The 117,918-nt window shown below is 37.0% G+C and overlaps 6 protein-coding genes and 2 long non-coding RNA genes across 11 annotated transcripts; 2 read left to right on the top strand and 6 right to left on the bottom strand.

Annotated features, from left to right (window-relative positions):
- Nucleotides 1-29,748: 29,748 nt before the first annotated feature.
- Nucleotides 29,749-36,643, bottom strand: LOC104212422 (probable ubiquitin-conjugating enzyme E2 26). The gene is made up of 8 exons (XM_009761669.2): nucleotides 36,375-36,643; nucleotides 35,587-35,689; nucleotides 32,556-32,651; nucleotides 31,589-32,452; nucleotides 31,444-31,507; nucleotides 31,114-31,253; nucleotides 30,532-30,843; nucleotides 29,749-30,399 (listed from the first exon to the last, which is right to left on the bottom strand). Exons 1-8 carry the CDS (start codon nucleotides 36,419-36,421, stop codon nucleotides 30,094-30,096), a joined length of 1,932 nt encoding a protein of 643 aa, XP_009759971.1. The 5' UTR covers nucleotides 36,422-36,643; the 3' UTR covers nucleotides 29,749-30,093.
- An 8,195-nt stretch (nucleotides 36,644-44,838) lies between these two features.
- Nucleotides 44,839-56,945, top strand: LOC104212421 (vesicle-fusing ATPase). Its single transcript, XM_009761667.2, has 21 exons — nucleotides 44,839-45,071; nucleotides 46,698-46,793; nucleotides 46,884-46,965; nucleotides 47,241-47,291; nucleotides 50,632-50,799; nucleotides 50,922-51,076; nucleotides 51,208-51,316; nucleotides 51,450-51,549; nucleotides 51,626-51,681; nucleotides 52,206-52,271; nucleotides 52,386-52,468; nucleotides 52,597-52,730; nucleotides 52,989-53,199; nucleotides 53,695-53,826; nucleotides 53,895-53,955; nucleotides 54,059-54,118; nucleotides 54,243-54,301; nucleotides 54,375-54,462; nucleotides 55,299-55,421; nucleotides 56,202-56,267; nucleotides 56,452-56,945. Exons 1-21 carry the CDS (start codon nucleotides 44,896-44,898, stop codon nucleotides 56,593-56,595), a joined length of 2,220 nt encoding a protein of 739 aa, XP_009759969.1. The 5' UTR covers nucleotides 44,839-44,895; the 3' UTR covers nucleotides 56,596-56,945.
- Nucleotides 56,946-58,306: 1,361 nt separating this feature from the next.
- Nucleotides 58,307-62,334, bottom strand: LOC104212420 (uncharacterized). The gene is made up of 2 exons (XR_707349.2): nucleotides 62,257-62,334; nucleotides 58,307-58,875 (listed from the first exon to the last, which is right to left on the bottom strand). It is a non-coding gene; the product is annotated as an uncharacterized lncRNA (long non-coding RNA).
- Nucleotides 62,335-67,189: 4,855 nt separating this feature from the next.
- Nucleotides 67,190-70,376, bottom strand: LOC104212419 (uncharacterized). The gene is made up of 2 exons (XR_011401674.1): nucleotides 70,144-70,376; nucleotides 67,190-69,042 (listed from the first exon to the last, which is right to left on the bottom strand). It is a non-coding gene; the product is annotated as an uncharacterized lncRNA (long non-coding RNA).
- Nucleotides 70,377-75,915: 5,539 nt separating this feature from the next.
- Nucleotides 75,916-79,945, bottom strand: LOC104212418 (beta-glucuronosyltransferase GlcAT14A-like). 4 transcript variants are annotated; one of them, XM_009761665.2, is made up of 5 exons: nucleotides 79,875-79,945; nucleotides 77,779-78,685; nucleotides 77,612-77,687; nucleotides 77,399-77,514; nucleotides 75,916-76,572 (listed from the first exon to the last, which is right to left on the bottom strand). In XM_009761665.2, exons 2-5 carry the CDS (start codon nucleotides 78,350-78,352, stop codon nucleotides 76,079-76,081), a joined length of 1,260 nt encoding a protein of 419 aa, XP_009759967.1. In that variant the 5' UTR covers nucleotides 78,353-78,685; nucleotides 79,875-79,945; the 3' UTR covers nucleotides 75,916-76,078. The 4 variants fall into 4 exon arrangements, with proteins under 4 accessions (XP_009759967.1, XP_009759964.1, XP_009759965.1 ...); XM_009761662.2 differs by lacking the exon at nucleotides 79,875-79,945 and adding an exon at nucleotides 79,773-79,861; XM_009761663.2 differs by lacking the exon at nucleotides 79,875-79,945 and adding an exon at nucleotides 79,779-79,861.
- A 2,243-nt stretch (nucleotides 79,946-82,188) lies between these two features.
- Nucleotides 82,189-82,943, bottom strand: LOC138874627 (protein MAIN-LIKE 2-like). Its single transcript, XM_070153397.1, has 2 exons — nucleotides 82,938-82,943; nucleotides 82,189-82,740 (listed from the first exon to the last, which is right to left on the bottom strand). Exons 1-2 carry the CDS (start codon nucleotides 82,941-82,943, stop codon nucleotides 82,189-82,191), a joined length of 558 nt encoding a protein of 185 aa, XP_070009498.1.
- Nucleotides 82,944-85,768: 2,825 nt separating this feature from the next.
- Nucleotides 85,769-91,555, top strand: LOC104212417 (proton pump-interactor 1-like). Its single transcript, XM_070152808.1, has 8 exons — nucleotides 85,769-85,901; nucleotides 86,966-87,380; nucleotides 87,865-88,059; nucleotides 88,176-88,355; nucleotides 89,018-89,212; nucleotides 89,729-89,827; nucleotides 90,046-90,609; nucleotides 90,911-91,555. The coding sequence occupies exons 2-8, from the start codon at nucleotides 87,015-87,017 to the stop codon at nucleotides 91,199-91,201; spliced, it is 1,890 nt and encodes a 629-aa protein (XP_070008909.1). The 5' UTR covers nucleotides 85,769-85,901; nucleotides 86,966-87,014; the 3' UTR covers nucleotides 91,202-91,555.
- Nucleotides 91,556-91,901: 346 nt separating this feature from the next.
- LOC104212416 (probable bifunctional methylthioribulose-1-phosphate dehydratase/enolase-phosphatase E1 1) lies at nucleotides 91,902-100,476 on the bottom strand. The gene is made up of 12 exons (XM_009761660.2): nucleotides 100,086-100,476; nucleotides 98,825-98,961; nucleotides 97,798-97,893; nucleotides 96,821-96,940; nucleotides 95,430-95,519; nucleotides 94,982-95,164; nucleotides 94,709-94,864; nucleotides 93,513-93,662; nucleotides 93,337-93,438; nucleotides 92,724-92,833; nucleotides 92,503-92,621; nucleotides 91,902-92,064 (listed from the first exon to the last, which is right to left on the bottom strand). Exons 1-12 carry the CDS (start codon nucleotides 100,321-100,323, stop codon nucleotides 91,973-91,975), a joined length of 1,593 nt encoding a protein of 530 aa, XP_009759962.1. The 5' UTR covers nucleotides 100,324-100,476; the 3' UTR covers nucleotides 91,902-91,972.
- Between the last annotated feature and the right edge of the window lie 17,442 nt (nucleotides 100,477-117,918).

Below are 117,918 nucleotides of genomic sequence, written 5' to 3'. Positions count from 1 at the left end.
ATACTGACAATGCCCTGTTCAGAAAACAATATATACACATCATACATTTGAATTTACTGATTTGCAAACAAACATGATTTAATTGACAAGTATTAATCAGTAGACTATTTACAACATTTGTCCATAATCAGTCTAAAACAATAGAAGCAGACTGTTTCCATTAGCATTATCATAAATGAGAATTCACAATATAACTAATCGACGAACTTAATCGAGTCGATTACTCACATTGTAAATAATCACGAACAACAGAAACAATTTCATATTTTGAGCATATAGACGGGTATGAGACAAAAAATGACAGAATTAATCAAAACAAAAATGTGAAAAATTAACAAGTTATTAAAACAAACGAAAATACATACAGAATACACAAACAGAAATAGAACAGTACCTCTGAATTTTAATCAAACTCGAATTCAACTTGGCTTCAGATTTTGTTTGAAATCAAACAGACTTTAGTCGAAGTATTTTCCACTGAAAATACTTCGACTAAGGTCGATTAAACCGGGTGATGACGTTCATAATTTTATTTTAAATCACGCACATATGAATTTGTAATAAAGGAAATAATATGGTCAAATTTTATTGTGTACACGTACGCGTGGCACGATTCCCGGTAATTATAAAAGGTATATAATACGAATATACGTACGCGTAATTCGTTTATATATTTGTAAACAATAAGTAAAAGCGGTAGTAAAATCATGCAATAAAAACGTATTTAGTAAAAATCAAGATAATTAAGCCAATAATAAAAACAGTTAAGTGACCGTGCTAGAACCACGGAATTCGGAAATGCCTAACACCTTCTTTCGGATTAACAGAATTCCTTACTCAGGATTTCTGGTTCGCAGAATAACAAACAGAGTCATATTCTCCTCGATTCAGGGATTTAAAAATTGGTGACTTGGGACGCCTTAAAATTCCCAGGTGGCGACTCTAAAATAATTAAATAAATCCCGTTTCGACTGTCCTTCAATTGGAGAAAACTCCCCACGCACCCCGCGGGCGCGGTAAAAAGGAGGTGCGACACATAGTTCAGATAAGAAGCCCGAGTCAGGCCTGCCTGCTGGTTGTAGCATATAAAATCTGATTCAGTTTATAAATTTTCACCCTATGGCTTGCCTAAGTGTTAGACGAAGACCCCTATATGCATGATATCTATTGATTCCAAAAACAATGAAACAAACATGAATACATACTGATTTGAGAAAATCGTCTGTTATTAAAGAAAGGCGAGTTTTAGCAAAAGAGCACGCGTCATTGTTACTAGTTTTAGACCTACAAGCAAGTGAAACGATTCAGATTCGATTAAGGCTCCTATAGGCATGCTTTCTATGTGTTGTCGATTTTGGACACTCTTAAAAACGTAGTAAAAAATGCAGAACTCTATAGGCATGACATCTAGATGCTGGATTTTGTTTAAAGCCTATGAACATGATATCTAACTGCAGTTGATTATTTAAGACCTACGAACATGTTTGCATGATAAGGACTGCATATGCAAGATTCAGAAAGAACCTATAAGCAGGATATCTACATGATGTGCAGAAATTCAGAAATTCCTATAGACAGGATATATATATGCTATGCAGAAGTTCAGAAATAAACTATAGGCATGGTACCTACATGAGAATGCAAGATTCCTATAGACATGGTATCTATGCATGAGAATGCAAAAATTCTTATAGACATGGTATCTAGACGCGAATGCAAGATTCCTATAGACATGGTATCTATATGAAAATGCAGAAATTCATAAACTCCTATAGGCAGGTTCTCTACCCCTTTTGCATACATAGTTATTTCCCCCCTTTTACTAGTCATCCCCAATAGTTTTATTACAAAATTATTACAACCCAGAAAAAGTAAAGTAAAGGAAAAATACATCAGAAATTAAAAAGTACAACTAAGGAGAGCCTGATTCAGACTTCCTGTCTGAAGTATAAAGTAAATCAACTCCAAGAGATCATATTTCAAAGCCTTTCTCCTATTTGGGGTGTATCAGAGTTCCCTAAGAGTCTCATATGAACTTCGGGCCATGCTTATACCCAAATGTATCACGGATTAAGCCATAGTGTAGTGTGGAAGGTCCATCCCTCATGCGTCCAAGTTCAGAGGGAGCTCGAGGTCCCAAGTCAAGGCTCGCAAGAGGGGGGCAAAACTTAGGGACTAAGAGAGAGTGCAAGTGTAGAAGTAGGATTCTGAAAGGGGAAAAGGGAAAAGGGAAGCAGCTCAAATCATTACACATAAGGGCATAGGGGAATGGGAAGTTGCAAGAGGCAACAGAAAAGCAGGCTGAAGGGCATACCCAGCAATGGGAGATGCTGACACACCCTCTGGCCTGATTGCTTAGAGGTCAAGACCCCAGTGATTCAAACTTAATTCATGGACAACAACTTACATTGTCATGCCTTAAGTCACCACTCAAAACACATAGGGGTGATAGAGGAATGGGGGTCATAACAAAACACACATAAGGAAATCAGCATTATGCTAATTTAAGTGTTGAGATATACAGAAATAGCAGATGACATGGATATAAAAGCAGTAACTACACATTGTTGTGGTGCCAAGAATTAAATCAGGACATATTAGTTTTCAAGGAAACAAGTAAAGGAAAGCAGTAAGTCTTGTAAAACAGGCCACAGTGCAGTCAAGAAGAGAATATTATTATGAGAGAGTATGAGTTCAAAAGGATTCTGATATTGTAGTGTGTGAAGAGGGTCGTGCCTTTTATAGTGTAAAAATTAGGCAGAAATAAGGCAAAAAAAGTAGTTAAAGAACTGATTGTCAATCAATTACATAAGGCTTCCCTTAATTAAGGGATTCAGATTCAAACGGGTGAAAACCATTTAAGGAAAGAAATTGAGTAAGCACTTTGTGCACAGCATGCAATCAGGGGCAAATACATAAAAAGTTATTTAAGGACAAGGTTTTGAAATACACAGTTTGTGCAAATAAGGTAAGCAAATCAATTAACAAACAGTTAATCAAAAGAGTCTGAGATTTTGTATGAATGAACCGAGTCAGAAAAGATGAAGAAAGGTTTCAAGTTAGGCCGAGTAACAGGGAGAATCAACAAACAATGGAAAGAAATCAATCAAGCCATATTCAGAAGGAAGTTTGCGCTAATTGCAAATTTGAAAACATTTAGAGGAAAATTCATCATATATAAGGAGCATGTGAGCATGAAAGAAGACTGTCGTGTAAATCAGTAGAAACAAATCCAGTGTAGAAGAGTTTAGCAAAAAGTTCAACATTGTATGAAAACAAAGATGTCCAAACTCAGTTTAGAGACTCAAAGTCCGTCTGAAAGAGTTAAGGGTTCTAAAATAAAACCCTAGTTCAATCAAACCTCGGCAGAACCCCTAAATTCTAGGGTTTCCGCCTTGAATCAAGTACAAAGATGAGGAGGCAAGTAGTCGAATCGAAACACGTTTAGAGGTTTCAGAAAAGAACTAAAACTTCTAACATGCTTCTTTCAGCAACAGAACTCTTGAATAGCATGTAAATATAGTAGAAAGGTTCAAGGCAAACCGAGTAAAGAAACTAATTTGAAACATGATGAGAAAAGACTGATAAGAATAGTAGAAAAAAAACATGCTTAAGAAAATCCTTTTAATAGAAACTTAAACAAAGTTCAATAGAAGAAAAATAGTAAGAACACTTAAGATTACGGTAGAAGAATACAGTAGCCGAAACATACCAGAACATAGTAGAAAAAAATAGCAAGACATAGTAGAAAAGCATACAAGAATATAGTATAGAAAGCACAGTAGAAGAACATACAAAAACGGAATATAGAAAGCACAGTAGAAGAACATACATGGTAGAAGGAAAACATAGAACACAGTAGAGGCAAATACACATAAAAGAAAAGGAAAAGAAAGTTAGAGAAACACTTAAGCATTTTCTGAAAACCCTAAATCGTAAAAGAAAGACTTTGAAAAGTAATTTTCGAAAGAAAAGTTAGGGAGATCGTTTGAAAACTCAAAGAGAGCACAAATACACAACGGATCTAAAGAGATCGGAGAAAACCTCGAAGGGTTAGGGTTTCAGAAGAACCCTAGAGATGAGAAAGGCTTTGAAAAGGTCACTGATCTGAGTCGGAGAGGTCAGAACCAGGCTCAAAACATCATGGTACGCCGGAGCAAGGCCAGCGATGACTCTGGAACCTTGAATCGGCAGAGGTTTGGGTGCAAACCTTCGAGGCTTGGCATCGAATCTTCAGGTATCAGGTGTGTAAGAGCAACGGGAGGTAGGTATAAGACTCTCATTGCCCTAGAAGCCATGGATTTCGGTGGCTTTCAGGGTGGAAGCGGTGAGAGGCGGCTAAGGTTCTGAGAAGACTCTAGAGAGTTTGAGAGAGTGCAGGGTTTCAGAGGTGGTTGGGGTTGTGAAATGGTTAGGGTTAGGGGGTAGGTCGGGATTAAAAAGGAAAGGGTATTTGGTGGTCGTTGATCATTTTGATCAACAGCCTAGATTAATTGAGTAGGTGGGAAGATTTAACAGGGTTGGGTTTGAGTCGGTTCAAACAGGGATTGGGTCAGGGTAATTGGGTTTAAAAATTGGGTTCAATTGAAGGTCCAAATAAGGCTAAAATTGAAATAAACGGGGCTAATATTTAAATAGCCATTTTTACCTTATTTATTTTATAAAAAATAGTAAAATAATTTTTGGAAATAAATTAAAGGTACGAAAATGATTAATAATACGTAATTATCAAATTAAAAATATTGGAGTCAATTTTATAATTATGAAAACAATTAAAACTTAAAATAGGCTAATATCGCAATTATACGCAATTTAGCTTTAAAAATACTGAACAAATTTGTAAAAATATGCAAAATTTATGCCAGCTATATTTTAATATAAATATGAGAATCCAATAAGTGAATCACCCAAAATGATAATTTTGGGGATAATTATTGGGTTATTCTTGATAAAATAGGGCAATAAATAGATTTAAAATCTATTAAAAATTAAGAGAAAAAATAGTAAAACCTTGGGACATACTTATATATGCATATACCTACTATTTTAAAAGTATTTTGCATATAAAAATATACAGGAAAAAATTTGGTATCAACACCAACGCAGCTAAGAAGTTGCTACATGAGGTCCATATTGACCGAGATACCTTAGAGGTGGAATGCCCGAATATCTTCAACGAGCTACGGAGGCATTAGCTGGACATCTTCTTCGAGGTACCGGGGGAGGCCAATATTCAGATGGTAAGAGAGTTCTATGCGAACTGCCCGGAACGTGAGAATGAGGTTGTTATTGTGCGCAATACACCGGTAAATGTATCCCTCGAGACCATCCGTCGGGTGTACAGGCTGCCAGTGTTCAAGGGAGAATCTGATGATTATCGTATATTTAGCCGAACAAGTGCCTTGCAGGATCACACTTAACTCTCAGTCTCTCAATTGGGAGGCTAAGTATTGGCTAACTATTATCACCAGTCAGTTGTTGCCCTCCAGCAATATGACTGATGTCAATCTACCACGAGCGGCATTGATCTATTGTTTCATGGCCCATAGGGATTTTGATGTGGCACGACTCCTCCATGACGAGATGCTGATTAGATCACCGGAGTTACTCAAAGGCTTCTACTTTCTTTCTCTCGTCACCAAGCAGTGCCGTATTGCTAGAGTCCCTGAAGACCTTAGAGTTGATGGAAAATTAACACTCCAAGCCCCGTTCATGGCAAGAAAAATCAGAATTGGGATGGAGCCGGTAATGAATATTGATGAATTAGATGATGAATCTGATGATGATGATTCCGAAGCAGCTGAGGTCCCACCACCTACGAGAGTTAAAGAGGCAGGCCCTTCACAGCCCCGTCGAAGTTCACGCCTAACAAATTTGGAGCAGGATATGACTGGGTTACGTACCTCAGTCACTGATTTGGGTGCCTGCATAGACGCAGTGGCTAACAGGCAAGTGAAGCCGGAGAAGAAATTCTTAGGCTGGCTAAGAGCTCTGGGTCGTGCATGTAATGTGAACCCAAACACCGTCTCCGATTAGGAGTGATCTCCTAGGGAAGTGCCTTTACCTCACCGTTCTTTAAGTATTTATTCCATGAGGACATGTCTACATTTTATGTGTTTGGTAGGGGATACTTCAATGTATATATGTGTTTGTAACAATTTAACTGTTGAATTTTTCTTTGGTTTTGCTTTGATTGTTTTTGGTGTTTGGTTTCATAAATATATCTATATCTATATACATATATATATATGTATATATATATATATATATATATATATATATATATATATATATATATATATATATATATATATATATAAGGACTCTTCATGATGACGGATACTTGAGACAGTTTTTTTGAGGGAAGTAATCTAGAGAAAATACCAAAAAGATTTTTTATTTTATTTTTAGGTAGTGTAGTAACTCCCCCTTGGTTTTTCTTTGTGCCACGGTTCTTTTCCAAGGGTTTATCTTGAACCGGGTATAGGTAGTTTTGTTATTTTATCTTTAGTTTTAGTTAGCATTGATGGGATACGAGCCAAATTAGAAAGAGAATCCATTGGCATTAGTACACCTGAACACAATCGACCCTAGAGTGTAACACCTAGTCTTAGTGGTTGACTCTTGCTAAAAGTGCCTTAAAATTGTATGTTTGTAGCTAACTTGAACACTCAAAAGAGAATGTCTTGATAAATCAATCCAGAGTGAGTCATATGCCATGTGTGTGTGAGCTATACCGCATTCCATGCTTGCCATTTGATGCCTATAACTTGCCATGTGTGTTTGCAAAGCGAAATAGTAGTTTCATTCAGTCTTAGAAGTGATATAGGCATTTTTTTTGTTAAGCCAGATATATATAAAGTAAACCCACCTGAATGTAATACATCTTAGTTAGCCCTTTTGAGCCTATAAGTCTGTTTCTTTGGCACCCACATTGCGACCTTACCCAATTGTTTGAATAGCCTTCTGTTTGAACCCTTTTACCTCCCATTAGCACTTGAATGGCCTTTACATATGCAAAAGTTAAAGTGTAGGGTGGTGGTTTGATTTTGAGTGGAGCTAATGAAATAGAAGAAAGGTGCAGTTTGATGAATAAAAGAAGAAGCACTACGAAAAAAATATAAATAAATAAATATAGTAGTTGATAAGTGGTGGCTTGATGCAAATGCACCTAAAGAAAGGGGATGCTATGAATAAATTGTGGGGAATGTCTGGTTGACATAAAAATGATATGGAATGTTAGTGGGTTTTGTATTTAAAGTGCTTAGGGAGGTTAGTCACTATATCCAAATATATCCTACCCATCCCTTAGCCTACATTACAACCAAGTGAAGTCCTAATTGATCTTAGACTGGATAGGCTCGATTAGTAGAGTATTACACTAAGGGCAAGCCTATGGTGCATCCTTGTGGCATGTGATTTTTTTTTGAGAGTGAGCGAATTTTGTCCATCTGAGTTCCTAATTGTGTTTACTCATATTATTTGTCGAACTACTCTCTTGTGTGATATGAGGGCATGCGACTCACAAAGAATAGTTAAATCTTGACTTCTGTATAAAGTAGTTTGAGTAAGTGCGAGTATTGCATGGTATGAGAGATTCGACTTATGAGGCAAAGGTTGTTCAATTCTAGGTGCAACTTTGATAAAATTGTTCAAGGTGTGATTCATTAAGGGAAAAGCTTAGGGAAGGAACTTTGATAGAGTATGGAGTGTTGATATTAGGCTATATAGATGATATTTATACCTCAATATTACCATACTTTACTGTGGTTTTATAGGCAAATTGATAACAAAATGCTCTAATTGGTGTTCTTTTGCTTCGCAGGGAATAATCTAAGCGAGGAAGCACTAAGGAGTATTTTGAAGTCAATAATGTGAAGAAAACGCTCAATCAAGAAGTACCCGAGCATGAAATAGTGAAAATGGAATGAAGGAAATCCACCGCGGTCGCGGTGGAACCGCGGCAAATCAAGTGGCGAGGCAGAATGTTTAGCATTCACCGCGGTCCTACCGCGGTTCTGCCGCGATCGCGATGAACTGTTCATTCGCCAGAAAATTGAGGGACCAAAGTGCAAAAATTGGGAAAACTTGTTCCAAACCATAATTAAACTTTAGAAGCTCGCCCACAATAGAGCTAAGCTGGTTTTTAGACATTAATGGAGGCAAGAACAAGTGTGAGAAGATCAACCAAACATTAGAGTATTTCTATCTCCCTTTTATTTTCTTGCAATCTTATATTATGAACAATTTAGTAGTTTTCTCGTATTTTGTTATGAGTAATTAAACAATTATCTAGGGTTGATGAACCCAATTGTTGGTTGAAGTTTTGACTCAACTTGTTATAATCGAGCCGGAGTTATTATATGATTGTTCTACTATGTTTTGTATGGTGATTAATTGAATGGGCCCTTGATTAATCGTGTCCAGTTACGTCTTATTTCTTGAGAAAGAATATTGGGTTAGATTGATGTTGAACAACACCACTTATGGGTAATTGAAGAGATTCATTACTTGAACTTAAAAGTGGGTTTAGAGATAACAAAACTTTGGAGGGATAATTTAGAGTTGTACATATTGTCAGCTAGAGTACTTTGGGAGAATACTCTAGTAAATTATTGTAGTTGATCGAGAGATAATTACGATAACCCATAGCTCCTAATCCTCATAGAATATTACGGCGAGATTATAGGGAAAAAGTCAAGATCTAAAACTAGCAATTGGGGACATAACTGCCCTAGACCTTTTTACCATTGAATTATCTTTGCTTAAGCTTATTTTTATTTTTAATATTATTCGAAGTAGTTAAACCAAAACGAAATCTTTATTGATCAAAATCTTACATCTAGAAAGTGGTTGAGTTGATAATAGCATTGCCAAAAAGTTATAATAGATAGGTTAGTTCCCTGAGGATTCGACTCCGGACTTAAAACCGGATTATAATTGCAACGACCACTTTATCTTTTAGAAGGCATAGTTGGGCGTGATCAGTGGTGAAAATAAACGACAGGGCTAACCATTGTTTCTACGAGAATTATTTATATGTGCGGACTGAGCACATTGTGGTGGATCCAAGGGGTTCCCTAAGAAGTGGAACTTTGTATGTAAGTTTCTTATATTTTTAGTCGGAGATATATCCGACCACTTTCTGTTTCGGTACTAAATCCTGTTATGTCTCTGTATCCGAGAAATTGCCTCCTCCATCTGTCGAAGATATCCGCAAGTGGGTGAGAGCCATCCTTCCCTATAAGGCGGGGGTTCGCACCTGGTCAGCCTTTTTATAAAAAAATTGGACGCAGGCCCCTTATATGTGAGATGTCGTTTCTGTTTGTTATTTTTTCCTCTCTTTTTACTTAGTTTCTTATAAGTTGTTTGTCGATGCCAGGGAGAGTGCAAAGAGCGAGGTCTCTCCATTGGCTTTTCGTAAGCCGGCATCGTCTCATCGCCCTATTGCAGCATCTGCCGCTCGGCCTTCATCGAGGGTAGCTTCAGTTAAGTCGGCGGCTGTGGTTATTCCTACGGAGGCCACTTCTCAGACTGAGGTCCCGACTAGTGTCGCTCGTCTGACGGGTGAATCTCCCTGTGCTGAGGAAGAAGAAGGGCCGTCTAAGAGGCGGCGAGTGGAATTCGAGGTAGCCCCTCCGACTGTAATTCACCTGGATGACTCTCCCTTGATAGAATCTGGGCGGGGGTTGATACCGCTCCTTCCATAGAGATGGAGATAGCCATCGTATCTGCCCCGTTGATGGAGATTCTTGCTGATGTGGTTGATCAGCAGCCTGTCATGATGGGGGTCCAGATTTCTGAGGTTGTCGTTGTGGTTTCGGACGTACCCTCGTCCTACGTACCTGGTCGTGCTTCCTCTTCAGCTACTGAAAGAGGAAAAGGCATTGTGATTGACGATTATTAGTCTGAGTCGGACCTCGATCCTGATGATGCTAGGATGTTTGAGTAGGGTATTACCTACTCGGTGGTTCGTGCGGGAGGGCCGGCCCGTATTCTTGAGATTTCTTTAGATGTTATTCTCCTGGGGGACACGGAGGATCTGGTGCCACAGTTCGACATTTTGTGTTCTACTGCCGAGAACGAGGCTCTCCGAAACATTCCTGATGTCGATTTGATGAATGAGGTGGCCGCTACGGGCTTGAGAGTACATTGCACTTTTCTTTTACACTTCACTCATTTTCCTTGTTGATATGGCTTTAACCCATCTTCTCATTTTTCAGACGTACATAGGGGAAGTGGAGAGTATGCCCAGGGCCGACATTCGGGCCAAGCTCTTTTTGAAGATATTGGAAAAGTGTCTGACGCTATCGCAACAAGTGCTGTGAGATGCACGAGCGACTGAGGGAGAATCCTGGTGCTCGATCCCTCGACGAGTAATTGGAGAAGAGAGACCAGTAATTGATGGAGTCCATTCGCTGGAACATCGTGCTTGAAGAGCAGCTTCGCGCGAAGGATGAAGAGTTCGAGGTAGGAAAGAGGGTGGCCGCAGAGTGTGACTATGTGCATAGGAGACCGAGGTCAATGCATGCCGAAATGGACCAGAATCTTATCAAGGTCGAGGCGATAAGTGCAGAGTGGATGGGAAAGATGGCCGAGTTGGAGAGAAAGGTTGCCGGACTGGAGATTATTGAGAGTGCCTGGTCTGCGCTTCAGTAAGGGCGGCGGCCCTGGAGAACACTATCTGCGTCCTCCAGTTTGAGCAGGAGTCAGAGAGAGCGATGACAACGCTAATGGAGGCGAGGCTTGAGGAGCGCATTGGTGAGATAGACCGGGAAGCTTCAACCTTAAGAGATTGGGTCGCCGCTCTTGAGGCTGAAAATGAGCGACTGTTGGCTCAGATTGAGTCTTCCTTTGCCATTGTTCCCTGCCACTTACACGAGCTTTGGGTTCATGCTGAAGCTCAGCGGGATATCTACAAGAGCCTGTGGGAGGCGGGCAATATTATTGATGCCACCTATAAAGGAGCACGAGCAAAGTCGCGAGAGGCCCGTGTCAACTGTGGTTATGACTCTGCGACTCCGGAGGCCGAAGAAGGCGCAGATGATGAGGGAGAGCTTCCTAGAGCTGATGGTGGCGGTGATGACGCCGAGTGAAAGAATGTTGTCTTAGTCTGTTTTCTATGTTTTTTTTATTTGTAGACATGTGATTTTTGACCCTCACCAAGATTTTTCATATTTTAGCATGTAAATATTTAATTTAGGCCTAATATAGCTATTTCAACTCATTTTTACTCTTTTACCTTATTTTATTACAAGAAAATGAAAATTACAAAATAAAATAGTTTCATTAATGTTTTGTAGTCATTTTTAATCTTGAAAATACCAAAAAATAGTTTTGTTTTAATGGTCGGTCTTATTAATAGTTATTTAACTTAAGTAGGATTAATTAATAAATGAAATCGTATTTTTAGTCTCGCCACAGAGAAAGAATAAAACTTGGGCTCGAGCAACCTATTTTTAGGCCTAATTTTGGATCTAGCCCATAATTCTCAAGCCCATAATTCCTAAGCTCATACCCCTAACCTAATCCCTACTCCTATATAATAGTATCTAACACCTAAAATAAGGGGACACCAAAATTGGATTCCGCTATTTTCTCCATCCAAAAAGATCAGTTCTTGCTTTTGTCTCTTGAATTAGAAGTCGGATTTCCTTTGAATATACACTATTAGCCGGAGTGAATGATTCGGTCGAGCATGCAACTGAATAGGCAGAATTGCTTCATGAATGGGATCGTGGTCATCATGTGAACTTAATACCATTTAATCCAATAGAGGGATCGAAGTATATGCGTCCATTTTTTATTCCAATCAACCGAACACTACTATAATCCCAAGCTTCACCCTTCAACAGATTCTAATCTAGTGAATATTAAAATGTGGGTCTAATTCCCATTACCTTTTTGTACTTTCCCTTCTCCGATCTCCAATTAGCGAAATTAGATTAATCCTAGAATTCTACTTTTGAAACCTCTAAATTATCAAAGAATAAGCCATTGGAGCATGTAATTTCAAAATCAAAATTCCAAAGGGAGTTGATCAGTTTTGGTCGGGAGAATTTGGTGGCAGTGGCTTCCGGTCATATTCCAGTTCGCTGCCCCAAACAAAGGGTTGATATCGAGGTTCCGATCCAAATCGATTTTGGGCCTAGGATCTATCATGAGTGGTCATTGTATGAATTTGCTGGAAGCTTTGTTCAATGAAAAATCGTTGCCTCAGTTAAGGTCCATTCTCAATTTGTCTTTACTGTGGATTAGTTGAATATTATGTTTATTGGCTTATGCTAAATCATTTAATTGCTTTATCTTAGTTAAAATTATTGAATGCCTGTTTGAATTGTTGAACCGCATGAAGCCATGAAATATAATATTCTCATTAGTGTTAGTTTACTGGGTTTAGTCTCAAAACATTTCTTATTCTTATCTGACATCGAACTCGATAGCTGCTTTTATTGTTTTCCATGCAAGATTGCTTAACTACCGTTGTTCTTAAGGTAGATATTAGTATCTTACTAGATGCACATGAGCATTGTTGTTTCATGAGAAGTTTTTTTTTTGAATTTTTTATGCTTAAAAATTGAAAAACTAAAGAAGGAAAATAATTGTCTTTAAACAAAGACAGTTGTTGAAGTTGTATCTACTGTTATATACACAATGATCATTGAACTTACGGTTAAGGGGGCATTTGGTTCAGTTTGGCCCCCTACGTGGATGACTCCTTCTATAATTCTTATGCCTTACGATAATTTCAAAAATGCTTTAGGAAATAGTAATGGACCTTCTTAGCTTGCTTTGGGTGCTATTAATGAAAATATCATAGCTACGGGTACGGTTCCCGTGACGTAGTAGTGATATATAATTTATAAAATTCGGGTGTGCATTTATGTGACCCAAATTCAAATCTCAACAATGTTAGATAAAATGTGTCGTGGACCGCGGGTGCATTTATGTGACGTGGTTCAAGACATGTTTTAGATGATGTTGAATCTTTCTCCTAAAAAAAGAGTTAAGTAAAAGCGGTTATAAAATTAAAATTGTACCATAGGTTAAAACATGTACTAAAATCAGATAATAGGTCAATTATAACAGTTGAGCGACCGTGCTAGAACCACGGAACCCGAGAATGCCTAACAACATCTCTTGGGTTAACAGAATTCCTTACCCGGATTTCTGTGTTCGCAGTCTGTAAAACAGAGTCAATCTTTTCCTCGATTCGGGATTTGAACCGGTGACTTGGGACACCATAAAATTATCTCAAGTGGCGACTCTGAATTTTTAATAAAAATAATCCCGTTTGATTGTCACTTTAAGTTGGTAAAAACTCCCTTATACACCCTTATGGGGGGTGTAAGAAAAAAAGAGGTGTGACAGCTCTGGCGACTCTGTTGGGGATCATAACCCGGAACTTTTGTTCAGGGTTTAAGAATTCGAGCTTAGAATAACTGTTATATTTTGGCTTTATTCATTATCTGATTTTTACATATTTGAGCCTAATGTGATAAATGCCGCTTTGATATTATTTGAATTGTATATAAACTGTTACGAAACCCTTCTCTTTTCATCTTCGGGGATGTGCACGCTGGCGTGACTCCTTTTTCTGTTAGTGTCATACCTTGAAATAAGAAAGAGGCTCAGACAAGTTACAAAGCCAGATGGTCTTTTGGTTCTCGTTACGCAGCCCCCCCGGCTTGAGTTGTCCACTCGGGTACACAAGTCTTGAACAATATACCCAGGTTTTAAACCTAGAATAACTCAGCCTCATGCCGGATCCCTAGTAGGAACGTTTGTTTGCATCATGTGCATTTGACTTTGGGGACTCAACACAGGGGTTGGGTCTGTCTAGGACAGGTGTACCCAAATTAAAAAGACTATCCTGATGCATCTTACGTGCTACTTGTACAATTATTTGATTCGGCTTGCATGTTGACCAGCTTCTAGAAAAAAAAATCAAAAAAAGTGAGAGGTAGATATGTAGAATATTCTGAAACTCTGCAGGAATTAAAAAAAGAAAAGAAAAAAAAATGTCAGTTCAAAATGAGCCAAAATTTTCAAGTGTCATGTTTCCCTTGTTCCGTCAAAACGAGCAAACTACGCGGGTCTGATTCCCACCGGATGTGAGATACGTAGGCAACCCTCATCGGTTCCGGCCCATAATTTTCAAAAAATCCAAAAATATTTTCCTTTACTTCCTCTCTAGAAAAGTCTTTTTTGAGACTCCAATTTTAAAAAATCCAAAAATATTTTTCATTACTTGCTTCTTTAGAAAGCCTTTCTTTTAGACCCTAATTGTTTTTTTTTAAATATACAAAAATATTTTTTAAATTTCTTCCAAAAATCCAAAATATTTTCATTCTTCTTTCAAAATTCAAAAATATTTTCCTTTTTTAGAAGCATTTCTTTCATAAATTCAAAATAAAATTCCAAAAATATTTTCTTTCTTCTTTAGAAGTTTTTCTTTCGAAATTCCAGAAAAACAAATTCAAATTCAGAAAAAAAAATCTTTCTTTTTTAGAAGTCTTTCTTTGCAAAAATGCTGAAGAAAAATTAAAATCCAAAAATATTCCCTTTCTTCTTTATAAGTCTTTCTGTCGAAAAAATAAAATAAAAAATTCAAAAAATAAGTTAGTTTATTTACTTTATTCATGATTTTCCTGAACTACGCAAGATATGATTCATGTTTCCACATGATACCTAGTCTACCCACATCAGGTTCGATCACCATTAAAAAGAAATGAAAAAATAAAAAATGAAAAAATGTTGATAATAATAAGGACCGACTGAGTCCATTCTAACATGTTTTGTTTTGAATTGTGAAGAAAGTTGAGGTGGTTGGTTTGTGGTAAGTTGGAAACACAAGATCCAAGGAAAAATGATAACTGACATCGAAGCTGTTACAAGTGCTCAAGAGACTCACGGTCAGAGAGTTCAACAAGAGTCTACGGTGTTTGAGAAAAATAGAATACTGAAACAGCAAATGACCAAAATGTGTCAAGCATGGGCTAGTGGTCAAGGACAGCCTCGTCATGAGTCATAATTTGCTACACAGCAAGAGCAGTACCACTCTCCTAAGTACCACTCGTACTCGTTTGATCTTCCTGCAAACATTGAGAAGCCTGCCCGAAAGATGGTAAAGGAAGAAATGACCCAAAGAGTGAAAAACTTAGAACAATGGTTGAACAACATGCAAGGGTTGGCCGGTCAAAAGAGTGTTGCCTTCAAAGATCTATGTATGTTCCCCGATGTCCACTTGCTGCCTGGTTTCAAGACTCCCAAATTTGAAAAGTATGATGGACATGGAGATCCCATAGCCCACCTGAAAAGGTATTGCAATCAACTAAGAGGTGCGGGAAGAAATGAAGAATTGTTGATGACTTATTTTGGGGAAAGCCTTACGGGAATAGCCTCTGAATGGTTTATGGATCAAGACACGTTTCGCTGGTATGTCTGGGATGACATGGCACAGGCCTTTGTCAAACAGTTCCAATACAACATTGACATTGCCCCAGACCGCAATTCCCTTTCAAACTTGAAGAAGAAACCAACTGAAAGTTTTAGGGAATATGCCATTAAATGGAGAGAGCAAACAGCTAGAGTTAAGCTACCCATGGACGACCACGAGCTAATCATTGTCTTCCTTCACGCTCAAGAGCCAGATTATTTTCAAAACATGATGTCCGCAGTGGGCATATCCTTCTCGGAAGCAATCAAAATGGGAGAAATGGTAGAGAGTGGTCTTAAGACAGGCAAAATTATAAGTCAAGCAGTTTTTAAAGCCGCAACTCAGGCTGTCCGGGTTGAGTCTGATAATTTTAGCGACACAAATGAGAAGGTTGAAGAAATCATGATGACATCAGGGCCGAGAAAAGGTCCCAGGAGAACATCTCGAAGGCATGAGCAGCCTCCTCAAGTTTTCCATGACTCCCCTGAGCAGTATTATCCACCTCAGAACCCTCAATACTCTGTCGCTCCACCTCAGTATGTTGTCCAGCCACCAAAATACCCCAGAAGGCGAGCACCAGCACCGCAAAATCTTCATCATCCTCCACAAAATTTTCAAATATCCTATAACCCACATCCAAGCCAGGGGTATAGAAGGGAACAAAGGCTGAAAGATAATTTATACCAATAGGAGAGTCTTATGCAAGCTTGTTTGAGAAATTAAAGCATTATGACATGATTGCACCTATTCCTCCAAATCATGTGGACCCACGTGCAAGAAGCTTTGACCCTTCTCAAAGGTGTGAATACCATTCTAATTCCCAGGGGCACAATGTTGAAAGTTGTCGGGAGAAAAGAGAAATAGAAAGGATGATCCAGGAAAACCTGATTGTGATCCAAGACAGTGACACCCAGAATATCGCGCAGAATCCTTTACATGCACGTGATGATGCACACTTTGTGGGGATGATGCATGGTGACATGGAGTATGAGAATCCTCTCGGGAACTTGCTAACTGAAGTTAATGATATTGAAATTGGAGAAGGCTCTGCTGATTCTGATGAGCAGATTTGTGGCTAAATGTCAAGCCTAGCAATTGAAAAGTCCTTCCCTCCTCGCTAGGAAGGAATCTTGGTAGCTTGTTTTGATGTTTTTTCTATTATCTGGGTTATTTTAGGGTTTTGATCCAGATTTTATTTGTTTTATTGAGTCAAACCCTTCTATCCCTCCATGCTGTTTGTGTGAGTCTTGTTTGTCTGTTCTGTTGCTATTTCATTATTCGGGTTATTTTAGGGTTGTAACTCGTATTTTAGGTTGCTTGTTTAGTTGTAAAACCCTTTTATCCTTTGCTCAATAAAATACAGTTTGTCCTTTTGTGTCATTCTGTTCCTAGTTCTTTTCTCGCTAATTCTAATGACATGACATGACATGCGGAAATTTTGGCCAGATCTTAGGAACCGATTTAATCTGAAATTCAATAACTAAAAAAATACTTTTGAGGATGAATAAAGAGTTGGAATACTTTGGAACTAAGGTCGAGAAAAATTCACCTTCAAATCATTGTGAAGATCGGGCTTGAGGATGTTTAATCAATTGATGTTTGTTGGAAAGTTTGTCACTAAGGGATGAAAAAATGTCTTGTGACCATGGCACACCAAGAAGACAGACATGTTCGTCAATGCTGTGATCGTGAAAAGATACCATGTTTGACGTTCTTGAGGTTGGGAGGCCCTTTTTCTGCTACCCAAACACTTTATATCCTTTGCTACCCCTTTTGAGCCTGTGTTATTTTTCTTTGACTACCCTCTTTTGAAATCAAGTTTAGAGTCAAAAAAAAAAGAAAAAGAAAAAAAATAAAAAATTCATGCCCCAAGAGTACAAACTAGGGCAATTCTTAGAAAGTTCAGAAAAAAAAAAGAATTATCAAAGGTCCATGCCCTCAAAAATAGAAGCTGGGGCAAACAAAAAAAAGAAAAAAAGGAAAAAAGAAAAGAAAAAAGAGAAACAGAAAGAAAGATGAAAAATAGTTTAGGTCAGATGTTTGAACTACGTTCGACCTGATTCCTTAAAAAGGATACGTAGGCAGCCTCACGGTTCGGTCCAACCAAATAAGAATTCAAAAAAAATGAAAAAGAAAAAAGTACCCAAAGCTGAAACTGGGGAAAATATTTTATTTCATTCTTAAAAGAGTCGATTCCAAAATTTGTAAGTATACAACCCCGTCATCTTTAGTCTGTTTTGAGTCTCATGCCGGCCTTTCGTCCAACCCTATCCAAAAACCTTCCAAATAAAGACCTCCAGATATGCCTTCAAGAATGCCAAGAAAAGCCTTCAATGAGCAACGATGGTCACACGACATAGAACACTATCAAGTTGCTCAAGAAAACAACAGGAAAAAAAGAGGGAAAAAAGAGTCTTATTAGTGAAAATCCTTACGGGCACTATAAGACGATAGTAAACAGAGATGAATAAATAAGAGAGACTTGTTGGTGAAAACCCCTTGGGCACTACGTGTCGAAAGTGAGTCGTGAAGTTGATGCGAAGAATTGGCATAAACAAGCCCGACTTCAAAGGTCATAAGAATGGTAAACGGGAAGATTGGATTAGTTTGATAGATCAGGGCGTTGAGTCCAAAATGCATGTCATGATTATTAAGGCTAGTTATTGAAAAAAAAAAAAAGAACTCTTCCTTCTATCCTTCCCGACAGGGACATTTCTTGTTAATATTATTTCTTTGCATCATTTGTGTCCTCCACTCTGAGTCAGTCCTTGTCAAAACAAGCAACAAAAGATTTCAAAATCTGCTACCAGCTTTTCAGTTGCACAAAGTAAATTTGGCCAGCACACTCGGTTGTTTCTGTCAACGTGCCTTGAGGATTCATGCAGAGGTTCCCCCAAAAAGACTCTTGTCAGCCCACTTAGCGCAGGCAAAAATGACTGGTGATTCTCTCTGACAGACAAATTGCTCAAAAAGTAGGAAGTCATTCAAGATATCGGAAAAGGTCACCTAAGCAAGGATCTCCAGTTGGGATAAGGCTGATTGAGCCGCAAATACAAATGATACTAGGTGTGAAACAATTAGGGTTGATGTAGAGCAAAAATTTCTTGAAGCCGACTTAAGCTGATTGAGCAGAAGCCAAGCTGCCCAAGATTCAAGGCCACAAACCGACCACCATTTTCAAAACTGACAAATTTTTCTTTGTATGAAACAGGAACAAAGTGGTTCAAGGAAAGTGATTCAAAAAAAGAAAAAAAAAAAAAGACGAGAAGAGCCGACAAAGGGAAGTTTCTCAAATCTTTGCCTTTATTTGTCTTGCTATTGTGCATAAAATCTTACCATTGATCTTTACATTTTTCCTCCTAGGATAAAAAGTCCTAATCTGATGGATTTTCCTCCCAATATAAATCTTAGTCTGATGAATTTTTCTCCTAAGATAGAAAACCTAGTCTGATGAACTTTCTCCTAGGATCACAATCTTAGTCTGATGAATTTTTCTCCTAAGATAGAGGACCTAGTCTGATGAATTTTCTCCTACGATCAAAATCTTAGTCGGATGAATCTTTCTCCTAAGATAATAAATTAGAAGACCTAGTCCGATGAATTTTCTCCTAGGATCAAAATCTTAGTCTGATGAATTTTTCTCCTAAGATAGAAGACCTAGTATGATGAACTTTCTCCTAGGATAGATGTCTTAGTTTGATGAATTTTTCTCTTAAGATACAAAACCTAGTCTAATGAATTTTCTCATAGGATAAACGTCTTAGTCTGATGAATCTTTCTCCTAAGATAACAAAAAGAGGACCTAGTCTTATGAACTTTCTCCTAGGATCAAAATCTTAGTCTGATGAATTTTTCTCCTAAGATAGAAGACCTAGTCTGATGAACTTTCTCCTAGGTTAGAAATCTTAGTCGGATGAATCTTTCTCCTAAGATACCAAAAAAAAAAAAAGAAAAAGGACCTAGTCTGATGAATTTTCTCCTAGGATTAACGTCTTAGTCTGATGAATCTTTCTCCTAAGATAGAAAACCTAGTCTGACGAATTTTCTCTTAGGATATTTTAGAAAAAAAAGGAAGTCTGAATTTGAAAACAAAAGGTCAATTTTTAGTTTTCTTTAGTTATCAATGTTTAGTTTTCTTGAAATCAGGAATCCCGCCTGGAGAATAGGGTCAGTCTTTACTTTAATCAAGCTTAGTTTATAGTTTTTCTAGTCTATTCTTTAGTTTACTCTCATCATTGCATCAATAGTACAAGTGGTTTACAATTTTGCTAACAACTCACCAATCTTCCTAGTGCAAACTGGGGCAGAAAAAATTTCTTTTGTTTTGTCTGTTTTGTTGTAATCAGGCACCCACCTAGAGAACAAGGGAAGACAACTCAAGTTTCAAGGGAAAACAGTTTCGAAGGAAGACAACTCGAGTTTCAAGGGAAAGCAATTTCGAAGGAAGACAACTCGAGTGTCAAGGGAAAGCAGTTTCGAAGGAAGACAATTCAAGTTTCAAGGGAAAATGGTTCAAGGTGTAAGGGAAAATAGTGTCAAGTAACAAGAGAAGACGATTCAAGTTCAGCAATCAGGCGCCCGCCTGGAAAATAAGAGAATTCAATTCAGAATGCAATTCAGGTCAGCAACAAAAGAAGCTCGCGTCAAGAATGCGAGTCAGCAGTCCAAGATGAGAAAAAAAAACAAAAGGAAAGACAAGAAGTGAATCCAAATGCAGAAGTTAATGAAAGATGTGAGCTGCTCAAGACATGGCTGAGGTCACAAGCTCTGCATGTCCCGTCTTGGTTTGAAAAGCTGAAGAAGATTGAACAAACACGTGCGACTGACAAGCATCAAGATTCAGATCAGGGTCCGCATGAAGAACCAACCAAGACTCAAGATCAAGCTTCAGAAGACTCATAGATAGGAATCTTATAACTCGTAGCCGATAGGCTTAGTTAGTCTTTTTCGTTTTTGATTTTGATGTAATAACGGGACCGCGGATCGGAACCTCAGCGGAACGGCACCTCGACTGGCTCTCCATCTCGGTATACTTCATCATCTCACTCACCTCTGAACTACACGTGGCCTGATTCCTTTATAGCCAAGGATATGTAGGCAGCTCAGATACCAGGGCTCGGTCACATTCCCTTTTTCTCTTAGTTTTGGTTTTCTTAAATAAAGGTCGGGTAAAAAAAAAATATGTCTAGTCGTTCTTTATCTGAAAATACTGTATATTTCCAGTCAAAGAGGGGCAACTATAGACATGTGATTTTTGACTCTCCCCAAGATTTTTCATATTTTAGTATGTAAATATTTTATTTAGGCCGATATAGCTATTTCAACTCATTTTTACTCTTTTACCTTATTTTATTACAAGAAAACGAAAATTACAAAATAAAATAGTTTCATTAATGTTTTGTAGTCATTTTAAATCTTGAAAATACCAAAAATAATTTTGTTTTAATGGTCGGTCTTATTTTAATAGTTATTTTACTTAAGTAAGATTAATTAATAAATGAGATCGTATTTTTAATCTCGTCACAGAGAAAGAATAAAACTTGGGCTCGAGCAACCCATTTTAGGCCTAATTTTGGACCTAGCCCATAATTCTCAAGCCCATAATTCCTAGGCCCATACCCCTAACCTAATCCCTACCCCTATATAATAGTATCTAACACATAAAATAAGGGGACACCAAAATTGGATTCCGCCATTTTCTCCATCCAAAAAGATCAGTTCTTGCTTTTGTCTCTTGAATTAGAAGTCGGATTTCCTTTGAATATACACTATTAGCTGGAGTGAATGATTTGGTCGAGCATGCAACTGAACTGGCAGAATTGCTTCATGAATGGGGTCGTGGTCATCATGTGAACTTAATACCATTTAATCCAATAGAGGGATCAGAGTATACGCGTCCATTTTTTATTCCAATCAACCGATCACTACTATAATCCCAAGCTTCACCCTTCAACAGATTCTAATCTAGTGAATATTAAAATGTGGGTCTAACTCCCATTACCTTTTTGTACTTTCCCTTCTCCGATCTCCAATTAGCAAAATCAGATTAATCCTAGAATTCTGCTTTCGAAACCTCTAAATTATCAAAGAAGAAGCCATTGGAGCATGTAATTTCAAAATCAAAATTCCAGAGGGAGTTGATCAGTTTTGGTCGGGAGAATTTGGTGCCAGTGGCTTCCGGTCATATCCCAGTTCGCTGCCCCAAACAAAGGGTTGATATCGAGGATCCGATCCAAATCAATTTTGGGCCTAGGATCTATCATGAGTGGTCATTGTATGAATTTTTCTGGAAGCTTTGTTCAATGAAAAATCGTTGCCTCAGTTAAGGTCCATTATCAATTTGTCTTTACTGTGGATTAGTTGAATATTATGTTTATTGGCTTATGCTAAATCATTTAATTGCTTTATTTTAGTTAAAAATATTGAATGCCTGTTTGAATTGTTGAACTGCATGAAGCCATGAAATATAATACTCTCATTAGTGTTAGTTTACTGGGTTTAGTCTCAGAACATTTCTTATTCTTATCTGACATCGGACTCGATAGCTGCTTTTATTATTTTCCATGCAAGATTGCTTAACTACTGTTGTTCTTAAGGTAGATATTAGTAGCTTACTAGATGCACATGAGCATTTTTGTTTCATGAGAAGCTTTTTTTTTTGAATTTTTTATGCTTAAAAACTGAAAAACTAATGAAGGAAAATAATGGTCTTTAAACAAAGACAATTGTTGTAGTTGTATCTACTGTTATATATACAATGATCATTGAACTTACGGTTAAGAGGGCATTTGATTCAGTTTGGCCCCCTATGTGGATGACTCCTTCTATAATTCTTGTGCCTTACGATAATTTCAAAAATGCTTTAGGAAATAGTAATGGGCATTCTTAGCTTGCTTTGGGTGCTATTAATGAAAATATCATAGCTACGGGTACGGTTCCCGTAACGTAGTAGTGATATATAATTTATAAAATTCGGGTGTGCATTTATGTGACCCAAATTCAAATCTCAACAACGTTAGATAAAATGTGTCGTGGACCGCGGGTGCATTTATGTGACGTGGTTCAAGACATGTTTTAGATGACGTTGAATCTTTCTCCTAAAAAAATAGTTAAGTAAAAGCGGTTATAAAATTAAAATTGTACCATAGGTTAAAATATGTACTAAAATCAGATAATAGGCCAATTATAACAGTTGAGCGACAGTGCTAGAACCACGGAACCCGGGAATGCCTAACACATTCTCTTGGGTTAATAGAATTCCTTACCCGGATTTATGTGTTCGCAGACTGTAAAACAGAGTCAATCTTTTCCTCGATTCAGGATTTGAATCGGTGACTTGGGACACCATAAAATTATCCCAAGTGGCGACTCTGAATTTTTAATAAAAATAATCCCGTTTCGATTGTCACTTTAAGTTGGAAAAAACTCCCTTATACACCCTTCCGGATTATTCATCATCGGTTGTCGTTGTTCCTTTCTTTTTCTTTTTTTTTGTTGTTGGCTTGGGCCGTATGTAATCTGCGACCATTAGCATGGTGACCTTGTATAAATAAGAATATTTTCGTTGTTATCTGCCCTGAACTTTATCTTTATTTTCTCTTTTTGTGATCCTGGCGCAGGATAGATTCCCGTATGGCGAGTCCCGATCTTTCCTTCCCTTTTTGTTTACTGACGGCCCTTGGCCTTAGATATATTTCAAACTTTTCTCTTTGCCGATGGCTCGTGGACTTGAAGGGTATTATTTTGAACTTATCGAAATAGTAAGCCGTCATCGTTCGATCGAGGTCGAACTCTTCTTTTTGGCAAAGGTCATTGTCCTTAAAGGGTGTTATTTCGAACTTATCAAAATAGTAATCTGTCTTCGTTCGATCGAGGTCAAACTCTTCTTTTTAGCGAAGGCCTTTGGCCTTAAAGGGTGTTATTTCGAACTTATCGAAATAGTAACCCGTCGTCGTTCGATCGAGGTCGAACTTTTCTTTTTAGCGAAGGCCCTTGGCCTTAAAGGGTGTTATTTCGAACTTATCGAAATAGTAACTCGTATTCATTTGATCGAGGTCGAACTTTTATTTTTGGCAGAGGCCCTTGGCCTTAAAGGGTGTTATTTTAAACTTATCGAAATAGTAACCCGTCGCCGTTCGATCGAGGTCGAACTTTTCTTTTTGGCGAAGGCCCTTGGCCTTAAAAGGTGTCATTTCAAACTTATCGAAATAGTGACCCGTCGTCGTTAGATCGAGGTTGAACTCTTCTTTTTTGGTGAAGGCCCTTGGCTTTAAAGGGTGTTATTTCGAACTTATCGAAATAGTAACACGTCGTCGTTCGATCGAGGTCGAACTTTTCTTTTTGGCGAAGGCCCTTTGCCATAAAGGGTGTTATTTCGAACTTATCCAAATAGTAACACGTCTTCATTCGATCGAGGTCGAACTCTTTTTTTTGGCGGAGGCCCTTGGCCTTAAAGGGTGTTATTTTGAACTTATCAAAATAGTAACCCGTCATCGTTTGATCAAGGTCGAACTCTTCTTTTTGGCGAAGACACTTGGCCTTAAAGGGTGTTATTTCGAACTTATCGAAATAGTAACTCGTCATCGTTCGATCGAGGTTGAACTCTTCTTTTTTTTGTCCTTGGTCTTAAAAGGTGTCATTTCGAACTTATCGAAATAGTGACCCACCGCCATTCGATCGAGGTCGAACTCTTCTTTTTGGCGAAGGCCCTTGGCCTTAGAGGGTGTTATTTCGAACTTATCTAAATAGTAACCGTCTTCGTTTGATCGAGGTGGAACTCTTCTGTTTGGCGGAGGCCCTTAGCCTTAAAGAGTGTTATTTCGAACTTATCGAAATAGTAACCCGTCGTCGTTCGATCGAGGTCGAACTCTTCTTTTTGGCAAAGGCCATTGGCCTTAGAGGGTGTTATTTCGAACTTATTGAAATAGTAACCCATCTTCATTTGATCGAGGTTGAACTCTTCTTTTTGGCGGAGGCCCTTGGCTTTAAAGGGTGTTATTTCGAACTTATCGAAATGTTAACATGTCGTCAGTCCCAGTACTTGGAGAATCACACATCCTCTGGGGGAGTCCCAGTTCGTTTGACATTGTTTGCATCAGAGAGTGTAATGTCGGAGAGTACTAAACGTTGTTGTTTTGCTTATGTTCGTTCTGCACACACATTGTAGTTTCCTTATCTGATTCCTACCTTCCGGCTTGGAGGTGTCACCAACGGGCGATATTTCGGTTGTCTTGTAGTAGTTTCTCATTCTTTAATTGAGATGTTTCTTTGCTTGCTCGCCCGCACGACATTTGTGTTCCTGCTTGAGCAAAGAGCAGAAGGTGAGTTAAAATGATACTTTCCTTACCCCCATCCAATGGACCAGTGAATGAGAGTAGGTTTGTAGCGTTGTTCGTTTTGTTTGGCATTTTGACAGTTGATGGGGCGATGTTTTCTGAATTCGGTGACTATATTCAGCTCTCTTTCCCCTTCTATGCTGCGCCTTTGTCCTACGTGGGTTGGGTTTTGCCTTAGCGCTCTTTCTGGTGGGTGATCGTATTTCTTGTCTTTGATCAAGAAGAGATTAGGAAATTTCACTAAGAAATCCCCACAGATGGCGCCAAATTGTTTGACTAAAAAGATATTGGAATCTTTTTGGACAAATCAATCAAAAAAAGTGAAGGGGTAAATCTTAGTTAAGTATAATAATCTCCAGATCAACGAGCTAATTGAAAGAATAGTATACGAGATAAAGTAGAGGTAATCGATCATATTGAAACTCTTCATTGTGGCTCCCATTAATCAATGGGAGAAGTAGTTTTGCATATTTTTTTGGAGATTCCTTCTTTCTTCTTTATTATGAAGATTACAAGGAGAGAACTTTGGAGAAAAGATGGACAAGAGACCCTGATCGAAGGTTTTCCCCTATTATATACAGTCATGAGACCTTTGCTATTCACTCGGTCCGACGCTCTCTCACACTATGTCTGCCTTGGTCGTCCTTTAAACGTTGTTTCTTCTTATTCAACGGGTATCGAGAGTGTTGGATGTGGAATAGACCATGTCGTCTTTCGCTGCCTTGCCGCCTGGGCGAGATGTTGGTCAGCTTGACCACAGCGATCAGATTTTGACCAATACATTAACTGCCTTTTCTTTTAGAAATGCATATGGTTAAAATATTCACACACAATATTTACACCAAACCAATCTATATATAAATATAAAATTGGGAATAGAAAAAATAATGTGACATGCTTCTTTAAGTAGTATGATAGTTTATCTTTTTCCTCAGATTTTTTAACCTTTTTCTTATTTTTTTATCAAAAAATGCAAAAAGCATCTCGTTGTCATTATTACTCCTTTTATTGCTATTCATCAAATCCATTTCATCTCTCTTTCTTCCGTTTTCTTTATGCTCATTATTACTCTTTACTCCCTTTCTTCAAATTCATCTTTCTTCCTTACTTCTCTTCCGTTTTCCCCCCTTGTGATTACTCCATTTATTTATTTTTCCTCAAATCCCTCTTTATCCATTAACTTAGAATATTATTTTTATTTCTCTCTATAAAATCCAAAGCCCTAAGGGTAGGCATAAGATTGAGAAGAAGCCAGCGTTGGAGAAACCCTCCGATGATAAAACTATGGCGGAGAAGAAGCCGAAGGCTGTGAAGATGCATCTCAAAGATTATTTTTTGGTGCTGCCATTAGTTTTTTGCCTTCTCCCCTTATTTTACTTTTTTTTTTTGCTTTTAACATTTACTTTTTCTATTCTCATTGATGTTAGTTGAAAGTATTGCTTTGTGTTTGAGGCCTTTTTCTCCTTGAATTGTTGAAAATTGAAATATCTATTTTGCTTAGCATGTTATTCTCTGGTGTTATATTTATTGTAATTTTATTGTTTAATATTTTAGGTTTGGTTGTCTTTGAACGTTAATTTTGTTGCATTTGGATTATTTTGATTTTGAAGATGTTGTTAGAGGTGTTTTGAAATTGGGATTTTGAGCGGGAGTTTTGGTTATGCTGAATTTGCTTGTGAGAAAATAAAAATACGCTTCGCATACAAGTCTAATTCCACAAGAAATAGAAAAGAATATTAAATAGTTTACTATTTTCCTCCCTTTCCCATCTCTTTTCTTGCGTGATTTTTCATTTTGTAAGTGAAGTTTTTGTCTCTACAAAATAAATTCGAGTAATGCATAATTTATAGTAAAACCTTGGCGGGTTCATGCAGTAATATTATGATGAATGGAATGTGAAGAATTTAAAATATATTTATCATACACATCTATTAGTACTAGCTACAAGGCAGAAAAAGTTTAATTGCTATCATAATATTGCGGTAAAATTTTAACTTTTTGGAGTGTAATAACAACTATGGGGGTGGGGAGGTGAAAAAAGGAAAACTTATACAAATGTCCCAAATAAATCTCAACTTACCAACCTCTAGCCATTAGTCATAGACTTACCAAAACTAACCAAAAAAAATTGAAAAATCAAATAATAGGGTTCTTTCTCTCAAAGAATCACATGCAAAAATCACCTTCCATATTTTTAAGCGTGATTAGTAACATTAGATACAAGACGGAAAGGAAATTTCATGGCCGAGGTAGCAAATAAGGTGATGAAATACAAAAATCTATACAATCTTCCAAAAATCTAAACAAAAAAGGAACTTTTTCAATGGGTATAGTTGAAATTCATTGAAAATATATAGATAAGTCGATATACAAAAATTGAGGAAGATTGGAGGTGATTTGGACTGGTTTTGTATCAAAATTCGTAATTAAATTGAGTTCAAACAAGTCTTCTGCGACACATGTATCAAACATGTATCACGCATATATCTCACACACAGGTATACATGGATATATATATGATACACAATTGATACAAATATGATACATATGTGATACACAGTGTCATACACATATCATTTTTTTTTTCATGTTCAGCTTTTACTTCGAATTTTCAATTCAAACCACCTCAAAACTTCACCAAATCATCCCAAAACTGAGATTCAAGCTCCTTAAGTTGTGCCCAATCTATTCTAATAACACCCACTCAAAAAACAAAAAATTGATATTTTTTTTGCTACAAATAGCTAATTGGCTAATATTAGAAATATTTTATCAATTAGTCAATTTTTGTAATGAGCTACTTATAAATGGACATAGCTGATAATTTTCCGTGAAAAAATGGAAATAAAGAACAACACAAGAGTGAAACTAAAAGCTACAACATGAACTTTTTTTAAATTTGATTCAGTCTTCACATGGAAACTTGGCATTATTTGTTCTTTTATTCTTTTTTACTTTGAATTTTGTTTTCCTTAAAAAAATTGAAAACTTGAGATAACGAAATCACATCTTATATCACGTGTATAAAAATTAGATTTCAAATAAAAGGAAGAAATTCGAACAACAACATGAATTTTTTTAGTTCAATTTTGTCTTTAAACACAAAAAGTTGGCATTGTTTGTTCTTATATTTTTTTCCTACTTTAATTAATTCGTTTGTCTACTTCGATTAGTTTCGATTTTCTTTTATACATCTTATATTGTATGTGTAAGAATTAGATTTCAAATAAAAAGAAGAAAATCAAATAACAAGACGTCCATTAAAAAAATCATTTTACTCAAAAAGCATATAAATTAATTTATACATCGGAATTACTATTTGAGAAAAATTAACCAAATATATCTGCTACAGTGTTATATAACAAAAATATTACTATACTATTTATAAAGTTACTAGAAACGGCTAACGCAGTTCTAAAATTAGTAGAAAATAATTAACTTTGCCGTCTATTGTCCTAGAAGAACTAAAGTAAAATATTAATCGAAACCTAATCCCTTTTATTTGAGAATTTTTTTAGAACAAATTATGAAGAAAATATTCAAAATAAATTCACTATTAAATGAGATGTAATATTATAAACTCTACTTTTTTTTGGCTCACTAAACTTTTGATTTTCCCCTTATACGTGATAATCCTTTTTGGGGTAACTAACCCTTTTTCTTTATTTTCTTTTCAATCAATAGATTTTTTACTTTTTTCGTTGTTGTTATATTCAAGGACTGAATGTGAAATTAAGACTTCCGAAGAGCGTCACTTTCAAGCGCATTTGATGGTAATTTTGAAGTACTGAATGCTGATATAGTGTGACATGAAATAGTTTTATTCGAACTATATTGTAAATTCTCATTCAAAAAGATTTAGAAGCAAATATATTTGTGCCTTTTCTTTCATTGTTCTACTTGACTAAATTTTTGTTGATATGGTATTAGTAGCCTGATTTATATAAATAAGAATGTAATTCACCATTTCTCACGATTCTTCATATTTTTCAACAAAATTCACACAAAAAAATTATTTTTGTAATGTCATTTGTGTTCTTCCAGAAAATCGCGCGAAGCGCGGATTAATTTACTAGTTAATATTAATACATGTAACATATATCAATGATTAAGCAACATGTAAAGCCCATTTGGATTAGCTAATTGTAAATAGATAATAAGCTTAAAGTGTTGAAAAGCATTTTTAAGCGTTGAAACTGATTGTGTAAATAAGCATTTACGTATTGGATTGACATGTTGAAACTTGTATTAAACAGTTGATGTGTTTGGTAGAAAAGTGCTGATAAATTATTCTTTTGTTAACACGACTAAAATACCGTTAAAACTTTACAAAAATATTTTAAATTTAAAAAGTTCAAGAAAAGGATGAACAACGAATATAGTACGAAGAGAAAGTAAGAAAAAAAAATTGGAATTTTTTTTTGTAATTAAAAAATATTGTTAGGTATAAATTAGTAAAAGTCTTGATCAAAATAAAAGTGCTTATAATCCGAAAAGTCATAAATTAGGGGTGACCAATTTATGACTTATGGTTGATTTTAGCTTATAAGCACTTGATTTGTAAGCACTTTAGGTGTTTACCAAATATGTAAATAAGCCAAAAAGGTATTTATAAGCCAATTTAACCAGCTTATAAGCTTAGCCAAACACCCTCGTACTCTCATTTTAATATTTATAAGTTAAAGAACATGTGTATTTGATTTAGTTCTAGGATAAATAATTAGTACCATTCATACAGATGAGCCATCCCACTATGTCGCCAGTGTACTTCTGAACCCTGCATGGTGCAACAAGTGGACTAAAGTGGCTCGAATTTAAACAGTGGTTCGAACTTTTTGTGTTGGATCCTTAAAAAATGCATAACTTTTGGAGGACCCAACACACATTCAACAGAATTTACGAAGAGTCCGAGTAACACAAACACTCTATAATAACTTTCATATTTGATGTTAACAAATTCTGAGAAAGAAACCATGAATAAGCCTGTATAAATTATAGGAGCTATACATATTATAAATCAGATGAATACATCATGGTCTAAAGAGCTCTACCTTTGCTGTCTACGAACTCATAAAAACCAGAAGAAAGAAAACACTGAATAAGCTGAAGGAAAGTATAGCATGAGCTATACATATCCCGACATGGATGATGCAGAAAAAAAATATTTGGTTCCTTTACATTATATTACCCAATTATGTTGATAATTGCACCATAATAAAGTTGAACAAGTTGTACAACATTAAGTCAGTTCTATCTATAGTCAAAATCCAATGTCAGCATCCCTCTACATCATTCTCATTGGTCAACCATGGAAATAGCTCATTTTCTTTTGCCTGTTCCTCTTTTTTTATTGAGGAAGCTCGTAACAGGTCCTGATTGCGCCAAGTAAAGAAACTTCTCACAATCCTTTGCACCAATTTCAGTAAATGCATCTATAACCGTCTTGATAAATCCCGCCAAGGAAGCCTTAAAACTCGGTGAGCAGCTCTTGTCACCCTCATCGACATCCTGAACACCTCCCTTGACAAGGCTACCTACTTGAGCACCATCCATATACGTCTTACACGCCACGAGTATATCCAGAGCACTTTGTACAAAATGCCCTGCTACAAAATCCTCAAAGTGCTGTAGCAAGAGCCACGACTGGAATTAGTATTTAATGTAGAAACACAAGCGTGAAAGAAGCGAAAAAGTCGTAAATGACATGCAGCATAACAAACCTTATTTGGCATTAGATGGTTAAGAAAATAAGGATACCTTTGGTGGCCGCCTCATGGAGAAGACCATTGTTCTCAGATTTAAAATATAAGTACTCTCATTATACTGCAGCGAGCTTGCTTCTCCTTTAGGTGTCCCTCTCATGTCTGCCCAACCAGGCTCATTGAAATAGGGCTTTGCATTCAGAATTAGCCCTTGTATGGACACCAAAACTTGTAGCATGGTAGACTCACGAGGGATCCATTTCTCCTTCCCTGAGCCGCTCCAAGTGTTGAGAAGACTCAGGCAGACTTTTCCACAAGCATATAAATTAGGATTGAGTCGAAGGCCAAACGAATGGTAGTGAACTTGCTGGCAACAATAGGTTGTGAGGTGTTAGGCTTAAGGTTGAAATAGGATAAAGTAGTACAGTATTCAGAGAGTTCAGTGGCGGAGCCAGAATTTTCACAGCGGGGATTCAGAAAATTAAAAAAAAAAAAAAAAGTAAACACGCGGAAAAAATCAAGGGGATTGAACAGCTAATATATACATAAAAAAGTTTTGAACTCATATACAAAGTGTAATTTTCCGGCGAAGGGTGTTCAGCGCCAGCCTGGCTCCGCCCATGAGCAAAATACATACCGGTGGAACATTGGGATAGTTGCTTGGAAAGAGAACATCAAAGAAGAAAAGGCCATCATGATATGGAGTTCCATCAGCTCCCTTAATAACTGCCCTCAACAGATCCATTCTTGTTTCATACACCCTGACAAATATTGTATCTGCTCAATAAAAGATGACCAGATGAGAGTGGTCAGAAAAAATTGCAAAAGCATGTGTTATAGTTACACATGGAAGGCTGAGCTTTTAAGACTATACTAGACAGTATTTCTAGGCTTTTGTTTGTTAAATTTCAGAAGTTTGATGAAAAAGAATATCATAACACATCACATGGAACTTTGCTTGTAATACCAGGCAGATCTTTCTCCAGGATTTTCCATTCCTCCTGTATTTTTTTGGCCCAATTCTTAGAAGGCTGTAACAGGGTGAAAGATACAATAAGAAGATGAAGCCAGAAGTAATTATAGTTTCCGAATCTTACTTGGGATTAACTAACCTGGTTTTTTGGAGAAGCAGAATAGTAGTGGTCTGTATAATCCTGAACAGTATCAAATGTTTTGAAAAGACGGAGCTTCTTCAGAGTTTCACCTAATTCTGTATGTTGTTCCCCATTAGAAGCAGGCCCCAAAGGAATTGATGGACTTGCTGTAGTTTTTGCACTTTTAAGCAAACCCGGATTAAAGGGTGCAAAACCCATTTCCTGAGGGAAATAGTTTGCAGCCCCTGACGCATGAGTAAATCCTGATGAGACCTGAGTGGTTGGATTAAGTAATAAATTCGTCCAATCAGGCACCGGAGATCCCATGGAAAAATTTGGGGGATAAAACGCACTAGGAGTAGATTGGTTATCCCAACCATAAGAAGCTGTAGCATGGGATGGATGGAATTTCGTTGTACAATGGGAAAACAAATGTTTTTCTGCCCCAGATGAGAAGTTCATTGAACTACTTGTTCCCTCAAAATTTGAACTTCCAATGGATAATAGTCTCTCTTTGCCTAAAGCAGGTCCTAGAGATGACCAAGACTGCCCAAACTGTATAGGCTGACTAACAAGAGTTGAGCTGCTAAATGAAGTGGACTGGTTCCTTGATCCCATTTTTCCATCGGCGGGACAAGGCATCCATGGGATTGGAGCCTCAACTCCAGGGGGAATATCCATGTTATCAAAATGTGATTTCATAACACCATCATACAGCAAGTCATCATAATACATGTCTATGTGCTCATCAATAACAAAATCATCTATAGTAATTGGATTATCTGATGCTGAAGGGCACTTCTTCTTTGAAGACTGAGCCCCATCTACTGGTCCACTATTAGCTGAACTACCATGACCAAGGGAAACATCGACCAATATATCCTGCAAGAGAGGTTATTGACAAAATTAGTCACCCAAAAGAACAGCATAGAAGATGAACAGAACCAGTAGTATGAGAAGATCGCGTTGGCAATCCTCTGATTACCTTCCCCTTGCCACTAGATTTTACATTTCCATCAATGTGCTTAACATCGCTAATATCTTCTTCCATGTCAACATCTATTATTTCATGGCAAATAACCTACAAAATAATACATTAGCACTAGAATCATAGCCGACACAAAGTTGAAAGGAAAAAAGATTCAATTCAAAACAATAATAGCTTGTCTTGACAATAGAACCAAGGTTCCAGCAGAATCTCTTACAAATTTTAAATAAAAAGCATATACATACACACAGTCAATTCAGAAAAGATACAAAGAGGGGTTAGCTAATCAGAGGGACTCTAGTCCTTTTTCAATTTTCTTTTTTCCTGAAGAGGCATTCATACATATAAAAAGATTTCTAAGGGAGGAAATAGGAACTTTTAATCATTTAAAAAGAAAAAATAAATTCAAATTAACTTTTATAAAAGATCTTAAAGAATGTACAACAAGATCATGTTGAAGGCAGGGTAAGTAACCTGAGCACTTCTTTTATAATGGTGGCGCATGGGCCAACGCGCGCTCACCTCACTAATCTACAGGTACCTACTACCACATCAACTAACTCTGTCCCACCAAGATTTCGACAAATAGGAAAAATCACCTTGAGTATTTTTGCCTCTGCTAGGATTTTGAACTCTGGGCTCCCATGGTTCATTTAGCTTCATTGTCTATTAGGCTACACCCTTGGTGAAAATGCCTACGCACTTTATTCTCGTTATTTTGATAACGTAATAATTTACTGATGTGTGAAAATTTCCCATATAGAAGTGATACACAAAAACTAAAACACCTGGACAAGAATATGGTTTTCCATAAAAGACCCCCAATCATCTATGCTAACAGTTTGTGGGTGCACCAAAATTTACTAAAACCAAAAGATTAGCTCTCAACCGTACAAGAACTTTTTCCACCCCCTCAAGAGATCTTCTATCTCCACCAACCCCACCTCCCCCAATCCAGTAGTACCAAATAAAGGCCAAAAATGTGAAAAAGTCCATTTGAACCAGGGACAAAATAGATTTGAGAAAAAATTGAACTGGGATTTTAATACAGCTTCCGCCCACACCTAAACAGCTCACTGATAACAAAACAACTCAATTCAAAAAAAAAAAAAAAGAAGGAACCAAGTCCTTTTTTCTACAGATTTACTTCTGTACACAGAAGCACAGAAAAAAATATGAGACAATAAGCTAGATGCTAACTCACTTCCTCACCATTCTAAACTTATTACACGTTCCCATATACGAATCCAATAATCAAGCATTACAGTTAATTCTACTTCCTTGTTTTTGCAGTCTGTAACTTCGAACATTCCAATAGTGTAAAATTAACACACTTTTCTAAACCAACAGTAAGTCAAAAGACTTGGTATAAATTTCTTATATCCTAAGATATACTCCACATTGTATGTAAGGGATGAAGATATAATAATATCATGATTTCTGAGCTGACGGGTTTAAAGGTTGTTATATCTATGGATAATGCATCGACAGTATGCACGAGTCTTCAGCAAGAAAAGAGAAAAGAAAACTTATATGATTACATTGTCACATAACCTTCTCTTGCGTGTTCATCCAAATGCATGATGTGTTAACTTGATTGGGAGAGAAAAAATATTACTTGGAGCACTATTTTAAAGCAAAACTTGGTAAACCGGCTAGGATAAGTCCCCCTAACCTTTGCATTTTCTCATAGTCATGCAAAGCAAGCCTGGAATTCATGACTATGTGATCAAGCATCAAACTCAAAATTTGAATTTATAACATTATGGAGAAGGGTAGTAGCTGCTAAGGATGGAGTTTTAAACAATGGATTGTTTTCGAGTGAATAAGCCATATTGAAGGGGAATTTTACTTTTTGGGGGAGGGACTGGAACTAGATCCGTTAGTTATACTGTTCGTAATAAGCATAATGCATTCTTGGGATGATGACATCGGAAACATTCCAAGTGATGCTTTTTTAACGAGAGGAAATTTTTTATTCAAATAATACCAAAGAGGTACTACAATGTAAATGAGGTATGTTCCCCAAGTTTGTAAGGAGCCCATAAGTCCAAGGATATATGGTGTGGTCTAGTGGTCAATAAAGTGGGTTGAGACCTTGCGGTCTCTGGTGCAAATCCCAGCGGACACAACACACTAGGTGATTTCTTCCTATCTATCCCAGCCTTGTTGGATAAAGTTACCTGGTACCTGTTGCTAGCGGGAGTCAGCAAGTATCCCGGGAAATTATAGCTGGCCCGGACACCATGATTAAAAATATTTTTAAAAAAAATAATATATATATATATATACACACACACACCATGTCACTTAATTCTTTTTGTTCCGACAGATATCCAGAATAATCTGAATTTCATATCAGGAATACAATCTGTTACACCTTGAAATGGTAGTCCGTTCTACCCAGATGACTAATATATATACATAATGGTATAGTACTCCACACTCAGAGATATGGGACATTCTGCATTATGGTGGATGATAGAGAGGCTATGGTAGCAAGCAGTTATATCAGAAGGGCTGACCAACGATCTTCCTTCTTCTTTTTTTTTTTTTTTTGAATAAGGTGATGTGACCAGGGGGATCATGTGCAATATAAACTTCAAGAAGGGCATACAGAAGTTGGAGTGTGATAGAAGTTCTTCCAAAAAATCCTTGATTTCTTGGGAAGGGTGATGGGAGACACAATGATTTGGAGCAGGTGATGGACACAACATTACCATGTTAACAAACTTAATTTCACTGCTCGAATAGGATTTAAGTTATATACAATGATAGTGTAACTAAATCTTTTACGCCATCAATGTAATTCAACATATTACAGCAAGCTACTTATCATTTAGTCTAGGTTACCAATAAATGCTAAGTAGTATTAAATACAGTTACCTCTAAGGCTACAATTACCTTTTAAGAGACCTGACTATATAAATATTTTTTACACCATTAGTGCAAAAAACTTAAACTCTTCCTTTCCTAATAAAAAGAAAGTAAATTATCTGCAAAGCCAAAAGCTTTAAGAACTTTATACCTGCTTTTGCTTCGGAGATTTTGATTTGGAACTCCAATTGATAGGTCGCGATATTTCCACTACCTCAGCATCAATTGAACTCCCACCTGGAAATACTCTTTTCCTGTGCATCAATAATACCATCTCAAATCACATATCCCTAAATACTTAAAAAATTAAAAACAGAAAAAAGAAACAAGAAAATGATCAACTGAGTCTGTCTTTCTTTCTTTTCTTTCTATTATAACTAGGAAATCCTTCCTGCCATGCGACCAGGAGGTCACGGGTTCATGCTGAAAACAGCCTCTTGTAGAAATGGTAGGGTTAGGCTGCGTACAATATACCTTATGGTCCGGTCGTTCCCCGAACCCCGTGCATAGAGGGAGCTTAGTGCACCGGGCTGCCCTATAATTAGGAAATCCTAAAGGCCAGTGGCCCACGTGGTGCATAACAGAGCCGCCGCTCTACCCTTCTCCACTTCAACCACTTACATATCACTTAAATATTAGGCTTTTGTAACATCACGCATTGCCTTCTTACCACTAGACCAAAGCTCTGGTTTACTTCAATATTAGGTTTGTGTTGCTTTACTTCAATAACATCAAAATTATAGACCCCAAAATACTAACATATAAAAAAGTTCATCAATTTAGGGTCGTATTTTACACTTTCTCTCGGAAATCAACACAATCAAGAATCACAACCCACCCACCCACCCACCAAATACTTTTTTTGAGGAATAATATAAAAACAAAAAAATACAATAAAAGAGAATGATCAACTGAGTGTGTCTGTGTGTTTGTGCTTACATGGAATTGCGACTGACATATTGAGCACGCGGTGTGGGCGTCTCCATTGGTCTCCGATTGTGTGTATAGGTGAATTGATCAAATCGGCGATTAGGGCTAAAGTCCACAGTTTCTCATCATCTTATTATTATACATGCAAAATCGACTATGTAATGTTCCGTCTCCCCCGGGAATTCTACATTTAACATAATCGACTGTGTGTGTGTGTGTGAGAGAGAGAGAGAGAGTGTGTGTTTTGTTCCAAAAGGAGTCTATCTAGCTTCCCGACTCGCTCTTCCCGCGCCTAGTTAAGTAGGAAGTACTAACCCCCCCCCCCCTCCAAAACACAAAAACACACACACCCAACCATGGGGGTGTTTGATAATACATTGGTATCAATTTAATAAAATTTAAAAAAGATATATATATATATATATATATATATATATATATATATGATTAACCATTATTAAGTATTTAAAGTCCAAGTGAAAAAACACATGACGTAAACATGGTAAGTTTTCATACTTCGTCCATTTCAATTTATACTAGTTAGTTTGACTTGAAGTAATATATATATATATATATATATATATATATTTAAAACTTGTGATTTTAAAAGTTTATGGGGTAAGAAAATTTTGGGATCATGATATTTGTACGGTGTAAAGGGTTCTCAATAAGGGTAACTCATTAATAGATTTTCTACTGATCCTATAGATTTTCTACTGATCCTGGTTTTATAATTAGGCCGTAGAAACTACTATAGTCATAGTCTATAAATTGAGAACCATGTATATAAATGAATATCCTAAAAATGACAAATGAGAAGTATTAGGTTGAAGTTTGTCTCCATGCTCTTTGGGAGTGGAAATATAACAAAGACAACCAAAGAATGAAAGAATATTAAGTGATGGGCAATATATTGCAGGATGAGAATTCCCAAGTAAGACATATAATCTCATTAATTAGAAAGAAAAGGAGTGCTTCGAATGAGAAATAGATATAAATACCATCAAAGATGAGATACTTACCATAGCTTGTACATGAGGCATTTGTTAGGAACGAACTTTTAGATTTTGGCGTTAGTTAGGAATGAACTTTCATTCAAAAATTGTCTTGGTCAGTAGAGATGAAACTTTTCCTTGAAAATTGACGCCATTGTATATATTATTTGCTTTTGGATGTCACTTAGTTAACAGTACTCAATAATCATGTAGATATTACTCCAATTTAAGACTATTCATGTATTCTACTTAACTATTTCTTTCCTGATCAAAATTCACTCTTCTCTCCTTTTGATTCTATATATTTAATATTTATTTCTATGTGCAAATAAATAGTTGACATGCACTTCGTGTTTTAATTGTTCTTTTTCTTTAGCAGTTTAGAAAATTGTACTTTTCATGATCGGCCAATTATTGAATATAAAAGTCAAGGATATTGGTAAATGTATTTGTTGTGTTAATCCTGCAAAAATATACCTCGAATTTATACACACTAGACGTGAGTAATCGTTTTACATGAAATTTATGTGGACTAAGAGTACCAACATTCACATTTTCCTAATTAGACACTTGAACTTTTATTGTTGAAATCAAAATATAAAAGAAATTCACTAATAAAAGAATAAAAAAAATTAAATGGACAGTAAACTATGGTACCGTATAATACCATAGCTCATCATCGGATGCCGTCTAAATCTTTATATATATATATATATATATCTTGCATTAGATATTTATATTGTCGTGCTAATGACAATGTAATTAGTTTGAATTAGCCAAATTGATAAACTTTACTAGACTTTATATGTTCTTGATAGATTAAGCACTTCATATTTTGTTGTTTTTTTTCTATTTGTTAGTTCTTTTGTGTTGATGGATCACCACATAAATTCTCCCTTTTGCGAAAAATAAAGTTCTAGATTTGCATGCAATTTCTACAGAGCATACTAGGTGATTAGTTTCAGTTTCTCTCACGTCCATCATTTGTTTTTATTTGAAGGATTGTTAGGAATAGAAACAAGCAACTCTTTAGCCAATTAGTTCTGTCATGAACAGGTTATGTAACCTTGTCAAAATATAAAAAATTAATCACATAAAAAAGCCAAGGAGATTCAAAATACAATAAACATGCGTAAACGAAAAAAATCTTACCGAGCAATAACAATATAATATTTTCTTGACGCTCCTTGATTAAACGTGGCTTTGCACTTCTCACATGAGCAACTTTACATAGTAATTTCAAGAGGATCATCAATATCGACAAAAAGAGTCCTGGTCATGATAAACTAACAAGATGATATCCAATTAAACTTTGATCATTCATTTCCATAGGTTCAAATAATATCCAATCATCTTGACCTCGACGAAAAAATTAATATGCGACAATTCACATTAATCTATCACAAAAAATTGTACTTTTCCATTAATTTATACTTATATACTCAAAGATTTGTTATAATAATATTAATATTATTTTATGAAGTTATGTATAACATGACTCGGCATACACGTGCACCGCACGTGCCGAGAAACTAGTTTATTAAAATAAAAAGTTTAAAGTAAATTATTTTCAAATGTAGAAATGTGTTATTTTTTTTTTAAAACAGATTAATATGAAAAGTGTGTCATATAAATTAAACTAGAGAAAGTAATGTCTTTTTCTCTATGGTTAGATAGATAAATAGATAGATAGATAGATTAAACACAAATAGAGTAGTAATAAGGTGAGTATTAGACCCTTGCCTAGTTGGCATATTGCTTCATTAACAAATACCGGGGAATTGCAAAAATCCATAATTTTTCAAAAGCTTTATTGTTGGCTCCTTCTTTATGTCTACCAATCTATTTTGCGCTATATACTTAGAAGTAAATTCCACAATTGCTTGATTATCTCGGCGGAGAGAGTAGTATATTTTAATTTAGCTTCCATACGAGGATAATGTAAAACTTTTTTAAGATTTTCATGTCTTCTAAGAGAATAATAAAGATAATTATCTATAGAAAGTGAAATGAGTAATTACTTTTTCTGTTTTAATTGTTTAACTTAGTTTGACTTGATATAATATTATTAAAATTTATTATTTTTAATACATAATATTTGTGTGACTATAAGTCATTGAATTAGTTATAATATGTTATAATTTTTTGTGTTTACAAAAGTTTTTCATTGAAGAAACATAAAATTTGTCGTTCTATTTGAAACGGACTAATAAATAAATAATATAAAATAAAGTAAAACAAAAAGTAAAAAATAAATAAAATATTTACTGCAAAAAGCTAAGTTTAATATTTCAAGAAAACAATATTATATACATATATAAATTAAATTTTATAATGTCTCTAAAAGATTATGTATATCGATTAATCTACTAGGCAGTTGAACTCTGTTTTCAAATGTTAGAGTAGATACTAGATATGTTCAAACCAATTATCGTCCACCTTTCTAGCTAGAATTTTAATCTAGGATTTCCTAGTTGAATCTCTCCATCTTAACCATTATTAAATCATCCTTTGTAGGAGTTGTATGAGTCAAAATCAATCAGAGAAATTCGACATACGGAGACAATTGTCATGAGTAACCTGCGAATCAAATTAAGTTGTCTGGCCGAGGTCGAGCAGTGATCAATAAGACCGAGGTCGAGTATTGATCAATAAGGTCGAGGTCGAGTAGTGATCAATACTCCGAGACCGAGGTCGAGCAGTACAAATAGAAGTAATAGCTAGTTTTGCTTTGTAATCTTCAAAGGGAATATTCTACTGAACATTCCCTCTAATTGTACTTTTTAGAATTTTCTAGGGATATCTCTTATAAATAGGAAGAGAGAGCAGATGACTTCTCTAAAAGAGCAGACTCTCTATCTCTAGAAAAAATAAAAACATATCTCTCTAAAGAGATTAGATGATCGATTATCCCACACTCCCTCATCATATCCGAAAAGGGTTATGAGATTCTTGTATTTGTCTATCATTCATCTCTATCAAATAAAAGAGGATCCGCCTCACTCAAGATTGGGTGAATCTTCTCCTTTATTTATTCTTTATTGTCATTTAATGTTATTTAATGTATCCGTCCATAACTGCTGCCAACATTCACACTCTACTATATTTTTTCTATTCATGTTATCCATCTGAGATCTAGAATTAATTATCCTTAACTAGGATTTACCCTCTATCTTCTTATTTAATTATTTTAACAAAAAGTCTCATACTTTTTAGTCAAACAATTTGGCGCTATATGTGGGAATTTTCTAGTTAAAATTTTAGTTTCCTCTAGATCTAAAATTCAATTAGTTCCACTTTTTGTTCATTGTAGCGTCATCCTTTCGTTACAAATGCAAACTGGAAAAACTGTAGGCAAAAGCTTTAAAGCATGCCTTTGTGATATATGTGGCTTAACTTTCTCCATCTCCTTTCGTCCTTTATGATAGGCACATTTTTTACCTGCAATAAGTGTCATTAAGGAAGCAAAGGTTAAAAATAATTTGTTAAAAGTTACTTATCTCAAAAGGAAGTTTGTGGTTTAGTGTCAATGTCATGCAGCACTATACCAAGTTCCTAAACTCAAGATTGGTTTTGTGCACCCAAGATTGGATTGGATTAGGTTACAAACGCATCGGGATTGGGACTCGAACTCGAGGTCCCAACAAGCGAAGTAATTTGTCAGTCCATAAGATGCCCAGATATGACTAACAACGAAGCCGAGCTACGAGGCCGTAATTGCAGGTCTAAAGCTAGCCTTCGAGTACGGAGCAGAACAAGTCGTCTTACGGTGCGACTCTCAGCTTGTTGTCAATCAAGTCGCAGGGACTTTCCAAATCAAGGAACAAAGACTGCAAAAATACCATGCCGAGATCTACAAGCCGTTACCCGAGTTTGACGAATGCCAGCTCGACCAAATCCCTCGAGCATGAATATCGAAGTGGACAGCCTTGCCAAATTGATAGCGGCCACTAAAAGTATAACTGGAGAAGGGAACGTGGTCACTCCCTTCCACTCATTGACCGATCAAATCGAGGTAACGAACGACTTCATTTGGGTTTAACTGACTATTTTTCTAAGTGGAATAGAAGCATGAGCATTCTCCCAAATATACGAACAAGGAACGATCGTCGTCAAAGCAAATCCGAAGATGTCGAGAGACCATATAGACTGGGATTGGATTGCCATCCCAGAAAAACATGTGAATCTCTCCGATATGTGTAGGCAAAGCGTGAATGCATGAAGCTCACCCGCATTTTCTCAGAAGCGATGCTGCATCAATTAAACAATTTATATTCGACCTCACTTGAATTAACATTCAACCTCGCTCGAATCGACGTTCGACCTCGCTCGAATCGACATTCGACCTTGCTTGAATTAACATTCGACCTCACTCGAATCAACGTTCGACCTTGCTCAAATTAACATTTGACCTTGCTCGAATGAACATTCGACCTCGCTCAAATGTACGTTCGACCTCCCTCGAATCGACGTTCGACCTCGCTCGAATGTACGTTCGACCTCCCTTGAATGTACGTTCGACCTCACTCGAATCAACTTTCGACCTCGCTCGAATCAACATTCGACCTCGTCGAATCTCACATCCGACCTCGCTCGATTTAACGTTTGACCTCGCTCGAAAAATAGAATCAGAAATAAGTAGCAAAAGTAGCATTCCAAATCAAAGGAGGTACCTGATAAGGCATCTTACAAGTGCCGAATCGCCCGTCCAGATCTAAGGACGCGGATGACCTCCTCCGATGTCGCCCTCCTTGCCAAAGCCGCCATCCTGGCCTCGTTGGCCTTCTCTAACTCTGTTGTTTTCTCGATCAACTCATCACTCGAGTCATTGGCCCCGGTCAAACTCTGCTCAAATTCAGTCCGCAGGGATACCACCTAGACCTGAAGATCGACACCCTCAGCTGAGATCCTCAGTATTTGACCTCCCCATCTGAATTTCTTCTACGATTAATGAAGTCCGCTCACCGAGCTCGACCAAAAGACGACCTCGATAAGCGGAGGGACTAACTGTATGGGTCAAAATCAAATTAGAGAAATTTGACATGCGGAACAATTATCACGAGTAACATGTGAATCGAATTGAGTTGCATGGCCGAGGTCGAGCATTGATCAATAAGGCTGAGATCGAGCAATGATCAATAAGGCCGAGGTCGAGCAGTACAGATAGAAGTAATGATAAGTTTTGCTTTGTAATCTTCAAAGGGAATATTCTATCGAATATCCCCTCCAATTGTATTTTTTTAGGGTTTTCTAGGGATATCCCTTATAAATAGGAAGAGAGAGTAAACGAAGGGGTGTGGGGACAGAGGACTTCTCTAAAAAAAGTACGACTCTCTATCTCTAGAAAAAATAAAAACAAATCTCTCTAAAGAGATTAAATGATCTATTATCCCACACTCCCTATCAGATCCGAAAAGGTCCTAAGATTCTTGTATTTGTATATCATTCATCTTTATCAACTGAAAGAGGATCCGCCTCACTCAAGATTGGGTGAATCTTCTCCTTTATTTATATTTTATTGTCATTTAATGTTATTTATTACATGGTCTTTTTCATACTATTAGATCCGTCCATAACTACTGCCACCATTTGTACTCAACTATATTTTTCTATTCATGTTATCCATCTCAAATCTAGAATTGATTATCCTTAATTAGGATTTACCCTCTATTTTCTTATTTAATTAGTTTAACAAAAGGTCTCATACTTTTTAGTCAAACACGAGTCTTTATAAATAATATTTTTTCTAAATGATTTATGAACTTTTTCATTCAATGTACTATTTTTGCGAACCTCCGCAAGATTAATAACCTCTATTTTATCAATACTTTTCTTCATGTTGTTTCTTTCAATCTTAATGGCATCCAGAAAATTTCAAAGAATGGGGTGATTCTTTGTCTTGTCATTCCCAAAATACACATGAATTAACTTGACCAATTCAACAAAAAAGAAAAAAGAAAGGAATAAGAAAAACAATCAGTAATTTTCTTTAAAAAAAATAAAAATAAAAGAATATCAGATAGAAAATCCCATTCCTTATCAAACCAAAATTTCAGTAACAAGACCCGATTTTTTTTTTAATCTTCAATTTACCAAATATAGTAAAGTGATTCACATTCAACAAAAAAGAAATCCATGAAACTAAGCACAACATACGAAAATCAATTTACTAAACTTACAATTACATTAAGATATTTGTACAATCTCGCTATAACATTTGAACGAGTTCAAGCTATAAAATGATGAGCGATCACTATGCAACGACATCTCCTCACAAATCAATTTTGCATGCGATGATGCAAAATCTTAAGAAATTTAATTTCCCGCCAAGTCTCCAAGACTAATTTCTTTAGAAATTTAACAACTAACATATGCAAACGTGAAGGGCTTTTATTTCATGTGAAAATGGCCAAAATTATTCTTGAATTATATGTCCTCGTTAGTGGGAGAACATTTTTGAACTGCTTGGATAATAATATGGACACTATTGAATAGTTTTAATACTTAAGTTCGATATAAGAATTTCGATTCAGCATTTCAGAATTTAATTTATCACATAATATAAAATACCGTATCGAAGTAATTTGATACGAATCGTTATTCTTATTTGATTCAATATGGGATAATGATTTTTGGATTACTGGTCTTAGGATAAAATAACAAAATAACCAATATGTCCTTCTCCAATATTCTCTTCCCTAAATCTTTTAAGAAAGTCAAGGTAAAATTAGAAATAAATTTATTTAGAGCAAATTAAACGCATATATTTTATTATATATTGCATATATTATTTTTAGTCTAACAGATCAAATATTTAATATATCGTAAATAGTATCGTCCCGAGGACATGACACTTGATAGAAATATGTGGAGGTCGAGTATTAAGGTTGTAGATTAGGAGGTAACTGAGTATCGTCTTATGTCATAACTTTGGGGGACTAGTTTGGTAAGGATACTATTTTGCTTTTGCTTGGTATCATGCCTCTTGATTTCATGTTGTTCTTATTTTTCTCTCTCTCTCTCTCTCTCTATCTTATTTTTCCATATATATATATATGTATTTCTTTCATATTGTTCTGGGGTGTTACTAATATTGTTTCCTTTTGTTCTTTTGTCCTTTTGTCTTATTGAACCTAGGGTCTTTCGGAAACAGCCTCTCTACTCCTCCGGGGTAGGGGTAAGGTTTGCGTATACACTACCCTCCCCAGACCCCACTAGTGGGATTACACTGGGTTGTTGTTGTTGTAAATAGTATCGTCATCATTTATTTCTTGTATTATAATCCTTAAATTATAATTCTACAATAATTTGTTCCCAAGACCAAGGGATGCTTAAGAGCTAAGACAGAGAAATACCTTAGCAAATTCTGGCTCGAACCACATGAGCCTTCCTTTTTTATTCGTAATCCGGGTCCGGTCCGGTCCGACCCGACTTTCAACCCGGGTTCATTTCCCTTAATAGCCAAGCAAACAAGGCATTTACTATTCTTTATTCAAATTCATGCGTTGATCTCTTCCATTTCGAACTCTGGAAAAATGGCAGGGAGATTTGGTTCCGCAGCATCGACGATGATCGTAACTTACACGCCGGCGAAAGATCTCGCTTACACAAATTGCGCATATTGCTCTCCGGCGGATCTCAGAAACTTCCTTGTTCCTGGATCTAAGCTCGCTTATGCACTTATCGCTGATGATTTCGTTCTCACTTTAGCATATCCTTTCGAATATTATTCATTACTATTCTTATTCTTAATTTGATCAAATTTGTGCGATTTTATTAGGAACAAGCTGTCGCATTTCAAGTTTTTTCGTTTTTGAACTGACGATAATGTGTAAGTTTAGTAGGTCTAAGGCATAGAAATAGTGTAATTATGATGAATTGTATGAATATTGAATTCAATAGGACGATCCTTATTAGTTTGAGAAGCTTTGAACTTTGAATTGACAAGAGATTTAATAGATATAATCTAGCTGAGTGGACCTACTCTGAATGGTGCTAGCTAGGATGTAGCGAACATAAAGCTAATCTAATTTAGCAATTTCTTTTCTGATTTTATTACGACTGGTGTTTTGAACATGATTGTTTGCTTTAAGTTAGCGCATGTCACTTTTGTTCTTTTTGAACTGATGAGCATATGTGAGTTTAGTAGGTCTAAGGAGTAAAAATAGTATAATTTTGACGAATTGTACAAATACTGAATTCAATAGGCTGATCCTTATTACTTTGAGATCGAGGCATAGTTGATTGTTGATTGTTTGAACTGACAAGACATTTTTGAAGGACGTTAATCAATAGTTCAGCGAGCCTCGCTTTAATGATTTGGACATAGTATGATAATGCGCATTTGAGATGCTATCAAGCTGAGTGGACTTAAATGATTTGGACATAGTATGATAATGCGAATTTGAGAGCTAGCTTTTTAAGATAATGGGAAATGATTGCTAATTTACTCGTTTAGAGACCGGCTGGCCGGGAGATATCAACTATTTTTGGATAACTTTGTCTATTAGGAGTTGTGTGGCACAATTTTTGCTTTGATCACTGTGGAAATGAGGTTTTCACGGGTATATATATATATTTTTCTTTTAACCCTATCTATTTGGATGAGCAAATGATCATCCAATTTCTTATTCTTACCTCACGTGAAACTAATGGTTGATCCAAGGAGTTGAACATTGTAGGTTCGAGTTCAGAATTCTACATAATTTGTTTGATTTACTGGTTTCGAATTCTATTATTTGTACTTATTTAGTGAATCTTTTAACACATATACAAGGTCCGAGTCAAAGCTACTGGGTTCAGATGAACTCGTAAGTCCTTACCGACGTGCTCCCCTGACAGCCTCTTTATATAAATAGACCTATTTGAGGAAACATATCTTTCATTTGGAAAGTAGTCATCCTAAAGAGAAGGTAAGGCTTGAACCAGCAATGATGGAAGTTGAGTGACTTGACTCTTGAGTGTATTTGAGATCAGTGGTCTCAAATTTAGGCGAGTGTGGCATAACCCTTAGTGAACCATTGGCTAGTTGGGAAACTTTTACACTTCCTTCCTTTCAGTTATATCCCCTTTTCCATTTGAAAATATCATTTTGAGGTTAGTAAACTATTAGAGAGTGTTTTTTCCCTGCTACTGGAGGAGATCTTTTATTAAACTTCTGATAGGAAAGGCTGTCAAGTAGCAAATGCTAATGAGAAAATTCAAAACTCTTGAGGAGATTGTTGTCTCTTGTTTGTCTTTCTCTAAAATTTCCATTTCATATTCTGTTCATCATCATTATGTAGCATTTTATTGGTTGAAGATAATGCAATTTACTGTTGCCTTAACTGTGAAACACTGCCCACGATGGCATTCCTAATGGTCATCTTGGTCTTAATGCGATTCAAAGACGCTATGCTAAAGTTTCCACTGGAGATGCTATATCTGTTAACAGGTTCGGCAAGACTATTCAAATATTATTGTTTTCTGTGGTCTAGCTTTGCCGTAACATCAGTTAATTAGTGGTTTCACTGTTCAAATGCAGATTTGTTCCACCTGATGACTTCAACCTTGCTCTGCTTACCCTTGACTTGGAGTTTGTGAAAAAAGGGACCAAAGATGAGCAGGTAAACTCATTCTAGTGTACCGCGCAATGTCTCTATTCCCTTTGAAGGAGTTAGATTCTTCTGGTGTTGACTGTACCATATCTTTCAGCTCGCATAGCAAGTCTGGTATTTAGAGCATGCAGATCTTTTACAATTTGGTTGTGGTGTATTTTGGTTGTAACCCCATCTTCTTGTTTAGCTGGTTTTGTTTTAATCTTAGGCATCAAGAGTACTCTGGTTCAAACACTTCTGTTGCTGTAAACGCTGCAAGTTTACCAAAATATGTCTTTTTGTAGGTGGATGCAGTTTCTTTGGCTAATCAAGTTCGTAAGAGATTTGCTAATCAGGTGAAGGCGCTATCCCCCTCTGTCTTAATAAATTCTGCTTTCAAAGGTTCTTCTCTTATTGTATTGTACCTGACAAAGGCTACTGGGGAACACATATGATTTGGTTCTTCAGATCTGTACTTTCAAGAATGATTTCCATATGTCCTTTTCCTTTCTTTTAGAAATTTTGAAAGATAAATAAGGCTGTTTATCCCCCCCCCCCCACACACACACACAAAAAAAAAAAAAAAGAAGAAAAAAAGATAAGGCTGAACGGCGTCCTGATCCTTATATAATGAAACTTCAACCAAAACGTAGTGTATTTGTTTTCTTTTTCCGCTAATCAATTGAATTTATTACAAATATGCCCCACTTTATACTAAATACTTTTGTCTTTGAATCATATCCATGTTTTAGTGTCCACTTCACATTAATGAACGCTTGAGAGAAAATGACTGATATATATATGACTATATTGGCTGGACTTATTCATCTTACAATTTTCATGTCTGATGTCTGCTTTTATTAATCAAAAGATAAATATGGAATTGCCTTGAGGATGTCGGGTGGAATCAACAAAATGAAGACCAAATGACCAACAACCTCTCCACCAGCCTCCATTGCAAAACCACTACTACCAACCACCTCCGCTGTCAGTCACCATCAACTACCATCATACATCTATCACCTTCGGTTACCACAACTCCACCACTGCCGTCTACCGCTACAGAACCACCATCTACGGTCTCCTCGACCAACCACGACCACTAGCTTCCACCTTACAACCATCATGGCCGACCACCACCACCACCAGTTTGCCGTTAGTTTTTAGAGTGCGGTTCATGAAAGAAACAGTTTGTACAACAACAACAACAACAACAACCCTGTAGTGTGTACGCAGATCTTACCCCTACCCCGGGAGTAGAGAGACTGTTTCCGAAAGACCATCGGTACAAGGAGATGAAAAAGAGGCAATGGAACAGTAACAACAACAATACATCAGGAAGACAGTGCTAGCAACCTAGGAATAAAAAAAAAAGAAAGGAAAATGCAGTATCGTCAATTAGAGCAATGGAAAGGTACTAGGCAACCGGAGCAGAAAAACAATACAAACACAATAAGTACCACTATCAAACTAAAGCAAGATACTAACAACTAGCCTAAAACCCCCAACGGGGAAGAAAAACCAGGGGGGATCTACTAAGGCCTGGGGGGTGGTACACCACCCGCAAGCTTTGGTCGAAACCTTAACTATATATGTATGCATATATGCAAAATAATATAAATATATTGGGTGCCACCCGGGGTACCAAAAGATGAATAGGTGCAAGTGGCAAACATCTGACAAATCCTCCATGGAGGCGAGGGATCGAACTGCCGAGACAACACATTTTTAACCTTTTTAGCTTGCTGCATCACTTTACGTTTTGGATCATCAAATATTATACTAGTATATTATATATTCTGTTCTCCTTATTTTTTTTCTTTAATTATTGTTGACTATATCTTTCTTTATTAGAGTAGTAAATTTTGACCTTTTTTTTGTCTCTTATATTTGTTTTTTTCCACTCAAACTTCAAAAGATATTTCCTTTCCTCTCAAAATTCTCGCTTCCAATTCCCAATCAAAATTCCAAACTAAAAGTCAAAAACCCTTGACCATTGCCCAACTCCCATCCCTTCGCTAGCGCCACCACTAATATTCACTTCCCTGCTGCCAGCGTCGCTGCTTAGTCCGTCCATCTCGGCATCTCTATTGTCCTCTAGTAGCCAATTGTAACTTGTATTCTTGTAACGGTGGAGAGAGCATTCTCGCCCATGAAGCAGATAAAGAATGAAGAGCGGAATAACATGGGTGATCAAAATGTAAATGATTGTTTAGTTTGTTACATAGAATGTGATGTATTTCCAAACATAAGTAATGATGCAATTATTGACCATTTTCAGAATAAGAAAACTCGTCGAGGACAATTTTAAATGGATGATGTATATTTTTTACAGTAGTAATATTATTGGAAGTTTTATGCTTTGCGTCAATTAGTTATAGTTATCATATTTTTTTCGTTTGATCAATATGTCCATATAAATAAAAAGATGAATAACTCGAACCAAAGCTCAAGTTGATCAAATTGATTAGCTTGGCACCGTAATCTCCAAATCTTGGATCCGCCTCTGAGAAAACGCTCAACTACCTACTAACCTACGACTTTAATACTCGTCCTCCAAACCTTCCTATTTAAGGTCATGTCCTCGGTGAGATGGAGTCGCGCCATGTCCTGCCTGATAACCTCTCCCCAATATTTCTTATGCTGTCCTCTAGCTCTTCTCATACCTCGCATCTCCTAACCGGGGAGTCAAGGCTTCTCCTCTGTACGTGCCCGAACCAATTAAGCCTCACTTCCCGCATTTTATCATCCATGAGCGCCACCCCCACATTTGCCCGAATATCTTCTTTCCTAATCTTATCCAACATAGTATGCCCACACATACACCTCAACATCCTCATTTCTGCTACTTTCATCTTGTGGATATGAGAATTCTTGACTGGCCAACACTCTGCCCCATACAACATGATTGGTCTAACCACCGCTATATAAAACTTGCCTTTAAGATATTAAAACTCCCTTTCTTGGGGATGACTTGTGAACAAGCCTCACGTCACAGTCCATTTCCCCCGTCACGTCATTGAACTTGCACTCCAAGTATTATGTCTTGGTCCTGCTCAACTTGAAACCTTTAGACTCCAGAGTCTGTCTCCAAACATTTAGACTCCAGTGTTTTGTCTCTAAACAATTTGTACAACACCATGTAAATTAATATTTCTCTAGTATTTAGTGGATAAGTATTTATTATTAATTTATTGGAATTCCATATACATTAATTTTTAATTATATATATATATATATATATATATATATATATATATATATTATCTACATTCAGATGTGAGAAAATAAGCAACTTAATTATCCAGTGTTCTGATCCATGTACAATAACTTAATAATCAAATGTGTATGCCGATTGAGACATCTTAATCTTAATAAAAACAATGGAGTCTTAGGGTGGTCTAGTGGTGGTCTCGAAATAATCTTGCTAAATTCTAGGATACTTTGTCTTTTTTAGTGGACTAGGGCACGGTTCAGAGGATCTAGAGGTGTCTACGTAAATAGCTGGGAATCACTAGGCTGTTTGAGTATTGGTGCTCCAGTATGGTGTTGCCTTTAAAATGCTATTAGAGAATGATGTAAAGTGGACCTCTAGCTCCTAGGCTTACGGCTTACCAATTAAGCTGCAGCAGATGTTCCAAGTCTATAGTTCTGGTGAAAGTAACTTATTTATGAATTGTTAACTTCATTATGCAGATTATGTCAACTGGGCAAAAGGTGACATTTGAGTATCATGGCAATGGTTATATATTCACTGTGAATCAAGCTACTGTGGAGGGGCAAGAAAAGTCTAATATAGAAAGAGGGATGATTTCAGCTGACACATACATTATATTTGAAGCTGCAAACTCTAGTGGAATAAAGGTTACTTTTTCCTGTCTTTAAGTAATATACTGGAGGCAAAAAGTTGCCAATACATAATGGCTTCCTTCATGTTTATTGGAGTCCTTTTCATTTGTTTCTTGCTGCAACTGACTTCAATGCAGATTGTCAACCAGCGTGAAGCTGCTAGCAGCAGCATCTTTAGACAGAAAGAATTCAATCTTCAATCATTGGGTATAGGTGGTCTGAGTGCAGAGTTTGCTGATATATTTCGAAGAGCTTTTGCTTCCAGGGTTTTCCCTCCACATGTCACCAGCAAGTATGGAAAATTCTTGCTAAATAACTAAAATTCCTTTTCTTTTCATGAATTTTTGTTTGTTTCCTGAAGACAAGATGTAGTACGATTAATTCCTCACTTGTCCTTGGCTTTGCGATGAAATTGATTTTCAGGCTTGGTATCAAGCATGTCAAGGGAATGCTGCTCTATGGACCTCCTGGTACAGGGAAGACTCTAATGGCTCGCCAGATTGGAAAAATGCTAAATGGCAAGGAACCAAAGGTAGGTTCATGCAAGCTCTACTCATTTATTTTCTCCTTGTTATCGTTGTTGCTCTGGAAGTAAGAAATATTCAATGTTTTACTTGTTTGGCTATCTTGATTGTCTATCTGCTTCTTGTTTTTCTTTGTTGTAGATTGTCAATGGACCAGAAGTATTAAGCAAGTTCGTCGGTGAAACAGAAAAAAATGTGAGGGATTTGTTTGCTGATGCTGAGCAGGACCAAAGAACCAAAGGTAAGGGAGCTATCATGGAAATGAAGATGTTGGGGTTTAAACTTGTTATTGTAATCTGTCGTTTTTGTATTTCCAGGTGACCAAAGTGAACTGCATGTTATCATTTTTGACGAGATTGATGCAATCTGTAAGGTGGGAACCTCTTGAATTCTTTTTGATTTTTTGAGATTATTACCCGTGCATTGATCATTTCCCGTTTGATTTTCTGATATTGGTTCAGAGGCTTCTCTTTTTTTTTCTTTCTTTCTGAGAAAGTGCTTCAGAGGCTTTTATACGAGCTGCTGGTTGTAAAATTAGAAGTTTGTAGGAGTGGGTCGTGTACCAATACACGTTTCACCCATGGGATATTGCCATGGGCAATAAGTTCCAGATGTTAATTTTGTTGCATGGATGTAAATATCAGCATTTGACTACTGAATCTAAATAGGTTATCCTTAGCTTGTTGCTTTAGTTGATTGGTACACCCTTAAGTTGTCTGCAGTCTACTTGTTTGATTGATACTCAGCATTGTTACAAGTCATTTTGTGCTAATGCACTCTGTACGTGAGCAAATGTTCACCAAGCTTGTGGATCCATTGACTACCTTATCACTATATTCATCTGCAGTTGATTCTGTATATTTAGTTTCTTAATATGAAGCTTTTGTTGTTATGCAGTCTAGAGGATCAACTAGAGATGGAACTGGTGTACATGACAGCATTGTTAACCAGCTTCTCACAAAGGTATGCACAATACTTTCTAGTTGTGTTTGCAGAGGTTAGAGTGGCTATATGACAACAGTAGAATGCTGTTAGCTGTTATTGATTCAATCTGGTTGATTGTTTCTTGCACTTTAGATAGATGGGGTGGAATCTCTGAATAATGTTTTGCTCATTGGAATGACAAATAGAAAAGATCTACTTGATGAAGCGCTTATGAGGTAACCATGGTCTCTTGTGTCATGTTTGTCTTCTTTGTTGCTGAAGATTATACAAATGTTTTTGGTGTCTATTTCTTTGAGATTAAGTAATGTTTTATGGTGCATTATTAAGTTCTGTATTGATATAGGCCAGGACGACTAGAAGTCCAAGTGGAGATAAGCCTTCCTGATGAAAATGGTCGACTGCAAATTCTCCAGATTCATACAAACCAGATGAAAGAGAATTCCTTTCTTTCCCCAGATGTGAACTTGCAAGAACTTGGTATGTGGTCACCACAGCAAGCATGTTATGATGGCTTTTGATATCTGGTTCTTTTAAAATAGATGATGATAGTACTAAAATCATGTTATATACTTCTATCCCTGATTCAACTTGACTTTTCTTTCAAAGATATATTGTTGAATTGAAGGTGTTTCTGTGTTATTTCTGTGAGTCACTTCTGGTACTTTGTTTAGTCTACTAACCTACAGTGGCTATATGGAATTCTTAGAGTTTTCCCCCATTTTCCTTTGCGTGCAGCCGCAAGGACAAAAAATTATAGTGGTGCTGAGCTTGAAGGTGTAGTCAAAAGTGCTGTATCCTTTGCATTGAACAGGCAGCTAAGCATGGATGATCTTACTAAACCAGTGGATGAGGAGAGTATAAAAGTCACTATGGATGATTTTTTGCATGCCCTTGGTGAAGTAAGACCTGCATTTGGTGCTTCCACTGATGACCTTGAACGTTGCAGGTTAGTTTTCCTGTTCCTAGTGTGCAGCCAATTGGTAGTATTTCGTGAACCAAGTTAAAAATTAAATCTATTTCCTAAATTGTACATAGTCCTTTTTTCTTTCTCCGAGGTTAGCTCTCATGCAATGCTTGTGGATTATTGGGCTTGACAGTACAAAAAGAATAAAAAAGTTTAGTACAAAATTTTCCTGAGAAAGGGATGTACTATGTTGATGCTAAATGTACTTGTCTCCTATGTATTGACGCGGGGGGGGGGGGGGGGGGGTCAGTATGAAGGGCTTACAGTGGGAGAGACATAACATTCAATAGTTGGGAGAAGTATATGTGTTTTTGGTGGCTTAAGTGAAGAAACTAGTCTGTCGGATCTTGGATATATGTAAGGAAATGATAACTGATGTTGAATAAAATTGTCACCACTGGAGTCTAGTTTAAGGTTTGTATAACTTTGCTTAACTTGCTGCATGAAGGTGGCTTAACGACTCTTAACATTTTTCAGACTTAATGGCATTGTGGACTGTGGCGAACGACATCAACACATCTACAGAAGAACTATGCTATTGGCAGAACAAGTTAAAGTCAGCAGGGGGAGCCCCCTCATTACTTGTCTTCTGGAAGGCCCAAGTGGAAGGTAGAAGCTTGTGTTATTCTTGTTTTTTATGTGGTCATTTATCTTGAGTCTTTCTATTCCTTGGACAGTGGCAAAACTGCAATGGCAGCAACAGTTGGAATTGAAAGTGATTTTCCCTATGTCAAGATAGTAAGTTACTAAATATTGGGAACTTGTACATTTTCTGGGGATTAATTACAAATTCTCACTCTTAAACCCATCTCTTATCGCCTCTTTCCCCTGTGATTGTTAGATTTCTGCTGAAACTATGATTGGGCTAAGTGAAAGCAGCAAATGTGCTCAGATAGTAAAGGTACACACGTTAACCTGGTACATCACTTTAGTATGATCAGCTAAAAGATAAATGACTTTGTAAATACCCGTGCATATTACTTGCATTTTAGTTATTAACTATGTCTTGTGCTAATATGTGGTAGGTATTTGAGGATGCGTACAAGTCACCACTCAGCATAGTCGTCCTTGATGGCATTGAAAGGTAAATTTTCTGATACTAGATAAATAGCCTTCGAATGCGTTATGATGTGTTTATCATGCATGTACCTGTGCAGGCTTCTGGAATATGTTGCAATTGGCCCTCGATTTTCAAATTTGATTTCTCAAACACTGTTGGTGCTCCTTAAACGGCTTCCACCTAAGGTATTTCTTCATAATTATTCAGTATTGTATTTCAAGATGCTCATTTGGTACCCATGTGTGGGGTTGGAAAGGCTCATGGACATGCATCAGATAACTTAAGGGGGGTATCAAAGCAACGGAAAGAAAAGAATGCTTAAGTGGTTTTCTGGAATTTTACAAGAGAAGCGCAAAAAAGCATTGAAGTCCACGTGGCTTGAAGCGAAAAATGACACGCTTCTTTAAAGTGAAGTGCTCAATTTACAGGAAATAAAAAAATTCAATACATATACGAACTTAGTACTATAATTATCAAATTTCAGTTAAATAACTAAATTCAATATACAATATACAATAATGCCAATATAATCCAACTCTTCAAAGTTGAGATTCAAAGAATCAACCTTTTCTCATTCAGAACACTTTGCATGTCATTGTCTGAAGCACAAACATATCTGAAACGTGTGGCTTCATGGCTTCACCCATGAAGCGATGACCTCTCACTCTTGATATTTGACTAATTCCTACATAATAGTTGCCCGGAAGCTGAAAACCAAATCAATGTTAAAGAGTCTTGTGCCGAACCTACATGCCTTGTAAAGTTTTTCTTGGGGTGGTGTGTGTGTGTGAAAGAATTTCTCCCATTTCTATCTTGAACCCATCAAGTCCTCTAGTTGTTTTGATTTTTGCCTCCATTGGAAGAAAAGTACAGATAAACTTAGACACCCAGGTACTAGAACGCCCAAGACACATACTGATGATGACCTACTGCTTTTTTATGAGCTGGATTTTAATTACGTTGTGGCTACATATGCAACTGCTTTTTGCTGATGATTCTTACGGCGGGTTTCATGTTACAGGGTAAAAAAATTCTCGTGATTGGAACTACTAGTGAGGCCGGTTTCTTGGACTCGGTTGGCCTTTGTGATGCTTTCTCAGTCACATACCATGTTCCAACATTAAAGACAGAAGATGCCAAGAAGGTAAGAGGGCATCCAAACTGCCATGATGTTGATGTTTTATAATGAAAATTCATTTTCCAGTTAAATTGCCCATAGTTCTAACATGAAGAATGAAACTTTTATATGAAATAAAACGGTAGATAGTCATCTGTTACGTCAAACCATATTAGTTGGACTGTGAAGACGGAAGAGCAATGAAACTCCAAATAAATTCTTATATTGGATGCCATACGTTGAAAGGAAAAAGGAAATCCTATTTTTTATTGTAGAGCAGGTAGGTGCAGAAAAGCTTAACTAGGACATCTCAATTAGGTATTTCCAGATAACGTAATCCAGTGCTAGTGGCCAATAAACTCCTTACAAAAGAATACTTCACCTCCCACTGAACCAGAATCGTCGTGGCAAGAAGATTACTGAATAATAGCTTGTGAATTCTGACGGTGTAACAAAATAGTGGCTTTTGTCATTGATGCCACTAAATTTGTCAATATATCTTTATCTATTGAGCTCTCAGGATCCATTTTACTTTTTGTCTGGAACAAACTGTGGAGCAAATGAGTTGGTGATTTGAGAAGATTTCTCATCATCAGTAGGCTGTATACTTTGTCTTTCCTTAGTGTATGTATTGACTCTCGAATTCTAGTTCATTGGTTCAATTATTGGAGATGTCCTACCAAATTCCTTGGTGATGAGTTAGAACTCTTGAACTCTAGTTCATTGGTGCAGTTACTGAGATTTTAGACCTAATGTCATCGCCATTCTATACCCGCCCAAGTATTGATGCTTTGATGTTATTTGCAGGTGTTACAACAACTTAATGTCTTCTCAAACGATGATGTTGATTCTGCTGCTGAGGCATTAAATGACGTAAGTTTCAAAGCTCTGCTCCCTGTCTATCAGACAAGCACGCTTTTCATACATGTCTCTTCCCTATACGAATAGTTCATATTTGTCTCATCGCCTTCTGATATTGGCAGTGCTTGGGAAATTGAAATTTCAGGCGTATGATAGAGGTTGGTCAATAACTCTTGTTTGTGTTGTCTTCTGATAGATGCCCATCAAGAAACTATACATGGTTGTCGAAATGGCTGCTCAAGGTGAACATGGTGGGACGGCAGAAGCCATCTATTCTGGCAAAGAGAAGATCCAAATCTCACATTTCTATGATTGCCTTCAGGACATTGCTCGATATTGAGTGCTTGGTATATTTTTCTTCTGGAGTAATTTAGGTAGGAACCGTGGTTTTCCTCTTGAGTCCTCTATATTTTTCGTGGGCCGCTTTTTCTCATACACCCATTGATGGGGCTCTTCTATTCATGAATTACTTTGAGATGTTTATTGGCCCTTCAGAAGCTCAGTTCTGTAATTGGCGATTTAGTTAGTATTTGTTAGATCTCATTCTGAAACTTCATTTGCTTTCTTATCCCTTATTTATTGGTACTCTCTTTTTCTTTGTCCTTTGTTGTTGCAGTAAGTATTGTAATCTCTGTTGAGTTGAACTTTCCACCTTATACGACTATAATATCTTGAGAGGACTTTCTAGTATGCTTGAAAGTTGAAAGCTTGCAATTATTCTTTGTTTTGTAGCAAATGTGTGTTTGTTCTCATTTATCCATTTTCGTTTCATCTGTTTATTATGTAATTTATACGCATTGAATTGTTTAAGTAGAAATACTTGGTTATATTTCCAGCTAAAGACTTTAGCTCTTGTGACGTGATTGTTTGCTTTTCTAACTCTTTTCGAGTATAATCACATATATCATCATCATAGGAATTTTTACACGCTTGATCCTTTTCTTAAAATTATTGAGAAAAATAGAATCACTTCTAATTTATTCCATAAATAGCACTTTTTTTTATAGTCCAAGTTAAAACATATAGTCACTTCTAAGGATTGTGGTGGCATGGTTGAAATTTATTGAAAACATATAGATGAGTCAATATACATATTTGAGGAAGATTGGAGGTGATTTGGACTAATTTAGTATCAAAATTCGCAGTTAAAATCGAATTCAAAAAATTCTTCTGCGACGCATGTATCAAACATGTATCACCCATGTGATACACACTTGATACAAATATGATACATATGTGATATACAAATGATACACCATTTTTTTTCATGTTCATCTTCTACTTCGAATTTTCAATTCAAACCACCTCAAAACTCCACCAAATCATCCCAATACTGAGATTCAAACTCCTCAAGATGTACCTAATCTATTTTAATAACACCCATTCAAAAAAAAAAATTGACATTTTCTACAAATAACTAATTGGCTTATATTGATCATATTTGGCTAATATTAGTAATATTTTACGAATTCACCAATTTTTGTAATAAACTACTTATAAATGGACATAATTGATAGTTTTCCAATACAAAGTCGAACTAAATGAACTATACTCATTTTCAGTCAATGGTGGATCCTACCTATTTTGTCCAACTCAAAGAGTTGAATAAATCAAACCGACACAAAGCATTATAGTTTCATCACTTAACTTTCCTTCCACAGCGATGTATGTAACAAACCACTAATACCATTTTCTTACCAAACATTTGTTAGTATTTTCATAGTTAGATGAAGCAATGATGCAAAGAAAATAAGTCTCTTCTAAGAGCTAATTTCCATCTTGAAATGTACCCTACAATTCAAAATACAACAACAGACTCAGTGTAATTCCACAAGTGAAATCTGAGGAGGATAGTATGTACGCAGACCTTACCCCTACCTTTAAGAAGGCAGAGAAGCTGTTGAAAGACCATCGGCTTAGGAAAGACAAAGGAAGGGCAGCAGCAAGCACACCAATTAAACAACCGAAGCAAAAATACAAAGATCCAAAACTAAAACCGAGCATTGTAATCAGACAGGCCGAAATGAAAGCAACACAAGTAATCACGGAAATCAAGGAATACGAAAATACATAAATAACGCTAATTCATGTACTAAAGCTACTGTTACAGACAAGGACAACGCTAGGCGACCTATCCTAACCCTTTACACAATTCAAATAATCAAGACGAATTATCTCGTATTTCCTGCTCCAGCAAATCAATTGTGCACAACTTCCTTGCTTTATTCCTGTATTTGATAAACAAATTCTTTTGAATAAGAAAACTGTAAATATTTAGCTAATTGAGCTTGTATGGTGCCAAAACAAACTAAGCATTAGACAAAATTTTGTATCTCCGCTTGTCTATTCAGAGGCCAGCTGCTATGCTTCAGACATTGAAGCCTTCAGCTCGAAGGCATTTACGATGAGCTTCAATCCATTTCTCACAAGCGGATTCACCATGCTCCACAATGCATTCATCTCTCAGCTTCTTAGTATCAGGGCAAGCGCAACAAATCTTCTTCTTTGGCTTTGAATCGGGCACAGCAGGGGCAGCTGACTTTTGATCTTTTGGTACTTGCGACAAAGATATGGCTGTAGATGTATTCTCTATTGGCAGTCCACCCATTTTTGAAGAATACTGGAGGAGTTAGAAATGAAAGATTATGCTTTAGCATTGAAATAGAGACTAACAGAAGTAAACCAACAAAAAGACCAGAAGAAGATGCATAACGAGTGCTGACAAAAACTACATTTTCCAATGCGTATCCCACAAGTGGGGTCTGGGGATGGTAGTGTGTCCGCAGACCTTACCCCTACTCCGGAGGAGTAGAGAGGCTGTTTCCAATAGACCCTCGGCACAATAAGATGAAAACGAGACAGTGTAGCAGTAACAACAAAGGAATCCATAAAGATAATACCAGCAACTTAATAACCAGAAAATGCATAACAATCCTTAAGAAAATAAGTTGAGAAGGAGATTGAAGGTATTAGCAATCAGCCACCTTCAGTTTTTTTCCCCTCTCCTACTCTCTAAAAGGCAAAGCTTTAAGCTTCTTTATTGTACTTAATTGTTAAACAACATGCTCTCGCTTCATCTCCTCAATTATCATTAATTGAGAAACTTATCAGAATTGAAATTCAAAGGTATATATAATTTGGATGCCATCAGCAGTAGCTATCAGGATTATCTATATCATCTAAACATAGAAGTTATAACCGAAGTTATGAGTATTCTCTTTTGCAATCTAAAACCATCAATTTCTTCTCCTTTTCACCATACTTTTGGAACCCTCTCACAGCTAACATTACTAGAGAAAATTACTCAGCATCAAAGCGGGTTTAGCAGGAGTCCGGAACCAAAATATTGTAAAGTTTGACTCCAGGGACAAAAATAGGTGAAAAAAAGTGTTGAGGACCATATTATGTATAACGCATCTAAAACATGCGCTATACCTTAACGGCCAGTGTACCCTGTTAAGATATAGCGCATGTAATATATGCGCTATACTCAGTATTTGCAGCCATAATAATTGACTGCATAGCGCATCAATTATATGCGCTATGTATAAACATACCCCCAACCCGCACCTTCTTCATGATATACTTGTATCGAGGCTAAACTTAAAGGTTGTTTTTGGTTGAACATTGGAACTATCATTTTGTTTGATCTCTAATGCAGTAATAGTCGAATTGAGTGACTTGGAAACCTTTTTGTATTGGGCAATTAAAAATAATGACTTACCCAAATAACAAATGATGACTTTCTTTCTAAAAAGCAGAGTATTAGCGTAACTTTTTATACTATCGTTACGTATCTTCCTTAGAAGATAAAGTAAACTATGGCATTGAAAACAACATACCTACCTCAATCAATTTACAATTAAATATTTGTAATTCCTAATACAGATTACGCCAGAGAGTAAAATAAGTCAAAAATTCACAAATACATGAATATATCACAAATACATGAATATACAAAAATCCACAGAGTTACATGGGCTAATTTCCAAATTAAATTGTTAATTATACTAAAAAGATACCACGTTTTATGTGATTTTCTTGAAATAAAGAACTGGATTGGGAGGAGTATGCATAGCGCATATAATTGGTGCGCTATGCAGTCAATTATTATGGCTGCAAATACTGAGTATAGCGCATATATTACATGCGCTATATCTTAACGGGATAACTGGCCGTTAAGGTATAACGCATGTTTTAGATGCGTTATACATAGTATGGTCCTCAACACTTTTTTCCGCCTATTTTTGTCTCTTGAGTCAAAATTACAATATTTTGGTTCCGGTTACCATAATCAAAAAGGAAAAAAAACGGGTTTAGCAGTAGCAAACAATTTCAAAACACGGTAAAAAGCAGGATCAACACTAGCAACAATTTCAGATCATATAAGGATTCCAAAAGCAGAATCTCTTCCCCCCCCCCCTCCCTTTCCAAAAGAAAATTCACCTTACTTTTGGGACCCTGTCCCAGCTAACATTACTAGAGCAAATTACTCAGCATCAAAGCGGGTTTAGAAGTAGCAAACAATTTCAAAACACAGTGTCAAAGCAGGATCTAACAGTAGCAAACATTTTCAGACCACCACACGCTCTGCTTATTTGTTATCCTTTCCGAGTTGATATCAGTACAAAAAGTCTCACATCTGAGTGTGTATAAGTATTCATGAAACCTTTTAGATATGAATTTATACGATATGATAAACAGATTATATTAGTAGAAATAGTTTCTCCTGGGAATAATTAATATCTCTATTTGGGCCTAATATTTCATTCCAACATTTTGTAATAATTAGTATCCTAAGACGAATTATGAGTTCACTAAAACTAGAGTTTCATTAAAAATTAGTCATCTTCAATTAATATTTTTGTGGGAAAAGGCAATATCAGTGCTCAGATAACAAACAATTCACATCTGAACCCGGTACTTTTCATGCGGAGCATAAATATGCATACAAATTAACTAATATTGCAACATACAATAGATATGAACCCATAACTTTAAAAATATAATGAGTTCAGGCAAGACATGACGCAGTTTTAGATTTTCGGGGACATGACCCTTGATAGGAAGGTGTGGAGGTCGAGCATTAGGGTTGAAGGTTAGGAGGTAGTTGAGCGCTTTTCTACTTTGTACTGGGTGTGGGGCTAGCCTGATAGTGTTTTGTCTTAGACTGCTTGTAGTTCATATTGTGTCCATACCACTCCCTCGTGTTCGTAGTACCATGCCATTGTTACTATTTATTGTTATTGCTTGTTTTTCAACTTTCTGGTTCCTACATTGCTGGTATTATCTTTCTGGCTCCTGTTGCTGTTACTAATCTATTGTCTCTTTTTTTTTTTTTTTGATGAAGTAAGAGAATTCCATTAAAAGCATCAAGAAGATGCATAGCAAAAGAGAGTACAAGTAAAGAGAGTGTGTCTGCTCATCAACAAAACAAAAATAAACCTATGTTAAAACTAAGGAGCAGACACAGTCCAAAAAATGATCACAACTAGATACAAGTGCCTAATTAAGCCAAGTAAAAAGGTTAAATAAACATTTAGCTTTAAGAGCATGGGTCTATCGTCTTCTTGAGCCGAGGGTCTATCGGAAACAGCCTCTCTACTCCTCCGGGGTAGGGGTAAGGTCTCTCGAACACACCACCCTCCCCCGACACCACTTGTGAAATTTTACAAAGTTAAAAACCTTAAAAGTCGAACCCATACAGTTTAAATCTTGCATTTAGACGATAGACGCATCCTCACTAAAATAAAAGAATTCGAATTAAAAAATGCAAAAAATGAAGAATAGCATGTGTTCGTTCTCTATATTTCAGCAAATAGATTGCTTAATCTGTTTAATTCAGTTTGATTTGTCGAAAAATAACAGAGTACTCAACAAGGCTTGAGTTCTAATATCAAAGTGGTGAATCACATAGACACAAAAATTCAAGGATTAAATTGTGTATAATAAAACATGAAAATCAGGTTAATTCAAATTCAAGGGCTTAATTTTGCCTAACCTTTTTCTCCTTTGTTCTTCGCTGGGGTTCCGTTGATGCAGACGGCGTTTTTGGGATCTCTCTTGTGGACAAATAACTTGCTACGTTTATTAGGAATTCGCCAAACGCGTCCGAATCTTTTTCTTTTTGACAGATTCCTCCCTTTTTTCTATGAAATGACAAAGTCCCCTCTAAAGTTACAAAAATTGATGATTTCCCCCATATCACTTTTTTTTCTTCCACTTTTTCTCGGGCAATGCGCGGGATGCCAATGGTTCGGTCTAGTCGGTTATTTTATAAAATTTATACCATATTAATTTTCGGTTACTCTATTTTGTATGACTAAGATTAGATTTTCCGAAACCTTACCAATCATCTTTGTTCCTCTTCGGTATCTATACGGTTCCGTTAGTTTTCGGTATTATTTTTAAAATGTCAAATTAGAGTCTCCAATAGAAGTTATTAAAATGCAATAACATGCGTGTTTGCATAGGACTTTAGCAAAACTATCTACGCATTTTTCTATTTAAGAGGTAATGAATTAAGAGAACTTGAAAGATAGCCAAAATATAGCCATCTCACTATTCTATAAGCAGCGTAAAATAAAGCAAGCAAAGGCGAGAGGAGTATAAATCACCCAAGTGAAAAAATATTAGTTAAGTTGGCACTTAAGAATAAAATCAATTATAAGATTGAGTATTCAACAAATGAAATCTAAACGTACGAGAAGAAAGATATGCAATACCTTATTGTTTGCTACTCAAGATCGTCGGAATACCTTGTGACTTGCTACTTAAAATGCTGAAACTAACTTGATTTCAACCGGATTACCAGAATGGGTTTGGGAGTCGGACTTTAGGTGTTAATTACATATTGGCTTGTAGTCGTTTTCATAATCCCAAGACTTTAGGAGAAAAAAAATTGCTTTCTTATTTTTAAACTTAATATATGAAATATATTTTTCATATATAAATTTATCGATATGGTTCAGAATTTTTATAGTTTATTTTTATAAAATAAAAAAATATACCCGATTATTAGGTACGGTTATAAATTTATATAAAAATCTACAATTTTATTTAAAAAAACCTAATAATCAATTCGGTACGACATAATTCGATTGGTTTAGTCGATTTTTGAAGATCCATTGACCTACACACTCTGTAGAAGAATAGATTGGAATAACTTTATCTTCTTTAATTTTTTTCTTTTTGATAATTGGGAAATTTTATATGTGGCCCACGGTTGAAGACTTGGTGGCTAATGGGTCGATTCTTCTATTTTTGTCCATTAAATATAAGTTTTTTTTATGTGATAGGGTTCAACTTGTGACATATACCTAACTCATAATTGAACCACTTTATCAAAAAATTATATCATGTAAATTGAGCAAAAATAAATATATTGCCTAATATATAAATTGCAGATAAATTTAATCTGCAAAGACGATTGATATATTCAAAATTTATTATGTCAAACCTGCACACTTTGTCAAATTAGAAATTTTAAGTTACTTTGTCCCTTTCTATAATTCTGCCGTCATTAATATAACATGAATGAAAATTTCCACGTCAGAAATTCACCCCTTCATCTTCTTTATCAGTCAAAATCAAATTATTTTTATGTTCGTCGGCTGAGAAATTCGAGGACCAGCAATATATGATTCAAAACTCAGTAAATAATTAACCTATTATTTTCATTTGTTTCAATTTACATGTTCATTTATTGAGAGTCAATTTAACCAAATTTTAAAGTTAAATTGGATTAGTTCAATATCAGTTTGACTGTCAATAAAGAAAATATATCATTTAACATGAAACGGATGAAATATTAGATTTTTGTCTTAATTTTTTTTTGGGTGGAGGGAGGGGGGGGGGGGAGGCAGGAAAAAACACTGTAAGCAGGGGCGATCCTTCTATAAAGCAAGTAAAGCAACTGCTTTAGGCCCCACATTTGCGGGGGTTCCATTTTTTGTTACTCTTAATAGGCTATGTGTAAGTTTAAAAAAAGGTTTTGTGAAGTGAAAAAAATTGATTTCTTTCATTAACAAGTACAGAGAAGAAGGATTTGCAACTGCTATGATTTCTGCCAAGAAAATTGTACTTGAAATGAATATTGAACTCGAATTTCGTAAGAAACGTGTGATATATAGGAAATAACAATTTGATGAGAATGTTGATAATAAAATCTCAAAATCTTTCGAAGAATCCTTTGGAGTTGATTACTTTATAGATAGTAGACAAAGCTATTTTTTTCACTTCAAAATAGATTTAAACAATTTGAAGCACATGAAGATATTTTTAATTTTCTATTTAACGGTAAATATTACGATCACTAGATGATGAAAATTTGAAAACATATTGTCTTAATCTTGAATGTTCTTTAAAGCGTAATAATCAATTCCATATTGATAGTTTAGATTTATTCTCGTAATTAAAAGTATTAAGAAAAATAGTACAATTAGAAGATAACAGTTTAATTGATACACTCGGTCAAATAAAAAGATTTGATTTCTTTTCCAATGTCTATATTGCTTATGGAATAATGCTAATAACTCATGTTACCGTTGCATCAGCAGAAAGAAGTTTTCAAAATTAAAATTGATAAAATCTACCTAAGGTCAACAATGTCTCAAGAAATGTTAAATGAATTAGCTATATTGTCAATTAAGAAAGATTTATTAGGAGTTATTGATTATAAGAAAATTATTAATAGCTTTGTATCTAAGAAACACTAAAAAAATTGACTCAAATAAATAAATATTTTAAAAAAAATAAATGCTTAGGCCCTTCATAAAGTTTGGTTTTAGGCCACAAAATTCGTCGGACCGCCCCTAACCGTAAGCTTGGCATTTGTGAGAAAATATCAATAAGAATCTAAAAACTGAGACATGTACTATTATTTCATTTGTTCTTTTCGATATAGACTCTGCATATCAACAGTTACTATACTATTTGCAATCAACGTGCTAAAACATGATATATATGGCATTAATTCAAATTTAGAAAGATCTAATAGAAAATATTATGGATGAGATTGAAGGACGAGGTTTCATCAATAAACTTAACGTTGAAGTTTTAAATACAATCAAACCTCTTTATAACCGTCTCGTTTCTTCCAAATTTTTTGAATTTTTATAGTGAAATGCTATTATAAAAAATATATATTATAATATAATTTGATGTTGGGATTGAAGGTTGGTGAATGGGAAATGGACGAAAAAATGGTGAAGGGAAATTGAATCCTTTATACTTTAGAAAAAGTAATTGTCCCTCATTGGTACCGGAAAAAAAAGGGAATCTGATTACAACAACAACAACAAAAGACCTAATTTGATCCCAACATATGGGGTTTGGGAGAAAAGGGAATCTGATTACATTGAGAAAACACTTCCTTGGTGTTAAATGAGTTGGAAAGAAGTAAGCCTCATGGCGTTGTTCGCTTGGCTTTGGATTTGAATTCGGTCAAAGATTGATTGATTAATCTTTTTGGATAAAATTTCTTTCAGTTATTTAATTAATTATCGAAAAGTCAACACGCACAACACAACCCGATCCGTTTCTTTTTCCCGAATTATTTTAAATTCTTTTCTCGGAATATTTGAACGTTCCCGCCTGTTCTAACAGCCATGACTGTTTTTGAAAGATTGCAAACTTTTCAGAAACAATGTTAGAAAATGGCTATAAATATGCGTTGATCCCAAAATCTTTCCTTACGAAATTTTCTGAACTTCTTCTTCTTCTTCTTCTTCTTCTTCTTCTTCTTCTTCTTCTTCTTCTTCTACACAAATAAATTCCAATGTGATTTACAACCATTAAGTGATTCGCAGTTCACTGGAATTTTTGGTACCAATACTCTGGTGAGTTAAATCATTCTATCCTGAGAGAATAATATTCCAATACCTCGGGTACTTGAGGGGAATAATTTTTTTAAGGACACACTGTGCATTCAATGTGCTCGATTTTATTCCGAAGTATATTTTCAAATTCTACTTTATTACTATTTTTCCTATTTCTGCTTTCTGTTACAGAAAATTTATTGTTCCATATATTGTAGTTAATATAGATTGATAACACTTGAAAGATTAGTTCCTAAAAAAATTTAACCTTTATAGCGAAATGTTATTATAAAAAATAACTTTTACATATAGACGTAAGAAAGACTTATTGAAATTCGATCAAAAGTATATGACCATCTATTAAGTGGACCAATTGACACACTGAGTTGAACTAATTTGGGACCCTACTAAAGATTCCTGAGTCATAGGCTCTATATTAATCAAAGCCACTTTCATTGAATATTCATAAAGTAGGCTAATTACATCAATCTTGTTGACAGATGTACAATCACATAAAATAAAAATAAAACACTTCTTCAAGATAAGAGGCAACTAAAAATGGTTTCTATTGACTCTGGATAAGTTAACAGGGGACTGCAGGAAAATCAGAAATAATATAATGCTATACAAGAATTCAATTTAAAGGAGCCTTGGCGTAACCTAAAATTGTTGTCGTGTGACCAAAAAATTACGGGTTCGAGCCATGAAAACAATCTCTTGTAGAAATTCAAGCTAAGGTTGTATGTAATAGACCTTTATGGTTCGTCCCTTTTCCGAACCCCGTGCATAACAGGAACTTGATGCACCGGCTTCGAGCCATGAAAACAACCTCCTGCAGAAATGTAAGGTAAGACCGTATACAATAGGCCCTTGTGGTCCAGCCCTTTCCCAGACCCCGCACATAACAGAAGCTTAATGCATCGGCTTCGAGCCATGAAAACAGTCTCTTGCAAAAATTCAAGGTAAGATTGTATACAATAGATCCTTGTAGTCCGGCCCTTTCGCCACCCTGCATATAACGGGAGCTTAATGCACCGGGTTGCCTATACAAGAATTCAATCCATAATTGTTCTACCTTTCAAGTTTATATCTTGTGCTGAAAGAGTCTTGGAAAATGAAAAGGTAAAAATTTCAATAGAAGCCAACATAAGGAGATCACAAACACTTCTCATTTCTATCAACAAAAACTTACATCAAAGATAATTAAGGGAGAAAAGGAGGTACTATACAAACTTTATCCACACAAAAAGAACAAAAAAAAAAAAAAGGAAAGAAGAAAGTACTGTACAAGATTGAAGCAGAGAAACACAATCTTTTTTGTGTTTCAAAATTTTAACTTGCAAAGTAGCTTCTTGTCACACAATCATATCCATATGATGCCCCAAGCAATCCAACTAGTTCGGAATTGAGAAGCAGTTGATTGATATTTGAACAAGAACTGATGTTGTTGTCTTGTGAATAAAAATGTAAAAACGCAAACAAAGACTAATCAAACTTTTTTTAATATCCGAGAAATCTCTGAAGGTCAGCAGCGTACCGTCCAAAACTCGATGGATAATGGACATAGTAGTGCACTGAGTTTCGGATAATGGACACAGTTGTGCACCATTCGAAACACAGATGAGTAATGGACACAGTGGCACACCATTTGAAACTCGGAGGATAACGGACATGCCCTCTACCAACACTAATCAAACTTTTTCTAATAACCGAGAAATCCCTGAAGGTAAGCAACACATCGTCCAAAACTCGATGGCTAATGAACAAGTAGTGCACCGCTCGAAACTCAGGTGGAAAACAAGCACACCCTCTACAAAGACTAATCAAACTTTTCTTAATAACCGACAAATCCCTGAAGGTTAGTAACGCACCGTCCAAAACTCGACGGATAATGAACAAAGTAGTGCACCGTTCGAAACTCGATGGATAATGAACATAGTAGCATCCTGTTCAAAACAAGATGGATAATGGGCACGCCCCTTTACCAAGACTAATCATACTTCTCTCTCCAAGAATACACGAGAAAGAAAACCCAAGAAAGACCTAAAGCAATGTCAGCAACAACAAGTCTCAACCAATCACGACCAAGATCCTCTTCAAGTTTCCTCTCAAAGTAAATTCTCCAAATAGCCATAGCAATGTGAAGAAGAACACATCCTTTAGCAAAGAATCCATGAAACTCTCTATCCTTTATAAATGCAACCATGAACAAGAAAAATCCAATTGCAAATAAAAGCAGTCCAGAAAATGAATCAGATATTTGGATTATTAATTGATCATGTGGTGTTGACCCCAGAAGTTTACTAGCACGTTCTCTGCCATGGCTAAATATAAATACCTCATTGCTGTAAAACATCATTAATCCTCCAGAAGTTAATGCCACCATAGAATGAAGAATACACAAGAGGAAAAATCCAGATGACCCCATTTGATCACTTAAATCACCCAAAATTATCTCCTTATTTTTTAATGACCGAGAAATTTGTCTCGAGCCAACCCTTAAGAACAATTGTAACCTTCGAAACTCGGAGATAATGAGCCTACCTTTTTACCCTTCTTCACTTAAATATCAAACTTAGTTTGCATGGCGCAGAGCTCGAACCTGAAAATTATCTCCTTATTTTTTTATGACCGAGAAATCCGTGTGGAGCTAACCCTTAGAAACAATTGTAACCGTCAAAACTCGGGGATAATGGGGCCGTTTCTCTACCCTTCTTCACTTAAATACTAGACTTAGATTGCATCGTGCAGGGCTCGAACCTGAAAAATTCTCTCCTTATTTTTTAAGGAATGAGAAATTCGCGTAGTGTCAACCTTTAGGAACAATTGTAACCTTCGAAACTCAGAGGATAATGAGCCCGATTCTCTACTCTTCCTCACTTAAATACCAGACTTAGTTTACATAGCGCAGAGCTCGAACCTGAAAATTATCTCCTTATTTAGCTCAACAAAGCTTCAATTTTTTTTTCCTGGAGAAAACAAAGAGGAAAAAAAATTACAAATGAAACCTACAAAGCTTCAATCTTTAGGCAAAAACACATCACCAAACCTCTAAACAACTTCAAGAATTACATGAAACACCCAAATTTCTATCTTTATTCAGCTGCGCAAAGCTTCAATTTTATGTGTTAAGAATACATAAGAGAAAAAAAATAATACAAATGACCCTATTGATTAATTTGAAACACCCAAAATTATCTTTTTTTTTTAGGTCACAAAGCTTCAATTTTTAAGCATAAAAACATCACCAAACCCTTGTAAACATATTCAAGATTGACTTAAACACTAAAAAATTATCTCCTTTTTTTATGCCTGGAAAATACATAAAGAGGAAAAAAATACAAATGAACCCTATTGATTATTTCGACACACCCATAATTATCTCCTTTTTTAAGCTCCCAAAATTAAATTTTTAGGCTTAAAACATCATCCAACCCTCATAAACTTCTTCAAGAACTACTTGAAAGAGCTAAAATATCTCCTTTTTGGCTCACCAAAGGTTCAATTTTTATACTTGCATAATACATAAGAGGAAAAATTACAGATGACCCTATTGATCATTTGAAAAAACCAACAATTTCTAAAAAAATTTCAGCTCACAAAGATTCAATTTTTAGGCATAAGAACATCCAAACATACTTGAAACACTAAAAATTATCTCTTTTTTTAGCTCAACAAAACTTCAACATTTATGCCTGGAGAATACATATTTCAAGAAAATTCGGACCAAGGATGTGGTGCAGTGTATGGAACTGCTCTTTTGGGGCCAGGCGGCGTGAATCCAGATATAATCGGGCTCTAATGCAGGTACCGGACACCGGTGGGAAACAAAAGAAAAATACAGATGAACCTATTGATTCTTTAAAACACCCAAAAATATCTTTTTTCCAGCTTATCAAAGATTCAATTTTTAGGGAAAAAACTTAAAGATTCACTAAAATACATGAACAAGTCACCTATTATCAAGAACCCCATATAACAAAATAGTGTAAAAACAAGACCAAATGTTCAAAGAAAAAGAATTTCCTCAAAAAACTCTGCCTTCAAATCATTAACGTGTAGTATTATACCTGAATAGAGGTGTTACCCTGGGATATGAACAATAGGAGTTTGGTCCACTTACAGCTTCACAGATGTCAGCTTTAGGATTTTAAAGATAATTTCTGTGACTGATCTGGTTGATGGCATGGACAGACAGATGGACTATTTCAAGATTTAGAGAGAGAGAGAGAGAGGGTTTTGGATCCAAAAACCAAAATCCTCAACCAGCTGGAAAGTGATGGAAAGAATATGGAGGAGAGATTTTTCTTTTGGCTTTTGATAAAGGGGTATATGGAAAATATCTCAGCAGTTTAGGGGCCCAATTTTCTATTTAAGAAAAAACCAATAAAGTTAAAATCTTTTATCTAAATTAGACGTTTTCCCCTTATGCCGATGATCTTTCGGAAACATTATACCTTTACAGGTAGGGTGAAATTAAAAAATAATCAAATTTATAAATAGTAATTAAAAAATAATCATAGTTTCAGAAGTAATTAAAATATAGTTACTTTTCATATAAAGATAAATCTAAGCGAAAATACTGTTCAAAATCCGAAAAATATTCAAGCATAATATACTGGAGTTCCAACATAATATGCTGAAAGTTCATACACATGTACTCCAATCTCCCGTATATTATGCTGGAACTTTCCGTGTGTTGAAGTTCCAGCATAATATGCTGAAAGTTCATATGCAGATGCACCAATCTTCAATATATTATGCTGGAACTTTCCGCGTGTTGAAGTTCCAGCATAATAGTAGCTATTTTTCAATGATTTTACAAATACTAGCTATTTTTAATTACCAATCTAAAAATTGGCTAGCCCGTGCTATTTTCACTCATAGATTGGGATAAGTTTTGTATACACGCTATCCTCCCCAGACTCCACTTGTGAATTATTGTGGTTGTTATACTTTTTTATTTTTCATGATGGTGCAGAGCCGGTTTACACATATCTTAATTATTTCATTAGATAATTGTTATTCCAAGTAAAACAAGTATGGAATAACTTCACATACCAAATTTTAAATAGACAAGAAGAAATTACCTAAGATTTTTGCTATTTTCTATTCTTTAATTTGGTTTCTTCATGCCGCCGAAACTGAAAGGAAATTTTGGTGACCTATAGGTTACATGTTTGAGCGATGAAAGCAATTATTAATGTTTGTATTATGGTAGGCTGTCTGAATTACAGTCCTTAGGTGCGACACTTTCTTGTATCATGCGTGGATGCGAAATACTTTGTGCATCAGACTGCACCTTTTTTGTGATGCCGAAACTATTTTGTAGTCAGAGGCGGACGCACATCATGAGTTGAGGGGTTACCGGCACGCGGAAATTTCGGCAAAACTCTATATATACTTGCAAATGTCCTAAAAAATAGATCAACCATCCACTCTCGAGATTCATATTGATCAATAGATCTCCGCGTCCTGCCAGTTCGCTAAGTAGACTAACTCTACCGAGGGGCAACAAAGGCTGGAACTCTTCCTGCCAAAAACAAGGGACCTACTTCTCAGGCCCCCGTACCAATCGTTATTAGCAGTAATAAATTTATATTGAATATCATAGTGCCTTGCGACGCCCAAATCCTGAGTCCGCTTCTGTTTGTAGCCTTATATACCTTAGATATAGATTATGGCAAGAAATAATGAAGTCATGGGCTTACATGATCTTTAAGAACAATCGTCATTGTTTTGGATATGATTGTTTTCTTTATTTTATTTCCTTTTTCTTACTAAAAATTTTGAAATGCAATCATGTTATAGATATCTCGAAATTGTTGGGCCCCTTCCAATCTAACTTTTTTTTAAATATTTTTTATATCGGATGTCCCTACCCAAGTTTGATGCATTATGGTGTAAAAGAATTTACACTATTAATTACTTTAAGTATATTTCTCGATAAGCATCAACTGATAAATATGGTAAGAGTTTTGTTGATAGTGAAATTATTGTGTATATGTAACTTAAATCCTAATGTAAAAAGGGGTCGTTTAATAAAGTGTATAAGAATAATGCTGAATAAGGTGTATTAATAATGCTGATATTAGTTACGCTTACATTAGTTATGCTGACATATTTCTTATTTATTGTTTGGTTTGATGTATTAAAGCATTGCACAATTTCTAAAAGAATTATTTGTTTACAATAATACCTTCATAACCAGTCCATCATTTTATCTTTTTGAAAGAAATATATGTTGAGGAATGTTTTTACATGAAAAAAGTTTTAAAAATTATTTGATTTGTCTACCTATATTGTAGTATAGAACTAAATATTTATTTATAAAAAAGAAAATATGCTAGGTATTTATTTATTCATTAGGGATACAATTTTATTTCTCACTTTTTTGGATTATTTCATAGTTGCATTAATATAATAACATATTTTAATCAAGCATAAATTTTGACGAATAATTTTGTCTTTAGCTAAGCTAATGCATGCACTAAAGTAGTTACTTTTGATGCCGAAACACCATGATAGTTTCATGAATTTCAAACTTAAACATATGAAAAATTAAAGATTATCATGATTTTTTCGAAATTTAAAAAAATGTGAAACTCCATGACAGTGTCCTGGATTTTCGTCCAATATATTATGATGGAGTTTTCCATTTTTTTAATACGAAATCTATGACAATGCCATGTATTCCAAAAACTAACTATTTTTAATGACTTTTGAATAGGGTGAAATTCAAAAATAGCCAGATTTACAACTGGTCGTTCAAAAATAACCCAATTCAAAAGTAATCAAAATTTAGCCATTTTTCATGTAAAGATAAATTTGAGCAAACACTGTTCAAAACCCGAAAAATGCGCCATTATATTATGCTGGAGTTCAAGTATACTTATGCTGGAACTCTAACATATTATACTGGAGTTCGAGGATAAGTATGTTGGAACTCCAACATAATATGATGGAGTTCCAGCATAAGTATGTTGGAACTTCAGCATAATATACTAGAGTTCCAGCAAGTATATCAGTCCAGCATAATATACTGGAGTTTGGAGCACCGGTGCTTCAGTCTCCAATATATTATACTGGAGCCAACAAAGTATACCGGTCTAGCATAATATGCTAGAGTTCATATACAGGTGCACTGGACTCCAGTATCTTATGCTGAACCGGTCTCTGTTGCAGCAAAATAGTGGCTATTTTTCATTGACTTGATAAACGCTGGCTATTTTTGAATGACCAGTCCGAAAATTAACTATACCGTGCTATTTTTACTTTTGAATATGTAACTATTTTTCATTTACAAAACCCCTCAAAAGCCCCAGTGACCCAAATGAATGAATGTATTGTACATGTTAGGAATGGTTGGTTAGCAATGTTTCTAATGTGGGGATAAATGAATATATGTAAGTATGGTTGGTTAAAAATGCTTCTAGCGTGGGCATAAATGAATTTGTATCATATATATGTACATTGAAGGGCAGCCTTGGCGTAATTGGTAAAGTTGCTGCCACGTAATTAGGAGGTCACGGGTTCGAGCCATGAAAATAACCTCTTGTATAAATACAGGGTAAGGCTAGTGTAATCTCCTAGCATAATCTACAAGTAGGGTCAACGGAGAATAGTGTGTACGCAAATCATACCTTGTGAAGTTATCTTGAATGACTTAATTGATAACATTGTAAATCTTACCTTGTGAAGTTATCTTGAATGACTTAAGGGAAAATTTCACATAAGAACAATTGGGCTCCCCACTTTTCAATGTTATAGCTCATATTTCAATTCACAACCAATAGCCCAAAAATAATAGGCTAAGATTCAACATCCAACTCTAATAGGTTCTCAAAATTACTATTTAATTTTTAAAAAAGATTGCACAAGCTTTTAAGTTAATTTTCGAATCAATAACTGTGATTCAAATATTAGTTCAACAAATCAAATCCATTTGGGTGATGAAAATTAGATTTTTAACAAGCTTAAATATGTGGGTTTAAATTTCGAATTTGATTTTGTGAGAAATTTAGAGTGGGTGTTATTTAGACTTATTAGAAATAATATAAGGAGGTTGTATATAAAATTTGAAGTCATTTAATGGAGATTTGGACTGGTTTTGAACAAGAATTGCAACTGAAAATTGTGGAAGAAGTTCGTCTACAAACGTTTGTATAAAGGTGTATAGAAGTGTATAATAATGTATAAGATGTATTTATACACTCATATACACTATTATACAAGATTATACAAAATTATACAAAAAACTGACTTCGTCTTCTTCATTGCGTCTTTTCTGAAATTTAACTCAAATCTACTCCAAATCACTTCAAATTTAAACTTTGAACTCCTTTTGATAGTTTCAATCAATTGGAACAACACCCAATCCAAACAATTAACAAACTCAAAAAATTCTATTTTCTAAAGCAAAACTTTGAATGGCCTTCAATGGTGGACTTCTACTCTTTATTTTTTTTACATTGCAACCATGTGACATAGGGGGAGCAGCAGTAATGGCGGACGGCCCCTTGAAGCATATGTAAAAGATGTGAGAAGAAGAGAGAGTGAAAGCAATGATTGTAAGAATACAGATTTAACTCCATAGCTTTTATAAGCAATGATTGTAAGAACACAAATTTTGAATTTGCAAGAGCTAGTGTTTTCAAAATGGGTACAATATGGGTTAGGTGGGGTAAAACTTAAAAACATGTGCCATTTTTTGTTATGGTGTGAAGTCATGTGAATTTTTTAGAGAAATTCAAAAATAGCCAGATTTACAACTGGTCGTTCAAAAATAGCCAGTTTCAAAAGTAAACGAAATTTAACCACTTTTCATGTAAAGATAAATCTGAGCGAAAACATTGTTCAAAACCCGAAAAATACGCCAGTATATTATACTGGAGTTCCAACATAAGTATGCTTGAACTCCAGCATATTATACTAGCATAATATGATGAAGTTCTAGCATAAGTACACTAGAAATCCAGCATAATATACTGAAGTTCCAGCAAGTATAAGTCCAGTATAATATATTGGAGTTTAGAGCACCGGTGTTCCAGTTTCCAGTATATTATACTGGAGTCAGCAAAGTATACCGGTCCAGCATAATATGCTGGAGTTCATACACAGGTGCACCGAACTCCAGTATATTATGCTGGATCGGTCTCTGTTGCAGCAAAATAGTGACTATTTTTCATTGACTTCGGAAACGCTGGCTATTTTTGAATGACCAATCCGAAAACTGGCTATACGGTGCTATTTTTACGTATTTCCTTGTAATTCTTTCATGACTTAATTGATAACATCATAACCTTTTATTGTGGGCATGTCGCGAAGTACATGAGAATATCTGAATTTAATTTTTTTTCTTCCAAATAACCAATATCCAAAAACAAGTGTAGAAAGTAAGCAAATTTACAGAGTAATAGCATTTGAGGCATTTTGTGGTACAAATTTCAACTAACTGCAGTACTGTAACTTATAATGAAGAAGCCATAGATGTGACATAGACAAAATACGGGAAAATGCTTGCCAAGGCCCGAAACAAACATGCCTTAGTCTCTAGTGACGCATTTTAATGTCGTGCGGGCCAATGCCCATTCACTAGTGAGTTGGGCTGTTACATATGGTATCTGAGCCACTCCGCGTGCAACCTTGAAAGATGATGGGGCAAACCTCTGCGAGGACGCTGAGTCCCTAAAGGGGGTTTATGTGATACCCTAGGCGAATCCCACATCGACAAAACACGGGAGAGATAATGGATATATAAGTAGACATGCCGTAGACTCTAATGACGCATTTTAAAGCCGTGAGTGGGCTGCGCGGTTACAATAGATATGAGGCCAAACATCAAGGATGAACCAGTTTCTTTAGACTAGTGTAGTTCCAAAAACAACACCACCAAAATTACAAAATTTTTAGTACAATGTCAATATTTTTATTGACTGGATCTTTTAATGAACTCTATAAATACTCTTTCAATCAAGAAGCAGAAAAAGTACAACAAAAATCTACTTACTTACACTGGTTTTGAGCAGCAGATGACACTAGTTTATCAATAAGACGTCGAAGCCTTTGCGCCCCGGGGCCTGGTCTAAGCTTAGTCGGATTTCCAACGTCCGAACAAGGTGGATTTCCAGCACACCAACCTCCTGGTGTGAAACTACCATTACCGCGATGTAGAAATTCTTGATCAATCCTGTCTAAAACAGGATCATTTTTGTTGAACTTGCGCGCAAATGCAGCATCACTTGCTATCATTTTTCCAATGTCATTTAGGGAAAGAATGTGTGGATGTTGTTTAGGAGGGATATCCCAAGAAATATAGTGTAAGTCATGGTTTATAACAGTTGAAGAAAATTCAGGGGCATTGCATATAACTGTCTGGAAATAGCCTTCAGGAGAGGATACAAAATTCGAGTAGTACATAAGTAGAGTCCGAGGAAGATTGTCCCAACCCCATATGCAGTACTCCACAAATGCATGTGACAGGACCGTCCAAGCCGAGCCTGTATCAAAATTTTAACATGGTCAGTGAAGATTCATATAGCCGATCCCAACTTGCTGGGGATTGAGGCATAATTGTTACAGTATTGTTTATAATCGCAAGGAAAAGATGACAATTATGGTCCTGGCAGATAGTGCAGATGCGCTATACTCCTAGATAATATTGTGCGGACTGTGCAAAATGATGTCGTACCCGTGTCGGATCCTCCAAAAATGCACTACTTTTGGAGGATACGACACGCACCTGGCGACATTTTTAGAGAGTCCGAGCAACATAGCAGTTCCTAGATATACTGCTTCATATTGCTGACCCAACTTGCTCTGGATTGAGGCGTACGTAGTTCTTATTATTTATAATAGCTAGAAGGAATAGAGGACAACTATAGTCCTGGCGGATACTGCAGATGAGCTATACTCCTAAATGTTGCTGCATCGTGTCTGATCCTCCAAAAATACACTACTTTTGGAGTATCTGACATGCACCCCGCGACATTTTCGGAGAGTCTGAGCAACACAACAATTCCTAGATATACCACATCATAAGGTCAGAACATGGCAAATTCATTTCCTTATCTCCATAAGATTGGTAAATTTGCTTAACATGATGTTTTAACAAACAAAATAGTGGAGTACATGGTATCAAGTATAACCATGACCAACTTTCAACTCTAAGGGAAAAAAAAAACATAAAAGTTTTGGATTCAACAATTTTGACAGGAAACTTCAGCATTGAAATACATTTTGCAGATTGAGCTGCACTGATGCAAAATATATGGTCAATTGATCAAACGGCAACGCAAATATGCAGATTTAGTTATGATTTCTAACCGGTAAAGAGTTTAAAGGCAGTGGGAAGAGTTCGCCTTGGCGAGACCCAAAATATATCAGATTTAGTATTCTGATATAGCCCGGGGTCTATAATAAGCGGCATTGCCCTCTGTGACCTGCAGAAGGATAAATAGAATGACATAAAAACTACAGAACGAACTGCGGAAACAGCCAAAGCACAAAATGAGAAACTCAGAAAAAAAGATAACATACTCTTTCCATCTCAGCCGGCTTGTATGCTCAATGAAATTTAAGTCGCGTTTTACTTCAGAAAATGTGTAAAGAAGATCTGTAAAGCAAATGAATAAATCAAATAACATCTTCAAGTAAAGAAGCAGAAAATGGAACAAAAATATTAGCTAAACAACAAGAGAACTAACCATCTTGAGTTAGTAGAGGATAATCAGACGCGCTCAGGTTAATAAACCAATCCCAATGCTTATATTTCTTCAGGAGAATAGACGCGGCATGAAGAGTGTTAGAGACCATAGTTGGACCGCGATAAGTCACCATATTTGCTTTTTTAATCATGTGTACATTCCCAACCTTAACAAAAACAGGTTCATTTGCAACTCTAGCAGCAAGCTCTAGTCTATCTTCTACCGATGATTTTAGGTCCAAGTGAATAACATAATAATTCCGCGGATGATACAGTGACTTCAGTGTTCGCCAAAGTTGATCTAAATCACCCTTTGATCCGGATATCAAGTAAGCAAAACGCGGTGCAGGAGCAGGAGGAGGAGGACGTGGAACTTGCTTAAGTTTTGCTTCAGCTAAATACAAGCTAGTTTGATTTGTTACAACATGAGATGGGAAAATTGAGAAAACTGAATTGATTGTATGCAATGAAGAAATAAGGCCTATGTCAAAAGAGGTAGCAAGAAGGAAAATCGACACGAGTGAGCTTATAACCAAAGGAAATATCCATCTTTTCTCCACATTCAAGGACCTCATTGCTAAACGTTATCATGTACTCTAACGAACGTCTCTTTTCTCTTCTCCAAAATCTTAACATAAAATCTACCTAGAAAAACTTCAACAGATTTACAGTCTGTGCTGCTTTTGACCACTCGGCTCCTTCAGTATATCCCTGAAGGAACGATTGACAATAAGTGGAATATCCGCCTCCGTGATCTCAACGTTGGAAGTGGAATATCCGCCTCCAATCAAACTTAACTCTCATCGACTAGGCAATCGAAAACCAAAAGGCCCCTCGAGCCTGTAGTTATTGGTTATCAAGAATGGCCTTCTTCAACTTGATCCCCTAACTTATACTCTTTGAATATTCTGTTGAATCAAAAGCCAACAAATCAAAGGTCAGCATTTAGCATTATTTAAACTAAAATGGTGAAGAAAATTCTGAAATAATCATTAGACTATGTTGAGCTAAAAGTTGGTAGAAAGACAATACAAGGCTACTACTATTGTAAACATGCTAATGTTCAATACAAACAAATCTTTTTTTGATAAGGGAAACAAACAGAAGTAAACATCCAAATGAATCTTTTTAGAAGAATAAGGCCAAGAATGTTACATCAGGACTGCATTTTGGGATCAAAGAGACCAAATCAATAACAACAACAACAAACCAGTAAAATCCCACAAGTGGAGTCTGGGGAGGGTACTGTGTACGCAGACCTTACCCCTACCCCGAGGGAGTAGAGAGTCTGTTTCCGACTGACCATCGGCTCAAGAAGACGAAAAGAGACAATATATCAGTATCATTAATAGAAACCATAGAAATAATAACAGCTGTATAAGAACCAGAAAATAGATGAAAAACAATAATAATAACTAGAGAGACCAAATCATAGGCCAATAATATTATCCTAAGCATTCACAATATTTAGATTTGCAAATATCTTAAATACTCAAAAGGAGCACAAAAAACAGAATCTAATATAATAATGCCAGGAAAAAAAAAAAATCTGTGCAGCAACACAAATAACTTTTTGTATTATTAAAAAAAAAATAACTCTCTTGATTGACTGTGACATGCTAATTTGATTAAATATACATAAATGCAATGGTTTCACCTTTTCACATATACACACATTTTTAAATTTTTTTTTTAAAATTTTCTACATGCATATATATAACTCGAGTGAGTGGCAGAGCCACATGCAATGAATCGTCGAAAAGTTATGTTGCATAAATAGGTAAAAAAAAAAATTAAAATGTTTGAATCGCTCGAAATAGAAGCATATAGGTTCAAATCTCAGATGTGACATTTACGTATATTCTTGAACCCCCATGTTAGAATTCTTGGCTCCGCGACCTTAATTATACCCTTTAATGTTTATATTCTGGATCCGTCTCTGCCGTTATGAAAAAACATGTAAAGGTATAATAAAAGACTAAGAATTCAATTTACATGTACATTTGAGAAGCTTGAAAAAAGATGATCCTTTGTTTTGTACACGTCCAAGAATGAAAATGAAGAAGAATAAGGACAATGGACGTAAAAGAGAAGAACCTCTTCTTCCTTTAAGCTTTGTGGAGCTATTCTGTTAACTGACTTCCGGGAAACCATCCCACTTTCTCAATAATTTTTTTTACTCTTTCTAAAATTTAACTAAACTTTTTATTTATTTATTTGGAGCAGTGGTGGCAAAATAGATAAGAAAAATAATTATTCACGTGTTAACTCGTTTTCTATCCATATTAGATATGAACGGATCGAATATTTTATTTGTTTTTTACATTACCCGATCTGACCCATCCATTTGACGCTCCTAATTTGGGGTGAGATGGATCATGGGTAGGGGTGTAGACGGTTTAGTAAAAAATCAATCCTAAGTGAAAATTAAATCAAGCCGATGAAAATAAACCGAATAAACTAGCTTGGTTTTAATTTTAATAAAAAATCGACTGTAACACCCCGTAAATTTGGCTTAGGTATGGACGTGTTAAATGAGTAGTAATAGACATGTGAAGTTCTATTGGGATGAGTATGGGTGGAAATAGTTATTTTAGAATCAAGATGGAGAGTGAGGTGCATAAGATTCAACAAAATCGACTAAGTTTACAAAAGGTCAGTCTTCCAGCAGGATTTAGTGAATATGTGTAAGGAATTTGTAAAAACTCAAAACATGTTGTAGGCCTTTGAAATAGCTTTCCAACGATATATTGTGGAGCCCGAACGGAACTTTGTGCAGAAAGTTATGTGCGTTTTACAGAGCAGTGCGCAATATGTGTGCCTAGGTGCGCGCCTTGAGGGTCACGTGCACGACCACATACTTGTGGCAGTGCTACTGCCATTTTGCACGGTCGGGTGCGGGGGGGGGGGGAGGGGGGCGCACCTGGGGGTCATTTTAAAGTCCTACTTCGTTCCCCACACCCCAAAACACAAAAACTTGCTCTAGAAAGGGAACCTCTTAAGAACCTAACTCCTCAAAGGTCCCTCCACTATCCAAGGTAAGTTCTAATGATGATTCTAAGTTGATTTCAATTTCCCAACACCTTACTAACATGGGTAAACCCTCCAAATCATTAGATATTCGATTGGGGCATCATTGTTGAGAGAAGAAACCCTAGAACTCGAATTCAAGAGGGTTGAATTTCAAAAAGGTAATGTCTTCACCCTCTAATTGATTATACCATTGGATTAATGATTATAGACTCTAAGTTCATGAGATATGAGTTGATAGATTTGATAGAAAAACATGAACGGTTATATACTTGGGTTGTTGATTGTTGATTATTGATTAAGGATATCGTTATCTTATGGGTGATAAAGAATGATATTGATTATAGCAATTTGAGGTTTTAGAATTTATTTAGGAGCACGAGAATGAGTTTTTGGGTAAAGAAATACCATTAATGAGGGCTACGAAGCTTTATATCCACCAAGTGTTTGATAAAATGTCAAAGTGACCAAAACATGAGTATTATTGCTAATATGGAATCCCTTTGACTTGTATTGTTATAGATTAAAGTTGAAAGGGTTGACAAATATTGTATTACACTCAAGGGCAGGAAGTTATAAGTAAGTACAACAAATAACATACCAAAGCCTCATGCCTCCTGGCGTATGGAATGTACCAACCACTAGCGTGATGAACGGGATTCCCAACGAAAAGTCGGGTAACGCTGTGGTACCAACCCATATACTCATGCTCACCATCCATACGCTAAGGTGGAGGGGTGGCGGAATCAGGTCATGTCGTCGGTCCCAAATCTCAATATGCGCCTCTAGCCAGGCCACGTATGTCTGGTCAACCCTGGAACGATCATCCCGCTGGTAATGTGTCCTAAGCCAAGCGGGTTGAGTAGGTACAAGCTGCGGTCGACCAAACTAGCGAAAGACTCGCTCGGTGGCATGATGCTTGGCAATATCGGTACACATAAATGGGAAGGAAGAGCTCCACATAAGCCGGTTGCTCAAGCAATAATCGAGCAAACCAGCTATTAGCTCGTCGTTGTATGACCTCCATATGAACTATTAAGTAAAACCAGGAATGGTGAGTAAACGCAGCACATATAAAGCCAAGCCCAGTAAACTTAAGTATACATGTACCTGCGCACCTTCAAGCAAATCCAACAAATCCATGTAATAGGGGAGATTATGTCGAGCCTCGACCTCGCGTCTATAGCCTCGCCTATCAACGCACCTCCTAGCTAAAGGGAGAAACGATGAAGGTGGTGTATCTTGAGTGATGGGTGGTTGAGGTGGTTGGAACTGCAGGAACCGCTCCCAGGCCCAACCCTAATATACATTGTGGACGTAAAATTTAAGGTATACTATGTATGTATGTTATAATCATGAAAATAATTGACTATGTTTTCACCTACAGCAGCGGCAAAATCTGATAACGTCTTGCTGAGTGCCCATGCTTGCCCGGACATCTATTATACAAGTAACCTAGAACAGCTGCACCCCAACTATAACTAGGTAAATCATCTAGCCGCTCAAGATGATGAAGAAATCTCAAGTTGACTAGGTTTCCCGAAGTGTTTGAGAATAATACCCCACCAAACATAAGCAACATCAACAATCTCGTGTACAGGTCGATAAGAAGATCCAATGTATCATCCGTAATGTCGGCATCCATCTCCTCCAGATGCAGCCGGACGGGCGTCAACTGCAAACGACTGCCCCCACTCAATGCAGCCTCCTCCGCTGGCTGGAAATCGGCGAGCCACTGCAACATCTGCAGGTACTGCAATCCCGTATATTCTCTGAGAGCATGCGGGTAATCTACATGATGTCCATCAACTGGCAGCCCATAAAGAACCTCCACATCCTGAAGCGTGATGGTAGCCTCGCCAATGGGCAAATGAAACGTATCATAGCCGTGATCAACGACTAGTCCGACTGCAACCAGCCGATCTCTAAGATCCTACAGAAACCTGTATCTTTAAAGCGTCTAACTATACAGGGATGAAGTGGGTGGGTCTTAAGAAAATCCCACATATCGTCTCGTCTAGTGCGAAATGTCTAGGCCAAACACTGCCCCTCCAATATGTATGAAGACCTATGCTCGGCCTGTAGCACCTATAGCTCTAGTGATGCAGGTCCGAGATGCACAGGCGGAACCTCCATGACGACTACTGTAAATTTAACAATATTAATTAAAGTATATTTCTTTTTCATTGCTTAAAATCTTTAAATATATTGCAATATCTTTAATATTAAAATTTATTCGATATTTTTGCTATATTGTTAATTAGATTGATACATCTTCTATATTATAATTTTATATTTTATATGTTAATTTACTATTTTATATGTTTGTTTCTTATTTTATATGTTAGTTTATTATTTTATATGTTTGTTTGATACTCACCTATTTTTGACTATAATAAAATTAAATAGTTAATTTTCATAACTAACAAGATTTAATTATTAAATACTCATATAACAATACTTAGTTTGACAAATATTGTTATTTTTTAATGTTATTTTCTTACGTTTGTTGACTAGAATTCTAGAGAGTTTGTGTTAGAACTATCAGTTTTTTCCAGATATTTTTGGGTTTAACAGATAATTAAATGATTAATTTCAATAACTACAAAGATACTACGCTAAAGGGAACCATATTTTACTACGCTAAAAGGGCACTATATTATAAATACGAGCACTACATTAAAATTACGGGTACAACATACCACTACAGGGAACTAAAGTCACATATTCATATATGTACAACAATAACATCTAAATAAGATTAATTATTTCTAAAATAACAATTTATCTATTTTACTAATCTTTTAGCAAATAAATAATCTAAACCAGATAAAAATAACAAATTAATTTAATCACAAAAAAAACATATACCACAGTAAAAATTAACTAATTAACATTTTTTAACACAAATAACAATTTCTCTATTTTACTCGTAATTTTGTTTAGCACATTAATACTATAATCTAGCTAAAAAATAACAAATTAATTAAATCCCAAAACAATCACGAAATAACATAGAATACAGTAAAAAGCAACTAATAAGTATTTTTTATATATGAGTTTTAACAAAAAATAAGTCGGAATACCTCGATTTTAATTTTTTGAAAAGTTAAAAATTTGGTGATTTGGAGTCGAAACGAGCAACCCACTACGAGATAACGCCTTAGATACGATGTGGGACTGAGAATCTACACTTTTTGTGGGACCGGTGGGCTCCAACCAAGTTGTTTTGGGTTAAAAATGGGGGAGGGGGGCTGGTTTTTTTGTTTTTTAATGGGGGAGGTTCTGGACCGTTTATTTATGTAGGTATAGCGCCCTTATGTACTGCGCTACAATATAACGCTCTAAATAAGGACGCTATATCTTCTGGCCCATTTAAGTTACAAATAAAGAGTAATATTTCACTGCGCTATATATATTATGGACCCTATTTTTTTTCCACACAATATGATTCCTCGATTCCAAAAGTAATGTTGTACGGTGGATCGGGCTGGGACGGGACCGGACCGGGCCCGCGGTCCTAACGGGCCTGGCGGGCCGGTCCCTAATGGTGCAAAAAGCCCGTGGCGGGCCGGGTATCGTAAAAAAGCCCGGGACCGGCTGGCGGGCTTGGGCCGGTCTTACCGGGCCTAACGAGCCTAACAAATACTTTTTAATTTTTTTTTTTTTAAAAAATAGCAACGGTCAAAAATTAAAATTATAGCCGTTGGGCTACAATTTTGAACGTTTGGAAGTTTAAAAAATAGCCATTTGACCCCCAAACTTTATATAATTATATTTTTTCCCATTTCTCAACTATAAATACCCCCTCATTCTTTCATTTTTACTCACCAATTCATCAATCTCTCTCAATCTCTCTACTATACTTGCTTATTTTATTGTTGAAATTTCGTGAAAAATTGTGAAGTTGGTGAATTGAAGTATTCAAGTCTTCAACGATTTTCAATTTTCAAGAAGTTGTTCGGCAATTCGGTAAATGCGTTCCAACTCTTAAGTTTTAATATTATAGTTTTGTTAGTTTTATTTAGTATAATTATAATTAATATGGCATTTTCTTTGAAAAATATTTTTGGTGGTAATGGCAAAGCTAAAATTGGTGAAAGTAGTGGCCAACCTACTACCCTTCCCCCGGCTCCCCGACCCAGACCTGAAAGAGTGCGCTTATTTGTTTCGCACTACTATGAAGTGTTTGAAGAAAATGAAGAAGGCCAACTATTAAAATGCAAGAACCGTGGAAGAGTCTTAAATTTTCGTTCAGGGTGTACCACAAACATTTTAAGGAGGCATATAACGTATTGTGTTGATGGTATTTATCCGCAAATTCGTCTTTAAGATATTTCAATAATTTGTGTTATTTTAAAATTATTAGACGTATTTATGCTTCATGTTGTACTTTCTTATTAATTTATTATGCATGACAATTTAGTTTTACTATTGTTTTGTTATTTTACTTTTTCGTCAAGCACTTTAATAATTAGATTTCTACATATATATTACATATATATTATTTATATAGCCATGATATGGTTTACAAGAAATTGCCTTAAACAAAAAAAAAGATCCGGAAATAAAAAAGCCCGTTAGGCCCGCTAAGCCCACGAGCCCGACCCGTTTAGCACAGGACAATATGGGCTTAGGCCCGTCCCGGGCTGGTTCCACCCGTTGAGCCCACGAAGCCCGGGACCGTGAGGCCCGGGACCACCAGAGCCCAGACCCGCTAAGCCCAGGCCCGTTAAGCCCCGCCCGTTTGGCCCATTTAGGCTCGGGCCCGACCCAGAATACAACATTATCCAAAAGAACCACAATAAAAAAATCCAAAGTAATTTCTTAAAAAATTTCGGTAGGAACAAATTCCCACTTAAATAAGCTTTTCCACGACAGAATCTGATTTAGTGAATTTGGATTAACCAAAAATAAAAACAAAACAAAAAATTTGTTCTCACATTCCTATTCCAACATGACTACAATGTCCATAATCTCCATAAATAGTTAAAATCTGTTTAGTTATTTTTGTCTCTAATTTCTCTTTATCACGGCATTCTCCAATTGAGAGTATTTCTTAAGCTTCTTTTGCCTTAGTTTTTCCTATTACTGGTAAGTCCCTTCATGTTTTTTTTCTTCAAACAATTGAAATAAGGGTTCTATTTTTTTGATTGAATTCAGGGGAATTATTGAGTATTTAGTTGATCCCAACTAGTTTGGGATTTAGGGTTAGTAGTATTTGTGTTATTATTGCCAATTTAAACTTGTTTTGATTGCTTTCTGCATTTGTTTGCATCACTGCATGTGTAATTCTTGATTCTATGGATGATTTCTTTACTAAAAATCTAATCTTTACTTGCTATTTCCAATAGGATTTAAGTTATATATACTTGCACAGTAGGATTTAAATTATATTCTTTGCGCTAATGAATTTTAGCTTGTGATAGTAGGTTAGTTACTGTTTTTATCAGATTACCAATTAATGATTATCAAGAGGTTAACAGCAATACCTAAAAACTTACCCTGATTGTGTAAATATTTTTTTCAAAGAGAATGCGGCATAGAGTGAGTATCTCAGCTAATTTATGTGTCATAGTTAGAGCACGTCTCACACAAAGGTCTATTCAATTTGTATTTATATCACATACTCTTTGTGTCGCAATTTATGTGTCATAGTTCGGTTTTCGAGAGTCAAACCATGAATTCGGACATAGGATCTTTGATTTTTTGAAATAAAATTTACATATTTGGAAACTACGTAAAAAGTACTATAAGTCACAATAAGTAGTAATTTAAAATATTTAAAGACATGAAAAAATCACGGTCAAGAAAAACTCATTGGACCCTCAAAATCTGACTACCGTCACGTAAATTTGGATGGAGAGAGTAGTTATTTTAGGTGGTTGTACTAGGATTCTGTGGGAAGAATCACCGTAGTTGATTTTCATATAAATTTGGATGGAGAGAGTAGTTATTTTAGGTGGTTGTACTAGGATTCTGTGGGAAGAATCATGCTAGTTGATTTTCACATCACAATCTAGTGTCAACTAGGTATTTTTTTACCGTAAAGTTCGGCCAATTGACATTTATCTTTTGTCCCATCAATTCTTCTGTATATCCCGGAGACATTACTGCTCTGATGCTAGTTCATAATTAGTATGTTCCATTTACTTCAGGATCGGAGATCGTTGAAGGCAACTTCTGGTTTGTGCTCCAGTAGTAATCATGGGTATAGATGTGGGATCTCAGTTAGCCCATATTTTAGCTGAAACTGGTATTGAACAGAACAACATTCTGAAAGAAAATGGGAAAATGAATCATGTTGCCGGGGTTACCGATCCCGTAAAATTTGGCTCTCATGGTACTGAAGAACCAATTAAGGAGGAACGGAAGAGAGTTCCTTTAATCAGCCTCCGGGAAAATGCAGTTGATGAATGGCCTCAAGAAAAACAGGTCCATTCTTTCTACATTGTCAAATATCGGAGATTTGAAGACCAAAAGCTGAAGTCCAAAATAGAACAGGCCGAAATCGAGCTACAGAAAAAGAACAAAGCAAAATCGCAGATTATTGAAAAATTAAAGCTCATAAGGGTGAGTGTCACTATTATCTGCTTTTGGCTGATGATTTGATACTTTGAATGTGAATACATCTATAAATGTGTAAAAACATTCTATTCAATATTAATCCCTTTTCAACATCAATGTTAGGTAATCATGCACTTTAATTTTGCCTTAACGACTTAGTGCTGATGAACTTTCAGAAATAGCATGTTATATATTACCTTTATACCAGGCCCTCTTATGGAAGGGGAGCCTTGGCGTAGCTGGTAAAGTTGCTGCCATGTGACCTGGAGGTCACGGGTTCAAGCCGTGGAAACAGCCTCTTGCAGAAATGCAGGGTAAGGTTGCGTACAATAGACCCTTGTGGTCCGGCCCTTCCCCGGACCCCGCGCATAGCGGGAGCTTAGTGCACCGGGCTGCCCATACCAGGCCCTCTTAAGTTAGCTGCAGGTTCGCCCGAACTCTTCTTTGCAGAGGGTATTGTAAAACTAATGAAATAAGTCCTTGGCTGCAGGCAGATAGAGCGCAGCTCATTGAGCAAAGGAAATCTCTAAGAGCTGAGAATCAGCAGTTTTGGACAAAGATTGATGAGAAAAGAAAGGAAGTCAAACCGCTGCACGATGCCTTGGGCGAGCTCCGTGGTGCTAGGAATACCGGCACAGAGAGGGGTTATAGTCTGTGTTCATCTGAGGAGGAGCTTAACAATCTCGTAAGCTTTAGTTTTCTTTGCTCTTTTTCTTTCCGCTTCGACTTACCTTTATCAAGCTGAGTAATTGAAACACATGATGTTAATAATATTTTTCCTTACTTTTGGAAATTCATTAGATCAAAAGCCTGGAGTACCGCATTCAACATGAAAGCATTTCTCTGAATGAAGAGAAGCAAATTCTCAGGGAAATCAAGCTACTTGAAGGAACAAGGGAAAATGTTAAAAAGAATGCTGCTACGAGAGCAGATATTCTGGAATCGAAAGGTGACAAGGAATCAATTCAAAACCAGGTCAAAGTAAGGCTCTGAAATTTATTTGCTTTCTTTTATGGTAGCAAAATTTCTGGTTTCCTGGCTTAAATAATAAAGGGCTTTTTTCACTTTTGACCCGTCGGCCAAAAATTATTACGGGCTCTAGCCCAAATATACAAAACATATATGCTGATTATGTATATTATATGTATAATTATGTATATTATATGTACATTTATGTATATTATATGTAATTTATACTTAATATCAGCATTGTCAAAAGCGAAAAGCTCTAAAAAGTGCTCCAAGTATATTGGGGCTTTAAGCGCAAAGCACAATTAAAATGTGGGCTATTTAAAAAAAGGCGCAATGAAGGGTAAAAATAAATATATATATGTAATTCAAGGAAAAAGAGTAACAAATTCACTCATGATGTTTTACGTAACAACTAATACACTTATTTGTCGATTATTATTGTTGTTTAATACTGCCCGATTCAAGACAGAACTCATGGGAAATAAGGGACACGCCTTAGTGCCTTGCTTACATTGAAGCACAGATTAAGCGAGGCGAAGCGCGCTCCCTAGCTTTTCTAATATACACTACTTGATATACAAAACATATACATTTGCCGACTATTATTTTTTTGGCCTTTTATTGGTATGCCTTGATAACTAATAACTCTTCAAATACTTCATCCGCTGTAGCTTATAAGTGTTGACTTAGATGGAGTCCGTAAGGAGCAACAGGTGGTAAAGGCCAAGCTTAAGAAACTGGATGATCACATTGATGACATAACAAAGCAGATCAAGTCATTGGATGAGGAAGTGAAGGAAATAGTACAGAAGAGAGAAAGCACTTACGAACATATTCTTGAATTGAGAAAACAACGTGATGAAGGGGTATGCTTTTCTCCTTTCCTTTGTTGACTGAAATATCCTATCACTACTGGTTTATATGAAACATATGTGTGATTACGAGCTTGCAAGCATCTTATGAATTGTATACCTTTCTATCAAAAACTCTTTCTTCTTTTGTGAGGTAAAATGATGTTTAGTTATCTATTATGTATTATTCAGCTCCATAGGGTGAAGACAACATGGGAAATATAAATAGAAACTCTGCAGTTTCCTTTGACATTACAAACAGAGGCGGAGCCAGGAATTTAAACATTATGGGTTCTAGATTTAGAACGACTATTTCAAGTGCTAATAACTGGGTTCTAAGTTTAATATTTGTTCATATTTAATGAATTTTTAACAGAATACACTGTTTCATATTCATCTCATCCATCAGAAAATTTTCCAGTGCATCTGATACTCTAAATATTAATGGTTTTTCATTTGCTGCACATTGTAGATAGATAAGTTTATCTGGATTGATTTTGATAAGTATGTCCTTCAATTTTTTTTCTCCAGAATTCTCCTTTCTACAAAAACTCCACGATGTTACAGAAAGCCAAACAGCTTGCAGATAAGAAGGATATTGAAGCCCTTAAAGAACTTTCACTGATGGAGGTATGCTTGGTCCAACGTATACAAAACATATAAACTGACTATGTATATAATATTTATACTATATGTATATTTTTTTGTATTATATGCATATTTATACTTAATATACAAAACATATACATTCGCCGGCTATTATTTTGGAGGGCGGCCCAATAGGGTAATTATCCCAATTTTTTTTGCTTTGCATATCTTTGTGTTGACAATTGTTTTTATGTCTTTAGGTCGAGAACTTCATGTCTCTCTGGAGTGTTGATAAGGCTTTTAGAGATGATTACGGGAGGAGAATTTTGGCATCGCTTGACATTAGGCAGTTGAGCAAGGATGGCAGGATGAGGAACCCTGATGAGAAGCCTCTAGTGTCACCAGAGGCGCGGACTGCGTCACAGACAGAGGTTGCACGGAGAACTAATGTGAATCCACCAAAGGAAGATCCCATCTCTACCGCAAAACTTGATGCTTCCTCGACACGGGAGGTACAAAAAGAGAAGAATAGCAAGGAGCTGAAAGATGCAAATGGCAAAAACGCGAGTACTCTGACAGAAGATTTTGATTTCATTGATGGCAACGAAGAAGTCTATGGTTTAGAAAAGCTACCCGAGGATACTAATGTCAAGCGGAACAGTGTTGATGAAGTAAAATTGAGAGAGATGAAGAGAGAAGAGGAAATAGCAAAAAATAGGCAGGCAATGGAGAGGAAGAAGAAGTTGGCTGAGAAAGCAGCTGCTAAAGCAGCATTAAAAGCTCAGAAAGAAGCTGAAAGGATAGCTGAAAAGAAGCTCAAGGAAATTATCTTTCCAGATTCCTTATGATATTACTGTCTCTTTTAGTTTCATATTGGAAGGGGAGCCTTGGCGTAACTGGTAAAGTTGCTATCATGTGACCAGGAGGTCATGGGTTTGAGCCGTGGAAACAGTCTCTTGCAGAAATGCAGGGTAAAGCTGCGTACGATAGACCCTTGTGGTCGGGCCCTTCCAGGACCCGCACATAGCGGGAGCTTAGTGCACCGGGCTGCCCTTTTTTAGTTTCATATTGTATAAATCTACTTTGGCTCTTGACTTATCTAGTGCTTTTAATACTTTTCAGGACCTTGAAAAGAAAGCGAGGAGAAAGGCTGGTGCTGTTGTTACAGGTCAGGATCCTATAGTGGATCCAACTGAGACAGCTGAGGAAGAGAAGGCGGAGGAAAAGGTTGAAACTCCGGTAGGCCCTAAGATCAAGGAGCGCAAAGAGAACATTGTTAGGCATAGAGCAAAAGGCTCGGAGATTCCTAAAGTAATATTAAAATGCAAGAAGGGAAGAAACTACTGGCAGTGTGCTGCTCCTGCCGCTCTGGTGTTGCTGTTACTTCTTGTCGCGGCATACAAGTATGTACTCTAGGATATTATTGACGTCGAAATTAGAATGAAGTAGAAGAGGGAAAACGTGGTTATTCTCAGATATGTTGCAATAACAACGTTAGTGTAGTAACTTTAAGTTATTCCTTTTTTATTTTTTTATTTTTTCTTGCGTCCTAGACTATAGGGATGGGATAGTTATAATGTTGCTGGTAGATGAGGCAGGTCCGAGATACTTCAGAAATAGTAATTATACTTTTTTTTGGTTTTGACAGTGTAGTTTCAGGTTTTGACATTTGCTTAGAGATTAGGCATTTCAAATTTTGATATTTGCTTAGAGATATATCGTCTGGGTGTTTCTTTTGTAATCAGTGGCGAGAGCCAGAATTTTTACTAAGGGGATTCAACATATATTATATACACATATTTTTTTTACGTATCTACACCGTATAATTTTCTGCCGAAGGATGTGTTTTTTTATTACCTGCCTACCCCCATGTTCTATGCACACTAACCGTACAAAAACGACCCAGTGTATTCTCACAAGTGGGGGGTTTGGGGAGGGTGAGATGTATGCAGCCTTACCCTTACTCTGGACGGGCAAAGAGGTTATTTCCTATAAACCCTCAACTATGCGCACTAACCATAGTACCCTAAAATTTTATACAGTCCAAATACTACGATAGCTATTACGATAATTGTCTTTTTCTTCTTTTTTATTTGGGGGGGGGGGGGATGAAAGCTTCACCAACTTGTTTATTTATTTAACGTAATAAAGCACGCGGAAAATGTTACAGAGTAATATATTCCATCTTTAGATCTCTGAAAAGGATGTGATTGTCCTGAAGCCATGATTTTCTGGTAGAGGTCCATTCCCTGGCCTGACTGAGATTATCACTTCCAAACCTGAATGAAGGAAACAAGTCAGAAATTTCATCGAAATATCGCATAAAATACACAAATTTCCTACATAACTTAATTTAATACCGCCAACCAAAAGCTGCATTAGTTATGTGGTGATTGTAGCCAACAAAACGCTATTACTTTTATGTGAGTTTTTAAGTTGGGAATAATGGTAGGAAGGGGGATGAAGAGGAGCCTTGGCGTAACCGGTAAAGTTGTTGTCATGTGATCAAGTGGTCATGGGTTCGAGCTGTGGAAACAGCCTCTTGCAGAAATGCAGGATACGGCTACGTGCAATAGACCCCTGTGGTTTGGCCCTTCCCTGGACCCCATGCATAGGGGAGCTTAGTGCACCGGGCTGCCCCTTTTAATGGTAGGAAGGGGGATAGCTTGCAACTGAAAAGTAGAGAATATTTCATACTAAAACAAGCAGAACATTACCTGCTGCCTTTGCAGCTATGGCTTCTTGATAGACATCCGTCACAAATAAAATCTCAGATGGATTATCTACCCCCAAGGATGCCGTAATCTCAGTGTAACTTTTTGTTTCTCTCTTATTCCTACAACATATAGAAGAAACATCAATTACTTCACATGAAAAGATATCAGGATATTGCTTTAAAATCAGAGATGCCGGTCCTGCTGAAAGGTAGGAAATTTACCCCACTGTTGTATCAAAAAATCCACAGAGATATTTTCTCAGGTCTCCATAGTTTGTGTAACCAAAGATAAGCCTTTGTGCCAATCTGCTTCCACTTGAGTATATGTACACCTTAGGGACAAAATAACTAGCCATTTTATATACTTCAAAATACATCTCGACAGGACAATGAAGAAGAAAGCACTTAATGCAGCTGGCTCGAGCCGTTCATGATTTTGGATAAGGTATAATAGAGAGAATTCTTTTTGATCATAATCCAACACTAGGTCTTTGTGAAAGGGACGTGGCCAAAACATATAAAGATGGGTGTAGTCGCTCATACGGATATACAGTCAGATCTCTCCGTAACAACATCCTTATATAACAATCATTCACTATAAAAGCCATATTTTTCTCGGAACCGATTTGTATGTTATTATATAATATATATCCTCTGTAACAGCACTTCACTATAGCAGCCGAAAAATAACAAAACAAATGAGGTTGTTACAGCGAGGTTTGACTATACCTATCTTGAAAGGATAAATTCCATTCTCACCTTACAGAGACATGCTATAACAATATTAATACTAGTAATAGTCCAATTTATGAAACAAGGGGATAATGGGATAAACCTTGAGGCCTAAAGCAGTCCATCTCTCAAGAGCTTCGGGCACATCATCAAAAACAACTGCCTCTAACTCATTATTTTGAAATCCGGTTTGCCATATATGCCCCTGAATATGAAGCCAAGCACAAATTGTATTTAGATGAGACAAGGGAAAAATTAACTTCAATGCCATTCTCTTACCTGTAACTCCTTTAAGGCAGTAATCTTTCGGTCAGCTTTAATCATTGCCTCGACATTGGTAACCAAAGCTGCAATTACTTCCTCCTTCCCAGCATCATCAGAGGGGATAGGTACAGCACCGACAACACCATTTTCCAAATCTGCTTGTACCTGAAAGAAGAGCGCAAAGGAGGCAAAATTAAGTTGGTTTTACCGCATAGTACCTAATTATGAATTACAGCTTTTTAAGTACAACATGTATACGGGACAGTTTTTACTTGTGAAAAAATATCGAAATCATGTTTTGATATAAGAAGAATAGTACAGTAGTACAACAACAACAAACCCAGTATAATCCCACATAGTGGGGACTGGGGAGGGTAGTATATATGCATCCTTACCCCTACCTTGTGGAGATAGAGAGGCTGTTTCCAATAGACCCTCGGCAAGAATAGCACATTAGTGGGGTTCTAATTTTATTCAGCTATAGTTTTCATATCTTAGTTTTATGCCTGTTGTCCTTCTCGTATTTCCTATATCTCTTATATTGCTGTTACTTTGTTTTTTATGGCATTTATGTTATGTTATGGATTTCATGGTATTTTATGTTGTTTTATTATGAGTCTATTGATAGTACTAATATAGTGTCTCTTGTTGCCTCTTTGAGCCGAGGGTCTCCTGGAAACAACCTCTCTGCCTCTCGGGTAGAGGTAAGGTCTGCGTACATATTACCCACCCCAGACCCCACTTGTGGGATTACACTGGGTTGTTGTTGTTGTTGTTGTTGTTGTTGTTGTAGTTTTATGCCTGTTGTCATGTAAAAAGAATACTTGAACCCAAGTCCAACACTGCTTTGATCCAAAGAACCAAACTCTTAATCTTGAGATTATCGAAGTTCATCGACAGCAGCACCACTCCTTCCTCAATACCCTCATTATCCAATCCCGTCTGCAGCACAAATGAGCTCGAGAGATACCCTTTAAATCATTGCTCTTTTCTAGTATAATTGAATTCAGAAAGGCAAAGCACGTTCATCTTAGCTTTATTATCAGATATATGTATAACCGCGTATTGTTGGGAGTGCAAAATGCAAGATGACGTACTAGTCAGTATTTATAAAAAGCATTTATTTTCTTGCAAGCGGAAAATTCAAATGGATGGTCCTTATCTAATGGATGAGTAATAATAGCTAGAGCTCAGCTCGAGATTTATCTTACTTGAGCTCTTAGAAGCTTAATATCCTCCTGGGTTTCTGCTGAATCATATGTTGCATCCAAATGTCTCCCCACATTATCACGAGCATAAGGAAAAAGAACATCTGTAACAAATGATATGGGTGTCGTGGTTCCCTCAATATCCAGAACGACGCAGCGCTGCACCAAACTATAAAAATCACTATGCAAGCATGCAACCAGAGCTAAAATTATATGCATATGAAGCTTAAACCAAAATATCAAAAAACTAGAGGATGGTAATTTTCAAATGCTTACCCATAATGGCTCAATGTCGCCACTCAAAGAAAGACCACCTACTTTTGCAGACGTTTTGACATTTCGGGTACTGCTTAAAGCACCATTGGAGTTATGAATAGGACCGTGAGTTGGTGTTGTCCAGTCCAGTCCCAACTGATTAAGCTTAATTGCAGCATCAAATAGATAGTGGTAACACTCAGCCTGGAGGATAGGATGTCAATTAGAAGAGTTCAAAAATAAGAGTGAACCAAACCCCCCCCCCCCCCCCCCCCAAAAAAAAAAAAAAGAAAAAAAGAAAAGAAAAAAGAGGGAGGTACAGGGAAGGAGCAAATCAAAATGTGAATATAGCAGTTAGTTTGTAGAATAATATGGCGAAATGCCATAGCTATCAATCACTATTAATTTTAGACAATAGGAATTAATCATGCCTCGAAAGATCAACACAAATTTGCTTCACAACACAAACCTGAGTTTTAGCACTGATCCAGGAATCTCCCCACACATATATCCCATGGTTTCGGACCAGCACGGCCGTTGTCTTTGGATAAGCTTTGATCTGTTCAACATGGACAAATGATCATAAGCAAATACTTTTTCCTTCAAGGGAAAGATTGAGAGCAAATGACAATTGGCACTAGGCATATAGACAACTGACTTATAGACTATAGTTAAACATTAAACCAAAACTATAAAGCATCTTGATTTCGTTTACAAACCAGGATTTTCAGACTAGATCAGGTTGTTCTTGCTAAAGTGAATTGGTGCGATAGCGCCTTAAACCAGAGCTGCTAGTTTTGGATTCTCTGTCAATAGTAAACATCTTTTACCAGTGTTTTGCTGTTTAGTGCCACTTAATTTAATACTAGTATTTGTTTACCTACTACCTAGACTATTGAGTTTCTTAGCTCTGTGGTGCAATTTTTTTGAACTGGATATGAGGAAAAAAGCATGTGGGATTTCACTTGCTACTTTTGTATGAACGGAACCCCCATTCTTCTCTAAAGATCCAGCACTATATTTCTGTTGGTTAAGTTTTACCAATAATATTCTTACTAATCCAAAAAATCAGTAATAATAATGTTTGTGTACGATTATAGAAGAGTATTAGAATCCAATTACCAGTAACACAGATACATTAGTTTGCACTTGAAATAAAAGCCTATAATCAAGTGGAGAATATCAGCTCCAAAGATGAATGAGAAAAATAATCAAATGATTTTAGCCTTTTAGGGATGTCTTTTCCCTCTCTTCTAGGATCGGGGTATCTGGTGCAGTTCATTAAAAATAAAGGAATAGGAAAAAAGAAGTGAAGCCCGGATTCTTTCTCCCGTGTATAGTTCATAAGTACTGAACCAATTTCAGTAGTGAAGGGGAAGTGCATAATATGAAACAATTGTACCAGAATACAGTACATTTCCTAAGTTTTTCAGTTGAGAACTGTTACCTAGAAGTTTTGTGATCACAGCCAAATTAGAACAGGAACGAAGTTGACACTTTCAACATGATTCATTCAAGTATACAATATAAACCATCAAAATATCAAATATGTGTATGAATTGAAGCCAACCATGATAACAACAATCTCAGATGCATAAAAGAGCAGCCCGGTGCACTAATCTCCCACTATGCGCGGGGTTCGGGGAAGGGCCGGACCATAAGGGTCTATCGTACGCAACCTTACCCTGCATTTCTGCAAGAGGCTGTTTCCACGGCTCGAACCATTGACCTCCTGGTCACATGGCAGCAACTTTACCAGTTACACCAAGGCTCCCCTTCAGATGCATGAATATCCATAATTTAAGATGCACAAATAGCACTGATTGGTAGACAAGATTTTCAGTAGGTACAGGGGCATACTGCTTCTGTAAGAGATTCTGTGAGTTCTCTCTCGTGTGCAGTGTTCTCGACGATAGGGACCACAAGTTCATCATAGTAACCGTGCCCTTGAATTCCTTTGATCATTTCCATATGAGTGATCTGTAATTACAATGAAGAAGAATATGAGTGAGATTTAAAAAAAAAGGACACACAAGATTTCGCTCTTATATATTGTGGAATCAGATGGAGATAAAAAGCATCTCTTTATACTGTTTAAAAACAAAGTCTTTAAAATGTAAATTTTCTGAAAACTGTCCTAGTCTCCTATAATAGACCACGTTGATTGTTAAGAAGTCTCAAACACAAGTAGATTCAGTAAAGAGAAACCCTTAGACTTTCAAGATAATTTATGCCACAAGCACATGTGTGACCTCACCTTTCCCAAAAAGAGGAATCCTAACAAACTTATTTTCATACTTCTAATTTCTACTGTCTTCATTCATGCAGCTTAAGATCCATTAACACCATCCGCCAACTATACTTCAACGAGTTTCTCATTTCCACTTCACGCATCTGTTATACTGGTTATTGTTGAATTTCCTATTTGCGTATTATTCTTCCCTTGTCTATCAAAGAAGAGCGAGCTAATGTCAGCCAACAAAAAGCATCTATAAAAAGAAAGCTAAAATCATTGACCATAAAGAACAGAAGGTCAGAAGGCACTAATCTGAATATGTTTCATAATTCAACTGCTGTCTCTGACTGCTTTCAAATTATATTGTTAAATTCTTGATATGGTATCAGGCAAGAAATACTGAGAATTTTCTAGAATAAAGTTGAATCGTCTATAACTTTCTTATTATCTTTTTCTTTTACTATATGTTTTACCCTCAGACTATATTCACCATCAAACAAATATACTCAGAATGCAAATTTAGAGATCTCAGAGAGGACTATCTAAGAAGATACAGGTTGAACTTGAGCCTTTATATGCTTCTCCAAGTTCACATACTTACCCGAAATTCTTTTAATAGTGGATTGAGCATTGTTACTATACAGGATTCCATTCCATGACTATGGATAACAGCACCGGCATTACGCATCTCATAAGCCTGAGAAAAAGGAAAAAAGAGTGGAAGTTATGGGAGGTAGAATCCACGGCAAACCCGAAATAGGAGAATCAAGCACACAGATTGGCTAATATAAGAGCACATTTTCAGTCTTAAAGAAGTTGAGCTTTGCCCCCACCCCCTCCGGGGGGGGGGGAGACAGTAATGAAATTAGCTGATCCATTCATTTTCCATTTGCTCATTTTTCTAAGCCGGCCACTCTGTCTTTAGTTACTAGTTCAAATTACATGATTTACATAATCCAGACACAGTGACAAATCCAGTTGCTGACCCCTAACTGATCTATGATTGACATGTAGTTGATTGATTGATTGACTACTAAATTTATGTTCTAGCAAACGGAACCAGCACATGCTAAAATAGAACACCAAAACAAAAATCTGCATTCACAAGATTCTATTTTTAGCTCAATTCAACACAGCAAATTGGTCAACATTAAAAATTGGAAACAAGAATCAAGACAATTAGTTGATGATTTCATCTTTTTCAATAATGGTGTCCAGCTCAGGCACCTCGAGTGTTCCACAGGTACATGCTATTTTCCACCAGCACAGATGCTGATTAACTCCACCCGCCGAAAGCTTACACAACGTTTGCTTAGTTTCTAAATCGAGCACACTGACTTCAGGCATTGGTTCATATATAGGACATGAATTACATTATCCATAGATACTGATAAATCTAATTGCTGACGCTAAACTGATCTGGGATTGAGGCGTAGTTGACTGATTGGTAAACTATCTAATAAATCTAATTCTTGCAAATGGAACTGGCACTAGCTAAAGTAGAACACCAAAGCAGAAATTTGGTAGTAGACATTCACAAGATTCTATCTTTAGCTCAATTCAGCATAGCAAATTGGGCAACCTCAAAAATTCAAAACAAGAATCATGACAGTGATGACCAATTGTACCTTTAAAAACAAAGGAGCACAATCAGAACACTTGGGAGGCTTATACGGGTACGGTTTGGCCAATGGTGCAGATAAAACAGATCCATTTGAAGACAACACATACATATCCTCTTCCACCATCCTTTCCTTTTGCACCCCTAATCAAACAACCCAAAAACACACAGAACTCAAAGAACAGAATTTTTTATTTTATTTAAATAATGATAGAGATTGAGTAGAGTACCAACTTAATTTAACTACTTCATTCGTTCTAGTTTATGTGATACTATTTACTCACTACTCCATTTCAAAAAATGAACTCTTTCGAAATTTGAAAATAATAGTTACACTTCTCATTTTACCCTTAATGAGAAGCGTTTATAGTTCCACAAATGTTACGACCCATTTAAGACCACACATTTCAAAAATCTTACTGTCACACAAATGTATGGCATGTTTAAGACCACACAGATTCAAAAGTTCTTTTTTTTCTTAAATTTTGTGCCGAGTTAACTAATCCCTTCTTCCCAATTTATGTGGTGCCATTTGACCATAAGTCACGAACATTTGTGTGGTTATAAGTAGTGGCGGATCCAGAATTTTCATCAAGGGGTGCCAAAATATAAATAATTAGATACATCGAAAAGTCAAGGGGAGTAAGCGTATAGTAACATATATAAAATAGAAAAAATTATCTAGCAAAATAGTGTATTTTTCCGGCGCCCTTACTTCAATGTGGCTCCGCCACTTGTTATAAATCTATACTATTAAGGATAAAATAAGAATTTTGAAGTTAAATTACTTTTAAATGTAGAAAGGTAACATATTGTCTATCAAAGACAAAAAAAAAAAAAAAAAAAAGTGCTATCACATAAATTGAAGTATGCCACATAAATTGAAATTGAGGAAGCATAAGAGAAGTACTAAACACAAACTAATTAAGAAACTATTTATTGATTTTGGTGTAAATTAAGATGTTAAAAGGAAGCCTGAGCCCTAAAAACAGCCACTAATACTTGCATTCAGGGGCGTATGTAGAGTATAGTGTATGGGTTCTCGGGAACCCAGTAACTTTTGCGTAGACGTTGTATTTTTATTAAAGAATTTACTACTAAATATCTATAAATATATAACGGTGAACCCAGTTATTATGGTATATTAATTTGAGATTGCGACAGAAATCCATAAACTTCAAATTATGGATCCGCCTCTGCTTACATTCTGCGTCACACTTCTTAGGGTGTGGCCTTTTCCCGTACCCTGACGTTAATTGGGTACTTACCTGAAGGGGACATGACGATAAGCTGTTGAGGTTTAGGAATGGAATCATCATGAACTTTAATGGTGATGCTGCCGCCGGTGCCGGAAACCCAACCCTGATTGTAAAAATGGCGGCATAATTCGGCTATTAAGGTCTTGGTTTCTTTGACCTTTGTTCCTTCTAAGTATGCCTGTGAATTTGTCGCCATTTTTACAGCTCCGTTCATTGCTAATAATGGAGCTGCTGAAGCTACTGCCATATTTGTTTTGTACTAGAATATTATTATTATTGGGATGGGTTTGTTTTGATTGGTTCGATGTAAGGAGCCGATTTAGCGTCCAGCATTAGAGTCCGAATAGATTGCCTGAATATCAGTGAACTAGAATAGAATATGATGTCTGGAGCACATTTTTCATGAGTTATTTTTGCCCGTGCAAGAAATTATTTATATTTTATAACAAAAAAGTATATATATATATATATATATACAAAAAATATATATTGAGAGCGGCTATACAGTGTCATTTTTACTATTTTCTACCCCTTTCATCTCAATTTATGCCAAGGAATTTGGAATAGGAGGAGCAAAACATAAATTTATGTATTATTCAGGAAAAAAATAAAAACTTATATATTTAAAAATTATATAAAAATATTATTTTATTTTGTTTTATGCTTCTTAGTTTGAGTGGATAAATATTTAAGAATAGGTAAAGAAATTTTTTACTTAAATTAAATGTGTGTATACCATACCAGAAAAGAGTATATCATTAAGAATAAAAATATTGGCATTCTTTTTTTAAACAAACTAACAAGAAAAATTAAGACATATAATTGAATGAGGAGTTTAAATAAGCATAGTTAAAAATCAAAACAGTTAAAAAGAGTTTTAAAAAATTACAATCAAAGAAGAATTATTTGACTTCTCAAATAGTAAAACCTTCGAATAAAATGGGACAGAGAAATTATCAATATAGATCTTTTATGGTGTTGTGTCATGAATTGTTTAATTTTTTAACAAAATGTATTTCCCTTTGAGTAAAAATAAAGATTATAAAAAATTAACCTAAATAGTGGCCCGTCGAATTGTTTAAACTAAAAATAGCTGGTGGACGTATAATTTTTGTAACGTATAATTTTTGTATAACACATGTCTAATTGTATATAATTATTGTATAATTTATGTATACTAGCTAAAAAGAATAACAGGTTAATTCAATAATTACCAGCTTTATTCTTTGTTTTATGGCTGATAATTTGATTTCATCCCTTATGTTTTGTCTATTTTATCCGCATCACCAAAAGAAGGCCCAAAATGAATTCTCGGGTCAACGGATAGCCCAGACATTAGGCTTGGGCTAGTTTCAGCATTTTCTAGGCTGAAATGACACCAGATAGCCATTCTAAACTGTTGCTATTTAGGAATTAGCCAATGTGTCTTGAATGTTTTCAGCTCAATTTTTGGGGAAACAAATGTCATAAAATTAAGTTTTTTAGTTCAAAATTTCAGGACAAAATAAGTACTGATTAATCCCTAAATAACAGTCTTAAGAATGGATGTTTGTGCACTTTCCCCATTTTCTAGTGTAGAGCAGCGCGAACTAAAACTAAAAAGAAGAATTAACCTAAATAGTCGCTCAAAAGAAACTTACCACATGCAAATGTTAACTTCTATCGACAAACAATATAAAAAAAAAATTTATTATACTTGTGTGTCACATACATGTAGATTATGTTATCTACGTCTGCAACATTCGATTATGCTGCAGTCGTACCTTGTGAGATTTGACCCTCTGCATGGGAATGCAGTGGGTCTGGTGGTAAGAGGGGCCACTACAGTTGCATGAGATGGAATTTTGACTCATTGCTTCATAACTAATGTAGTGGCCATTTTTATGACGGGCTCTCCTAGCGGCTGTAGGCATCGTCATTTGTTCGTCCTCGTACGTGTCATGAACACTTCCTGCTAAGGCAGAAGCGTTTGTATGTGAGAGCGATGAATTCTCCGCTACCATGGCCATGGCCATGACCAATGTCATCACGAGCAGAACCAACAATCATTGATGAAAAACCATCTTGAATATGTGTCTTTTAATTTATTTATTTTTGAGGGATTTTTTTTTCAACCTTCCACTTGAGCGAAGATGATAAGAAAGAGGATAGGTAGAATGAAAGCTGGTTGTGGAGAAGAGGAGGTAAACAATATGTGGAAGAGTTTTAGGTTTATTTCAATCTTATATGGTTGAAGAGTTTGTGTGAATATGCTTTCGCTAGGGCGGAGATAGAAGTCAGATACGAGCTAGTTCGATCAAATCTAGTAATTTTTGTTCAAATAATATATTTATAATTTATATATATATATATTCGCATGCTTTTTTTAGTTTAAGTATTGAGTGGCTGCTATTTATGTTAAATCTTCTCTAAATCATGGCTCTGAGCAAGATCTCTTATATACATGCATAGGGTGAATGTCAAATGCAAGGTTTGTGGCTTTGCTTAAGGTCCGTGTCTTGCTATTTTTTCTTCTATAGTGCAATACTACGTAAAAATAGTACGATATAGCCAGTTTTCGGACTGATTATTCAAAAATAGCCAGCATTTACAAAGTCAATGAAAAATAGCCGCTATTTTGCTGCAACAGAGACCGGTCCAGCATAATATACTGGAGTTCAGTGCACCTGTGTATGAACTCCAGCATATTATGCTGGACCGGTATACTTTGCTGACTCCAGTATATTATAGTGGACAATTATACTTGCTGGAACTCCAATATATTATGCTGGAGTTCTAGTGTACTTATGTTGGAACTCCATCATATTATGCTGGAGTTCAAGCATACTTATGCTGGAACTCCAGTATAATATACTGGCGTATTTTTCAGATTTTGTATATGTTTTCGCTCAAATTTATCTTTACATGAAAAGTGGCTAAATTTCAATTACTTTTAAAACTAAGCTATTTTTAAACGACCAGTTGTATATCTGGCTATTTTCCAATTTCTCCCCAATACTACTCCTCATGTTCAACTTGTTTTTCTTTTTTTTCTTGTCTGGCTTACATGCGGAAGTCATTTACTCATTTTCCAAACCCATGCTTTACCTGTTTTGTGGTTGCTTCTTCAATATATAGATTTCACTTGTCCTCTTGCATTCAAATACACCTCAATGGATTTAATTAGTAATAGCAGGTTAATTATTATTTTTATTAAATTATCAAGTAATACTTAAAAAGGAGTTTATTTTATATATATAATTTTTATTTTTTCTTAGCTAGTTAGATCATTTTAATTCTTCCTTAGTTCTGTTAAATAATTATAAAAATAAAATTTTCCTTCTAGCCAATCGAACATTTTTTTATAGAAAATCACTTATTTTATTTATGAAAATCTCTCAAGAAAACATAAACAAAACACACCGTACATGCAGGGGCAGATGTAGTCTTTTGGCTACGGGTTCATCTGAAATTCATAGCTTTGGCATAGAGTATTGTTTGACTCAAAAGATATCGAACGTTTTTAAACAAATCAATCAAAGAAGATGAAGGGGTAAATCTTAGTCAGAAATAATTAATTCCAGATCAAATAGCTAATAGTATGGATCGCATATAGGATAAAAGATATATAAATGATTGTTTGACTCAAAAGATATCGAAACCTTTTTGAACAAATCAATCAAAGAAGATGAAGGGGTAAATCTTAGTCAGACATAATTAATTCCATATCAAAGAGCTAATAGTATGGAACGCATATAGGATAAAAGAGATGTAAATGATCTTATTGAAATTCAATATTGCGTCTCCCATCGATCGATGGGGAGATAGCTTTACATATTCTTCTATAGATTACTTCTTTCCTATCAAGAATACAAGAAGAGATCTTGGGAGAGAGAAAGGAGGGAGCAACCCCCTTAATCGAAGGTTTTTCCTTACTATATATAGTCAAGTCACCCTTGTCCTTTACTTGGGTCGACGTCATCTTGCCTCCAATATGTCTCGGTTATCCCTTTAGGTGCTGCTTCTTCCGACTCAACGGATGTCGGGAAAGGGATGCAGAGTGGGCTATGCTATCTTTCACTGCCCAGTCACCTAGGCGGGACGTTGGTTAGTTCGATCGTGACGGTCACATTTTGACCAATACAGTTAGTCCCTCCGTCTGTCGAGGTCGTCCCCTGCCGGGCTCGGTAGACGAATCATGATTACTACGAATTCAAGCGAAATCTGACTTCTGAATTTTTATTCCTTAGTTACATTCCTTGGGTTTTTGGCGGGAGGGGGGCATTCTTTCAATACCCATGGACTGTTGTGGCGGTTTCGGAATCGAAACGTCGTTTGGGATCAAAGCGCTATTTCGTGGTTATCACCATTATGACACATGTTCCTGGGGAACTGAAACGTTTCGTGCCCTATCAGATTCTATTGGTGACTGTTGGGTTTCATGCTCGGGAGATTTATGTCTCTTATAAATAGAAGGAACTCATCATTCAACTGTCACACTTCTTTGCCCAGTGCTCGAAAGAATTCTACAGATACACTTTTTTTCTTACATTTCGAGTTTTCGTTTGCACTTAGTTGTGACGACCCAAAAGGGTCATCACCTATTTCTAATTAAAATCTGTGTCTTTGAGGCCTTGAAAACCTCATTTAGAGTTGCCTCGATTTGTGTGCGCAGTCCGGGCGCGTAGCTGGAAAGCTTAAATGTGAAATCTTGTGAAAATTGCTAAGTTTTGACCTCGAAATGAATAAATTTGACTTCGGTCAACACTTTAGGTAAACGGACCCATATCCGTGATTTGAAGATCCCGTAGGGTCTGTAGGAAAATATGGGACTCGAGCGTATGCCCGGAATCGAATTCTGAGGTCCCTAGCCCGAGTTATGAATTTTTAAGTGAAATTGTTCTCTGAAAATGTTTAAAGAAAATGGAAATGAAATCTGATTAGAAAGCAATGGTGTCGGGCCCGTATTTTGGTTCCAGCGCTCGGTACTAGTCTTATATATGTTTTGAATCACTCATGTAAAGTTTGGTAAAAAACAGACATCGTTTGACGTGATCGGGACCCAAATTGGGAAAATTGATATTTAAAAGGAAATCTGAGAAATTTCATTGATCTTGAGGCTCAATTCGATGTTCATGATGTTATATTGGTGATGTGATCACACGAATATGTTCGTAGGGTGTTTTTGAGGTAGTGTGCATTCTTGGTTTAGAGTTTCGAGGGCTCGGGTGAGTTTCTAGTAGGTTCCGGGATGCCTTAGGCTTTAGAAGATCAGATGTTGCAGGTTCAGAAATTTTGACAGGTCTCTGAACCCTCTTGCGCGGTTTGCGAGCAATCACGTGCGACCGCGGTCGCCTTGAGCGGTCCGCGGTAGGTGTTGTGCGGCTGCAGTCGGCTTGGTGCGGTCCGCACGGGGCAATGATCTGCAGGTCTTCAGGGAGCCTGCGCGACTGCGGTCCTTCTTGCGCGGTCCGTGGTGAGAGCTTCAGAGGGGTATAAATACACGTGAATTTCAGTTATTTTACACTTTTCAAAACCCCAAAACATAAGAGACAATTTTCCAAACAACGTTTCTTCTCCGAAACGATTGGTAAGTGATTTCTAACTTATTTTCTTCACTTCTTAACATCTTTTAACATGATTTCAACTTCAAATCAAAGATTTTCATGAGGAAATTGGGTGATGTGGGTAGAACCTAGGTTTTTCTAAAATTATGGATTTGGACCTCAATTTGAGGTCCGATTTCAAAATAAACCATATATTTGAATTTGTGGGGGAATGGGTAATCTGATTTTGGTCCGAACCTCGGGTTGCGACCACGTGGGCCCGGAGGTGAATTTTGACTTTTGGGTAAAACTTTAAAAAACTCATTTTCATGCATTGGGGTTGATTCATTTAGCATTTATTAAAGTGATTAAGTAACTTATGACTAGATTCGAGCGGATTGGTGGTGGAATCAAGAGGTAAAGCTATAATTGAGACTTGAGTGGTGTTCAAGGCATCGAGGTAAGTGTTTGGTTTAACCCTAGCTTGAGGGATTAGGAGTTGAGTTATATTTGCTACTTGCTTCTTGTTGAGTACGACGTATAGGCATGGTGACGAGTATCTATACGTTGGTGTCAAGCATGACCGTGGGTCTTAACTTGAAAGTTGTTGTGTTTTTGAATGACACCTTGTATACTTTAATTAATGATCCTCTATGATTAAGTATTTTCATTAATTGAACTGAGTACTAGCAAAGTGAGATTGGTTATAGCTGATTCTCCCTTGCCGGGATGACTATTTCGATATCCTTGTTCCCTTGCCGGGAATTTATTATATTACTTATGTTCCCTTGCCGGGATTTCTTGTGATTGTGTGATGAACTGAAATGGGAGCGGGTGGTACGCCTACCACAAGACATAATGACATGGGAGCGGGTGGTACGCCTACCACAAGATTTATGAAATGGGAGCGGGTGGTACGCCTACCACAAGATTGATGAAATGGGATAGGGTGGTACGCCTACCACAAGATATAATGAAATGGGAACGGGTGGTACGCCTACCACAAGATTGATGAAATGGGAGCGGGTGGTACGTCTACCACAAGATATAATGAAATGGGAGCGGGTGGTACGCCTACCACAAGATATAATGAAATGTGTAAGCACGTGATTTTTGCCCTATGAGAGAATTACTTCCAAAAAATCCAAAATAAAACAATTTTCTTTTGTGTGCAATTTTAGAATTTTTGTGGCATTTTTTATAATTATTTGTATTTCTATCTGTGTGTGTTTATTGGTTAAATTAATAAAAAATTACAAAAAGCATTTGCATTTAGTATTTATTTAAGTTTGTTTTACAAAATCATAAAAATAATGTACGTTGTATTTTTAGCATTTAACGTCTAAATTGTGTGATTTTTATAGTTAATTGCTATTTAAATGTGCGATAATTGTTATTTGGACAGATTTTTGAAATTATAACAGATTTTGAATCAGGGCAGTAACAGTAGTTTTAGGGGTAATACGGGAATTAACCAATTGCAGATTATTTAATTATGGTGGGGGACAAGACGTAATGATAAAAGCAAAAAGGAAAAGGTGGATAATGATGTCTTCTTTTCAAAAAGAGAGAACAAGAGGGCCCACTTTGGCTACTTTTCAAAAAGAGGGAACATGTGGGCCCACTTTGACTACTTTTCAAAAATAGGGAACACGGGGGCCCACGTTGACTACTTTTACTAAAGTAAAAGTGTGGGTAATAATAAAAGTTAAAGGGGAAAGAGGTAAAAGGGGTCTTGCTTTGTATATAAGGGGAGATGAGGGGATTGAATTAGGGGGGGAGATTTTGGAAGAAGATTTTTTGGGGAGAACATTTTGGAAAGAGGAATACATTCTGAAAAATCTGAACAGAGTGTGATAGAGTTTAAAAAGAGAAAACAAAAACAAAGTGAGAAACGAGTTTAGTTTCGGGTTTTAATACACGCGTGGGTTGTTGCTGTTTAGTTTGTTTACATACTTTTGGGTTTGTTCTATTGAGTTGTTCGGTTTTCTTCAAAGTTTTCTAGGCCTTGAACCTGGGTCGAATTGCTGCTGGGTTGCTGTTGTTGCTGTGTATTTACACTACTGCTGCTTCTACTGATCTTCATCTTCTTTCCTTGCTCTCCAAATACCAGGTACACAAACTGATACACTGGTTCATCTTGTAAGCCACTCGAAGCATGAATGCAAAAATGAGAAAGAATTGAAGTCGTAGTTTAATGTAGTCTTTTCTTTCTTTTACTGTCTGTATGTAGAATATTCTATGCGCTGCCCATGTAAACTCTTTAAACGACTCACTTTCGAAACTTAACTATAATAACTCGAAAGTATGTAAATAAAGTAGGACCTTTTCTTCATTTATTTTAGAAAACGAAAAATAGAAAATGTAGTCATGCTAAGATTATCCTTTTAAAAATAATGAGACGAGCCTCGCCAAATAAAAAATGCAAATTGCGGGGCCCTCAATAATTGGTCATAATAAATACTTAGAATTCGGGATGGACTGTTTAGTGAATTTCACTGCCTTCCCCAAAGATAATAACGCGTTAGACTCTTTAGACGCGATTTAATTAAATTACATTCTTAAACTCGGGTGCACATTTATGTGACCCAAATCCAAATCTCAACGGAGTCGAAATGTGTCTCTAATCACGGGTACATTGATTGTGACGTGGTTCGAGATGCGTGTCCATGACGTTGCAAATTCCTTTTAAAAAATAAGAATGAGATGAGTCTCGCCGAATAAAAAATATAAATTTGCGGGGCCCTCAGTAAATATTTGTTTTAAAATTGCTTAGACTTCGGGATAGACCGTTTAGCAAAATTTCACGGCCCTACCCAAAGTAAATAATACGCTAGTCGCTTTAGGCGCGCTTTAATAATTTAATCTTCTTAAACTCGGGTGCACATTTATGTGACCCAAATCCACATCTCAACGGAGTCAAAGTGTGTCGACGATCACGGGTACATTGATTGTGGCGCGGTTCGAAATACATTTTCACAACGTTGCAATTCCCTGTAAAATAATAATAATAATAATGAAAGCGGTAAAGAGTTAAAATCTGCACATAAGCTCATAATTGTATAAAAAATCAGATAAACAAGCCGAATATGACAGTTGAGCGACCGTGCTAGAACTACGGAACTCGGGAATGCCTAACACCTTCTCCCGGGTTAACAGAATTCCTTATCCGGATTTCTGGTTCGCAGACTGTAATACAAAGTCATTCTTTTCCTCGATTCGGGATTAAATTGGTGACTTGGGACACCCTAAAATCTCCCAAGTGGCGACTCTGAAATAAATAAACAAATCCCGTTTCGATTGTCCTTTAATTGGAAAAACTCCTTGTACCCTCGCGGAGGCGGAAAAAGGAGGTGTGACAAAATGGGAGCGGGTGGTACGCCTACCACGAGATATAATGAAATGGGAGCGGGTGGTACGCCTACCACAAGATTGATGAAATGGGAACGGGTGGTACGCCTACCACAAGATATAATGAAATGGGAGCGGGTGGTATGCCTACCACGAGATTGAATGAAATAGGAGTGGGTGGTACGCCTACCATGAGATATGAGAAATGGGATCGGGTTGCACGCCTGCAACAAGAGGAAACTAAATGTGAAAGTTGCCTTTATTTTCTTCATTTGTGATAGAAGTTATAGTGCTAGCTTCCTTATTATTCCCTGTTATTTCTTTTAACTGTTATCCCTGGAGCATGTTCCCCTTCCCTAGCTTTAACTGCTTATTACTTGTTTACTTTTCCGCCATATATTATATAACTGTACAGGTTTATCTGGAGTCTGGTCCTAGCCTCGTCACTACCTTGCCGGGGTTAGGCCAGACACTTACAAGGACATGGGGCCGGTTGTGCTGATACTACGCTCTGTGCTCTTTTGCATAGATCCAGGTTTTGGACAGCAGCAGTAGCGCGGGAGCCAGCCTTCAGTCCAGTGAGACACTGAGGTAGCCTTGCAGGCGTTCGCAGGCCCGACGTCTCCTTTATCTTTTATTTCCGTCTGTTATCTCATATATATTCGAGACAAAAAGTTTATATTTTCTTTCAAACGGTTGTATTTAGCACTCTTAGAAGTTCGTGAGTAATGTGACACCAGTTCTTGGGTAGAGGTATATTTTTATTCTCGCATTATTGTTTAGTTTTCTTTAAATTTAAGTCTTTCGCGTATTTATTTAATTCCGTTGCTTTCATGCTATCGCCGATAATTGTTAAAAGAAGTAATTGTTAACGATGTAAGCAATTAAGGATTGACTTGCCTAGCTCTCATTAGAAGGCGCCATCAAGACTCCCGAGGGTGGGAAATCCGGGTCGTGACAAGTTGGTATCAGAGCTCTAGGTTACATAGGTCTCACAACTCACGGACAAGCTTAGTAGAATCTGAGGGATCGGTACGGAGACATCTGTATTTATCCCCCAGAGGCTACCGATTTAGGAAAACTTCACTTTTGTTCTTTCTTGTCGTGCAGATTTGTTCCTCAATTGCTTATTGAACTTCTACTATGTTCTTCGCAGATGGCGAGAACACGCGCTTCCTCATCTACTACTTAGCAGCCCGAGCCCCCTACAACAGCTCCCACTAAGGGCAGAGGGCGAGGGCGAGGCCGTGCTAAAGTCCGAGGTAGGGGCAGAGCTCAGCCCCGAGCAGCAGCATCAGTGGCGGAGCCTCAGGTTGATTTTGAGGAGGAGGTTCCATCCCCAATAGTTCCGGTGGGCCCAGCTCAGGTCCCAGAGGGGTTTATCGCTACCCCAGTTCTTCAGGATGCTCTAGTTCTATTGGTGGGCCTTATGGAGAGTGTCACCCGAGCAGGTTTGCTTCCTGTAGCACTAGCCACTTCTCAGGCTGGAGGAGGGGCTCAGATTCCTACTACACACACTCCGGAGCAGGTAGCTCCCTAGATTCAGGCTCCAGCGGTTCATCCAGCAGTGGCAGTTCAGCCGGGTGTAATGGCTCAGACCGGCGATGGAGCGGCTATGTCCGCCGATGCTTTGTGGAGACTGGACAGATTCACCAAGCTCTTCACTACTACTTTCAGCGGAGCTCCTTCTAAGGATCCCCAGGATTTCCTATACAGCTGCCACGAGGTTCTCAGGAACATGGGCATTGTTGAGATCAATGGGGTCAATTTTGCTGCATTTTGCTTATCTGGATCCGCCAAGACTTGGTGGAGGGATTATTGTTTAGCGAGACCAGCTGAATCACCATCTTTGATATGGGAGCAGTTTTCAGTGTTGTTTCTGGAGAAGTTTCTCCCTGTGACTGCAGAGAGAAGCCTATCGGAGGCAGTTTGAGCGCCTTCAGAAGGGTTCTATGACGGTCACTCAATATGAAACCAGGTTCATCGATCTAGCTCGCCATGCTCTTATCATACTTACCATCGAGAGAGAGAGGGTGATGAGGTTTATTGATGGTCTTATTCAGCCGATTCGTCTTCAGATGGCCAAGGAGGTCGGGACTGAGATTACATTTTAGGAGGCGGCCAATATAGCCCATAGAGTTGAGATGGTTTTGTCACTGGGAGGTGGTCATGGGTCGGATAAGCGACCCCGTCATTCAGGTAGATTCAGTGGTACCTCGTCTGGAGGTAGAGATTCATATGGTAGAGGCCATCCTCCTAGGCCCTTTCAGTCAGCTCTTCAGGTCTCCCATGGTACTTCAGGTGGTCGTGGTTCTCAGACGCACCATTCTGGTCAGCAACCTTACAATGCACCATCAGCACTTATCAATGCATCGCCACTTCAGAGTTTCCAGAGTCGTCAGCCCCATCAATCGAGGGCTTGTTTTACTTGTGGCGACACGAGGAACATTGCTAGGTATTGCCCTCGAGCTTCGAGTAGTTCTCCACATCAGGGTTCTTGTGCTATGGTACAGGCACTAGATGTCTCACAACCTGCCCAGCCAGCTAGAGGCAGGGGTAGAGGTTTTAGAGGTAGAGGTAGAGGTCCTAGAGGTAGAGGCCAACCAACAGCAGGCCGTCCCAGAGAGGCAGTTCAGGGTGGTGGGCCCCAGCCCCGATGTTATGCACTTCCAGCCAGGCCCAAAGCTGAGTCTTCAGATGCAGTCATTATAGATACTATACTGGTTTGTGATAGAGATGCTTCAGTGCTATTTGATCCAGGGTCTACGTATTTGTACGTGTCATCTTATTTTGCCCCGTACATGGTCTTGCCTAGTGATTCATTAAGTATTCATGTTTATGTGTCTACACTTGTGGGTGATTCTATTATGGTCGACCGAGTTCATCGTTCTTGTATTGTAGTGTTTGGGTGTCTTGAGACCCATGTTGATTTGTTGCTTTTAGACATGGTCGACTTTAATGTTATATTGGGAATGGATTGGTTATCCCCGTACCATGCTATCTTAGATTGCCATGCCAAGACCGTGACCTTAGCCTTACCAGGTTTGCCCCGTTTAGAGTGGAGAGGGACTCCTGGTCATTCTACCCGAAGTGTTATTTCGTATGTGAAGGCTACGTATGGTCGAGAAGAGGTGTTTGGCATATTTGGCTTATGTTCGTGACTCCAATGCTGAGGTTCCATATATTGATTATGTGCCCGTGGTTCGTGAGTTTCCTGAGGTTCTCCCTTCAGACCTGCCGGGGATGCCACCCGACCGGGACATTGATTTCTGCATTGATCTGGCTCCGGGCACCCAGCCCATTTCTATTCCGCCATATCGTATGGCCCCGCCGGAGTTGAAAGAGTTAAAGGAACAATTGCAGGATTTGCTTGAGAAGGGTTTCATTAGACCCAGCATTTGGCCTTGGGGTGCGCCGGTTTTGTTTGTCAAGAAAAAGGATGGTTCGATGAGAATGTGCATTGATTACCGGCAATTGAACAAGGTTACAATTAAGAATAAGTATCTACTACCGAGGATTGATGATTTGTTCGATCAGTTTCAGGGTTCCAAGGTATTTTCAAAGATTGACTTGAGATCTGGCTACCATCAGTTGAGAATTAGGGTATCCGATGTCCCTAAAATAGCTTTCCTCACTCGGTATGGGCATTATGATTTCTTGGTTAAGTCATTCAGGTTGACCAATGCCCCAGCAGTGTTTATGGAATTGATGAACCGAGTGTTCAGGCCTTATTTGGACTTGTTCGTGATAGTCTTTATTGATGATATCCTGATATATTCCCGCAGCCAGGAGGAGCACGAGCAACACCTTAGAGTGGTTCTTCAGACTCTGAAGGATAGTCAATTATATGCTAAGTTCTCGAAGTGTGAGTTGTGGTTGAGTTTAGTGGCATTCCTGGGTCACGTTATATCAGCAGAGGGTATTCAAGTTGATCCAAAGAAGATTGAGGCAGTCAAGAACTGGCCTAGATCAGCATTAGCTACAGAGATTCGGAGTTTCTTGGGATTGGTAGACTACTATCGTCGGTTCGTAGAGGGGTTCTCATCTTTTGCAGCCCCGATGACCAGGTTGACCCAGAAGGGTGCCCAATTCAGATGGTCGGACGAGTGTGAGGCGAGCTTTCAAAGGCTCAAGACAGCCCTGACTTCGGCGCCGGTGTTAGTTTTGCCCACAGGTTCAGGGCCTTACACCGTTTATTGTGATGCATCTCGCATTGGACTTGGTGCAGTGTTAATGCAGGATGGCAAGGTCATTGCCTATGCTTCGAGACAGTTAAAGGTTCATGAGAAGAACTATCCAGTGCATGATTTGGAGTTGGCAGCCATTGTTCACGCATTGAAGATTTGGAGGCATTACCTGTATGGCATGGCATGTAAGGTGTTCATGGATCATAAGAGTCTTTAGTATTTGTTCAAGCAAAAGGAGTTGAATTTGAGGCAGAAGAGGTGGGTGGAGTTGTTGAAAGATTATGACATCACTATCTATCACTCGGGAAAGGCCAACGTGGTGGCCGGTGCTTTGAGTAGAAAGTCAGCCAGTATGGGCAGTCTTGCTTATATTCCAGTCGGTGAGAGGCCGCTTGCTTTGGATGTTCAGGATTTGGCCAATCGATTTGTGAGGTTGGATATTTCTGAGCCTAGTTGAGTATTAGCTTGCACGGTCGCTCGTTCTTCGTTATTAGAGTGTATCCGTGATCGGCAATTTGATGATCCCCATTTGTGTGTCCTTAGAGACACGGTGCAGTATGGAGGTGCCAAGCAGGTTACCTTAGGTTATGATGGAGTTCTGAGATTGCAGGGACGAGTTTGTGTGCCTAATGTGGATGGGCTTCGAGAGTTGATTTTAGAGGAGGCCCATAGTTCCCGGTACTCTATCCATCCAGGCGCCGCGAAGATTTATCAAGATTTGCGATAGCATTATTAGTGGCGTAGAATGAAGAAGGATATCATTGCCTATGTGGCTCAGTGTGAATTGTCAGCAAGTTAAGTATGAGCATCAGAGGCCTAATGGTTTATTTCAGAGGATTGAGCTTCCCGAGTGGAAGTGGGAGAGAATCACTATGGACTTCGTTACTGGACTTCTATTGACCCGGAAGAAGTTCGATGCAGTTTGGGTCATTGTTGATAGGCCAACCAAGTCAACGCATTTCATTTCGGTGGCAGTCTCCTATTCGTCTGAGAGGTTAGCTGAGATCTATATCCGGGAGATTGTTTGTCTTCATGGTGTGCCGGTATCTATCATTTCGGACTGAGGTACGCAGTTCACCTCACGTTTTTGGAGAGCAGTTCAGCGAGGGTTAGGCACCCAGGTTGAGTTGAGTACAACATTTCATCCTCAGACGGATGGACAGTCCGAGCGGACTATTCAGATATTGGAGGATATGCTCCGAGCTTGTGTTATTGACTTTGGAGGTTCGTGGGATCAGTTCTTGCCTTTAGCAGAGTTTGCCTACAACAACAGCTACCAGTCGAGTATCCAGATGGCTCCTTATGAGGCTTTATATGGTAGGCGGTGTCGATCTCCGGTTGGATGGTTTGAGTCGGGAGAGGCTCGGTTGTTGGGTACAGATTTGGTTCAGGAGGCCTTGGACAAGGTCAGGATCATTCAGGATAGGCTTCATACAGCTCAGTCCAGGCAAAAGAGCTATGCAGATCGTAAGGTTCGAGATGTGTCTTTTATGGTTGGTGAGCGGGTGTTGCTCCGAGTGTCGCCTATGAAGGGCGTGATGAGATTTGGGAAGAAGGGCAAGCTTAGCCCTAGGTTCATTGGTCCATTTGAGATCCTTGATCGAGTGGGAGAGGTGACTTATAGACTTGCATTGCCTCCTAGCTTATCAGCCATGCATCCAGTGTTTTATGTGTCCATGCTTCGAAAATATCACGGCGATCTATCCCACGTGTTAGATTTCAGCACTGTCCAGTTGGACAAGGATTTGTCGTATGAGGAGGAGCCAGTGGCTATTCTAGACCGACAGGTTCGCCAGCTGAGGTCGAAGAGTTTTCCTTCGATTCGTGTTCAATGGAGAGGTCAGCCCCCTGAGGCATCGACCTGGGAGTCCGAGTCCGATATGCGGGACCGGTATCCTCATCTTTTCCCCGACTCAGTTACTTCCTTCTTCTGTCCGTTCGAGGACGAACGATTGTTTTAGAGGTGGAGAATGTGACGACCCAAAAGGGTCATCACCTATTTCTAATTGAAATTTGTGTCTTCGAGGCCCTAAAAATCTCATTTAGAATCGCCTCGATTTGTGTGCACAGTCCGGGCGCGTAGCCGGAAAGCTTAAATGTGAAAATTGTTAAGTTTTGACCTCGAAATGAATAAATTTGACTTCGGTCAATATTTTAGGTAAACGAACCCGGACCCGTGATTTGAAGATCCTGGAGGGTCCGTAGGAAAATATGGGACTCGAGCGTATTCCCGGAATCGAATTCTGAGGTCCCCATCCCGAGTTATGAATTTTTAAGTGAAATTGTTCTCTGAAAATGTTTAAAGAAAATGGAAATGAAATATGATTAGAAAGCAATGGTATCGGGCCCATATTTTGGTTCCGGCGCCCGATACGAGTCTTATATATGTTTTGAATCACTCCTATAAAGTTTGATAAAAAACAGACGTCATTTGACGTGATCCGGACCCAAATTGGTAAAATTGATGTTTAAAAAGGAAATCTGAGAAATTTCATTGATCTTGAGGCTCAATTCGATGTTCATGATGTTATATTGGTGATGTGATCACACGAATATGTTCGTAGGTTGTTTTTGAGGTAGTGTGCATGCTTGGTTTAAAGTTTCGAGGGCTCGGGTGAGTTTCTAGTAGGTTCCGGGATGCCTTAGGCTTTAGAAGATCAGATGTTGCAGGTTTAGGAATTTTGACAGGTCTCTGAACCCTCTTGCGCAGTTCGTGAGCAATCACGTGCGGCCGCAGTCGCCTTGAGCAGTCCATAGTGGGTGTTGTGCGGCCGCGGTCGGCTTGGTGCGGTCTGCACGGGGCAATGATCCGCAGGTCTTCAGGGAGCCTGCGCGGCTGTGGTCCTTCTTGCGCGGTCCACGGTGGGAGCTTCAGAGGGGTATAAATACACGTGAATTTAGTTATTTTACACTTTTCAAAACCCCAAAAACATAAGAGGCGATTTTCCAAACAACTTTTCTTCTTTGAAACGATTGGTAAGTGATTTCTAACTTATTTTCTTCACTTCTTAATATCTTTTAACATGATTTCAACTTTAAATCAAAGATTTTCATGGGGAAATTGGGTGATGTGGGTAGAACCTAGGTTCTTTCTAAAATTAGGGATTTGGACCTCAATTTGAGGTCTAATTTCACAACAAACCATATATTTGAATTTGTGGGGGAATGGGTAATCGGGTTTTGGTCCGAACCTCGGGTTGCGACCACGTGGTCCCGGGGGTGAATTTTGACTTTTGGATAAAACTTTGGAAAACTCATTTTCATGCATTGTGGTTGATTCATTTAGCATTTATTAATGTGATTAAGTAACTTATGACTAGATTCAAGCGGATTGGTGGAGGAATCAAGAGGTAAAACTGTAATTGAGACTTGAGTGGTGTTCAAGGCATCGAGGTAAGTGTTTGGTTTAACCCTAGCTTGAGGGATTAAGAGTTGAGTCATAATTGCTACTTGCTTCTTGTTGAGTACGACGTATAGGCATGGTGACGAGTATCTATACGTTTGTGTCAAGCATAACCGTGGGTCTTAACTTGAAAGTTGTTGTGTTTTTGAATGACACCTTGTATACTTTAATTAATGATCCTCTATGATTAAGTATTTCCATTAATTGAACTGAGTACTAGCAAAGTGAGATTGGTTATAGCTGATTCTCCCTTGCCGGGATGACTATTTTGATATCCTTGTTCCCTTGTTGGGAAGTTATTATATTACTTATGTTCCCTTGCTAGGATTTCTTGTGATTGTGTGATGAACTAAAATGGGAGCGTTGTGGTACGCCTACCACAAGACATTATGACATGGGAATGGGTGGTACGCCTACCACAAAATTGATGAAATGGGAGCGGGTGGTACGCCTACCACAAGATTGATGAAATGGGAGCGGGTGGTACACCTACCACAAGATATAATGAAATGGGAGCGGGTGGTACGTCTACCACGAGATATAATGAAATGGGAGTGGGTGTTACGCCTACTACAAGATTGATGAAATGGGAGTGGGTGGTACGCCTACCACAAGATATAATGAAATGGGAGCGGGTGGTACGCCTACCACGAGATATAATGAAATGGGAGCGGGTGGTATGCCTACCACAAGATTGAATGAAATAGGAGTGGGTGGTACGCCTACCACGAGATATGAGAAATCGGATCGGGTTGCACGCCTGCAACAAGAGGAAACTGAAAGTCAATGTTGCCTTTATTTTCTTCATTTGTGATAGAAGTTATAGTGCTAGCTTCCTTATTATTCCTTGTTGTTTCTTTTAACTACTATCCCCGAAGCATGTTCCCCTTCCCCAGCTTTAACTGCTTATTACTTGTTTACTTTTCCGCCATATATTATATAACTGTACAGGTTTATCTGGAGTCTGGTCCTAGCCTCGTCACTACCTCGCCGGGGTTAGGCCAGACACTTACCAGCACATGGGGCCGGTTGTGCTGATACTACGCTCTGTGCTCTTTTGCACAGATCCAGGTTTTGGACAGCAGCAGTAGCGCGGGAGCCAGCCTTCAGTCCAGTGAGACACTGAGGTAGCCTTGCAGGCGTTCGCAGGCCCGACGTCTCCTTTATCTTTTATTTCCGTCTGTTATCTCATATATATTCAAGACAAACAGTTTATATTTTCTTTCAAACGGTTGTATTTAGCACTCTTAGAAGTTCGTGAGTAATGTGACACCAGTTCTTGGGTAGAGGCATATGTTGATTCTCGCATTATTGTTCAGTTTTCTTTAAATTTAAGTCTTTCGCATATTTATTTAATTCCGTTGCTTTCATGCTAT

Source organism: Nicotiana sylvestris, chromosome 8, assembly GCF_000393655.2.
Source record: "Nicotiana sylvestris chromosome 8, ASM39365v2, whole genome shotgun sequence".
Lineage (NCBI taxonomy): Eukaryota > Viridiplantae > Streptophyta > Magnoliopsida > Solanales > Solanaceae > Nicotiana > Nicotiana sylvestris.
Note: the sequence above shows the minus strand (reverse complement) of the source record. Positions and strands in the feature narration are given on the sequence as shown.

What these genes read in the sequence shown, in the direction of transcription:
- LOC104212416 (XM_009761660.2), bottom strand. Translation starts at nt 100,323, where the DNA reads ATGGCAGTAGCTTCAGCAGCTCCATTATTAGCAATGAACGGAGCTGTA. An exon ending in GCGACATTGAGCCATTATGG is followed by an intron (nt 94,865 to 94,981) that starts GTAAGCATTTGA and finishes AGTTTGGTGCAG; the next exon opens with CGCTGCGTCGTTCTGGATAT. An exon ending in TTAAGCTTCTAAGAGCTCAA is followed by an intron (nt 93,663 to 94,708) that starts GTAAGATAAATC and finishes CTCTTCTTTCAG; the next exon opens with GTACAAGCAGATTTGGAAAA.
- LOC104212418 (XM_009761665.2), bottom strand. Translation starts at nt 78,352, where the DNA reads ATGAGGTCCTTGAATGTGGAGAAAAGATGGATATTTCCTTTGGTTATA. An exon ending in TCCTCTACTAACTCAAGATG is followed by an intron (nt 77,688 to 77,778) that starts GTTAGTTCTCTT and finishes TTTGCTTTACAG; the next exon opens with ATCTTCTTTACACATTTTCT. An exon ending in TGCCTTTAAACTCTTTACCG is followed by an intron (nt 76,573 to 77,398) that starts GTTAGAAATCAT and finishes ATTTTGATACAG; the next exon opens with GCTCGGCTTGGACGGTCCTG.
- LOC104212417 (XM_070152808.1), top strand. Translation starts at nt 87,015, where the DNA reads ATGGGTATAGATGTGGGATCTCAGTTAGCCCATATTTTAGCTGAAACT. An exon ending in CAATTCAAAACCAGGTCAAA is followed by an intron (nt 88,356 to 89,017) that starts GTAAGGCTCTGA and finishes CATCCGCTGTAG; the next exon opens with CTTATAAGTGTTGACTTAGA. An exon ending in GAAAACAACGTGATGAAGGG is followed by an intron (nt 89,213 to 89,728) that starts GTATGCTTTTCT and finishes TTTTTTCTCCAG; the next exon opens with AATTCTCCTTTCTACAAAAA.
- LOC104212422 (XM_009761669.2), bottom strand. Translation starts at nt 36,421, where the DNA reads ATGGAGACGCCCACACCGCGTGCTCAATATGTCAGTCGCAATTCCAT. An exon ending in AATCTAGTGGCAAGGGGAAG is followed by an intron (nt 32,453 to 32,555) that starts GTAATCAGAGGA and finishes CCTCTCTTGCAG; the next exon opens with GATATATTGGTCGATGTTTC. An exon ending in CCTGGAGAAAGATCTGCCTG is followed by an intron (nt 31,254 to 31,443) that starts GTATTACAAGCA and finishes TTTATTGAGCAG; the next exon opens with ATACAATATTTGTCAGGGTG.
- LOC104212421 (XM_009761667.2), top strand. Translation starts at nt 44,896, where the DNA reads ATGGCAGGGAGATTTGGTTCCGCAGCATCGACGATGATCGTAACTTAC. An exon ending in CTTGATGAAGCGCTTATGAG is followed by an intron (nt 52,469 to 52,596) that starts GTAACCATGGTC and finishes GTATTGATATAG; the next exon opens with GCCAGGACGACTAGAAGTCC. An exon ending in AATGTGCTCAGATAGTAAAG is followed by an intron (nt 54,119 to 54,242) that starts GTACACACGTTA and finishes AATATGTGGTAG; the next exon opens with GTATTTGAGGATGCGTACAA.